The sequence below is a fragment of the Myxine glutinosa genome, chromosome 3, assembly GCF_964187855.1.
Source record: "Myxine glutinosa chromosome 3, kmMyxGlut1.1, whole genome shotgun sequence".
Lineage (NCBI taxonomy): Eukaryota > Metazoa > Chordata > Myxini > Myxiniformes > Myxinidae > Myxine > Myxine glutinosa.
In genome coordinates this window covers 162,250,206-162,394,384 of record NC_136263.1, presented here as the reverse complement: position 1 = coordinate 162,394,384, position 144,179 = coordinate 162,250,206, and the positions used below count along the sequence as shown (strand labels likewise).

At 46.0% G+C, this 144,179-nt stretch overlaps 2 protein-coding genes across 9 annotated transcripts in view; both read right to left on the bottom strand.

Moving 5' to 3' along the window:
• Positions 1–42,457, bottom strand: part of LOC137423085 (serine/threonine-protein kinase N2-like) — a 173,791-nt gene extending 131,334 nt beyond the window's left edge. The window contains exon 1 of the mRNA XM_068109882.2: positions 42,030–42,457. Coding sequence (XP_067965983.2) covers positions 42,030–42,050 — 21 coding nt within the window. The 5' untranslated portion in view covers positions 42,051–42,457. The remainder of the gene's footprint in view (positions 1–42,029) is intronic.
• A 22,372-nt stretch (positions 42,458–64,829) lies between these two features.
• LOC137423087 (kynurenine--oxoglutarate transaminase 3) lies at positions 64,830–139,077 on the bottom strand. 8 transcript variants are annotated; one of them, XM_068109887.2, is made up of 13 exons: positions 139,034–139,077; positions 117,761–117,840; positions 115,454–115,604; positions 112,718–112,936; positions 96,058–96,144; positions 88,429–88,554; positions 81,931–82,051; positions 80,917–80,993; positions 80,625–80,714; positions 79,203–79,389; positions 74,422–74,495; positions 71,339–71,425; positions 64,830–67,697 (listed from the first exon to the last, which is right to left on the bottom strand). In XM_068109887.2, exons 2-13 carry the CDS (start codon positions 117,814–117,816, stop codon positions 67,635–67,637), a joined length of 1,338 nt encoding a protein of 445 aa, XP_067965988.2. In that variant the 5' UTR covers positions 117,817–117,840; positions 139,034–139,077; the 3' UTR covers positions 64,830–67,634. The 8 variants fall into 8 exon arrangements, with proteins under 8 accessions (XP_067965988.2, XP_078630829.1, XP_067965987.2 ...); XM_078774703.1 differs by having other exon boundaries at positions 112,787–112,936; positions 139,034–139,073; XM_068109886.2 differs by having other exon boundaries at positions 112,787–112,936; positions 138,874–139,071.
• Between the last annotated feature and the right edge of the window lie 5,102 nt (positions 139,078–144,179).

Sequence of the window (144,179 nt, the reverse complement as noted above, 5' to 3'; positions counted from 1 at the left end):
AGTGTAATGAATTCCTTGTAAATATCTCCGTTTGGTGTGTAAAGGTCAAAGGTCGTCCTCTTAGTTACTCTATATACATACACGCAGGCCACCATATACCCTTTTAAATAGTTATTTCTTTATTCTATGTGAGTTTAAGGCTCTGTTGCCCATTAGTTGACACTCCATTGCACTGAATTCAAATAAGGTAGAATCCCCTGAAATATCCCCATGGCCTCCGAAAACCTGCCAGCAAGGCGGCATTCGCCGCTGCTGCTTTGGGGTTGTGTTCTTCGCCGCAAGACTCCATTAGCCACGAGGTAATCTCGGAGAAAAGGGGGGAGGAGCCACCTTGCAGGCGTGTCTCCGCCCCTCGTCATCGGAAGGAGGAGTGAGCCTGCCCTTGCCGACCAACCAAGGATGAGTGGGTATGGCTCAAGAGGGTGGAGTTATAAAACCCATTGCATCAGCCCCCACCGGGAGTGCGTCAGAAGGAGATGAGCCCTTGGAGAGCATGCGACGCACCCCACCTGAGCGATACCTGCACCGATACCGATACCTGCACCCCACCGGAGCTGAACCACAGCAGCTTTGATAGCTGAACCACAGCAGCTTTGATTTCTGAACCACCGCAGCTTTGAACAAGCCGGAGCTGAACCAACAGCAGTTTTGGCCACAGCAGCTTTGAGCGTCGAAAGCGGTTTTCGGCCGCGGCTACACTGCGGCGGCTGCTCACTCCCGGCCCGACCATTCTCCTGCTCCAGCTGAACCTTCCTCTCCTTCCTGCCATTCCTGTCATCCATCCATTCGTGTGAGTCTGACCGTAGTCTGTCTTTTGTCTTGTCCCTGGGTATAACTTAAGCCTGTTTAAATAAGTTAGTATTTGCACTGTGTCTTCTGGTTCTTCCATCCTTCTGTATTTATTTTATTATCCTTCCTCCTCCTTGGTTCTTTTTATTGTGTAAATAATAGCTAGTAATAAATTACATTTGTATTTCCTACCTTTTGTTCTTCTTTCCTTTAAATCTGTTTCGTCCTTGTCTTTTCCCTCATTGAATACCTGTGGCACAATTTGGCCAACGTTACGAATCGGGTCTAGTTCTTATTAATAGTTCGTGCCGCGGTTGCTAAACCGCTCGGCAATTAACATCTGTCCGCGGTCGCGAACGGGGTTGCGCACCTGCCTCTCCGGAGGGAGCTGTGCAGCGTCAGGACTCACGTCGGTCAGTCACAAACAAGGGGACTAATCCCCCCTTCTTAAGGGGAAGAAGGCCGACGTAGAGATCCGCAACATTTGGTGTCGGGAGCGAGATTCGGACCTGAAGCGCGCTTAGCGCGCTCAAATTATGAGTGGCCCACAATTTTATTTTAACATCCTAAATTTAAAGTCGTGCCATGGATGGTTAAGGCGATCGGATGCCGGTGGGAGAGTTAGAGGGTTTAGAGTCGACCCAGGACCCCAGGGAAATGTATGTGGGAGAAATGGAGGAGGAGGGCAGTGAGGATGTGGTAGCGGAGGCTTCAGGTACACGAGATGGGGGCGCCTCGCATGAGAAGGGAGGCGCACAAAATGGCGGCTCGCACGCGGTTGCGGCAGCCACGCCCGCAGCACCGGTGGATTTGAACCTTTTTATGCTGCAAATGGAGGCCCTTATGGCCAAGATGAGTGAGCGAATGGAAAAAAAAAATGGATGCTCGGAGCGATAAGATTGGTGAGCAATTGAGGGCTGATAGTGAGAAATTGGGAGGCCAAATGGGAGCAATGAGGGACGAAGCAAGGGGTACCAGTGAACGGCTAGACAATAAATTTGAGGATTGACAATAAATTTGAGGGGCTCGACAATAAATTTGAGGGGTTAGACAACAGGTTGGAAGGGCTAGCAGGTAAATTGGGGGGCCAACTGAATGACGTGGGTAACCAAATCGGGGAAATGAAAGAGGGGTTAACGGGGTTGGAAAATAGAATGGCTGCCCAGGAGAACCAGATGGAAGGGGTGAAGAATGGGTTAGGGGGGTTAGAAAATACTATGGAAGGCAAATTGAGGGAAATAGGGGAGCAATCCGCCCGGGAAATTAAGCAGATGGGAGATCAGATAGAGGAGGTGAAAATCGGGTTAGAAACTAAATTGGATGCCCAGAGGAATGATTTGGAGCAGATGAGGGCAGCATCTACCAAGGAGATGGGAGAAATGGGGGAGGAGATCAGACGATGTGTGAGCGAGGACGTCTTGGGGGTACGCAAGGAGGTAAAGCGAGGTGAGGAGCGTATGGAGAAAGAGGTGAGAAATAGTACAGCTAGGTTACAGGGGGGCATAGAGGATCTGACGAGGGGAGTAGAGCAGCTGACGGTGGGACAAAAAGAATTAGTGGATCAAGTGGAAAAGCACACTGCGGTAATCGTGGGGTTGAAGGCGACGCAGAAAGAGATAAAAGAGGAACTTGTAGCGACAAAGAGGGAATGTCAGATGGTACATGAGGGGTTGACAAAGAGGTTGGACGAGGTAACAGAAGTAATGGAGACAAAAGAACGGGAAGTAAGGACGCACATAGAAACGACCAAGGTAGCATTAGAGGAAGAAATTGAGGGGGCGCACTGGGAAATAAAAGAGGTGAAGCAAAAATTAGAGGATGTGGAGGAGGGGGTGAGTGAAATTAAGAAGAGACGGAGGGAAACTAAGAGGGAGATAAAGGAGGAAGTAATGGAATTGGTACAAGGTCTGTGTTCAAATCATGAGGATGTGCTCACTAACCAAATAAAGAGTTTGCAGGTGGCGGAAGAGGAGCGACGACGAGGTGCCAAGGTGAGTGGCGATATACTCGGAAATGTATATGGTGTGAGGGGAGATTCAATCATTCAATCGGCTTGGGTGTTGATTTAGACCCGGGTGTTCGTGAGAGGCCGCTGGTAAAGTGTGCGACAGGTACCGAGTGTGAAGGAGGAGGTGTGTGAGGAGGTCCGACTATGGGGTGTGTGAGGAAAAAGTGCGCGCCGAGGAGTGAGTGTGCTGTCGAGAGCGAGTTGGTGTTGGCGCGTGTGCGGGGGGTCACATGGAAGCGCGTAGTGGGGAGTGTTACAGAGGATGTAACGAAAGAGTGCACACCTGTGGTGAGTGTTACGGAGGACGTAACGGGAGAGTGTGCACAAGAGGATTCAGGAAAAAGGTGTGTAACGGAGGGGTGCATGATAAAAGAGTGTGCGGTCGAGAGTAAGGGTGAAGGCGCGACCGAGTGTGGTGGTGAGAGTAGTGAGAGTGACACGGAGCACGAGTTGGTTGTGGCAGGTGAGAGAGGATGTACACCTGGAATGGAAGGATGTACACCTAGAATGAAAGGATGCACACCTGGAATGGTCGAGCGTGTGTGGGAATGCACGCTTGAGTTGGTAGTGGAGCACGTGATTGGGTGTGCGGAGGGGAGCACACCCGTGGTTGTCACAGAGGATGTGACCGAGGAGTGGGCGCGAAGGTGTGTTGGTGAGGTGTGCGAACGACGAGTGTGTGCTAAGGTGTGCGGTGGTCGAGTGTGTAACGAAGTCTGTGAGCAGAACAAGAACAAGTGCAATAACGAAGTACGCGGGGTGTACGGGCGGCGTTGGAGCGCCGAGCTCGGTGAGTGTGAAAGGGGTCGCGTATGCGTGTGAACCTGCAGGTGAAGCATCGACGTTAACCGGGTTAGCAATTAGACCGACGGTTAGCCGAAGCGAGCCCGCGGTTCGTGCCGGGCTTTGTGTGCAGCGGAAACCAGCGGGGATCGTAACCACGGCGGTTTCAAAAGAACCGCCGTGCGCGAATCGCGCCGGGCCGCGCTCTGAACGGTCGCGTCCGTGCTCCGCTCAGCGGAGCGGGCGGCCCGGTTCAAGGAAAGGTAAGAAGGGTCGGGACGGCGACCCCTTTTGGTTGCGGCGTTCCGGAAGGGCGAGATCGGGTCATGAGGCGGGAGACCGAAAGGCTCCGCGCCGAGGTGGACCTTGGGATCTCGGCCTGAGCGAACCCCCTTCCCTGCACCGAATGCCGGACGGATCCAACCGCCGGCAACGAACCACCCGCATTCATTGCTCGACTTGGCGAAGCCAAGTTCTGAGCATGTAACGACGCACCGAGGGCTCAAGTTTAATGGACATTTGGGAGGGATAGGGAATTTGTGATTGGAAAATTTTGATTGGTTGAAATTTGAGAGCAAAATTGATAGTGGAAGATGCCCGATGTGATGGGATGGCAAATCCACCATCCCTCACAAAGAAGGGGGCAAAGGGAGCTATAGTTTTATGGGGTTTGGCAGTGAAAACTAGCCCGGGAGGGTTAGGATAATGTGTAGGGACCTAGAGATGACCATAGGTAACGGTAGAGGTAAACAGCGACATTGGACAGGTAGTCGGGGACATAGAGAGGGTAGTTGGATGATAATGATGAGGGAGCGCAATAATGTAAGGGGCGACGGGGAAGCGCGAGTTTTAGCAGGGCACCAGGTAGATCAGATGATGCCGTGTGTTTGAGGATCGAAAGTGTATTGAGCAGTATATGAGTGAATAATTGTGATTGGGAATTGTATTGAGCGTGGCAGTGTATGAAGCAGCGTATGAGGGATAATTGATTGTGCATTGTATTGAATGAATGGTCTTGGAGGAAGGAGGGTGCAGGTGGCACCAGGTGTGATTGCACAGGTAGGCAAGTGAACAGGTGTATGGAGAAGTGTATGAGTGAGTAATAGTGATTGAGTGTTGTGTTGAGCAAATGGTCCTGGAGGAAGGAGGGTGCAGGAAGCACCAGGTGTCGGAGTGATTGCACAGGTGTGCAAATCCAGGTGAGCATGGTTGTATGGAATAAATGGTCTGGAATATATGGAGTATGGAATGGATGGTATGGAGTGAGTATGGTGGAAACTGTGGAGTGGAGTGGATGGTGCGAAGGGAGTGGATGGGGAGGATGGACCCCATCACGAATACCCGGGGAGGGTAGTTTAAGAGTTAGGTAGAGGGAGTAGGTAAATTGTGGTTGGATATTGGCATCTGTGGTGCGTGGTGGAAGAATGGTGTTTGGATGGGTGCATTAGTGACGTGGAAATGGCTGGGCGTGTGGCCTGTTAGTGTGTGTAGTTAAATGGGCACTCCACCACTGTGAGGATGTCGGCCAGGTGAGGCGGCAGGTGGGCTCAGGGAGCCGTTAGAGTTGTGGATGGGGCCCGAGGATCCGGAAGACGGACCCGGGTAGCCCAGTGCCAGAGGGAACCGAGTGGGGACAGCGCCAGAGGGCCTTCCCCAGTTAGATAGGTTAGGATAAGGAGCAGGTAAGCTCGGAGGCAACTACAGTGGTGGAGGTGTACAGGTGGGTAGACCTGCTGGGAGAGCCACACGACCCAGTCCTGAAATTGTGCAAAGGCACAGGGAGTTGAATCGGGGGAGTGAGACCCCAAATTGATGAAGCACCACAGTTTGGTCAAATGGGAATTTGGTTCTTAAAACCGCATAGAGTAAAATGGCCAATGGATTGGCAGGGAAAGACCCCGGGTAGTATAAAGTGTATTAAAGTCATTTAGAGAATAGTTAGGATTGAAATCTCCTTGCAACATCTGCATCCACTCACCTGAGGTGACAAAACTCCACACCGTGCCATGGTTTGTTGTTTTTATTATTTTTTGTGCAAATGCTTGAAATGTGAGCCGCATCATGACGTGGGTGAGACATTGTGCTTTGTTGTTCCATCTCTCCCTCCTTATGAGGATTGATGATGAATTGGTGATGGCAAATTTTGGATTAGAGGGATTGTGGTGATGAATTTGGTATTAGGGGAAATATGGGGAAGACGAGACAGTAGTGACGAATTGGTAAGGGTGTAGATTTTGTAAATATGGGGTAAGGGCAAGGGTAGAGTAGGTAACGGGGGGGGTGACGTAGGGTAGGGACGAGCTTTCCTCCACTCAGTCTCCAGACGCACCTCACCTTGCATTGCCTTTATTGATGTGTACCCTTGTGACCTTACCCCTCGCTAACCTGCCCTCTCTGTCTTCCTTCCCCGACCCATGGATCGTGCTCTCTGGGCACCGAGGGGAGCATGCGGGAGTCCGCCATTGTGTGCCAGAACCCCCGCAACCAGCTGCTTGCATCGATGCACCACTTATGGACCACATGTCTGTGGCTGAGCACCACTTATGGACCCCACGGGTTGGGGCATGGCCCCTCTGCTGGAACCGGCCACGATGGCCCAGGATCTTGCTTGCGGCCCTCGGTGACGTGGCACCTATGCCACACAGGTGATCCACCCCTAGTCGGCCCCTGTGGGCCATAAATAAAAATGGACACATTTTGTGCACTTTTTATTTCCACAAATAGGCCGCAACCAAGAAGATCACAAAGAAAAGAAAGACATCAGGAAGAACATTGGCCAGCAGAGGGAGCCGAAGAGCAAGACCACCAGCAGGGTTTGTTTCGTTGTTTATTTTGAACTGTGGTGACTGTGCACTGACTGGTGCGTGTTTTGGTGCTTATGGTGCTGATTATTGGTGCTGGTGCGTCGATGCAGCGCAGGCTGTCTCCCCCCCCCCCCCCCCCCCAAAAGAACAATCACAGGTCCTGGGTTAGTTTTGTAAATACCAGCGTCAATTGTAAATAATGCTCCCCACCGTTCATGTTTAGTTTGAAGACAATTCCGCAATTCGGTTAGCTGTGGGCGTAAATCTGTTAGGCAGGGTGCAATGCAACAGGGGGACGTACTTATTTGTGTTTTAAAACTGTCACACTCAGCGTCAGGTTAAATGTAGAGGGAACTATACCTACGTGCCACACTAAAGTTAAAGTATTATAGGCCCGAGTACGTGCCTGGAGGATGAGGGTGCAGTGTTGCGGATTTGTAATTGTTGTAAATATCACCCTCTGTAAGTGTAATGAATTCCTTGTAAATATCTCCGTTTGGTGTGTAAAGGTCAAAGGTCGTCCTCTTAGTTACTCCATATACATACACGCAGGCCACCATATACCCTGATAAATAGTTATTTCTTTATTCTATTTGAGTTTAAGGCTCTGATGCCCATTAGTTGACACTCCATTGCACCGAATTCAAATGAGGTAGAATCCCCTGAAATATCCCCATGGCCTCCGAAAACCTGCCAGCAAGGCGGCATTCGCCGCTGCTGCTTTGGGGTTGTGTTCTTCGCCGCAAGACTCCATTAGCCACGAGGTCATCTCAGAGAAAAGGGGGGAGGAGCCACCTTGCAGGCGTGTCTCCGCCCCTCGTCATCGGAAGGAGGAGTGAGCCAGCCCTTGCCAACCAAGGATGAGTGGGTATGGCTCAAGAGGGTGGGGTTATAAAACCCATTGCATCAGCCCCCACCGGGAGTGCGTCAGAAGGAGATGAGCCCTTGGAGAGCACGCGACGCACCCCACCTGAGCGATACCTGCACCGATACCGATACTTGCACCCCACCGGAGCTGAACCACAGCAGCTTTGATAGCTGAACCACAGCAGCTTTGATTTCTGAACCACCGCAGCTTTGAACAAGCCGGAGCTTAACCAACAGCAGTTTTGGCCACAGCAGCTTTGAGCGTCGAAAGCGGTTTTCGGCCGCGGCTACACTGCGGCGGCTGCTCACTCCCGGCCCGACCATTCTCCTGCTCCAGCTGAACCTTCCTCTCCTTCCTGCCATTCCTGTCATCCATCCATTCGTGTGAGTCTGACCGTAGTCTGTCTTTTGTCTTGTCCCTGGGTATAAGTTAAGCCTGTTTAGATAAGTTAGTATTTGCACTGTGTCTTCTGGTTCTTCCATCCTTCTGTATTTATTTTATTATCCTTCCTCCTCCTTGGTTCTTTTTATTGTGTAAATAATAGCTAGTAATAAATTATATTTGTATTTCCTACCTTTTGTTCTTCTTTCCTTTACATCCGTTTCGTCCTTGTCTTTTCCCTCATTGAATACCTGTGGCACGATTTGGCCAACGTTACGAATCGGGTCTAGTTCTTGTTAATAGTTCGTGCCACGGTTGCTAAACCGCTCGGCAATTAACATCTTCTTCTTCTTTTTTTTTGTATACAAGATCGAGGCTCGTGAAAGAGCTAACATTAATCACACAAAAAGACAAACCGACACACAAAACACAAAAAACAAGGGGAGCGGCAGATAAGATGGGGAGAGAGGGGGAAGGACACAAACACAACATTTGAGAGCAGGGACATCGGGAGGACTTGGGGGGAGGTGGGAGAGGATTAAAACATAAACACTGCAAGGACTCTGGGGTGAATTACCGGGGGTAGAAAAGATCAAGGTTTTCGATGGGGGAAGATAAGAGATGGTGGTGAACAGCTGTTTTAAAGACCTGGAGGGAGGAGTGGGATTGAAGGGAGTGGGGGAGTTTGTTCCAGAGGCGGGAGAAAAGGGGAATGAAAGAGTGAAGGTGAGCAGAGAGCCTAGACTTTGGCAGTTTAACCATAAGAGTGTTGCAGGCAGATCTTGTGCGACCTGAAGGAATATTGGGGGGACAGAGCACAGAGAGAGCTGGGGGAGCAAGGCCGGAGAGGAGTTGGTAGAAGACAGAAAGACCACCAACCTGCCTGCGGTGAGTGAGTGAAAGGCCCTCGGAGTTGACTACATCGCAGGAGATTCCAATGATTCTGAAAGCTTTGGCCTCAACAGCGTGAAGCCGAGCAAGGTGTGAGGCAGGAGCACCAGCCCAGAGGGGGGAACAGTATTCCATTGAGCTGCGGATGAAAGCCTTGTATGTGGTGAGGAGCTCAGGTGTGTCAAGGAAGGACTTCGCACGACGGAGGATGCCCAGTCGGCGACTGGCTTTGGAGGCCAGCTTGGAAATGTGGTTTTCCCAAGAAACATCATGGCAGATAGTGAGACCCAAAAGCTTGAGCGACAGAACTTCTTGGAGAGGATTATTGAGAAAGTAGATGGGAGGGTTTTCCAGTCGGTCCTTTCGGAGAGACATTGTAAGAGTGTGAGATTTGTCAGGATTGAAAGACATGTTCCACTTGTTTGACCAGTCTGTGATTTTGTCCAGGTCTGCAGAGAGTGAGGAGGCTGCAGACTGCCGATCTGAGGGATGAGGAATGGAGCGGCAGATAGTGGAGTCATCAGCAAAGAGATAGAGAGGATTTTCCAGAGAGTCGGAGAGATCATTGATGAAGACCAGAAATAGCACAGGGCCCAGAACACTACCTTGGGGAACTCCAACCAGAACAGGAAGAGAGGATGAGAGAAATCCATTCAGGGCCACACGTTGCCTACGACCAGAGAGGAAATCCGCAAGCCATGAGTGGCGATTTCCCTGAATACCATAGGAGGTGAGTTTGGTGAGCAGAGCTGGGTGCCAGACCGTATCGAAGGCACGTGATATGTCAAGTGAGACAGCTCTGATTTCCTGTTTGGCATTGAGGACCTCCATCCATTGTTGAGACAGCAGAAGCAACATGTCCAGAGTAGAATGACCTGGTCTGAATCCAAATTGATGATCAGAGATCAAGCCATTGGAGAAGAGGAAGGATTTGATATCCGAAGCAATGATGGATTCCATGACTTTGCTGATAATTGGGAGCAGGCTGATTGGTCTGTAGTTGCAAGGATCTGTTTTTGCACCTTTTTTGTGTAAAGCGGTAATGTTTGCTGATTTCCAAGATGCTGGCAGATGACCTTGAGCAAAAGAGAGGGTGAAAAGAACAGAGAGAGGGTGAGATAGAGCGGCAGAGCAGGATTTTAGGACCCGAGGGCTGATACCATCTGGTCCAGTTGCAGAATCAGAGTCGAGGTTTGATAAAAACTTCTCCACCTTGTCAGGAGAGAAGGACACAGAGTCCAGGAGCAGTTGTGTTCGACTGGGAAAGGTGGGAACAGAGAGAGATGGGTTTGGGACACAAGATTTTGAGGCAAACACAGAGTTGCGTTGCATGAACACAGAGTTGCGTTCATCATTAGGTCTGTCCGCGGTCGCGAACGGGGTTGCGCACCTGCCTCTCCGGAGGGAGCTGTGCAGCGTCAGGACTCACGTCGGTCAGTCACAAACAAGTGGACTAATCTTTTGTCCGTCACACAAAGGACTAATCCCCCCTTCTTAAGGGAAAGAAGGCCGACGTAGAGATCCGCAACAATATAAAGAATGACCATTGCCATTCACACCACATAGGTGGAGATGCAGCTACCGGGCGCCATCTTGGTTAGCACTCGATGCTGGGCGATGGCGATTTCCGTCACACGTTTGCACGTAATTCAGAGAGAAAAGCGATTGCGTTTTTTCACCTTTTATGCGATCGTGTTTTGTGTCGATTTTTGTCGATTTTGTGCGATATGAATCTAATGTCTTTGAAACAGCTGTGAAACGTCTTTCCACAACCCTTCCGTAACCGATTGGAGCAGTTTATTGCCGCACAAAATGGCATTTTGAGATGGTTTTTAAACCTGGCTTTTAAAATCTGGGACACGTTCAAAACAAACGAGATCCACGAAGCGAGTTGGTCGAGTCGTGCTAACCAAGATGGTGACATGGCGGCTTCACTTTTCACGGAGTATGAGCGTTCTATATATTTTCAATTCAGTGCGCCCGACTCGCTCACGTACTTGATTTGTGGCACAGACATAGCCATTGGGCCTTCACGGTGTAATTTGTGCGAGGATTTTGTCCGAGTGAGCTTGAGTCGAGAGGGCGAATGTACGGGTTGGGAATGTACGGGTCTCCCTTCCCCCGCCCGGCAACGCCTGTACTGGAGGGCGTCACAGGATCGGTGAGTCTCCAAAATCCGCTTCGTGCTGTTGTTGCGAAGATGCAGGACGATGTCGCGATTGTTGTGCTGCTCTCCTACCATGAGAACTGCAACGTCATTGTTGACTGGTCCTCCCCTTCCCTCCTTCCCCCTCCCCTCTCCCTCCCCTCCCACTCCCTTCTCCCTCCCCTCCCCCTCCCTTTCCCCCCTACCCCTTCCTTTCCCCCCTACCCCTTCCCCTTCCTCCTCCCCCTCCCCCCTCCCTTCCCCCTCCACCCTATCCTCTCCTCTTCCCCCCTCCCCTCCCCCCTCTCCTCCCCTCCCCCCATCCCCCCTCCCCCTCCCCTCCCCCGCCCAGCAATGCCGGGTACTTCTGCTAGTATTTCATATAATTTCATAACGGGGTTCATGACTGAACACCAAGAACACCCAGGTTAGGGACACCAATAACGCACTTGGCCACTACAATTACAACCCCTTACATTTTATATCCAAAGAAAACAACGTCATCTGGGGAATAAAAGCGGCCACATTCCGAGGCTCGGTGTCTATTGGCCTGAGGAAGCTCGCTGGGAAGCGGGTGAAACATTGCCCGAGACAGGATCTGTTCTTGTTTGTTAATCATTAGGTCGTTTTTGGCCCTATCTTTCAATGGTGAAGAATCACTTTTAAAGTTTCGGGTCCAGATCTTCCCCAAAATCGAATCAATTCGTTATTGTCACGCACCCAACATGTCCACCAAATTTCGTCCAAATCCATCCATAACGTTTTGAGATATCCTGCTCACCGAAAGATAAACAGACAGGGATGAAAACATAACCTCCGCCCATTAATGGAACCGGTCAGAATGAAAGGGAGGGAAAGAGAAGCGAGATAGCAAATGTGCCAGAGCGAGAAAGTGAATGAGAGAGGAATGGATAGTTGAGAGAAAGAGCATGAGAGTGTGTGAGAAAGTGTGGTGAGAGTGAGTGTGAGTGTAGGAGAGGAAGAGAGGAAGAGAGGAAGAGAGGAAGAGAGGAAGAGAGGAAGAGAGGAAGAGAGGAAGAGAGGGAGGAAGAGAGAGGAAGAGAGGGAGCGAGAGAGAAAGGGAGAGAGAGAAAGGGAGAAGAAAGACAAAACATATACTGCATATCAAATAAAAAAGAGTAAGTAAAGCAAGACTGAATAAATAAATAAAAACACCTTTAGAGGCCATTTTTCCCCGCAAAGCGGGGGTTGGCCTTTTTTGGGAACCGTGGTTGTTGTTGTTTTTCGGTCCCATATTTGAAGCAATGTTTTACGGCCGGATGCCCTTCCTGACGCCAACCCTTTTTGCCGCCTTTAACGACAAACAGGGAATTACCAGTGAACTGGTACTCAATTAGTCGACCTCGGAAGGATGACAGGCTGAGTCAACCCCCCTGGCGTTAATTCAGCGATCGACCGGGATTCAAACCCAGGATCCTTGGATCCTAAGCCGGAACCCTAGCCGCTAGCCCAACACCAGGGATCCAAACTAGCTAAACTAACTAAAGCAAGACTGAATGAAAGAGTTAAAAGGAAACTAGAAAAAAGCAATAAATGTCCTGCCGACAATACACATGAGATCCAAGGCCAAGGAGTTATGTTTAAAGACTTGGGAAAAATGAGTGCCATCAATTCCATGGTGCCAAAAAGCAAAGAACACTGCGATAACTCATGAATATTGAAGTGTTCCTCGTTGGAATCTGGAATCAGTCTCGGTACACGAATACTGTTTTTGACTCCCTCATAGTTGTTACACTTGAATGATTTTTAGGCCCATTGACCAAGACATCAAATAGACATTCATCTATCTGTCATTTATTTCTAAGTGAGTCAGCATTGACTAAAAACAGCATGTCCATTGTCTACAGTTTTCGTGTGACGTGACTCAGGAACCAAAGATGTGCAGGTTACCCTCGTGTGACGTTTCAGAAGGTGGACGATGCATCAATAAACTGTGATAGCATATATAAGCCTTCCACACAAGTCAGCGACATCACTTAAACAAAAAACAACAAAGAGAAACCCAAGCAATCCCTCCCACACACCACCTTTACTCCTCAAAGGCAGAAGCAACAATGCACCAAAGTGTTACTCCCTTAACCACACCACATTCATCTAATCATCACTGTCACAGATCATAAACGTCACCAATGTCTCACTGAACAAGGCATGGTGCAGTTGTATTTAGCTGTAATAAAAGAAAAGTAAATACCATGCATATATTCATGGCTTTGCCTTCTGGTGTAATATAAAATAGGATGGGAATAAACAGACGGAAGGAACTCCAGGCTCAGACTATTTGGTATAGCCACAGGCGCCACGAATCAGGAAACCTTTCTGAAACAACAAACCTCAGGTTTGAAGATTCGGTCACTGAGTGAGTGAGTAACCGACCTTCAACAGGGACTACGTAGATATGTAGATACAGTGAATTCAGAAAGTATCCACAGGACCTTCAACAATTGCTGTACGGCATTACATGTATTTTCACAAGTGGAAGGTCAATGTCACCAAAAAAAAACAACTTTCAATTCTTATTCAAATTGATGCAAAAACATGAAACACGTCGTCTTCCGGCCAAATGCGGATTATGCGTAATCCAAGCTCTCTCTCACAGCCGAAGCAGTGACGCACAACCATTGAATGGATGGAGATCACAAGTAGGTTCAAATAAAACACTAATACTAAAGTCTAAATAACCTGATTTTGATCAGGTGAGCCAACTTGTTTGAGGTAATTTAAAGATATCAGTTGAGCTGCAGACTCATTGCATTGCATCCCTGAAGAACCCAAGTACTAAATTATTTTGTATTCCCTGATCATCCCACACAGCCAGACTCCCTGAGCTGTATGAAGCCTAAATGTACGAGGTTGAAGCAACGAGTCAACAAAAGGACAATTACAGCTTGTGCACTTAAAAAGAAACTGGTTTTGGTTACATCAACTGAAAACTCGAATCTTGAAATGTGATTTTTTTTCTTTTTGCACAATCACATCCAAGTGTAATAGAAAATCAGATAAAATACGATCAGACAGCATCAGCCCATGGGTCCTAAAATCCTGCTCTGCTGCTCTATCTCACCCTCACTCTGTTCTTTTCACCCTCTCTTTTGCTCAAGGTCATCTGCCATCTGCTTTTAAATCAGCCAACATCACCGCTTTACACAAAAAAGGTGATAAAACAGATCCTTGCAACTGCAGACCAATCAGCCTGCTCCCAATTATCAGCAAAGTCATGGATTCCATCATTGCTTCGGATATGAAATCTTTCGTCTTCTCCAATGGCTTGATCTCTGATCATCAATTTGGTTTCAGACCAGGTCACTCTACTCTGGACATGCTGCTTCTGCTTTCTCAACAATGGATGGATGTCCTCAATGCCAAACAGGAAATCAGAGCTGTCCCCCTTGACATATCACATGCCTTCAATACGGTCTGGCACCCCGCCCAGCTAACGAAACTCTCCTCATATGGTATCCATGGAAATCTCCACGCATGGCTGTGGACTTCCTCTCTGGTCAACGTGTGGCCCTGAATGAATTTCTCTCATCTCCCCTTCCTGTTCAGGCTGGAGTTCCCCAAGGCAGTGTTCTGGGCCCTGTGCTTTTTCTGGTCTTTATCAATGATCTCTCCGACTCTCTGGAAAATCCTCTCTATCGCTTTGCTGGTGACTCCACCCTCTGCCACTCCATTCCTCTTCCCTCAGATCGGCAGTCTGCAGCCTCCTCACTCTCTGAAGACCTGTACAAAATCACAGACTAGTCAAACAAGTGGAAACATGTCTTTCAATCCTGAAAAATCTCACACTCTAACTATGTCTCTCCAAAAAGACTGACTGGACAACCCTCCCATCTACTTTCTCAAAAATCCTCTCCAAGAAGTTCTGTCGCTCAAGCTTTTGGGTCTCACTATCTGCTATGATCTTTCTTGGGAAAACCACATTTCCAAGCTGGCCTCCAAAGCTAGTCGCCGAATGGGCATCCTCCGTCGTGCGAACTCTTTCCTTGGCACACCTGAGCTCCTCACCACATACAAGGCTTTCATCCGCAGCTCAATGGAATACTGTTCTCCCCTATGGGCCGGTGCTCCTGCCTCACACCTCGCTCGGCTTCACGCTGTTGAAACCAAAGCTTTCAGAATCATTGGAATCTTCCGTGATGAAGCTATCTCCGAGGGCCTTTCACTCACTCACCGCAGGCAGGTAGGTGGTCTTTCTGTCTTCTACCGACTCCTCTCCGGCCTTGCTCCCCCAGCTCTCTCTGTGGTTTGTCCCCCAAATATTCCTACAGGTCGCACAAGATCTGCCAGCAACCCTCTGATGGTTAAACTGCCGAAATCTAGGCTCTCTGCTCACCTTCACTCTTTCAAGCTGCTGACTGGGTCCAGGGTGCAAAGTTCCTCCATGGTACAAAGTCTTCCTTGGAACATCTGAATTATTATGCACCTGCAAGGCCTTCATCCTCAGCTTGATGGAGTACTGCTCTCCCCTCTGGGCTGACTCCCTTGCCCCACACCTTGCTCAGCTTGACGCAATGGAAACCAAGGTCTTCAAGATCATTGGAATCTGCCACGATGAAGCGAGGTCTATGGGCCTCTCACTTTCCCATCGCCGACAGGTCGGTGGTCTCTCTGTCTTCTACAATCTCCTTCCTGGTCTCGCACCCTCTGCTCTTTCTGTGCTTTGTCCCACCTTCCCTTCCCCACCGCCCAGGTATCCGCAGGATGCACGCGGTCCACTAGCAACGCCTCCTAGTGAAACTCAAGTCCAGAGCCACTGCTCACCTCCACTCATTTGTTCCTCGTTTTTTTAACCACCTGTGGAACAAACTTCCACACTCTCTTCAATATCATTCCTCCTTCCAGGTCTTCAAGACAAAGGCCTAAAAAAGGCCAATCCCAATTTTGTGAAAGTTTAAGGGATACAGTTTCACCATTTTCAGAACCTACCGCAGATCACAGCACAACAATAAATTCAGAAAAAAACACTTTGAAGGTATATATTATGGTGAAGACTTCAGCATTGTGATAGACAGCACAAACCAGAATTTGATGACATTTTCTCCTGGTAACATGAGATCCGACAAAAAGCAGCAAAAATGCTACATCCACCGAGGATAATAAGATCACGTGTGTGCTGTAAGCTTTTTCCAACTTCAAAAAAGGGAAAAACACGTTACAAACTAGAGAGTTCATAGAACACGTTACCCCACGCAGTGTTCAAATATATACTTCAATTGAAATAGAGATTTTTGTTTGTTTCAAAACAATTATGGAAGTGAGGAGGGATTGAAGCAGTCTTATACAGACTTGGCATTTAATATGGAATATTTTTTTTTTCTTGACTTGGGTTTACTTTCTTAACTCAGTATATCAATCTGGTCAGTTTCTTTTACACTTTGGTGATTTATTTGTTAAAAGACCCATGTCACTGATCGTCTGTCGCAGCAAGAAGTCAACAACAGGATTATATCACAGGTGGCGTGGCAAAATGTACGGACAGGTGCATTTGACGACTGGCTTCACAGTCGGGTATACAAGGGTTGTTGCGTTCTGTATTAGTGGAAAACAACTGCTGCACATCTCCAAAAGTTATTGCCGCTTCCTCTGGAGATGGTCCGTCAACTCGACAATGCTGTTTGTCATGGAGTGGTGGCTTTACGAAATTCCGGCATAAAAGAGCGTGCTATTGCTCGGCAGTATGGCATCACTCAAGGTCAGGTGTCAAAGATCCTGAAATGAAATGCTCATAGGGGTGTCCCTACTCCAATATCGAGGCCAGGATGTCCCCGCAGAACCACAAGGAGGGATGATCGCCAGCTGCACCGGTTAGTCCGCAATGGCCGTACCAAGTCAGCTAATCGGCTTAGGGCTGAGTGGCAGCAACTGACAAATGTGCCTGTATCCAGAAGGCGAGTCAACCAACGACTGGTTCAGCAGGCTATCGTGCCAGGCGTCCCCTGAGAAAGCCACGCCTGACCAGACAACACAGCCAGCGCCGATTGCAGTGGGCCAGAGAGCACCGTCAATGGCAGCCAGGACACTCGAATCATGTGATCTTCAGTGACGAGTCTAGATTTCTGGTCTATCGTCAAGATGGCCACGTCCAAGTGTGCAGACAAGTGCATGAAGCCTACAACGAAGATTCTATAGTGCCAAGAGTCCAAGCTGGAGGTGGTGGGGTGACCGTTTGGGCTGCTTTTCATGCAGGGGGCAAAACTGACCTGGTTGTTCTGAATGGAAACCTAAACCAGTTCAAGTACAGGGCCATTCTGGAAGAAACATTGCTTCCATTTGCTCGTGCAGCCTTTCGAGGAAACTTTGTCTTCCAAGATGACAATGCACGGCCTCATCGTGCTCGCATGATCCAACACTTTCTTGCTGCCCGTGGTGTAGAGCATATGGAGTGGCCTGCCATGTCCCCGGATATGAATCCGATAGAGAACTTGTGGGCAGAATTAACGCGTCAAATCGACCACTTGGACCAGCAGCCGACCTCTGTGCGTGAATTGCAGTAGGCTATTGTCACTGCATGGCAAGCGATTCCTGTCCAAACCTTGGCAAATCTCGTGATCAGCATGCCTCAACGTGTACGTGCTCTCCTGAATGCTCGTGGGGGTTACACGAAGTACTGAACTGTAATTTTACTGTCCGTAATCCCAGTCGTAATTAAACTTTTGTTTTTGTTTAAAAAATTTTTGGCTAATGTGCAAAATAAAGAGATACTTCTGGAAAACGTGCAGAAGTTTAACACAGTACTGTCCATGAATTGAGTTCGATATCAGTTTACATCACTTTCAAGGATCAATTTATTTGTTTTGAAATGTCAAATGTGGTTTTTGTTTCTTTTAAAGGTCACATTAACAAAATCTAGAATAATTTCAACATAATTCCAATGAACTTTTGGTTCTAAGACATCTTGAAAAGTAAGTTCACCCCCACAAAAAACATATTCCATATTAAATGCCATGTCTGTACATGACCCTTACATAGCACCTTATTTAACATGCCCATGTGCTGCTAAGCTGGAGGTTCTTGGAAGTGGCAAGAAGGCGATTTGTGTTTTACATTGATCAACGATACAATTCAATTTAAATAAAATAAATATCTAATAAGTCGTATAAATAAATAAATTCTGGAATTTACCACCATTTTGCAGTGTCTATTACCCCATAAAACGTTATGGCATGGATGACACACACACACACACACACACACACACACACACACACACACACACACTACAGTTGGCGGCTGTACAGGGCTTAGCGACGACCCTTTGAACAGAGCCGTTGGAACAAAACTTTGAGAGCAACACAACTTTACAACAGCACATGAATCGCAATCCATTATCGTAGTGGGGGTGGATACTTCGAGTCCTGGGGGGAGACTCAGTTCAACCTTCTAAAACCCAAGGTATGGAGATAACAACCAACGACACACATGATGGCGGCGTTGAGGGCCCCATGCTGCCGGATGGAGGAGCCCGAGCTTTGACGGACCTCTTTCTGTGGAGCGCCGTCCGTTGAGGGTGTTGGGAGGGGGGTAAGCAGGGTGGGTTCTCGGATCCATGCTGTGTGCGGAGGCATTGTTGGGGCGTGGAGTCGCGCGCATGGTGCCCGGGGTCGCTTACATCATCTGGGGCACAGCCTGACCTCACGGCTTGCTGGGTTTCTCAGACTTCATCATGCTGAGAGCAAGGGCCAGGGATTTGGTAACTCACTTTCGAGCCATGTTGTGCCTGCGGGGGGGCAAGCTCTGTGGGATCCAGTGGAATGCTGGGTGCGGCGGCTTTGATGGAGGAGATGAGGCGCCTGTGGGCTTGGTGAGTTTTTTCCGACTGGCCCGTCGGTTGAGGATAACATGCAAGCGTGCAACGGAGGAGAAAAGGGGACCTGAGACTTTCCAGACCCAAGTAGGAGGGGCCTCGGGTTTGGTGGGCCCAAGTCGAAGGGGGACCTGAGATTTGGCGGTCCGGAGTGGAAGGAGGGCTTGAAATTTGGCTGACCCAACTGAAAGGGAGGCCTGAGATTTGGCAAAACCGAGTGCAAGGGAGGGGGTGGACGGTGGAGGCTGGGGGGGCTGAGATTTGGCAAAACCGAGTGTAAGGGGGGACTGAGATTTGGTGGACCCGAGTTGAAGGAGGGTGTATTGTATGCACACATATTGTTTTTTGTGCGATGTATACATTTGTACATGTTATGTGTGTGTTGTATTGTGTACACACACACACACACCTTATGTGTGGCGTGTTGTGCAGTGGTGTGTTGTGTGCGTGCATCTTGTGTGTGATGTATTGTGAGTGCTTTGTGCGCACCATACACACAAGTACAAACAGAGGTGGATACTTGAGACCCGGTAGATCTCCGTTCCATCTCCTGAGGCCTACCCACATGTGGGGATAGCAGGCATAAACAACTTTCATGCATGCACACACATGCACACACGTGCCCAAGATAAAGGACACTACACTAATGGATTTTAAAATATGGTGGGGCTGAGCCAGACTGACAGGTGTAGGTTCTGCAAGACAGAAACAGAAAGTACTAGTCACCTGCTCTCGGGATACGGATACAAAAAACTATCAGAAGAACTTTACACACAAAGGCACAACAAAGTATGCAAAGTGATTAATTGTCATATCTGCAAAGAATTAAACATCACAGTCAGTACCAGAAAACTCATGGAAACACGAACCAAGGGCAATTAATTGAAAACGAGGACGTCATGCTCACGTAAGACCTGATGATTGCATCGAGCGTGAACATAGAAATCAAAGCATTGCATCCGGACATTGTAATCAGGAACAAAAAGGAAAAGACAGCATTGATGATTGAAATATCAGTACCAAGCGATTTTGGCCGAAACAACAGAAATAAAGAAAATGACCAAATTCCAGGACCTCAAAAATTAGGGAAAGAGATCTTGGAAGCTGAAGAGCATATAAATTGTTCCAGTGGTAATTAGAGCAACAGGAATGATAAAGAAGAACCTCACTGAGATTTGAAAACCATCTCCGGGAATATTACCATAATTTTTTTCATGTTGAAGGCTCCAGTCATGGACTATGTAGTCCTCATCGAGGCCAAGCCTTAAATAAAAGAGCTGCATAAAGAGAAATAAAAGGTAGAGAATGTAAAGGTCAGGATTGAAAATGAGTAACAAAAGTGAATGATGTTTGTTTACAAGAAAGAGAGAAGTTAGCTAGCTCAGTATCTGTAGTTTGGCTACCAAATGAAGTTCATCCTCCCTTTAACAGGTGTTCTTTTTAGTCCTGTAGAGTGTCACAGTTACCCTCCCCACTGGCAAGCCAGTGAGGGTAGTCGGTTTAGTCGCCGATCACCCGACCATGCGGCAGGTAGCACTGGGTTACATGTTACCAGTGGCAGTTAAGAGACCAACCTGACTGAAATTACTTTATTTACCACCGTTACTTTATTTTTTTTAGTTGTTTAAATATAAAAAGTGTTAAGCTTATTTAAAAATTACATTTCATTTCTCCCGCCTCCCACATGTTAGTTCAGTGGTTGGCAACCTTTTTGTTCTGATGGGCCAGATCATCATCGGGCTGTCCGGGTGCGGACCAGAGCGATAACCAAGCAGTTGAAGAGTATATTTTCTTTTTCACCAAAAACATTATTTTTTTCCAGTTTATTTTTAAAGAGGTTGCAAGAGTTTATTTTTAATTTCTGGTGAATTGCCAAAAGTGAGGCATGTACGTATATAGTTTAAACATGGAATGGTATGGTTTTTCGTGTTGATCTGTCAGGTACACGCTTTGTGCCTGCATTTTTGCGTGTGGCGCGGTGAGCACAATACAAAGGAAGTCAAAGACGAGCGTTCATACGGTCTGAAATCCAAACCGAATGTGACGAGTGCGGGCCGAACGGAATCTCTTTACAGGTTGGATCCGGCCATCGGAGGAGAAAAGTTCATTCTGGTTCAGGAAAGTTCATTCATCCAGTTCACTCTGGATGGGGTTTAAGTCTGGAGACTGTGCTGGCCATTCCATGATTTGAAGCCTACCGTCTTGTTCTTTTCCACGAAGGTCAGGGTGCCTACCCCTGAATTAGTTCATCAGTATAGCTTCAGAGGCAATGCACTACCTTGTAGCTGTCTAGTCTTTGTTTGATTTCCAATTTGACTATAAACTGCCATTCTGGTGTTTAACAGCAGGGCTGGCTCTTCATCAAAAAGTGTGTCAACCGCCGGATGGTCCATTCTGGTCGGAGGTCTGGTCTGCCAGTCATCGTTTTCTCTCAACAAAGCGTAGACTTAGAAGTAGAACCGGAAGAGACCATGAGGTGGCAGAGGAAGTGAAGTCCTGGAGGGAAGAGCTCGAGAGGAAGACAGATTTGCCCAAAGAACTGCAAACACAGCACCGTTAAGGTCTTCGAGGTCATCGGGCAGATTAAAGTCTCCCCATCAACTTGTTCCAAGACATATCAACAAAAGCAAACATGTTACTAAAGACCATGAACACCATCTGCACGAAACACCGAAACTGAATGACGGAAAGTGTCTTTGACAACTATCCCAACAATGGTGCCATGACAGTCCAGATGCATTCCCATGCAATGCCTCGTTGTAGTTACTACAGACTGACATGCACCAAAACGCATTATCGGATAATGCTGTATACAAAGCTATCCACTTGTAGGTACAGTGTTTGCACCACTTTGATTGTTCTAGTCATAGCCCCATAAGCTCAGGGGCTGTATTTTACACATGGACTCCAGATATGCAAAAACAGTTCTTAGAGATTGGTGTGGCCAAGATTTTCACAATGAAAATGGCAAAACCTGCGTGAAACAATAATATAATCATTACATTGTCAGACAAAGGAAAACTTTGATTGAAAAGGCGATGAGCTGTTCTAAAAGCATGTTGGACTGCTTTGCATATGAGCGTGATCAGCTGTGAGAAGCACACACCGCAAACAGGTTTGACAGCTCTCCAGCAGTAGTACATTATCCAACAGCATGTGCATTTCAAACAACACCAGCGGATTGGTTCAATTGGCAAACACTAGTTGATGGGTGGGGTAGGGTGTGTAGTGGGGTGGGTAGGGCATACAATATATTACCTGCAGTACTGTGAGAACCATCCTGCAAGGTGTTGTCTTACCTCTTCACATCTACTCTAAATGGATGAGGTGTGTGTGTGTATGTGCACGCATGTTTGTGCGCGAGGCATGTTTTTTGTGGATTTGTACTGGAGCTCTGATGTGGAATGAGATCCGTCAAAATGATAGTCATGATCACCTGAGTTGATTAGACCAATTCATTACAAAGCATCTGGAAGAATTCCCATGTTTTAAAAGCATGCCATACTAAGGAGCAGTTTAATAGGTCCTTCCATAGCATGGCATTCCAATAACAAAGTAAATATCAAAAACAATGATAACATTGTAACAAAGCATATATTAATTAAACCCTCCCCACAACCCCTCGCACCCCCCCCCCCCCGACCCCATCCTGGTGGCGAGTCAATGCTCAAGCAGCACAACAGGGAGAAATGCTACAAGGCCATAAATACCAATGGAAATTTGATCCAATGGACCAATGGGCCCACCGGTCCATATAAATGTGGAAGCGTGAGGCATAAAAATACACAACTATGCAGAGCATGGCCAAACAATAAAAAGTTGTGAGCCTAACTGTAGGAATCAATTTTGAGGAAGTGGCATGTTTCTTTGATACTGTACAGTATACACGAAGTCAATGAGGGGGTAGGTGGGAGGACACAAAAAGCTCCAAATATAAGTGAAACTGAAATAAACTTGTCCCTCTCCACAATGGGTCAGTAGACTTGAAACATCACAAAGCCCTGTTGGATAAAATAACGACACCACCGGTCAAAAGTTTTAGAACACCTCAATTTTTCGTTTTTATTGAAATTTACTCAATGTAATCTGAACTTAAGCACAGCACAAATAAACAATTGGAGATAAAAAAAGAAATTATAGAATCATTTTGTTTAACAAAATTTAATTTAAATTTTTGACTCAGCAAAGTATCCACCTTTTGCAGATAAAACCGCCGAACCCACTCGTGGCATTCTTTCCACAATGGAAATCAAATATTGTTCGGGAAGTTCTTCCCAACACTGTTGCAGAAGTTCCTACAAATGTGTTCCACTTGTAGGTTGCTTTGCTTTCACCCTTCTGTCCAGTGTCCAGTTCATCCCAAACCAGCTCGATGGGGTTTACGTCTGGAGACTGTGCTGGCCATTTCATGATTTGAAGCCTACCGTCTTGTTCTTTTCCTCGAAGGTAGTTTTGACATAGCCTGGAGGTGTGTTTAGGGTGATTATCTTGCTGTAGGATGAACCCCTGACCAACTAGGTGTATACCAGAGGGTATTGCATGGTGCTGCAAAATGCTGTGGTTGCCCTTTTGGTTCAGGGTGCCAGTCACTCTGTGCAAGTCGCCGACTCTGGATCCAGCAAAAGAGCCCCAAACCATCACGCTTCCTCCTCCATGTTTGACAGTTGGTGTCACACACTGAGGAACCATCCTTTTGCCTACTCGACGGTGTACAAAAACCCTGCGTGATGAACCAAAGATTTCAAATTTTGATTCATCGGTCCATAAGACTTTCTTCCAGTCTTCAGTAGTCCACTGGCGGTGCTTCATGGCCCAGGCAAGCCTCTTTTTCTTATTTTGCCATCTTAGCAATGGCTTTCTTACTGCCACTCGACCTGTCAAACCTGCAGCTCGAAGTCTTCTCTTCACAGTTGAAACTGAGACTTGCTTACTTCGACCAGTGTTAAGCTGTGCTTGAAGCTGTTGTCCTGTGAGCCGCCTATCACGCAAGCTGTTGACTCTCAGAAACTTGTCTTCTGATTCTGTTGTGGCTTTAGGTCTGCCAGACCTCTTCCTGTCAAAGTTTCCTCCAGTTTCCAATATACTACTTCCTGCAGTGCAATATTGTCCAAATAATGCTTCAGAGGGTGTAATAACAGTCTGTTCCAATACTGCTTTTATACAGACAGGGGGTTTGTAATCAAATAATCAGCACAGGTTGGGACACCTGAAGGGATTGTTTGCATCAACTTTCAAGACTTAATGTACTTACATTGCTGCAGAACAGCTGTAAGTTGTTAACCCATTCCTTGTTCCCTGAAGAAGGCCTTTTTACTCCCGCAAGGGAGTAATGCATTCGATCGTGTCCGTGTGTGCGTGTTCGTGTTTGTGAACACGATATCTGGAAAAGTTCTGAACAGATTTGGATGAAAGTTGGTGGGATGATTGCCCTTGGGATAAGGAAGAATTGATTCGTTTCTGGTGAAGCTCAGGATATTATTCCGGATCCAGGAATTTTTTGAAGGATTTTTTACCATTGGAGGATAGGGCTCAGCAGCGGCCACCCACGGCGGGAGTATGCATTCTACTGAGTGGCGTTCTAGTTTTACAATATAACTGTGCAATTTACACTATTTTCCCGTTTTTGCTAACCTAAACTTTTTTTTAACCACGAGCAGTTTACTGCTTACCTTTGTACCATTTCAGGTTATTCACTGGACATTAAACTGCATAAATTTCAATAAAAACTGGAAAAATTGAGGTGCTCTAAAACTTTTGACCGGTAGTGTAAATAAAGAGAGCATGTTATCATCTCAATAACTCTAAAATATATATATATATATATAAACAATCCAGACAGTTCATAGAACACCTTACCCTACACAGTCTTGAGAAAAAGGACATGGAAAGGGTATTTTAAACCGTTACTTTGCGTTTCCGAGCACGATCTACCTTCGTCTTGTTCGTGAACCTTGCATAGCAGGCGTGATGGGAAGCACACAGCGCTATGTGCCGTCACATTTGTCAGAATGCACAATCTCAAACAGTTATTATGCCATCAGGGCATGAGACAGCACAAATGCTGATTCTCAATTTTTCTCATAGCTACTCTGCCCTCAGGGCATAAATATTTTGTCCAAGTGCAGCTAAATAGAAGATTTCCGAAAGTGCCAAAAGGCTATTTGTGTCATAGTGTTCAGTTATATACATGTATGTTGTTGTTCTCCTCTTCTTCCCTTTATAAGATACGAGCAGGAGTACCCGGCGTTGCCGGGGAGGAGGGAGGGGGAGGAGCGGTAGGAGAGGGAGGGGTGAGGAAGGGAGTGGGGGGAGTGGAAGGGGGAGTGGGGGGAGATGTGAGGCGAGAGGGAGGGGAAAGATATACTACATACACATCTTTTTGGGGGAAAGGGGTGGCTTTGACAGGCCCCTCCGTTTTGGGAGAAGAGGGGAAAGAGAAAAAATTTACCCATGCAAAGAGTGCTTTAACCTCAGTGTTGCCCAGGTAAAAATATGAAATTGTAATAGCCTCTGCCACCAACACCAGGTGGCGCTACACGGTACACATTTACATAGAGAATTTACGCCCCTCTCCCGGTCCCCCGGGAGCTGTGTTCAAATGTCCATTATTTATGTTCAAATGTCTGGTTTGTATTTGGTTTTATGTATTTGTTTTAAGGCGTTTTGTATTTGTTTATGCGAAATCAAAAAGGCTTAAGCACCAAAGGGCAATTATTTTTAAATCCAAAAAAAACAAACTTAAAAACAAACAAAAAAAAAAAAACTTTTGCCTAAAACACTCCCAAGCACTCACTGATGAACCTCTGAAAGTTTGACAAAGATCCATTTAGCCATCTCTGAGAAATATGGCGACACACACACACACACACACACACACACACACACACACACACACACACACACACACACACACACACACACACACACACACACACACACACACACACACACACACGCACACACACACACACACACACACACACACACACACACACACACAGTAGAAATAATTAAATTTAAATACGATGTAAAATAAATTTTCAGTCCTCCCACCGGACGTCCATGACTCCTTCATGGCTCTCCCTGGCTATTGTCTCTGTAGTAATTCCTTTCGGTGTGCTTGCTGGTTGATAATGATTGTGTTTAAACCAGGTGAATAAACCAAAAAAGAACAATTTTACACGCATTTAAAACGCAACAATATGTCTGGTTGATGATCACGCCTTTCGTCATCTCTCCAGCAGTTGGCGAAGGAGGAAATATTTATTGGCGTCGACCTTATAAAGACTACACCCGTTTTAAAGTGAAGAGGAGAAGAAGGTGAGGAAGAAGAAGAGCTGCTGCAGCTTTAAGATGACGTTTGGTCAAACAGAAGAGGAGATTCGTTCGTTACCATCGTGGTTGTTCAGCCAAACAAACGAAATCCACTTCACTCAATGGTCTTGGTGGTGGAGAACAAAAGGTACGATAAAATATTGTCAAGTCCATGGCCGATGAAGACCAGCCTTGGACAGATAACCGAACAGTCAACTCCGAGGCGTATTATGAAACTTGGCGGGATTATCTTTTCGCGTGCGCGCGGAAAAGGCCCGAAGCCTTACCTGATAGGACGGCCGCAACGGGGTTGTATTCCTTGAACCCACAAACAAGTAAACGAACACGACACAAAAGTTAAATGCAACAAATAATGGTTTAATGAAAATAAAGGCAAGGTCCACAAAACGAAAGGTAAAGTAAACTTAATTCTTAAATTGAGGCACCTCCATCGGACACAATCACATGACAGGGGAAAAATAAAATAAAATAAAAAGAAAATCCCCGCTTTATATTTGGCACTCAGCTCTGTGATCTCAACGAGCACTTGGTGGGGTCACCTCAAACCCCCGCGCAGGAACGCACAAAATGGCGCGGAGTCGCTACACAGCACACTAAGTCACTTCAACATGTCGAGTGACTCGTCAATAAAATGAAAACGTCTTGCAAGGAAAAGCACGCTTCAAGCTGTGTTTGTGTCGTCCGATGAGCTCTCGCTGAGTGGACCTTGCAGTATTTGCTGCATATTTGGGCTCTCTGGAAGCACTCCCCTATTTGGCTAGTGTTCACACGTTTGCTTATTACAAGTATTAGCAAAAGGTAGAGAAAAATGAACGAGTCACAGTCTCCTCTGGTTTGATTGGTCTGAACACTTTTCTGGCGGCGGAATTGCACTGTGCATTAAAAAAAACTCCATTTTTCACTCTCCGTGTACTGCTATTACACCTCCCAAACCACAGGACTACCTCTGGATGACTTTCCCTCCATTCCCACCTCTTGTTCGTCTGTGTGTTGTGCCGTCCTCCTAACAATGATGACTCCATCTACATCTCTCTCAGATGACATGGCCTAACTTTTAACCACTCATCCCAACTCTCTCTGCCTCATATGTGGTGACTTCAATTGTAACCATGCTAATTGGCTGGGTGATGTCACCATGCTAATTGGCACTAGTGCAAAGGAATTCTGTGACTCCATGGGATCGACTCAAACCGTGAATTTTCCCACCTCAATTTCTCCCAATGGCAAATCTCGCCTTCAGGATTTGGTGCTGAGCAACTTCCCCGCCAATGCATCTTCCTCATCCTCATTTGGCTCATTTCAACGTCAACGTAAACGTTAACATCTCGCTGGCCATTCTCAGAGAATAGCCTCAATGCCGCCGAGTCCAGCTGTTCACTCAAGCAAACTGGCAGGGACTGCAAGCAGCCATCACACTTCAGGACTGGTCTCCTATATCTACTGCCCCTGATGCTAACTAAGCCTTGGAGTTATTCCACAGAAACCTGGTCTCTCTTATGCACAGATTAATCCCATCTCATCTTCAGTTATCTTACCCATCCCTCATGCTTTTGGTACTCTGAATCCTGTGGCGAGGCAGTCGCCTGAAAACTTGCATTCTCCTCCTGGACAGCAAATACAACCGAAGGCAACCTCATCATTCTACAAATCCCGCAACAAGTGTTTGTCAACTTGGACATGCTACTTATACTCTACCAAAAATGGATGGAAGCCCCAATTTCAGACATGAGATCAGGGCCGTCTCTCTGGACACATCTCGAGCTTTCGATACAGTCTGGCATCTGCCTTAACTCTCGAAACTGTCTGCCTATGCAATCCAAGGCCAACTCAACTCTTGGATTACTTACTCTCGTAGCCAACATGTGGCTCTCAATAGAACCCTTTCTTCTCCTCTCCCTGTCAAGACTGGGTTACCCCAACGCAGGGTCTTATTCCTAAGGGTAAGGTTTTATTCCTTCTCAGCCACATCTTATTCCTAATCTTCATCAATGATGAAGTTTGATGAAGTTTAAATATGTTTCAACTATCCCCTTCAGTGTTTTATTCAGTGGTTTATTACAACACGCTGTTTTTCTTCTTATTTAAAAGGCTCCTTTCAATTTCCTCTTCAACTCATTCCATTTCAAAAAAATATTCAATCTCTTATGATTCCAAATCACTCCATGCTCTAAATTCTCATTCATTCCATCCCTCCTCCATCATTCTTAAACGAATCGCTAACTTGAAAATCACAACAAACCCAATTTGTTGTATATGTTCATCTTTCATTAATCATCCACTTTCTAAACTCCCCCCTTGCCCCTCCCCTTCAAATCTCCCCCCCAACCATCCCTCCCAAATTCTCCCTCCTCCCACCTCCTTCTCAAAGCTGCCTCCTCCCCACTTCCTCTCCCTCCTATGTCATACCTCCACCTCCCCCAACCTTCTACTTTCCTCTGCCCCCCCTCAAACAAACTCTCACTGTGCCTCATTCCATCACCATCAAACCTTTCGTCCTCCTCATCCTTCCTTTTCTTGTAACTCTTCTGTAATCTCTGACACACTATCAACTGCTCTTCCTACATCCCCCTCTCACCTTTCATTTGACCCTACCCCTCCCCTCCCCTGCACCCGATGCTCCCCCTCTCTCCTCACTAACGGTATGGACCTCAAACATCCGGGGCCTTCGCTCAAACCTGATTGATCTCTCCATTCAGGTTGCTTCTGAAAATCCAGACTTGATCTGCTTAACAGAAACTTTCCTCCTTCAAGATGTCTCTGATTCCTTAATATCTCTTCCTGGTTACTCCCTCCTCCGGTACGATAGACCTGATCCTCGTCCTGGTGGTGGGGTGGCTATCTTTATCAAAAACTCTCTTCCTCACTCTCCCTGCACTGCCCTCTCTCCACCCCACCCACAGGAGTACCTCTGGCTACGGCTTCCTCACCGCTCCCACCTTTTGTTCATATGTGTTCTGTACCGTCCTCCAAACAGTGATGACTCCATTTACATTTCTCTGTCGGACAACATGGACCAACTTCTATCAACTCATCCAAACTCTCTCTTCCTCATATGTGGCGACTTCAACTGTCATCATGCCAGCTGGCTGGGTGTGGGTTCATCTCTCACCAGCCATGGCACCTCAGCAAAGGACTTCTGCGACTCATTGGGACTGACACAATCTGTCAATTTCCCGACCCGGATCTCAGTCAATGGAGTATCTTCTCTTCTGGACTTGGTTATGACTAACTTCCCTGCAAATGTCTGCTGCTCTTCTTCTGCTCCAATCGGTTCTTCTGATCATGTGCTTGTTAAAGTGGACATCTCACTGGCCATTCTCAGAGAGCCTCCTCAGCGCCGACGAGTCTGGCATTTCACTCAGGCCGACTGGCACGGTCTGCAAGCAGCCATCAATCAACTGGACTGGTCTCCCATCTCTAATGCCTCTGACATCAATTCTTCCTGGGAATTCTTCCAAAGCAAACTGCTCTCTCTCATGCACAGATTTATCCCATCTCGTCTTCAGTTGTCTTACCCTTCCTCCCGTCCATGGTACACTGAATCTTGTGGTGAGGCAGTTGCCCTGAAACAACTTGCCTTTGCGTCTTGGAAGGCAAATCCAACTGAAGGCAATCTCAGTTCCTTCCACCAAGCTCGAAACAAGTGTGTTTCTACCCTCAGGAGTGCCAGGAAGCACTATCTCTCCACACTCAAGATTGAACTCTCAAACCTGTCTCCTTCCTCAAAATCCTGGTGGCGTATGGTCAAATCCGTTTCTGGTGTTTGTTCCCCCTCCATCCCCTCCCTTACCTCAAATGGCTACACAGTTGACACCGCACGTGACAAAGCCGAATGCCTCAACTCTGTGTTTGCCTCAAAATCTTGTGTCCCAAACCCATCTCTCTCTGTTCCCACCTTTCCCAGTCGAACCCAACTGCTCCTGGACTCTGTGTCCTTCTCTCCTGACAAGGTGGTGGAGAAGCTTTTATCAAACCTCGACTCTGATTCTGCAACTGGACCAGATGGCATCAGCCCTCGGGTCCTAAAATCCTGCTCTGCCGCTCTATCTCACCCTCTCTCTGTTCTTTTCACCCTCTCTTTTGCTCAAGGTCATCTGCCAGCATCTTGGAAATCAGCAAACATTACCGCTTTACACAAAAAAGGTGCAAAAACAGATCCTTGCAACTACAGACCAATCAGCCTGCTCCCAATTATCAGCAAAGTCATGGAATCCATCATTGCTTCAGATATCAAATCCTTCCTCTTCTCCAATGGCTTGATCTCTGATCATCAATTTGGATTCAGACCAGGTCATTCTACTCTGGACATGTTGCTTCTGCTGTCTCAACAATGGATGGAGGTCCTCAATGCCAAACAGGATATCAGAGCTGTCTCACTTGACATATCACGTGCCTTCGATACGGTCTGGCACCCAGCTCTGCTCACCAAACTCACCTCCTATGGTATTCAGGGAAATCTCCACTCATGGCTTGCGGATTTCCTCTCTGGTCGTAGGCAACGTGTGGCCCTGAATGGATTTCTCTCATCTTCCCTTCCTGTTCTGGCTGGAGTTCCCCAAGGCAGTGTTCTGGGCCCTGTGCTATTTCTGGTCTTCAACAATGACCTCTCCGACTCTCTGGAAAATCCTCTCTATCTCTTTGCTGATGACTCCACTATCTGCCGCTCCATTCTTCATCCCTCAGATCGGCAGTCTGCAGCCTCCTCACTCTCTGCAGACCTGGACAAAATCACAGACTGGTCAAACAAGTGGAACATGTCTTTCAATCCTGACATATCTCACACTCTTACAATGTCTCTCCGAAAGGACCGACTGGACAACCCTCCCATCTACTTTCTCAACAATCCTCTCCAAGAAGTTCTGTCGCTCAAGCTTTTGGGTCTCACTATCTGCCATGATCTTTCTTGGGAAAACCACATTTCCAAGCTGGCCTCCAAAGCCAGTCGCCGACTGGGCATCCTCCGTCGTGCGAAGTCCTTCCTTGGCACACCTGAGCTCCTCACCACATACAAGGCTTTCATCCGCAGCTCAATGGAATACTGTCCCCCCCTCTGGGCTGGTTCTGCAACTGATTCTGCAACTGGACCAGATGGCATCAGCCCTCGGGTCCTAAAATCCTGCTCTGCCGCTCTATCTCACCCTCTCTCTGTTCTTTTCACCCTCTCTTTTGCTCAAGGTCATCTGCCAGCATCTTGGAAATCAGCAAACATTACCGCTTTACACAAAAAAGGTGCAAAAACAGATCCTTGCAACTACAGACCAATCAGCCTGCTCCCAATTATCAGCAAAGTCATGGAATCCATCATTGCTTCAGATATCAAATCCTTCCTCTTCTCCAATGGCTTGATCTCTGATCATCAATTTGGATTCAGACCAGGTCATTCTACTCTGGACATGTTGCTTCTGCTGTCTCAACAATGGATGGAGGTCCTCAATGCCAAACAGGATATCAGAGCTGTCTCACTTGACATATCACGTGCCTTCGATACGGTCTGGCACCCAGCTCTGCTCACCAAACTCACCTCCTATGGTATTCAGGGAAATCTCCACTCATGGCTTGCGGATTTCCTCTCTGGTCGTAGGCAACGTGTGGCCCTGAATGGATTTCTCTCATCTTCCCTTCCTGTTCTGGCTGGAGTTCCCCAAGGCAGTGTTCTGGGCCCTGTGCTATTTCTGGTCTTCAACAATGACCTCTCCGACTCTCTGGAAAATCCTCTCTATCTCTTTGCTGATGACTCCACTATCTGCCGCTCCATTCCTCATCCCTCAGATCGGCAGTCTGCAGCCTCCTCACTCTCTGCAGACCTGGACAAAATCACAGACTGGTCAAACAAGTGGAACATGTCTTTCAATCCTGACATATCTCACACTCTTACAATGTCTCTCCGAAAGGACCGACTGGACAACCCTCCCATCTACTTTCTCAACAATCCTCTCCAAGAAGTTCTGTCGCTCAAGCTTTTGGGTCTCACTATCTGCCATGATCTTTCTTGGGAAAACCACATTTCCAAGCTGGCCTCCAAAGCCAGTCGCCGACTGGGCATCCTCCGTCGTGCGAAGTCCTTCCTTGGCACACCTGAGCTCCTCACCACATACAAGGCTTTCATCCGCAGCTCAATGGAATACTGTCCCCCCCTCTGGGCTGGTGCTCCTGCCTCACACCTTGCTCGGCTTCACGCTGTTGAGGCCAAAGCTTTCAGAATCATTGGATTCCCCTGCGATGTAGTCAACTCCGAGGGCCTTTCACTCACTCACCGCAGGCAGGTTGGTGGTCTCTCTGTCTCCTACCGACTCCTCTCCGGCCTTGCTCCCCCAGCTCTCTCTGTGCTCTGTCCCCCCAATATTCCTTCAGGTCGCACAAGATCTGCCTGCAACCCTCTTATGGTTAAACTGCCAAAGTCTAGGCTCTCTGCTCACCTTCACTCTTTCATTCCCCTTTTCTCCCGCCTCTGGAACAAACTCCCCCACTCCCTTCAATCCCACTCCTCCCTCCAGGTCTTTAAAACAGCTGTTCACCACCATCTCTTATCTTCCCCCATCGAAAACCTTGATCTTTTCTACCCCCGGTAATTCACCCCAGAGTCCTTGCAGTGTTCATATGTTTTATTCCTCTCCCACCTCCCCCCAAGTCCTCCCGATGTCCCGGCTCTCAAATGTTGTGTTTGTGTCCTTCCCCCTCTCTCCCCATCTTGTCTGCCGCTCCTTGTTTTTTGTGTTTTGTGTGTCGGTTTGTCTTTTTGTGTGATTAATGTTAGCTCTTTCACGAGCCTCGATCTTGTATACAAAAAAAAAAAAAAAAAAAAAAAAATCTCTGACTCTGGAAAATCATATAGCTCTTTGCCGATGACTCCACACTCTGCTGTGTCATCTCTCATCCTTCTATCAGGCAGGCAGCAGCCTCTTTCCTCTCCTCAGACCTCACCAAAATCACAAACTGGTCAAACACTTGGAATATGTCTTCCGATCCAGATAAACCCCACACATAAATGACAAATCTCTCTCTCCGAAAGGACTGTTCTGCAAATCCTCTCTACTTTCTCAACAACCCTCTCAAAGAGGTTGTCACTTAAAGTCTTGGGGTCTCACTCTCAGTCTTGATCTCTCTTGGGCAAGCCACATTGCAATGTTGGCCTGCAAAGCCAAACGCCGGCTGGGCAACCTCGGTCATGCATAGTCCTTCCTTGGCACACCTGAGCTCCTATCCACCTACAAGGCTTTCATCCACAGTTTGATAGAGCACTGCTCTCTCCTCAGGGCTGGCGCACCTGCCTCACATCTTGCTCAGCTAGACACCATGCAAACCAAGGCTTTCAAGATCATTGGAACCTACCGCGATGAAGCTGAGTCGATGGGCCGATCACTTCACCATCGCCAACAGGTCGCCAACAGGTCGCTGGTCTCTGTCTTCTGCCGCTTCATTTCTGGTCTTGCATCCTCTGCCCCCTCCATGCTCTGTCCACCCAAAGCACCTGCAAGAAGCATGGGTTCCACCAGCAAGCCATCTTCGTGAAACTGGCCAAATCCGGAACCACTGCTCACCTCCACTCATTCATTCCTCTCTTTTCTCGCCTGTGGAACTGCCTTCCACACTCTTCTTCAATCTCAATCTTCCCTCTGACCATTTTAGATCATTCCCCATCCAAAGCCATCTTTTCTACACCCTTTAAACCACCTCCACCCCTCCCAAAAATCCTTGTGATCTCCCCTGCCCCTCATCGTTACCTGCATCCCTTGTTGTCTGTCTCCGCCTACCATCTCCCTCCGTCCAGTGGTTGGCATTTCACCTCACTCCTACCGTTCCTTTTGCTATGTTGTGTCCTAATCTGTTCTATATCCTAGCTCTTTCATGAGCGTATGCCAAATATATTTAAAATTAAAATAAAAAGACGATTTTAAAGGCTGTAGAAAAAGAAAAAGATATTTCAGACATTTACTGCCGTTGATGCAGCATATATCACACCACCCTATCGAACACTGTACATTAGTTATTCATGCCTGTTGATTTTGTCCATTAGGACATCCTTAAAAATAGTAAGTTTCCTGTTTGGAATGATTTTCAATTTTGTTTCATTGCCAGAGAAAAAATTTTTTTTTATCTCACTCCTCTCTGCTCTGCGATAGGGGGCGTAGGCGAGATAGGGGGCACCTCCGGGACACAAAGGTGATCCCGGGGGAGGAGGCTGTTTCACAGCACCACTTGGTTGTCTACGACATAAGGGTGAAAGGTGCGAGTAGAGCTCAGCGGGTGAAGAACCAACCAAGAATGAAGGTGTGGAGGTTGAAAGAAATGACGGGAGGCATTAAAAGAGAGCCTGAGTATGGTGGAGGATGATGTGGTTGAGCTTGAAAGTGGTTGGATGTCAATGAAAGATAGTCTGTTGGGAGCCGTTGGTGAGGTATGTGGATGGACAAAAGGACCACCGAGGAACTCGGAAACATGGTGCTGGGATGATGAAGTTGGAAAGAAGATTGACGAGAAGAGGAAGAGGTTCAAGGAGTGGCAGAAGGCGAAGGGTATGGGGGCAGAAAAGGCAGAGCATGAAAGTTATAAGGCAGCCAAGAAGGCTGCAAAGAAAGAGGTAGCAAAGGCGCAGGAGGCATGAAGGAAAATGTTCGGAGAACGCTTAGATTTGGAAGAGGGTCAGAGAGCGGTATTCAGGATTGCAAAGCAGATAGTGAAAGAGAGGTGTGATGTGATGGGGGTGAGTTGCTTGAAGGATGAAGTGGGACAAATCGTTGTGGATCCAGATGGAATTAAAGGAAGATGGAAGAGATATATGGAAATACTGTTGAATGCAGAGAATGAATGGGATGGCAACATAGAGAGTAACCCAGTTTTAGGACCGGCAGAGAAGATAACTGAGAAGGAAGTTGAGGAAGCGATAAAAGCAATGAAGAGTAGAAAAGCGGGAGGGCCGATGGGAGTTGTGGGAGATATGTTGAAGGCAGCGGGAAATTGGGGTTTGAAGAGAATGACAGAGATCTGCAATCTGGTGGTGAAAGAAGGCCACATTCCAGTGGATTGGGAACTGAGTACCCTCGTCCCTCTATACAAGGGGGAAGGTGACCCTCTGGACTGTGGCTCATATCGAGCGAAAAAGTTATTGGAGCATGGAATGAAGGTATTGGAAAGGGTGTTGGAGAAGAGGATAAGGAAGAAAGTGAAGATCGACGAAATGCAGTTTGGATTTATGCCAGGAAGAGGAACGACAGACGCGCTTTTTATTCTGAGGCAGTTGCAGGAGAAATACATGGAGAAGAGGAAGAAGTTGTTTCTTCGGTTTCTTGATCTGGAGAAAGCATTCGATAGGGTTCCACGTGAAGTAGTGACATGGGCATTGAGGAAGTTAGGAGTGGAGGAATGGTTGATCAGAGTAGTGATGGCAATGTACAAAAGAGCACGCACAGCTGTAAGGACGAAGGATGGGAGCAGTGGTGAGTTTGAGGTGAAGGTGGGAGTGCATCAGGGGTCGGTACTACGTCCACTACTATTTGCAGCTGTGATGGAGGTGCTGGCTCGGAACGTAAAGGAGGGTTTACCGTGGGAGTTGTTGTATGCAGATGATCTGGTGTTGATTGCAGAAAGTATGGATGGACTGAAGGAGAAGATGAACAAGTGGAAGGAATGTATGGAGACAAAAGGTCTGAAGGGGAATATCGGAAAAACGAAGGTGATGGCAAGTGGTAAAGCATGTGGTGAGGCGGAAAGAACTGGGAAGTGGCCATGTGCTGTGTGCAGGAAGGGTGTCGGAGTGAACTCCATTCAATGTACAATGTGCGCTGAGTGGGTTCATCAAAAATGTCGTGATTTGAGAGGGTCATTAACCAGTGTGGCAGCTACATTCAAGTGTAAGGTGTGCACAGAGGGAGCTGCAGATGGAGGAGATGTTGAGTTGGATCTTGGAGACGGCATGAAGCTGGAAGGTGTGAAAACATTTTGTTACCGAGGAGACATGCTGAATGGAGAAGGTGGATCAGACTCGGCAACGGTTGCTCGAGTGAGATGTGCATGGAAGAAGTTTCGGGAACTGAGTGGCGTGCTGACGAGGAGGGGAGTGTCGTTGAAGCTGAAGGGAAAGGTGTATGCTGCATATGTGAGAAGTGTTATGATTTATGGGAGCGAGACATGGGTAATGAACGTAGAGCAGCAACGAAGGCTGGAAAGGGTGGAAATGCGAATGGTTAGGTGGATGTGCGGAGTATCGTTGAGAGGAAGACAAATGATGAATTGCGAAAGATGATGGGAATAGAGCCTGTGATTGATGCTGTGAAGAGGAACAGGTTGAGATGGTTTGGTCATGTGTTGAGGAAGGATGAAAGTGACATGTTGAGAAGAGTGATGGAAATGAATGTAGAAGGAAGTAGAGGATGGGGAAGACCAAGACTTGGCTAAAGATGGTCGAAGAAGAAATGCGGGCAAGGGGGTTAAACAAGGGGAGATGCAGAAAATAGGGCAAAATGGAGAAGATTGTCATGGGGACCACAAGGCTAACCCCCGCTCTTGCAGGGAAAATGGCCTTAAAATGCCTGTTGTTGTTGTTGTTGTTGTTGTTGTTCTCCTCTCTGCTCATGTGTGTCCGGGACAAATTCTGACCCAAAGTACTGTTAAATGGCTGGTTTCTGTTCCGATTCGTGTTCCGATTACTTTCAAAATATATATTCAATTGAAATCCTCGATCATAAATAGACATTTGTAGATTGATGGACAGACAGACAAAGTGAACTTTTCGCTTCGCGTACGCAGGGTAAAAAAAAAAATAATAATAATAATAATAATAAAAGGCATTTTACATGTATCACGTGATTTTTTCTAGGCCCGGATGGAACTGTACCTCTGGACAGCCAAATCCTATTGTCACCCACACTTTTATGTTCTTTAAATGATTCCTTTTTTAATCATCATGGCTAGCTAGCTCTGCAAACCACAACAGTAAGGAATATTCTTAGCCTGGAACAACATTTGGAAATGCTGATGAAACTTGACTAACCTCAAATACAGTTCCATGAAAACAAGCGTTACGCCTAAGTCCCCCGTCGGTGAAGTGATGCGAGTTGACAAAGTGGAAGACGCAGAAAACATGCTATGATATGATATTTCGCTCACAAGGTTCAGACATACATGGAGGCGGCCATCTTGGATTTTGACGTGGCGACCCAATTTTCAATGGCGTTCTTCCTTATGCCTAGATACACCCACACACCAGATTAGAAGTTGGTACTTTGCTTATTTTTCAAGATATTTCGCTCACAAGGTTCAGACATATATATGGTGGCGGCCATCTTGGATTTTGACGTGGCGACCCAATTTTAAACAGCGTCCTTCCTTGTGCCTAGATACACCCACACGCCAGATTAGAAGTTGGTACTTCGCTTATTTTTCGCGATATTTCGCTCAAGGTTCAGACATATATGGTAGTGGCCATCTTGTATTTTGACGTGGCGACCCAATTTTCAATAGCGTTCTTCCTTATGCCTATATACACCCACACACCAGATTAGAAGTTGGTACTTCTCTTATTTTTCAAGATATTCATCACACAAGGTTCAGACATACATGGCATCAGACATACATGGCGGCGGCCATCTTGGATTTTGACGTGGGATGCACCCACACACCAAATTTGAATGCGGTCCTTCGCTTACGCACGCACGCACAGACGGACGGACGGACGGACACACGGACGGAGGGGAAAGCCATAGTCCCCCTTTCGCTACGCTGTGCGACGGGGGACAAAAAAAGAAGAAGAAGTGGTGATTGAGGGGTTGGGGAGGTGCAGGAGCAGACGGGTGGATGGCCGTATGGTTAGGGTTGAATCAACACAGATGACATGCTGACATTTGACAACACCCACAACTCAGAGAATCTCGATCTCCAGGTCGGCCAACATAGACAGGATAACATTCAAACAATGTCGACTGATCAAATAATTCAATTATGGTTGAGGTGCTGATGCTCTTCTATCGCCAATTTCTTTCAGTACCGAGCCAGTTCCATATTCAAGCGAGACTAACTGACCCTTGTTATAGTCCCCATGAAGACCATTCCATACATTGATCACTAGGAAATACCCATGCCTTGCTATTTACCGCTTTAACTGTCCTCTTATTCTTGATCTCATGTCTCAAGATATTCTTATTCTTGATGTTATTCTTCTGCATCAATGTTAAATATATATATATATATATATATGCTTCCTGGTCCTGTAAAAAAAATCAAACCTGGTAAAAGGCTTTCCTGTGTATATTTTATCAATATCCAATGATTTTATCCAATATCCAATGATTGAAAAAAAAAAAATCTCTTCCCTGTGGGGGACACATGCAACGCAGGGACACATGAGATGCTTTTTCAATTTGACGTTAAAGGAAAAGGGAAAACACCTTAAGCATGGACAGGATGCGGCAGGATACGGCTGGGGAGCAGGAAGGACTCGGCGGGGGAGCAGGCAGGACTCGGCGGGGGAGCAGGCAGGACTCGGCGGGGGAGCAGGCAGGACTCGGCGGGGGAGCAGGCAGGACTCGGCGGGGGAGCAGGCAGGACTCGGCGGGGGAGCAGGCAGGACTCGGCGGGGGAGCAGGCAGGACTCGGCGGGGGAGCAGGCAGGACTCGGCGGGGGAGCAGGCAGGACTCGGCGGGGGAGCAGGCAGGACTCGGCGGGGGAGCAGGCAGGACTCGGCGGGGGAGCAGGCAGGACCCGGCGGGGGAGCAGGCAGGACCCGGCGGGGGAGCAGGCAGGACCCGGCGGGGGAGCAGGCAAGACCCGGCGAGGGAGCAGGCAAGACCCGGCGAGGGAGCAGGCAAGACCCGGCGAGGGAGCAGGCAGGACCCGGCGGGGAGGCAGGCAGGACCCGGCGGGGGGGCAGGCAGGACCCGGCGGGGGAGCAGGCAGGACCCGGCGGGGGAGCAGGCAGGACCCGGCGGGGGAGCAGGCAGGACCCGGCGGGGGAGCAGGCAGGACCCGGCGGGGGAGCAGGCAGGACTCGGCGGGGGAGCAGGCAGGACTCGGCGGGGGAGCAGGCAGGACTCGGCGGGGGAGCAGGCAGGACTCGGCGGGGGAGCAGGCAGGACTCGGCGGGGGAGCAGGCAGGACTCGGCGGGGGAGCAGGCAGGACTCGGCGGGGGAGCAGGCAGGACTCGGCGGGGGAGCAGGCAGGACTCGGCGGGGGAGCAGGCAGGACTCGGCGGGGGAGCAGGCAGGACTCGGCGGGGGAGCAGGCAGGACTCGGCGGGGGAGCAGGCAGGACTCGGCGGGGGAGCAGGCAGGACTCGGCGGGGGAGCAGGCAGGACTCGGCGGGGGAGCAGGCAGGACTCGGCGGGGGAGCAGGCAGGACTCGGCGGGGGAGCAGGCAGGACTCGGCGGGGGAGCAGGCAGGACTCGGCGGGGGAGCAGGCAGGACTCGGCGGGAGAGCAGGCAGGACTCGGCGGGGAGCAGGCAGGACTCGGCGGGGGAGCAGGCAGGACTCGGCGAGGGAGCAGGCCGGACTCGGCGGGGAAGCAGGCAGGACTCGGCGGGGGAGCAGGCAGGACACAGAGGGGGCAGAGGCAGGACAGCGACAGGACGCGGTGGGGGAGCAGGCAGGACGCGGCGGTGGCAGAGGCAGGACAGCGACAGGACGCCGCGGGGGAGCAGGCAGGACTCGGCGAGGGAGCAGGCCGGACTCGACGGGGAAGCAGGCAGGACTCGGCGGGGGAGCAGGCAGGACTCGGCGGGGGACCAGGCAGGACTCGGCGGGGGACCAGGCAGGACTCGGCGGGGAAGCAGACAGGACGCGGCGGGGGAGCAGGCAGGACTCGGCGGGGATTCAGGCAGGACGCGGCGGGGGCAGATGCAGGACTCGGCGGGGATTCAGGCAGGACTCGGCGGGGATTCAGGCAGGACTCGGCGGGGAAGCAGGCAGGACACAGAGGGGGCAGAGGCAGGACAGCGACAGGACGTGGCGAGGGAGCAGGCAGGACGCGGCGGGGGAGCAGGCAGGACGCGGCGGGGGAGCAGGCAGGACACAGAGGGGCAGAGGCAGGACAGCGACAGGACGCGGTGGGGGAGCAGGCAGGACGCGGCGGGGGCAGAGGCAGGACAGCGACAGGACGCGGCGGGGGAGCAGGCAGGACGCGGCGGGGGAGCAGGTAGGACGTGGCGGGGGAGCAGGCAGGACGCGGCGGGGGCAGAGGCAGGACCGCGGCGGGGGCAGAGGCAGGACCGCGGCGGGGGCAGAGGCGCGGCGAGGGGCAGAGGCAGGACCGCGGCGAGGGGCAGAGGCAGGACTGCGGCGAGGGGCAGAGGCAGGACCGCGGCGAGGGGCAGAGGCAGGACCGCGGCGAGGGGCAGAGGCAGGACCGCGGCGGGGCAGAGGGAGGCCCATGGCGGGGGAGCTGGGAGGACCATGGCGGGGGAGCTGGCAGGACGCGGCGGGGGGGCAGGCAGGACTCGGCGGGGGAGCAGGCAGGACTCGGCGGGGGAGCAGGCAGGACTCGGCGGGGGAGCAGGCAGGACTCGGCGGGGGAGCAGGCAGGACTCGGCGGGGGAGCAGGCAGGACTCGGCGGGGGAGCAGGCAGGACCCGGCGGGGGAGCAGGCAGGACTCGGCGGGGGAGCAGGCAGGACTCGGCGGGGGAGCAGGTAGGACTCGGCGGGGGAGCAGGCAGGACTCGGCGGGGGAGCAGGCAGGACTCGGCGGGGGAGCAGGCAGGACGCGGCGGGGGCAGATGCAGGACCATGGCGGGGGAGCTGGGAGGACCATGGCGGGGGAGCTGGGAGGACCATGGCGGGGGAGCTGGGAGGACCATGGCGGGGGAGCTGGGAGGACCATGGCGGGGGAGCTGGGAGGACGCGGCGGGGGAGCAGGCAGGACGCGGCGGGGGAGCAGGCAGGACGCGGCGGGGGAGCAGGCAGGACGCGGCGGGGGAGCAGGCAGGACGCGGCGGGGGAGCAGGCAGGACGCGGCGGGGGAGCAGGCAGGACGCGGCGGGGGAGCAGGCAGGACGCGGCGGGGGAGCAGGCAGGACGCGGCGGGGGAGCAGGCAGGACGCGGCGGGGGAGCAGGCAGGACGCGGCGGGGGAGCAGGCAGGCCGCGGCGGGGGAGCAGGCAGGACGCGGCGGGGGAGCAGGCAGGACGCGGCGGGGGAGCAGGCAGGCCGCGGCGGGGGAGCAGGCAGGACGCGGCGGGGGAGCAGGCAGGACGCGACGGGGGAGCAGGCAGGACGCGGCGGGGGAGCAGGCAGGACGCGACGGGGGAGCAGGCAGGACGCGGCGGGGGAGCAGGCAGGACGCGGCGGGGGAGCAGGCAGGACGCGGCGGGGGAGCAGGCAGGACGCGGCGGGGGAGCAGGCAGGACGCGGCGGGGGAGCAGGCAGGACGCGGCGGGGGAGCTGGGAGGACGCGGCGGGGGAGCTGGGAGGACGCGGCGGGGGAGCAGGCAGGACGCGGCGGGGGAGCAGGCAGGACGCGGCGGGGGAGCAGGCAGGACGCGGCGGGGGCAGAGGCAGGACGCGGCGGGGGAGCAGGCAGGACGCGGCGGGGGAGCAGGCAGGACGCGGCGGGGGAGCAGGCAGGACGCGGCGGGGGAGCAGGCAGGACGTGGTGGGGGAGCAGGCAGGACACGGCGGGGGCAGAGGCAGGACCATGGCGGGGGAGCTGGGAGGACCATGGCGGGGGAGCTTACCAGACAGTAGGTTTACGAAAATGCAGCGAGGAGGCTTACCAGTTCGCGTCGGGTACATGGACCATGGCGGGGACACAAGCAGGATCACGACGGGGATGCGGACGGGACACTGACACGACCACCGTGAGGATAGATATGTAGATTGTACTTATAGGCTATAGGACAGTGGCAGCCGGCAGGTTCACTTAAAATACCACGACGGGGACACGGACAGGACCAGGACGGGGACGGGACGGGACCACGGGGTGGACACAGACAAGACCACGGCGAGCCGACTCGGACCGGACGGCGGCATGTTCGACTGAAACAAACGAATTCGTGTGACAGGAGGCGAGCGGATTTCATTTCACCAGCGAATGTGAGTGTGAGCGATGTAAAGCGTTTGTGTGAGAATAAATGAGGGAATCCGCGTGCAAAGTGTGTGTGTGTGTGTGTATGTATATATATATATATATATATATATATATATATATATATATATATGTGTGTGTGTGTGTGTGTGTGAAAGTATTAATGAAAGTCAGTGCAAGATCATTACCTGCCCGATCTCCCCCGCCATCTTGCGCGCCCAGGCCTCACGTCAAGCACTCAAGGAGTTCGGAGGAGAAACAAATTGCTGTAAAAATAACCTTCCACAACTTCAACTGCAGCTAAAAATATCGCTCTACCGAACTGACGCCAAAACTGCCTCCAAGTGTCCTCCCACTCACAAAATCTCACAAACTTCGCTCTCCCTTGAGCAGCGCGTCGTGCGTAACTCGCTGTGAGTGAGCAGGATCATTTTGCTTTCACTTTCACGGTGCATCTCATGAGTTACAGGAAACAAAATGAAGGAATATTCATGTTTATACGTCAGTAATGCGAACACCTCGGCTTCTTTAGTTTCATATTCTCTCACAAGGACATCCTACTCATCATCCCCCTCGCCCTATTAAATGGATTAACCCATTCAAGTAAAAACGGAACGTCACTCGACAGTTTCGTTGTTTTTCGATTTTTTTTTCTGATTTTTAGATCTACTGCAATCTACATGTACCACTAATTATAAATGTGCCGAACGTCGATGCATTTTCAATTTTCTTTTCACAAAATAAAAGGGATTTTTCATAATATCCTCAGAAAGATAAATAATCCAGTGTGCGTTCCATGATCGATCTGCTGCCTATCGCTTACCAAGCCAGCCGTTTCTTATCGACTGTTTCGTTGGGAATGCTTAAGCCACTTCATAAGGACGATTTCAGTGCGGATTTACGGCCAATCTTTCAACACGAATGTGTGTTTACAATGTTCTATTTTTGCGAATTAAAAAAACTCGAAAAACCTTTTCTATAAAAGAGTAATTGCGTCTCTTCAATTTGGAAATGTAGACGGTGGCTTGCAAACCGAGCCTCAACGGCAGTGTACAGAAGCAGGTTTTTTATATAACAATAAATAAAAGTTGCAGGGAGGTAGAATTCGCTGCACGTGATCCGTTTGATGTTTAATAAATAAAGATATAAGCACACTTGACACTAGGCCGAGGCTTTAGCCTTTACATTTTGGCACGCTCACGAGACTGTCCATCGAATAAACTGTTCTAACCCGTCATTTTTGACAGACTTTTATTCTAGTGTATACCCAGGGTGTTTTCAGTTACCAAGCAGCTAGCTAGCGCTTGCCAAGCCAGCTATTCCGTATCAACGGTTTCGAACGCAGTGCTTGCTTGAGTGATTAAGCCACTTGGCGAGCGCTCTCCAGGATGATTGGTAACTGAACACACCCCTGTTGTAACGACTCCCCCCTACAAGTCTGTTCTATTTTATATCTCCATTAAATTTCCTGAGAAATCAACGCGATGTTGAACCAAGTCTCATTTTGAGTTGGGTTGATATGTCATTGAAAAACGATAAACTTCTGTTTTGGGAAACTTTAACTTGAGTTTGAATTTTCACCTTTTGAACCCATCCCGACACACACAAAAACAAATACAGTTTAAACGAACGATTTAAATAAAGCAAATCAACGCGATGAATTGATGAATCAACCCGTACAATTAATGGAGAGAAAACAAAATAATTGAAAAATGTTGAGAAATATCTTTAATGAATCAACTCTTGCATCATTTTGTTTAAACAAATATCAAAGAAACTGACAGTTTGGTTGTTTTAACGTACAATTTATACTCTTCCGTGTAAATGTCAGAACTACATATAAACGACATTTAAATATTACAATGCGTCAAAAAGAGAGAAAAATCTCAGACGGGAAAGCCGTACACCTCACATAGAACTTATGCCTATTACATCGCCACATCAGCGTCTCTCGTAGCACAAAGTAATGGCGTAGAGAAAACAAACAAAATAGTGATGAATGCGAACGCAGAAGAGATAAAGATGGAAAAAATAAACGTAAATACTTGTTGAGGATTGGAAATATATTGTTACGGTTTTCAGAACCGTCACTTGTAAATAACTCCCTGTAAATATTCCCATTTGGTAAAGGTCAAAGGTCGCACCCTAGTTAGTCCATATTGCAACACGTAGGGCACCATTCGGAACTTCTTCAGTTATTTCATTAGTATGTGTTTCAGGTAAGGCTCTGTTTCCAAGAGTTTGACTCTGCGTCGCATTAATCAAATAACATAGGCCCTTTTCAATCCCGTTCATTTTGTGGCTTGGCCCCTCTCCAAATTGTATTACGCGCCTCTGCCAGTTGCAGCCGCCTCAGCGCTCGCTCCAAACGCCATTAACCATGCGGTCAGAGCGGAGAAGAAGGGGGAGGAGTTATCGGAGCGAGGCATAGCCCTGTTAAGGGCGGAGTCGGTGAGCCCTCGCGACCAACCAGGGCCGAGGCGAGCTCACCGGTGGGTGTGTCCAAAAAGCACGCGGCTTGATACGCGAGCGCGTAATATAAGCGCTCGCATGGGACTACTTAGAGAGTCGGTCGGCCGGAGAGAGTCTGTCGGAGTCTGAGTCTGAGGGTCTGCCGGGGAGAGTGGCACCATTGTATAGAACGAGATCCACAACGAGAGACGCGGGTGGAGAGTCACGAGGCACGCGTCACGATTCCTCCCCGATATATGACCCCCCCCCCCCCCCCCCCGCATGTAAGGCCCGCTCACGCCGACAATACCAACCACGCTGCCTGCCGGGTTTCGCCGCAGAACCGGAGCCTGAACCGAGGTGGAGCGTGGACCGGAGTGGAGTGTGGACCGGGGCCAGAGCCAACGCTGGCCCATCTGCTTGGACCTTCCTTCCTGCTATTCCCCTTTCATTTAAGTCTGTTTGTGTTGTCCTGGGCGTGTTAATTAAGACTGTATAAGGTTGCCCTGTGTCTGCTTCTCTCCTTCCCTTGTACATGCCCTTCTTTCGTTTCCTCTTCGGGTTTTTGTACGTAATAAATCTCTGTTCTTCCTACCTTTTGGTTTCCTCTCCATCCGATCGTTTTAGTGATTTCTCAATTGAGTATACGTGGCACGATTATAACCGCTCAGAATTGGGTTAGTCTTTTTGCTAACGGCTCGAATTGTGGATTGCTAAAACACTCGGCAATTTCCACCTGTCCGTGGTTCGAGCGGGAGTTATTTCCCTGCTCCGCGGAGGGATTGGCACGCAGGTATTTGGGAATCCATCTTGACCAATCACCCTGGCCAATCTCGACCGCGGAGGAGCATTATAATTTCCAGGGCTGGGGTATCGGCCAGATTAAAAGACAAGGGGATTAACCCCTCGCCCCCCCCCCCCCTTGGTAAGGGGAGCGCCGACCCCCGGATCTGCAACAATATCTATGTATTACGTAAAGGTCGTGAAAGGATGGGACTTTCATAAAGAGCGAAAACCCACCCCGAATGCTTTGCGTGAATGCGCAGAAACCCATAGCAACAGCATCCATTGGGGCATGCTAAAATATTTTGTTCATGCTAGAAAAGGATTGTTAGCCAAAGGCCAAAATGGCTCCCAAGATTTCTAAAATAAGTCAAAAATACTTGTAAAAGTACCTGCGAGAAAGGGGAGTACTTCTGTACAACCAAGGATTTGTAAAACGTAAGACTCCAGACAATTTGGACCGGAGGAAGGCCCGAAGGACGTGGACGGGCGTGTCCTACCCAAACCTTTGACGATCGCTCGTTTTTCTGCCAGTGAGTGGAGTTTCATCCTGACAGGAGTGCCTCCTGTGATCATGGCACTTGGTGGTTTATTTAATGGAATTGTGCAATTGGAACAACGATGCTGGCTGTCTTTACCAGCAAAGGTGGAATGTCTTTCAATCCTGGCAAATCTCACACTCTCACTCTTTCTCTCCGAAAGGTCCGTCTGATAAACCCTCCCATCTACTTTCTTAACAATCGTCTTGAGGAAGTTCAGTCATTCAAACTCCAGGGTCTCACTATCAGCCATAATTTTTCATGGGCAAAACACATTAAGATGGCAGCTTGATGGAGTACTGCTCTCCCCTTTTGGCTGGTGCCCCTGCTCTCCCCTTGCTCAGCTTGATGCCATGGAAAACTCTCCTTGATACTGGGTGAGCCAGAAATATGGTTATTTTTAACACTCGTGTAAAGGTAATAAAAAGTTGTATTTCAAAACAAATTCTTACAAGAAAGTGAAGTACATAACATGCCATTTATTTGTGGAAAAGAACATCGAGGAGATGCGCACCATTTTGTCTGACACATTCCTCCAATCTTAGACGCCAATTATTCATGACGTTCTGCAACATGGCCAAGCATTCCCTCACAAAAATTATTGCAGGCAATCTCATCATCTTGGCTTAATTCCTGGACAGTTTGAATTTTATCCGGATAAAAATGTAAATCCTTATGCAATATGCGGCGTAGTGACATGTGAGAAATTCTTAAGGCTGATGCATGCTTTCGGCTGGAGCGATGCGGACTTCTCAAAACTGACTCCCTTACACGCTCAATGTTTTGTGCCATTCTTAGTGATTTGGGTGCTCCCGGTGGTTTCTCTTTTAAAGTTGAACCGGTCCTCTCAAACTTTTGAACCCATATTTTGATACCACGAACAGACGGCACATTTCCATGACGTTGAACATTGAAATGGAGTTTGAATTGACGTTGTGCAGCAGTTGCACTATCATTATTCTTGTAAAAAGCTTTGATTCAAAAGCGCGTTCTTCACCCGACCAATTCCACATGGTCACTCAAGTGTTCTGCCTGCAAAAAATAAAACTAATCAGTTTAAAAAAAACAAAAAAAAAAAAAACATTCTGAGTATTGCGCTGCAATACATGTCCCCTACCGGCAGTCTGTCGTCCAGAAAACTGTTGGGGAAATTACCAAGGGTTATTTACCCACAGGTTCTGAATCGTTCCCAATCACTAATTACCCCAGGACGGGCTCACCTGTGATTCGCACTCGGGACTTCGATTTATACACCTTGCAGACAGGTCAGCAGAAGCACGACAAAATACGTTGTTGATAAAGAACCTTTCGAGTCGCTAAATATCAGTCATTTATTATATTTTCCGGTTCACGATCAATGATCGATGTATATATATATATATATGTGTTGCTCGGCTTGGCTCCGCCCCTCCGGAAAGCGCGCGCTGTGTCGCGCTGTTGACGTTCGCGAGACGAGGCTGAGGGCGCGCGGTGCGGCTTAAGAAGAACTCTAGAATATACAAAGTGCCATAACTTTGTCAAAAATGATCGAAACGTCGTGAAGTTCGAACTTGATCTGTAACTTATCATGAGAAAACCATGTACCAAGTTTAAAATCATTAGCATTAAGAGTTTAGAAAAAAAGTCTGGAAAACTGTTCTTTGCGTGACGGACTGACGGACTGACAGACTGACGGACAGACAGACAGACAGATGGAGGGACGGCGTGCAAACCTATAGTCCCCTCCGGTGTACACCGGTAGGGGACTAATAACAAATAATCGGCCTACTGTAGTTTTCTATCTAACCACAAAAGACCGTTCAGTATCCATGGAATCATGGAATAAGTAAGCCGCTACAGATCTAGCCAGGCGATGAGGTGCTTTTCTGTCATGCTCCAATGCAAGGGAGGTGCATCAGAAACATTCTTAGGAGTGCTTCCAACATCTGAGAAGCCGGCAGAATCTTCATTACCAGTCGTGAGCTGATTGTGTGATGGAACCACCGAGTTGTGTCTGTGACCAGTCCAGGTGGTTTATGGACAGAAGGATCTATGTCACCAGAGTTTTGGACCTCATCACATGTTGCCGGTCACACAGAGCCACAGTTGTCTCTTTACCACCAGGGAAACGCACCTGAGCATACTGAGGGTTAGCCTCAAGCAGTTCCACCTCCTCAATGAGTGGGTCATACTTTGGTTGTTGCACGTAATGTTTCAGGAGTACAGGTCCGGGTGAGGAAAGCCATGAGCAGGCACTTGTAGACTGACGTTGGTAATTGAATAAACGCTTGTGTGGAGTAACATTGGTAGCAGTCGAGAGTAGTGAACGTATGGAATGTAAGGCGACTGACAGAACGTCCTCCCATTGAGGGGTTGATAGGCCTCGTGATTTGAGAGTCAGAGTAATATTCTTCCAAATCACACCATTGTAAGGTTCACACTGGCCATTCTCTTCGGAATTATACAGATGGGATAGTGCGACTGGTCGAGACGCCACGGGAGTTTAGGCAATCTAAGACATCTAGTTATGGTGCAAGTTGTCATGTCAGGAAAAGGAAAAGCGAATGGGAAACGAGAGAACTCATGATCTATCACAGTAAGCAAGTAATGGTTAGCCATAGATGATGGTAATAGCCCCTTGAAATCTATACTGAGTCTTTCATAGGGTTGTTGTAAAGTCCTTATGAGATTTATGGCATCGCAAATCGAGGGATTCAGAGACCCAAAGCAAGTGTCCAAACAGCAGTTTATTCCCGGAAGTGATAACACTCTAAAAAGCCCTCGGGGTACCCAACAGGTGGTGGAGCCCGGAAAAAGGATATGACATCACTGCACATCGGATTTTTATGTGAAAAAATAAAAAATATTTTTTCACATAAAACGGCTTTTTTGCGTGCAAAAAAATTATTTTTCTATTTTCGGAGAAAAAAAAATTTCGCCCTTTTTCGGGAAAAATAAAAGAAAATGCCCTTTTTGGTCGAAAATGTCTGGCAACGCTAAAAAAAAATTGGGAATTTTTCGAAATTTTTAACCGATCGAAATTTTTAACTGCGATCAAAATTTTTAACTGCGATCGATCTCAAAAACAAAACGTTGCGTCCACTTGCGTGCGTTGCGTCCCCAGCGTGTACAGCAGTGAGGCGGTGTACTACAGTGAGAGAGTGTACACAAAGTGTGAACAAGTCTCCTATGAAGATGAGTGCTGCTCTTCGTGACAAGTGGCTGAAGGAATTCAACGCTGGCGGCGATGGGGCCACCTTCAAGTACGTGTCGAGTGACACGGCTTTCTGTCGAGCTTGTGAAAAGACTTTCCGGGCGAAGCAGAAGTCTGAGCTGGCCCAACATGTCCGAGGAGACCGCCACAAGAGCAACTTGGCCTTGAAGAAGAAGAGGACGGTCACGCAAGCCACCATGGAGGACTTTGGTGGCGGAAAGAGGCACAAGTGCGACGTCGTGGCTCAGGAGCTGTGCCAGGCCATGCTGGCCGCTGGCATCCCATGGTCGAAATTGGAAAACCCTGCCCTCCGGTCGTTCCTGGAGAAGCACATCACTCTCCAGATCCCCGATGAAAGCTGGATTCGAAAGCACTACCTCGACAAGTGCTACGACGAGGCCTTGGCGGGGATCCATGCTGACCTCGGACAGCAGCCCATCTGGCTGTCCATCGACGAGACGACCGATTCGGCAGGTCGATATGTGGCCAACATCATCGCGAGACGCTTGTCCAAGGAGGGGTACTTTCGTCCCCACCTCGTCCAGTGCATGTTTCTGGAGAAGACCAACTCCGGGGAGATCGTGCACGCAGTCAATGACACGCTGCGCTACCTTTGGCCTGATTTCAAGCCGGAGTGCCTCAAGGTCCTCGTCAGCGACGCCGCGGCCTATATGATCAAGGCCGGCCATGCCCTGAAGGAACTCTTCCCGGATTTGCTGCATGTGACTTGCGTTGCCCACGCGCTCCACCGTGTCTGCGAGACAGTCCGAGAAATGTTCAAGGACGTCAACGACCTGATTGCCACGACGAAGAAGGTGTTCGTCAAAGCCCCGTCGCGTGTTGTCCTTTGGAAGGAGCAGCAGCCCAATCTTTCTCTCCCCCATTCTGACTCGGTGGGGGACGTGGATCGACGCCGCGGTGTTTTACGCCGAGCACTTCGAGGCCGTCAAGGACATTGTGGACCAGCTGAACGATGACGACGCGATGGCAATCCGGAGTGCCAAGGACCTGTTCGGAAAGGCGGACATCAAGCTCAGTTTGGTCTTCTTAAATGCCCACGTGTCGTTCATCCCGAAGATCCTTAAGCAGCTGGAGGAGGCCGGCATGGAGCTGGCCAAGGCCTTCCAGCTCCTTGATCAGGCCAAGGAGGAGCTCGAAAAGATCCGAGGCTGCCGTAAGGAGATCCTGCTCACCAAGTTCAAGGCGGTGCTGCAGCGCAATCCCGACATTGGTGTGCTGAGGACAGTGGCTTTGATCCTGGATGGAGATCAGCATGGATCTGAGGTTGGTGTGCCGGCTGGAGTCAAGCTTGCCGACATCCCCCTCTTGAGGTACTGCCCCATCGTCAGCGTCGACATGGAAAGGTCCTTCTCCGTCTACAGAAACGTCCTCACCGACCGCCGACACCGCCTCACCAAGGAGAACATTACCAAGATAATGATTTCAAACACCTACTTTAACCGTTCCTAAAAGGGTCTTGTCAATTTCTTCTAGTCCTCTACTTATCAAACAATGCGGTTGCAATAAAGGTACCTGAACATCATTTTTTACCTGTTTACTAGCCCAGAGTGCTTAATGTTGTGCAGGAAAAAGCTTACCATTTTTTGTTCTTTTTTTGACTGATTTCTGAAAAACTTGGTAATAATAATAAATGAATAAAACGGGGGAAAAAAATATTTCGGGATTTTTTCACATTAAAAAAAAAAAATTCCGCTTTTCAAAACATAAAAGGCCTATTTTCTTAACATAAAAATCCGTAGTCTAGACATCACAGTATGTTACAATTCCCCCCTTAAAGATCAAGACACGCCGGCGCATGACATTTGCGGCTCGAACGCCGAACAGCAACCGGTGGTTCGGTAATGACACCGCTCACAGTGGGTGAAACATCCTCGACTGGAAGGCCATTGGTCGGGACGTTTCTGGTACGGGTTCTAGAGGTGCAGGTGTGGTTGCGAGGGGTGATAAAGGCACTCTGTCGGATGGTTGAACAGGTAGTGGTACAAATACAGGTGGTTCTGCTGGTTTGGTATAACGCAACCTCAGTTTATCAAGGTGCTTCCGCTGAAGTCTACCATCAGACAGTTTGACTAAGAAAATCTGACTATCAACACTCTTGATAATTACCCCCAGACAACCACTTCTCACCAAGGCCGGCATTGAGTACAAACACAGGATCATTTCCATTAATTTCACGATTCACAGACGTATGGTCGTGATAATGCTTCTGCAGGAATTTCTTCAATTCTACATCGGCCACCGTATCTGGGTGCACAAGTGACAACCTTGTCTTCAACTCGAGGCCCATTATCATTGATGCAGGAGAACGACCAGTAACATGATGCGGTCGTGTGCAATAACTCAATAGGTCTCGGGCCAAGTGAGTTTGTATGGTCCCTTCCGTAACACGCTTTAGTCCACTCTTCACGATCTGAACGGCCCTCTCAGCCTGGCCATTGCTGGCAGGCTTGTATTAAACAGAGGTATAATGCTTGATGCCATTTTGCTTCCAAAAGCTCAGGAACTAACTCTGCACTGGTATAAGATGAGCCGTTGTCCGATACAATGCATTCAGGGATACCATGAATGGTGAACATACTGCGTAGGGCTTCGATTGTAATGCCCGAGCCTGTAGAGGGTACAACAACAGCCTCAATCCACTTTGAGTGGGCATCAATGACGACAAAGAACAACTTACCTAAGAAAGGTCCAGCATGATCAACCTCGACCAAGGTTTAACTGGCCATGACCACATTTCAAGTGGTGCTCCCGGTGGTGACTTAGCATTAACCTGACATGTGCGACAATGACGTACGCAGGTTTATATGTCATCATCTAACTTTGGCCACCACACATGAGCTCTGGCTACAGTTTTCATAGTGACCATCCCAGGGTGAACATCATGTAGTTCTGACAATATTGTCTCACGTCGTTTAGGTGGGATAATGATACGACTCCCCCAAAGGAGGAAATCCACGTCAACTGACAACTCGTCCTTCCTGTTAAGAGACCGTTTAGCTTCACTTGCACAAGATGACCAATCACCTGACAGGACACAGTGTCTGACATGTGACAATGTCAGATCGTCGCTCGTACCTCTTGCAATTTGCTTTGCAGTGGCAGGTGCAATTGCAATTGCAATTTGCTCTCATGAACAACCTGAGACAGCAGATGAATAACATTAGCAGGTAGAGGTGGTTCCTCAATGGTTTTCGGAAGTGGTAGACGACTCAATGCATTTGCACAATACATTTCATGTCCTGGCCTGTACACAAGCTTGTAGTCATAACCAGCAATGGTTAGAGCCCAACGCTGTACCCTACCAGATGAAGTTAGTGATACTGGCTTATCCTCCCCCAACAGACCGAGGAGGGGTTTGTGGTCAGTTTCCAATGTGAAATGTCGGCCATAAAGGTACTGGTGCATTTTACCTACTCCAAAAATGCAAGAAAGTGCCTCGCAGTCAAGCTTCCCATATAAATGTTCTGTACTTGATCGTTTCCTCGATGCATATGCATTATGCAACAGGTTGCAAAATACCAGCATCGTTAGTTTGCAATAGTGCACAACCTACTCCGTAAGATGAACTGTCACAGCTCAACTTGATCTCTTTCGTAGGGTCGTAATGTACAAGCAATGGTGAAGTGCATAACAGGGTTTTTGCATCCCTGAAAGCCTTCTCTTGAGCACAACCTCATTTCCAATGAACGCCTTTGTGCAACATAATGTGCAACGGTTCCAAGACAGTACTCAGGTTTTGTAGGAAATTCCCAAAGTAGGTTAACATTTTGAGAAAAGCCCGTAGCTTGGACACATTGGTGGGAGCGGGAGCATTCTTGATAGCTTCCACTTTACCTGATGAGGTAAAAATGCCTTCCGCGTGATGCGATGGCCCAAGTACTCAACCTCAGAGACCATGAAGACACATTTCTCACGACAAAGACGAAGGCCTGTACTGGAGAGATGGCTTAGCATTCAATCAGGTTCTGAAGGTGTTCTTGGGCTGACCGACCGGTCATCAATACATCATCTTGAAACACAACCATGCTGGGTACAGTTCTTAATAAGTTCTCCATTTTTCGCTGTAAAATGGGCGCGGCAGACAGAATGCCAAAAGGGCATCGATTGTACATGAACAGTCCACGGTGTGTACTGATACAGGTGAAAGCTTTAGATTCGTCTGACAGTTCCATTTGTGCAAAAGCATTAGTCAGGTCTAACCTTGTGAATGTCTCACCTCCCATGAGAGCCGTGAACAGGTCCTCAGCCTTGGGCAGAGGATATCCATCCAGTTTTGAATGACGATTTATTGTAGTCTTGTAGTCCCGAAAGATACGTAAGCTCCCATCAGCTTTCAGCACGGGTACAATTGGGGCAGCCCAGTCGGAGTATTCAACTGGGGTGATGATTCCTTCATCCAGAATATGATCGAACTCCTGCTCAATTTTTGTTCACATCATGTACGGTACAGGTCTTGCCCTATGGAAAATAGGCCTAGCCTCGGCATCCACATGAATCTTAACCTTGGTGCCTTTAAAAGTGCCCACACCATCACAAAATAGATCAGGTTACTTGTCGACAATTGATGCGCATCCAGCACTGGTGGACACATGGTTCACATTATGCCAGTTGAGTCTGATGAACTTTAGCCAGTCTCTGCCAAATAATTGTTTATAACGGCATTGGAATGCACCATGTCCACCACCGCAATGCCAGCAGGTCATGCCGCCAGTCTTCTTAGGACGGTACATCTCACGGGCAGGTGTAGGTGGAGAAATCCGACACTTCTCTTTGTAAGTTGTGACTGTGCACATCTGGCGTTGACCTTGTGATGACCCATAGACTCTCATCAGCTTGCATACACGCAGTGGCAAAGTCGGTAACCTTCTTGAGGTCTGTATCTGTCTCCGAGAGCAGTTTACGCAAGATGGAATCGCTGTTAATTCCAATCACAAAAAAGTCTCTCAGCATCTCATCCAGCCTTGCGCCAAACTCACAGTATTCAGCCAGACATCTTAGATCAGCTACAAACTCACAGTGTTCAGCCAGACATCTGAGATCAGCTACAAACTCACTCGCCGATTGTCCCTCACTTCTTTGGTGTGTATAAAACTTGTACTTTGACACGATTTTCCCCGGCTTGGGTTTGTAGTGTCTCTGCACCAACTCAACCAGTGCAGTATATTGCCGGGTCCATAGCGATAGTCCATAGCCTTCATATGACTTGTTGCGGGGTTTTTTTGGATGATAGAAGATCCTTCATCAACCTGTAGGTCTGGGATCTGCACACAGTCAGCAATATAGCACAAGACGTCGAGGTGCATTATCAGCGCCATCAATTCCATTGGCAACAAAATACTCGTCCAGTCTCTCACAAAAATCAACCCAGTCATCTGAACTCGGATTGAATTCACTCAAAATCCCGATCCCGGCGACTGCCATCATGAAAATAAAACACCACGTGTGAGCTCGAACACACAGTCCAGCTCCTCGTCGCCACTGTAAAGTCCTTACGAGATTGATGGCATTGCAAATCGAGGGAATTAGAGACAGAGCAAACCTCCAAACAGTGGTTTATTCCCAGAAGTTATGACAGCAGAAAAAGCCCTCGGGGCACCCAACAGGTGGTGGAGCCCAGGAAAGGATATGACATCACAGTATGTTACAGTTGTGTAGCTTTTATCAAATGTGACTATTGCGGTCGATGGAATCGTGGCTTGCACTTGGCACACACTGGATAGGAGGCCGTTACCTTCTTCACATCCTCAACACAGAAGGGAAGATTCCGAGTTCTTACGAAATGTACCATCCTTGTGACGTCCGCGTGACAGAGAGAATTGTGTAGTTTGATCAATGTGTCCATGCTGATTGCCGAGCAGTATGCTTTGGATAATGTGTCTGCCACTATGTTCTCACTCCTGGGTCGGAACTGTATGTCGAAGTTGTAACAGGCAAGCTCGATCCTCCATCTTTGTATTTTGTCATTCTTGATCTGGCCCAATTGTTTGGAGTTGAACATGAAGGCTATGGACTTCTGATCGGTGATCAGAGTGAAGTGGCACCCAGTCAGATAGTGTTGCCACTTGCGCAATGATTCAACAATAGCATAGGCCTCATTCTCCACTGAAGAATGTTTGCGTTCACTCGCATTCAGTGTCCTCGATAAAAAATGCCATGGCTCTTCCGGCTTGATTAAGAGTGGCGGCGATCGCATTGACCGAAGCATCCGTCTCGACAACAAACGGGACAGATTAATCGATAGAATGAACCACTGATTTCTCCACCACTGCTTTTAGATCTTTGAAAGCTTGTTGGGCTGCATTTAACACAGGAAAATAACGAACATGAACAAGGAGCTGACCTTCTCCGAGTAGTTAACAATCCACTGAGAGTAGTACGAAAACATGCCCAATGCTCGACGCAAAGACCCCATATCCACTGAAAGGGGAAGGTCCCGGATTGGTCGAAGACTCTCTGGGTCAGGCCTAATTAACCCATTTGAGATTGTATATCCCAGGAGATCAACTGTGGCTACAGCTTCGAGAAATATGTAAAGATTAGCATCATGCTGTTCCTTACTTTTGCTACAGACAGTAATGTTATCCAGGTAAGCATAGGTATCAGATCGTCCATTGTCGGCAATAAACTGATCTATCACCCTTTGGAAACATGCGACTCCATTTGTCACCCCGAATGGAATATTGCGAAATAGATACAACTGCCCGCATACCTCAAAGGCAGAATATGGTTTGTCTTTATCTCCAATAGGATCCTGGTGATAAGTGGACTTCAGATCGATAGAACTGTATGGTTGGTTCTGCGCTACCTTGTTGACCAATTTGTCTATCTTCGGTAGTGGGTAGGCATCTAGTTGAGTGAAGCGGTTGATGGTCTGTGAATAATCAATTACCATCCACCTTTTGGGTCGCTCATCTGTTGTAACTACCACTTGAGCTCGCCAGGGTGAGGTGCTGGGCTCAATGATGCCCTCTTTGAGCAACCTTCTTGTTTCTGACTCAATGAAACAGCTGTCAGGTGCACTGTACTTTGTTTACCTAACAGCAATAGGCTTACAGTCGGGAGTGAGATTGGCAAAAAGCGGTGGAGGAGGTACAGTGAGGGTAGCTAGCGCACAGACAGAGAGTGGTGGTTTGTCTCCCCCAAACTGCACAATAACACTCATGATGTTTCATGAAATCGGTCAGGTAAGATGGAAAGTCGAACATTACTGTATGTACTACCCTTCAGCTCAAGGTTCACGAAACAATGACCAGCTATTCTAGTCGACAACGAGGTACATGCCATTGATACATTACCAGTCTACCTGACCGAAGGTGTACACAAAGTCTGTCCGCATTAACCAGCCTCTGGCACACAAAACTTTCTGTGCTCTCAGTATCCAAAAGTGCTCTACACTTGTTACCATTCACAAGCACATTAGCTGTTGCCTTGGATAGGTTATCTACTAATGCAGCGGATATCGTAACGAGGGTTGGGGTGTGGTGCATAGCAGCAGCCCCCGGCCCAGACGATCTACATACCTCAGCAAAATGTCCTGTTTTCCGGTACTTATTACATACAGAATCCCGAGCGGGACAAACTCATTGAGGATGTCTAAGGTTCCCACAGAAAAAGCGCTCGTGTTCCTTTCCAGCAGCAGCGACTACTTGAGAGACATCTGGAGGAGTAGGTCAGCAAGTTCTCGTTTCGGCTTCGGCAGTAGGTCTATCTACTGAAGAAGTTGTGACTACGTTTAGGGGTGTTACAGGTGCCATATATGACTCAGAACACCTCTGAGCTTGATCAAGAGCCCGAGCCTGGTCAAAAGCTGCTGCGAGATCTAACATTTTATTCACGAGGAGCCATTGAAGAATTACATGAGACTGCAATCCACTTATGAAGATATCCTGGATGGACTCTTCCTTGTACCTTTCAGCAGGGACAGCCTTATAATTAGTCTCCACTCAAATGCTTCAATCTCTACAAGTATTCATCAAGAGTTACTCCCATTTGCTGTGGATGACTCGCCAATATGGGCCTTGCATAGACTACATTCTTAAGTCTTACATACATGTTTCGTAAAGTCTGTATGATAGTGTTGTCGTCTTCACAGTCAGCGATAGATTCATACACACTTGGAGCAACATAGTTTATGAGCGTAGTTAACTTCTCTGGTCTGTGATGCTCAATTGCTCTCTCCTCCACCACTATCACCTCACCCCCACCCCAGGTATATGCAGGGTGCACACAGTCAAGCAGTTCACCCTTTCATTTGGAACTCCCAAAATCCAGAATCACTGCTCAGTTTTACTAATTTGTTCATCTTTTTCCCACATACGGAACCAACATTCTCTTTACATCTATCGGGGACTCCTCTTCATGGTGGTTGCACCCCCAACGCAGGTCAGGGGCCAAATCCTCCCCATTCTTCCCTGCTGCCTGGATTCATCACGGTTAGAGTGCCAATCGGTCCCCATGGATAGGCCCTTTCTCTCTCGTCTCCCTCCCTCTCTTTCTTTCAGTCTCTCTCTAACTCTGTCATGGCCCTGACTTTGTGAAGGCGGGGGTACACCATCCTGGATGTGGGGGATCTCTGGGTCGCTCCTGGGAGATCAATCGGCTGTCTCCATGCCGCAGGCCTGTTCGAGAGAACTGCCCTGGGCTAAACAACAACAACAACAACATTCTCTTAAATCTCAGTCCTCCCTCCAAGTTGTCAAGGGAGGAGTTCACAACCATCTCCAATCACCCCCCATCCAAACCCATGATCTTTTCTACACCGTTAATTAAACCACCCCACACTGCTCCTCCCCCCCTCCCTCCCTCCCATACAAAAATCCTGCTTCTGTATCCATTTTGTCCACCCATTGCATCTCCTCTACCCCTCATCATTACCCACATCCCTTGTTTGTCCATCTTTGTTGGCTCTGCTGTTGGCATTTTCACCCTTCTCTTTCTGCGGTGTCTTTTTGTTATTTTGCGTCCTGATCCGTTCTGTGTTCTAGCTCTTCCACGAGCCTCGTCTCTGAATACAAAAAAAAAAGAAAAAAAAGTTCCTTGTATATCCTTGTGTATGACAAGAGATGACACACTGTACAGTGTGTGTCACTGTCATTAAGGAGACAGGAAAGTTCATTTCAGCATCCATTGCCAACTCAGATTTTCTTTGGCCTCATGTTACTTACTCATTGTTCCTTTAACCGGTTTTGGTGAAAATTACCATCGTCACCCACATACATCTCTAGGAATGCATTTTTCTTTGTTGAAAGTCTGATTAATTATTTCAGATAATTTTCAATTTTTTATATTTTGACATCATAGAAGTAGATTTCCTTCTTTAGAATAATGAGATGTTGTTGAAAGATATTAGTAACCCTTTAAATTTCCGATTTCAAAAGCCAAACATAATAAAGTAATGGCCCAAAGTTCGAGGTTGATGCGATTTGACAAACCAAAACAAGCCTTGAAGTTCTGTCATTCTATATCAGGCGGACATGTCGGAAGAAGGCATTTCACATCCTTATTTGCATAGTGCATTTCCTGCTTCTTTCACATTCGGTGATCATTGTTGTTGAGCTGGTAATTGGTATTCCAAAACAACCCACTGAAGACTTGAACGTCTGCCTTTTCATCCACAAAACCAGTTTCTCCATTTCAACGCCCTGTTCGTTGTACCATGTTTGAAAACCTTGTGTGCAGTTGTCTTCCATTGTGTTCTATTGGATGCATTGCTTTGGGAACTATTTTGTGCTTGCCCGACACCCAAATGACTCCCCAAAATTTTCCATCACATCAGCCATTTTAAGCATAGAGTCCTTCATGGGATCCTCCACGATTCATTGTAGTATATTCAGTACCAGTACCCTGATGGACTCTGTCACTGCCAGTTCTTATTCGTTGTTTGAAATATTCTGGGTTCTGACTCCTTCCTTGAGGACATGATGTTCAAAAAGTGAGCAGAGACTGATCTGACAAGATATGGTTTGTTTATATATCCTTGAGTACACCTGTGTGGACACAAATTCTCACAAGTAGAAAGGGGTGACTTATCTAGCATGTATTAGGTAATATAGGTATGATGGGGGCCTGGTAGGCAGGATGCTGGACTTGCAGGCCATACGTAATTCAAATCCAGCTGAAGACAGCATTATGAAAGCTTTGCATTGTAACCCTCTATAAACAATAAGATAATCTCAAGACAATTACACTGTCACTTACAATGTCCATAAAATAACTCCTACTGGATCTTGTAGTAACATCATTTTATAATATGTAAATATTGTGTTATGTGGGGGGGGGGGGGGGGGGGTAGAGGAATATCTAGAGCCAGGTAGATCTGCATAGGCAGGTGCTCAATTGTCGTGATAGGCAATCTACCTGTAATAAGTTCTGTGTGTAGCCGGATGTCGGAATAAGTTGTATCTGTGTCCTCGCCACGAGGGGGCGGGGCATGCTAATTAGTACAGGGATTATGGGTAAAATTCCCTCATTTGTCGTTCCCTCTGTGAGCAATCCAGTGTCCCTTATGGCAACGCACTCATATAGACACTTAGATAGGTCCCTTAGTGCACACATTAATTAATTCCCCTCCGCCACAATGACTTTGGAAGAGAACAGGCAGGAAGCCAGATCGGGGCACCACCGATGGGGCTGCAGCCAGCCACATCACCATCTGGCAAAGTAACGAGCATTGGGAAAGGCAGGCTGGAACCATGCCCAGAGAACGTGTGATTGGTTGGTGGAAGGGAGCGGCGCACTGATTAGCCAACAACCGTGGACACCTCGGCCAATCAGTGCAAAAGGCGCGAACACTCGACCAATCAGGGCGGAAGGCACCAAACCATTACTTATAAGTCGGTTGCTGGTTGGAGAACAAGCGCCAGTGAAGTGAGAAGGCGCAAAAGACCAATAACATATGAGGCACGGATTGGGAGAGAAAGAGGAAACGTCAGAGACCGGGGTGACAAAACGCCTGGCTCGTGGGCATTCTGGGTTCTGCGCGGGTGTTGGTGCTTTGGTGTGTTCGGTCATCGGCTTCCCTGGTCGTCTTCCCTGCGTCCGTTCCCTGCGTTCTTCCCTGGTGGTCGTTGGCGTCTTCCCTGGGTTGGTCTTGGTGCTTGGAGCGATGCTTGGTGCTACGAACCACGGGACCTCGCGTGCGACCGACGAGCGGGGCGAGCGGGAGGCTCAGGGCCTAGCAGAGCGAGAACGAGGCAGACGGAGGCCTGCTTCGCGCGTGCGCCGGAACCTGGGCGATTCCTGACGGACACATCCAGCCAGACTGAGATAAGCTTGCACCCACAAACGCACAACATGACGATTCTTTTATTTAATTCATTCACCTGTGCTGTTGTCGAAGTGAGGTGTGCGGGATCCCAATTTGGAATTAGTTCTTCCGTCATGTTTCGTTGTATCGTTTTCTGTAATTACTTTATTTTTGTACATTTTACCCCGTGTCCATTTTGAGTTCATTCCCTACAGGATCGATGGCTGCCGTCGGGGCGTCAGGTAAGAGCTTGCCGCTTCTTCCTCTTCCTTCTTCCTCCCGTGCTTTTATAGTCGAATCCGTCATCGATCGTCGCCTCCATTTAAAACCCGTTTGGGCCATCCGCGATCTTACGGTATTAACCGAGGGATTTGCGCGACAATATTGTTGCGGTTTTGCGAATAAAGGCAACCCCCCTATAGTTAGTTACACCACAACATGTAGCCTCCTATAGTTAGTTATTTCTTATTAAATGTAAAGCATAGGCCCTTTCCAGTGTTTAGAAAGAAAACAAATAATGTGTTGAGGCAGGCAGGATGATTGTAGGCCTCGTTGAAGCCTAAATTGCCTCGTCATGGGACTAGACTAGGCCCTGCAGGCCTGAAGGAGGAATAAAACCTTCCCCGAAGGAGGAACGAGACATTCCTGGGAGCAGGAGCAGCGAGCAACCAATGGGAGCTAAAGGGAAGGCATGGGGGAGTGGCCGGGGGTGGCCAATGAGGGGCTGTCACATCACGTGACCCCCGGCGGCCAATTGAGACCCATGGAACATTCAGGAAGGGGTTGGGGTGTTATAAAAACCCGGCCCATAACACATTCCCTCTCTCTCTCTCGCTGGGCTAATGCTATCTTGATCGGTTCTCTGGTTCCTGCTCCTGGTTCGTCTTAACCACGTCGTCCCTGCCGCGATCGTCTCCGGCTGTTGGCACCTTGGGTTGGAGCGATTCCTGGGGCTGTCGTCCACCAATCCCATTCGCACGGGCTGCACGACTAAGCCCACCCGGGCGAGCTGCACGACCAAGCCCATCCAGGCGAACTGCACGACCGAGCCCATTCAGGCGAGCTGCACGACCAAGCCCATTCGGGCAAGCTGCACGAAGCGGCCGCGCTTCCCCGCACATTTCCCTCTTCCCCCTTCCCCGAACGAATGAGGGCCCTTGTCTGGGAACGTAGGTAAGGCTGTTAAGATTCTTTGCTTTGTCTGTGTTCTATACATACCTGTAAATAAATACTATGTTTGGTACTTCCAACCTGGCCGCCGTTGCCATTTTTATCCATTGACCTAGCATCGCCCGAATTAAAACCGCTCAATCGGGTCCGATAGTGTAACGGCACGGGTCACGCGACGCACAACCGCTCGGGCATCAGGAATAAGTGTGACTTGTGCGGGGTTCAGTCTCCGTTCTCACGGCTGCGTGTGTCCGAAGGTATTCGGGTTGTGACCGCTAACCCTTCCACGTGCAGCTGCGGGCTCGGCGGCTGGAGTTGCCTAGCAATCCGTCAACCACGAGTTTAGTCGTGGTCGGCGGCCTCAGTGGAACCGGGGTTCGTGGGGGGAACGGGGCAGTCGGGGCATAAACCCCCCTTTGTACGTCGACAAACCCGGGATCCGCAACAATATGCTTGAGTTCAGGTTGATCATGATTTTCCGTACCGGGTGCAACAGGAAGGGAGAGGAGCGGGTTTGGTTGGTTGCGTTTGGAATAAGGGTTTGACTCGGACTCTGAAAGCCTTGGACGACGTTTTCTTCCATGTTAAACTCTTTTAATGACCCTCAGAGATGTACTTTGCCTGCCTACACGTGAAATCGGTCCACCCATTCTGGTTGACGTTCAATCCTCTCGAAACAACTTGGGAATGACATTAAAATACTACCTGAGAAACGACAGAGATACCCAAAAACCCCCAAAACCACCCAAATCAGACAGAAAACAAGAAGAAAAAACACAAAATGTCATAGCCCCTGTGATTTTAGTAATTTTGCTGTATGGAGTTAAAGGCCGTCAGTCGGCCATCTTTGGTTGGATTACAAAACAAAATCTTCTGCATGTGTATACTCTCATGTACTGTCTTTGGGCCAAGTTTGATCAAAATCGGTCCATAAATGTCGAGAAATGGTTGGGCACACATTTAAGTAACAAAATGGCCACCAGTTAGCCATCTTGTATCTGATCTCAAAATACAAATGACGTGCATACGTAAGCCATCATTCATTTTCGGTGTGCCATGTTTGAACAAGATTGGTAAACGTATGTTTGAGAAATGGTTGAGGACGTGGTCAATACCGGATTTATAACTAAAAATTGCCGACAGTCTACCAGTCGGCCATCTTTGATTAGATCGCAAAATAAGGCGAGTTGCACGTATATGCCATTATGTATGAACAAAATCGGTCCATACATCTCCAAGATATGGTTGCGGACGCATGGACGGATGAGACCCAATTAATAAGCCCCCGTTTTGGAGGAAGTCCAATGGGGGCTGAATATGTAGAGTCTAAAGCTCTCAACATGATTGCAATGTCCCATAATGAGGCCAAAGCACAAGGTCTGTTGCGCTAACATCGCATGCAGGTCGGTGTTTAGCTTTCTCTTTTCTTCCACCTCCGCTCTGGTATTGCTCCCTCTGTTCTCTGGCCTTCCCCAGCAACTCCAGAATGCATGCGTTCTTCCAGGGTTCTCCTCCGAGTTAAACTTTAAAAATCGAGGCTGAATGGACACCTCAACTCTTGTTCCTTGGTTCTTCGATCTAAGGAACCACCTTCCAGCATCCGTTCTTTCCCACTCTTCCCTCCAAAGCTTCAAGCAAGCAGTTCACCACAACCTAGTGGTCTAAAGCAAAAACCCCATCTTGACCGATGATCTTTATTACCCCCATTAACCCTTTCTATCGCAACTCCCTTACTTGGTGGTTTCAGTCTTTCTTCCCCTTCTCTCTCTTCCTTTCCTGCTCATTTATATTCCATTGCTGGTTGTGCCAGCAATTGTTGCCAGACTACCCCACTGCCGGTTCAACCTTGCTCTTCTATGAGCCTTTCTCTTGTAAAGAAAAAGAACTACCTCCGGTTCCAGGTTCGCAGCACAGTATGGACGTCATGATCAGGACTTGCTCCTTCCAATTCATCTAAGCCAGGTAACTGGCACCAGATACATTGTGTTTTACTATTTTATTTTATTCCTGTTTTTCTTATTGTGTTTATCGTCAATTTTTCTGTCCCAAAACGGATCCTGCTGTGTTGAATCATCCAGTTTGTGTCCCGGATAAAATCAGGCCTACTGGTGATAGTCGGGTTGTGCTTCACCTCCATTTTGCTTTGTCTTCACTCCTTTTATCCCAGGTAATGTTACTTCTGATCCCTCAGCTCAATCAATTTCTCAGGTCGGTGGTCTCTGTCTGCTTCCACTTCATTTCTGGTCTTGCACCTCCTGCTTTCCCCTCCCCCACCCCAAGTATCTGCAGGACACACACGGTCCACCAGAAACCCCCTAGTGAGTGCCTAAATCCAGAATCACTGCTCACCTCCCATCATTTGTTCCTCTTTGTCCCACCTGTGGATCCACCTTCACTCTCTTCAATCTCATTTTCCCTCCAGGTCTTCAAGATAGCTGTTTACCACCATCTCAAATCATCCCCATTAAACACCATGACCTTTTCTACACCCGTTAACCACCCCCCCCCCCCCTCCCAAAATTTAACGTTTGTATCCATCTTGTCCACCCCTTGCATTCTCCCCTACCACTCATCGTTAGACGTTACCTGCATCACTTGTTTATCCATCTCGGTCTATTTTCTCCCTCCACCCTCTGTTGGCATTTCTCCATCTGCTGTTCCTTTTGTAATGTTGCATCCTGGTCCATTCTGTGATCGAGCTTCTCCACGAGCCTCGACTATGTATATAAAAAGAATAAATAGCACCGCAAAGCGGGCGTAACCCCTCAGCCCATGCATGGTGGAAACCAATTTCAAGATGGCTGCCGTGGCGGCCATATTGAAAATCGCAGCACGCCCATGAATCTTCCTCTACTCAACCCCAACTCACACTGCAAAAAATGGATTTAATCGGACAAGCCGTTCTGCTCGAAATTGACTGAAACCAAATTCAAGATGGCTGCCGTGGCGGCCATATTGAAAATCGCAGCGCGCCCATTTTCGAAAGGAACCTTCCTCTATCCAACCCCAACACATACTGCAAAAATGGATTTAATCGGACAAGCCGTTCTGCTCGAAATTGACAGAAACCAAATTCAAGATGGCTGCCGTGGCGGCCATATTGAAAATCGCAGAGCGCCTATTTTCGAAAGGAACCTTCCTATACTCATCCCCAACACACACTGCAAAAATGAATTTAATCGGACAAGCCGTTCTCCTTGAAATTGACGGAAACCAAAAGTTGACGGACGCCGGGCGCCCAACGATAATACCCCTTAGCCCAATTTGGGCTGAGGGGTGAAAAGCCTTGCTCAGTTAAGAGTATTTTTCAAACTGCTGAACAGATCTCATCTGCTTTGAAGTGATGTAGCTCAAATAACAATTTAAGAGAACTTTTTCCCCAAAAGAGAAAACGTCAGTTGTATTATTTTTGATCCGCTTCATATATGCACACACGTATTGTATTGACATGTAACCTCTGTTTAAAAAAACAAAACAAAAAAAAACTTGCACGAGATAGTGCAAATTATCTTTTGAGCAAAACTTTCCGTTATCATAAGAACATCGCATTGCCTCTTGAAACAAATAATTTCATAACTAGATCAAACTGTGTTGAAACTTTATTAAAGTCAACAATTAATTATTGCATCGCAATTTCTGGCGCACGTATCAATTAAAAATAACATTTATTTATACGGTAGCTATCACTTGATTAAACAGTAATATTTCTAAATTGGAAAAACTATCGAGAGAACGAACCATTTTCCTCACCCAATTAGAAGCTATCCACATATCACGTAAGCAAAGGAAGCAGACTGAAAGGAATTTCAGTTAAGGAAATGGTGGGAGGGGAGTTGGGGTGAGGGGGGACAGAGGAGAATTAAAGAAACTAGAACTGCGTGCAGTGATGATAGGCTTCCAGGCAAAATGGCTGCCATACCACATGACTGATGACGTCACCATTTTCAATACATTTTCCTCATGGGAAGTCGATCATATCTGTAAATTTTGGTTTGGATCGGTTAAGCAGTTCTGGAGATATAGATTTTCATTTTTTCCCCTTAAATCCAAGATGGCCGCCTACCATATGACTGGTTATGGCATAGTTTGCAAAACGAAAAATCCTCATGTGCAATTAACCACATGACTGATGACGTCATCATTTTCAATACATTTTCCTCATGGGAAGTCGATCATATCTGTAAATTTTGGTTTGGATTGGTTAAGCAGTTCTGGAGACTGATATAGATTTTCATTTTTACCCCTTAAATCCAAGATGGCCGCCTACCATATGACTGGTTATGGCGTAGTTTGCAAAACGAAAAATCCTCATGTGCAATTAATCATACATATGAAGTTTCAGATTGATCTGTTGGGTGGTTCTGGAGATATGGATTTTCAAATTTTTTTTCCTTTAATTCAAGATTGCCACCATACCACGTGATTGATGATGGCATCGTTCAGAAACGTTTTTCCGCATGGGGAGTTGATCATACATATGAAATTTTGTATTGATCCATTCAACAGTTCTGGAGAAAAAGATGTTCAAAGGTTTTCCTTTAATCCAAGATGGCTGCCATATCACATGAATGATGACATCATAGTTTACAAATATTTTTCGCACATCAGGAGTTGATCATATGTATGACATTTTGCATTGATCCGTTAAGATGTACTCTGGAAAAGTTTTCATTTTTTGCTTAAATTCAAAATGGTGGCCAAACTACATGACTGATGACGTCATAGCTTGCAAATATTTTCCCCCATTGGAATGTAAACGTGTTTCGAATTTCATTTCGTTCAGATGAGCGGTTTCGGATAAGTAGGTTTTAAAAGTTTTATTTTTAAATCCAATATGGCCGACAAACCACGTGACCAAAATGACGTGACCAATGAAACTTTTATCCCAAGGCAAGGCGGTCATATTTTAATGTTTTGAAGTTTATTGATGCTTCTGGAGAAGATGTTTTGAAGTTTATGACGTCACAGGCAATGGCAGCCAATGTAAAATTTCAAATTTTCAAAAACAAAATTCATGATGCACTAAGTTACATTGGTATATACGAGCAACGGTACCCGCCCCTTTCGGCGGGGCTTCAATTGGGAAGCCCAAATGAAAAGGTAAAATATCGGAAATTGAAGGCTTTTTTATTTTAAACGATTCATATAAATATCCGTTGAATCATATCACACGCAAATCATCAAAATCTAAACAGTGCATGGCGCCAATTTTGAATAAAGATTGAATTCTGCAAAACGGAAGCGGCCGCTACACGTCTTTCTCAGTCGCACGTTTATGTGTGAAGAGTGCGCGCCGAATCTGTAACACGGAAGCGGCCGCTACACCTGTTTCTCAGTCACTTTGCACACGCTGCCGTGTTACTACTTCGGGCCGCACCTTTATATAGGATGAGTTCGTCAGGAGTCGATCTACTCTCTCCTGGTACGTAGAATTTCAACAAAAGCCACATCACTTCATATCGGTAAATATTATTCCATCGTGTTTGGAAAAACTGGAAAATTGGAAAAAACAATATACCCTATTTTCCTCCAGGAAATCCCAGGATTACCCGCACAAAATTTCGTTGCGATCGGTTCAGCCGTTTTTGCGGTACCTTCGAACGGACAGACAGACGGACAGACATTTGGTGAATTTATAGTAAGATAATGAGTTAAAGTTTCGTAGAGCTAGCTATAACCGTTTTCTCGGAATCGTCTCCACAAATGTGTGAGAATAATAATCCTTAGAAGAACAATAGGCTTCCAGTGGAAACCTCACTGGAAGCCTAAATAAATTAATTAGGGGGAAGACATTCGGGAGAAGCTTGGGGAAAAAGAACAAGAGGGGATGGACAGAGATGTATAAGGGGAGGAGTTTCTAAATCTCTGCTATCTATTGCAGCGTATGTAATTTGTAGATGGGCATCTTGTGAATGTTTGAAACACTTGAAAACGATGAAACGACAACACTTGAAAACATGGAAGGCAGTTTTACAATTGCTTTCAATTAAAGTTGAAGCAAAGAAAAGGAAAACTAAAAAGCGTGCATGGGAGGGGCGGGGCGGAGGGTGAGGAGGAAATGAATGGATGACGGAAGAGGAGAAAGTTTTGTGTCTCGTTTTTCTTTGCTCTTGTCAACAGATCAAACCTTCAATCAGATCAAAGAGGTGGGGAGACACGCATGTAGTAAACTCGCGTTCATGCGTTTATCGAAAGAGGGATAACATAGAATCTTTCCACAAAAGCATTTTGCATCTTGGGCTCAGGTGGTTAAGTGAAAGTGGAACAAGTTCTTTCCTGACTGCCACAGCTTTTACATTTGTCCAAAAAGAAAAAGAACCAACTTTGTAAGACAGATCATATTCAAAGGGGACGATGAAGGTGGAAGATGAGAACGCGTGTAAGAGTTGCTTTATTCAGGTGTCGACTTGAAACTGTTGAGTATCGCTGCAGCTTTCTCCAAAGTTGTGTCTTCCTGCACAAGAGAAGGAAAAAAAAAAAAAACTTTAATACATTTGAAAAAACGTTTAAATCTGCTTGAAGTTCCACATGTGCAGTTTCAGGCAGCCTCGTGCTTCCTGCTTTAATGACGCCAAACCCAAGTGTGTGGATTTTCTCGACACAGCAAGTTTTAAACCAGCGAATCAAACTTCTGCAGGGCCAATCTCTAATGAGGGGCTTCACGCCATCATTTGTCGTAACACTCATTATCGTACATTTGCGATTATCAATTACTTTTATAACGGTCCAATGTCGAATGTACGGAAGTTTTAATAACCACCCAAAAAAGGCAAAGTCAAATGCAAAACTTACCATCACCATCAACAATGTACCGAGGTTTCCACAGAGCGTAGATTCTGCCGAAGCAGTTTCCTGGCTCGAGGTTCCAATCCTGGACTGTTAGTCACTCCGACATATGACAGACACTCAACTGAGAGTGCAGGAATTTGGAATTTTGTTCAGGGTGCCCGTGATAAATCACCTGCTCTTCACAAAGAACTTTCACAAATACTTTCACTCTTTCATTCCTCTTTTCTCCCGCCTCTGGAACAAACTCCCTCACTCTCTTCAATCCCACTCCTCCCTCCAGGTCTTAAAAACACCTGTTCACCACCATCTCTTATCTTCCCCCATCCAAAGCCATGATCTTTTCTGCCCCCGTTAATTCACCCCAGATACACTTTTATGAAATTCCGACTTCTTTCCTGGAAGTCCTAGCAATGTCCATGTGTTTTATACCTCTTCCACCCTCCCCCCAAGCCCTCTACCTCCCACAGATCTCCCGATGTCCCTGCTCTCTAATGTTGTACTTGTGTGCTTCCCCCTCTCTCCCCATCTTGTCTCCCACTCCCTTTATCTTATGTTTTATGTCAGTTTGTCTTTTGTGATTAATGTTGGCTCTTTTTATTAAACACGAGCCTCGATTTTTTTTTTAATTAAACTTTCATATTAAATTAAATTAAATTATTTAATTAAAATATTAAATTAATAAATTAAATTAAATTAATAAATAAGAAAAATATTAAATATTTAAAAAATAAAAATAAATAAAGATATTAAATTAAGAAAAGATTTTATTAAACACGAAAATTAAACACGAGCCTCGATCTTGTATACAAAAAAAAAGAAAAAAAAAAAGACACCATGTCATCATTAACGTCCACCGACTTATTCTTGCAGATGGGACGCCAGGTTTTACGTCCATCCGAGGGGCGGCACACACGTGTGAAACACTGGTTTGTAACTGGGTTATACCCCTGAGCCTAGGCTAGATGGCTTAGCCGCACGTGCGTATCTCTAGGCCATCCTGCCACGAAAGCGCAAAACTACACCTTCTTATGTTGAAAGGCAATAAATACGTTTTCCAAGCATTTTAACATTTGCTGTAAGAATGCATTTGTTGCACAATTTGGCCATACAGGCTTTCCACTGCCAGTCATTCAACAGGTCACGTGGTACATCTTCGAAAAAACGAAAGATGTTGCACCTCCATATCACCGAAACCGTTCCATAAAAATAAATAATAATTAAACGTGGCTCATTGCAAAGAACCCCACATGGGGAATAAGTGTTGTTAATGATGACGTCATTGGTGCCTTAATTATGGGGTCATAATTCGACAAGTTCAACGCTTAGTTCGATCAGCTTGAAATATCTTCGAACAGCAGAATAAAACTCACTCAGCTGGACAGGTTCAACAGGCATAAAGGAGGATGAGATTGATAGTTTGACAGATATCAGATATTAGAGCCAAATAAGGAACAATTAGCAGAGTTTATTAGTAAATCTCAACAAACTAGAAACTCGTGCGATTGCAAACCCTTGTTAATTGTTTGTAAGTCTTCCAAACTGAAGTACAATTTTTATTTCTTACATCTCAGACAGATTGAGCATCATCGAACCACCTGTCTGGGAGAGTAAACTACGACAGTGCATTCAGAAAGTATTCAGACCCCTTCACTTTTCACATTTTGTTATGTTCCAGCCTTATGCTGAAATCGCTTAAATTCATTTTTTCCCTCATCAATCTACACTCAATACCCCATAATGACAAAGAGAAAACAGGATTTTAGAAAGTTTTGCAAATTTATGAAAAAGAAAAAACTGAAATATCACATTGACATAAGTATTCAGACCCTTAACGCAGTACTTAGTTAAAGCACCTTTGGCAGCGATTGCAACCTCGAGTCTTCTTGGGTATGACGCGACAAGCTTTACACACCTGGATTTGGAGATGTTCTGCCATTCTTCTCTGCAGATCCTCTCAAGCTCTGACAGGTTGGATGGGGACCGTCGGTGGACAGCCAATTTCAGGTCTCACCAGAAATGTTCGATTGGGTTCAAGTCAGGGCTCTGGTTGGGCCACTCAAGGACCTTCACATAGTTGTCCCTAAGCCACTCCTGCGTTGTCTTGGCTGTGTGCTTAGGGTCATTGTCCTGTTGGAAGGTGAACCTTCGGCCCAGAGTGAGGTCCTGAGCGCTCTGTTTCAGGTTTTCATTAAGGATATCTCTGTACTTTGCTCCGTTCATTGTTCCCTCAACCCTGACCAGTCCCCCAGTCCCTGCTGCTGAAAAACACCCCCACAGCATAATGCTGCCACCACCATGCTTCACCGTTGGGATGGTATTGGGCAGGTGATGAGCGGCCTAGTTTCCTCCAGTCATGATGCTTAGAATTGAGGGCAAACAGTTCAATCTTGGTTTCATCAGACCACAGAATCTTGTTTCTCACAGTCTGAGCGTCCTTCAGGTGCTTTTTTGCAAACTCCAAGCATGGCATGTCTCTCCACGTGTGGCATGTGTCTTTCACTGAGGAGAGGCTGGCCACTCTGCCATAAAGCCCAGATCGGTGGAGTGTTGCAGTGATGGTTGTCCTTCTGGAAGTTTCTCCCATCTCCACACAGGATCTCTGGAGCTCAGCCAGAGTGACCATCGGGTTCTTGGTCACCTCTCTTACCAAGGCCTTTCTCCCCCAATAGGCGGCCAGCTCTAGGAAGAGTCCTGGTTGTTCCAAACTTCTTTCATTTAAGAATTATGGAGGCCACTGTGCTCTTGGGAATCTTCAATGCAGCAAAAATGTTTTTGTCGGCTTCCCCAGATCTGTGCCTCGACACAATCCTGTCTCTGAGCTCTGCAGGCAGTTCCTTCGACCTCATGGCTTGGTTTTAGCTCTGATATGCATTGACAGGTGTGAGCCTTTCCAAATCATGTCCAATCAATTGAATTTACCACAGGTGGACTCCAATCAAGGTGTAGCAACATCTCAAAGATGATCAAGAGAAATGGGAGGCACCTGAGCTAAATTTCAAGTGTCATAGCAAAGGGTATGAATACTTATGTCAATGTGATATTTCAGTTTGTTTTTTTTTCATAAATTTGCAAAACTTTCTAAAATCCTGTTTTCTCTTTGTCATTATGGGGTATTGAGTGTAGATTGATGAGGGAAAAAATGAATTTAAACGATTTCAGCATAAGGCTGCAACATAACAAAATGTGAAAAAAGTGAAGGGGTCTGAATACTTTCTGAATGCACTGTATCTCCAGGAAAATGGTCATTTAAAAACAAAATGTTTTGTCAGTTAAGAACGTACGTGATAGAAGGTGCAGAAAACCTACCTTAAAGAAACATAGTCGAATGAATTTAGAGAACTCTTTTTTGTTCTCTGCAGAATAAAATGCAGACATTGGAATGGTGGCCAAACCCTGCATTACACAAACAGTTTGGGAAATCAAACTCTGCATTACACAACAACAACAAACAACATGCATTTTAAAGGCCATTTTCCCTGCTAGAGCGGGGGTTAGCCTTGCGGTCCCCATGACAATCTTCTCCATTTTGCCCTATTTTCTGCATCTCTCCTTGTTAACCCCCTTGCCCGCATTTCTTCTTCCACCATCTTTAGCCAAGTCTTTCTCGGTCTTCCCCGTCCTCTACTTCCTTCTACATTCATTTCCATCACTCTTCTCAACCAGTCACTTTCATCCTTCCTCAACACATGACCAAACCATCTCAACCTGTTCCTCCTCACAGCATCCATCACAGGCTCTATTCCCATCATCTTTCGCAATTCATCATTTGTCTTCCTCTCTCTCAACGATACTCCGCACATCCGTCGAACCATTCGCATTTCCACCCTTTCCAGCCTTCGTTGCTGCTCTACGTTCATTACCCATGTCTCGCTCCCATAAATCATAACACTTCTCACACATGCAGCATACACCTTTCCCTTCAGCTTCAACGACACTCCCCTCATCATCAGCACGCCACTCAGTTCCCGAAATTTCTTCCATGCACATCTCACTCGATTACATCTCATCGACACTCGACACATCTCACGACATACGACCTCACTCGACACATCTGCATTACACAAACGGTAAATAAAAACAATTCGGCTGATTTACTAATTAATTGCTCTTAGTAACATGAAAGGTATATTTGACAGATAAAGGTCATTGAAGCAGCCACGGTGGTGTAATGGTTAGAGTGAGTCCGGGAGGTCTGCGGTTCGTACCCCAGCCAAATCATACCAAAGACATTAAAAATGGTACGTGCTGCTTCCTTGCTTGATGTTCTGCATTTAAAATGAAAGAGCACGACCAATCCAGATAGGTTGGCATCCATGGGGAGGAGGAATTCCTCCTTAGGAAATCCCCCTGTTGAGTGCGGTCAGAAAAGCGGCGCCATTGTTGTGACGTCATAGGTAACCAGAGTACCTTGGGAAGTGACCGCACTTCCCCCAGGTTCAGTGGCTGTTTGTCTCGTCTAACAGTGCTGTGTTGTGTCATGTATGTTCATCTGTATGTCCATGTGTGTGTGTGGCAGCTCCACTATAGGCCTTGGAGGCTTAGATCATAATTTTTTTTTAATGTATCATATGAATGACAAATGTAAAAAAATTGGGTGCTAAATTAAATAATTATTTTTTTACTTTCTTATTCAAGTCCAAAGAGAATATCTACTTAGTATGTATCAAACGCATAAAGTTACTGATTTTGTTAAGCAGTTGGTTTTATTTATGCTTTCCAAATATATACTGGAGACGCTTATTAGTTCAAAACCCAATAAGTTGAATAACACGTGTATAATGATATCTCTCAAAGTGCCAAATACTCACTAAATCTAATGGGACTTTTGGTGACCATTACCAATAAGCTGAATATCATAACCAGGATCTAACAAGCTGGGAATATCCCATTTGCAAACATAAGCTGAAGGGATGAGGGGATGCAACCCCAATTTTTCTAAAGGCGGAAGGGGCACATTCACGACCTCTGATCTAACTTCCGAAGTCACATGTGAGGTAAATTGTGCATATTTTATCAAGGCTAGATCAGCCTTACAAAACGATGGGAAGTAAATTATTATTGAACTAATTTTCTTCACATGTTCAACGTTTCATTTTGACTAGTAAATACCACTTGTCGCTTTGCTGATGGGAATAGAGAGGGAGGGGGGGGGGGGGGGGAGAGAAAGTGGGTGGAGAGAGAGAGAGGGGTGGGGGGAGAGAGTCAGGGGGAAAGGGAGGTGGGAGGGGGTAAGAGGGGGAGAGAATAAGGGGAGGGGGGGGAGGGAGAGGGAGAGGGAGAGGGAGAGGGAGAGGGAGAGGGAGAGGGAGAGGGAGAGGGAGAGGGAGAGGGAGAGGGAGAGGGAGAGGGAGAGGAGAGAGAGAGAGAGAGAGAGATAGAGGTGGGGAGAGGGAGAGATAGAGGTAGGGAGAGATAGAGGTAGGGAGAGAGAGAGATAGAGAGAGAGGGAGAGATAGAGAGAGAGGGGGAGACAGAGACAGAGAGACAGAGACAGAGAGAGAGAGAGAGATAGAGGTGGGGAGAGGGAGAGATAGAGGTAGGGAGAGGGAGAGGGAGAGATAGAGGTAGGGAGAGGGAGAGATAGAGGTAGGGAGAGGGAGAGGGAGAGATAGAGGTAGGGAGAGGGAGAGATAGAGAGAGAGGGAGAGGGAGAGGGAGAGATAGAGAGAGAGGGAGAGATAGAGGTAGGGAGAGGGAGAGATAGAGATAGGGAGAGGGAGAGGGAGAGATAGAGGTAGGGAGAGGGAGAGATAGAGGTAGGGAGAGGGAGAGATAGAGGTAGGGAGAGGGAGAGGGAGAGATAGAGGTAGGGAGAGGGAGAGATAGAGGTAGGGAGAGGGATAGGGAGAGATAGAGGTAGGGAGAGGGAGAGATAGAGAGAGAGGGAGAGGGAGAGGGAGAGATAGAGAGAGAGGGAGAGATAGAGGTAGGGAGAGGGAGAGATAGAGAGAGAGGGAGAGATAGAGAGAGGGGGAGAGATAGAAGGGGGGGAGAGAGAGGGAGAGATAGAGGGAGAGATAGAGGTAGGGAGAGGGAGAGATAGAGGTAGGGAGAGGGAGAGAGAGAGAGAGAGAGTGGGGGGAGAGGGAGGTTGAGGAGTTGGAGGGGGTAAGAGAGATAGAGGGAGAGCGAGAGGGGTCACAAGTTGGCGTTTGCAGTTTCGCTACATGTGCCGATACAAAAACCTTCCTTTTTTCCCATCGCATACATTGGGAATTCCCTGAATCCACCATCATTGGTTTCAGTGAAATCCATTAATCCATTCTCAAGTTATAGCACGACAAACAAAAAACACACAGATACGGCTCGTTTATAACATAGATCTTTAATTTTGCATTCAGCATGGGAAATTGACAATTCCTAAAGTTTCCATCAACGTCATCCATTACCTTGCTTTTGATGAGCCACTTGACAAATTTATTATCATACATTCGATCGCCTTCCTCTCCCGATAAATCCACTTCTGAAATGAGACAAGATAAAAGCATTATAGAAGAATACAAATGGGTTTCCCGACAAATAAGTTCCTTAAATTACCAATTGTACTGCTTCATGTTTTTCATTGCTCCCATCAGATCATCACCACCGCATTTGTGGAAGACCTTCTTTTCCGTGAATGACCAGGAAGTGATGAAAACAAAAAGAGCTCATGTAAATGCTAAAAGAATCCCCAACTCTCTGTTTTCTCCCATTTCCTTTTCTCAATTTACCCCCTTTCCTCTGCCTTGCTCGTCATATGTAGATGGTTCCCATTGGGCTATCGCTATTGCACCACCATTGCATAGGTATGTTGAATTCTTCAAATGATCTTGTTACAAAAAACTAAATTACTGCCTCCACCACCTAAGTTGGATGGAGGTTGTGTTTTCACTCCTGTCTGTCTGTTTGGTTGTGAATAGGGTATCTCAAAAAGTTATGGACGGATTCGGAAGACGCTTGGTGGACAGGATGGGTGTATGACAGGGAAACGTTTATTCGATTTTGGTGAAGATTCGAATCCGGATCCGGATCAGAGAATTTATTTCGGTGATTCTTCACCTTTGAGTAATAGGGAACCGATAGATAGCAGGATATCTCAAAAAGTTGTGGACGAGTTATGACTAAACTTGGTGGACGAGTTGGTTCGGTGACGAGAACAAGCCGATTCGACTTTGGTTGAGGTCCGAATCCAGATCCGGCCTATCAGTGGGATACAAAACGTAAACTGTTCAGCCTGGCGGAGGTGTGCGCTCTACCGAGTGTCGTTCTAGTTTAAATCGGTGATAGCACCCGAGGGTCAAGACTTCACAGAGTACCATCTTAGCAAGTAAGCAGTTAAGGAGGAGCAAGAATAACAATGACTAGATAAGGTCGATTTCACCACTCATTAACAGGGTCAATCCGCATAGAAATTGGACGGAAAGGAAATGCAAGAAAGTATGGCGAGTGTTTGAACATAAAAGAAGGGTGGGTGGGTCACATGCACGGTTGGTGGCAATATTGGCAGAGAATTAGGAGGTGGAAATTAACGACGTGCTAGATACTTGGGTCTGAGTGCACGAGTGTGAATTTGCAAGTTGGTGCATTGAAGGAGTGTGAAAGGTTGGGGTGGGGGGAGAGGGGGAGGTAAGAGAAGGGGGTGGAATGTTCTAAGACACTTTAGCAAATTAAACTAGAACGGGCACTCGGTAGAGCGCATACCTTCGCCGCAGCTACTGTTCTGTACTCTACTAAAATACGATTTTGACCTTTTCGTGACCTTGACCTTGACCTTTGACCCGATTGCTCCCAAAATCTAATCAAATGTGTCCCGTATAATAACCAATCATCCCACCAAATTTCATGCAATTCGGTTGAATACTTTTTGAGTTATGCGAATAACATACACACACACACACACACAGACATACAAATAAATACACAGCGATCAAAACATAACCTTCCGCTTTTGCGAAGGTAATAAGGTGTATGTGAACCATTAGGAGAATACAAGGTGTGCGAATGAGGAGGGAGTGTGATGGATTTTGCTGTGAGGTAATCATTATAATTTTATAGTGAAAAAATACACAGCGATCAAAACATAACCTTCCGCTTTTGCGAAGGTAATTAACCTGAAATTGCAGACAGAATTATTTATTTTATCTGAGAAGCTAAACGAATCTTCTTCTTCTTTAGTACCTCAAACTTTATGTGAAATGCGATCGATTTTTAAAAATCAGAATTTGAGCAAATCTGTTTCATTCGTCTGTTAATATGCCTCCCCGATTTCTGCAATTTGAATTTCATTTGAGGTTGAAATGATTGCGGGAGATCGCGTTATAGTGATGACGTTTTGGATGGACATCCTCTTCTTCAGTCGCTCATAACTTTGAGTGAAATACGATCGAGTTAAAAATAGTCAGAATTTGAGCAAATCTGTTTCATTCGTTTGTTAATATGCCTCATCTCTTGACAAATCTGCAATTATAATTTTTTTTGAGGTTGAAATGATTGCGGGAGATCGCGTTATAGTGATGACGTCCTGGATGGACATCTTCTTCTTCAGTCGCGCATAACTTTGAGTGAAATACGATCGAGTTAAAAATAGTCAGAATTTGAGCAAATCTGTTTCATTCGTTTGTTAATATGCCTCATCTCTTGACAAATCTGCAATTATAATTTTTTTTGAGGTTGAAATGATCGCGGGAGATCGCGTTATAGTGATGACGTCCTGGATGGACATCTTCTTCTTCAGTCGCTCATAACTTTGAGTGAAATACGATCGAGTTAAAAATAGTCAGAATTTGAGCAAATCTGTTTCCCAAAATCTAATCAAATGTGTCCCGTATAATAACCAATCATCCCACCAAATTTCATGCAATTCGGTTGAATACTTTTTGAGTTATGCGATTAACATACACACACACAGACATACAAATAAATACACAGCGATCAAAACATAACCTTCCGCTTTTGCGAAGGTAATGAAATAATTGACCACGACCACCTTTCTTCGAGAAATAATTAAGAGTTTTAAGATGAGTCGTGCAATGGGAAACAAAAAATCCAGTGCAATGGAAGACGAAGAAGAAGAACCACCTTTAGAGGCCATTTTTCCCCGCAGGGCGGGGGTTGGCCTTTTTTGGGGCACCGTGGTCCCATTTTTGAAGCAATGTTTTATGGCCGGATGTTCTTCCTGCCGCAACCCTGTTAGCCGCCTCTTGCGACACGCAGAGAATTACCAGTGAACTGGTACTCGATTTGCCGACCGCGGAAGGATGACAGACTGAGTCAACCCCCCTGGTGTTAATTCAAGATCGACTGGGATTCGAACCCAGGATCCTAGGATCCCAAGCCGGCACCCTAACCGCTACGCCGGCAACCAGTGCAATGGGACTGTTGACACTAAAACCAACGCAACTCGAGCAAGAGATTCCAATGATATCTAAAAACATTCTCACATGACCGAATCAAACTATTAGCACAATAACCCCTCTCTAACATAATGGAATACATCTTCTCAGTACGAACCACAAAATCAGTCAACTTTATGAAACACACTCATAATAAAATCATTCTGTCCAACTCTTATATAACGACATATTGGAGATATCATTTTGGTTAAACCTAGCATCTTCTACTTCATCAACTTCTGCACAAAATAAAACGCATTGAATTATTTTGATTCTTCTATTAGAATTAGATTATTATTCTATTATTGGAGTGTACCATTTTGAGCTAGGCCTGTCTGGTTTTGCCATCATTGGCAAACAGTTTGACGCCCAAGCAGTGCGGCTTTACAATTACGTGCCAGCCATAAATATGACCTTTTGGCAACCTTTAGCTGCTCTCACTTAATCTCCAAATTTCATGTTCTGTTCCGCACGACTTGCATACGTACAAGCCACGAAACGAATGTGCCAGATGTTATCGTTACATTTCACCAGATTTGGTGGTGCAATGGTTGGAGCGTCCCCTCTGAGCCGAGGAGGTTGGCGGTTTGAACCCCAGTCAAATCATACCAAAGACATTAATAATGGTACGTGCTGCTTCCTTGCTTGACACTCAGCATTTAAAAGGATAGAGCATGAACAAACATTGCTCAGGTTTGATGGACCTAATCGCCGCCTCCTGCATTGAAATTCCTTTTAAGGGATTTGTATTAAATGAGCATCCCCACCTCATTTAATATATTCTCAGAACGCATCCCCCCCATTCATAGATGCGTATGGGAAATTAGAGCCCGCTTAAAATCATTTCCTTCTGGAATGCACCTACAATGGTAAGGTAATGCTGTATATCTTGTTTGGCCCCATCACTCAATGGTGAAGAATCACTTTAAAAATTCTACCAGCCAGATCCGGATCTTCACCAAAATTGAACCAATTCTTCCTTGTCAGACACCCAAACGGTCCACCAAGCTTCGTCCAAATCCGTCCACAACTTTTTGAGATATCCTGCTATGTATCGTTTTTGGCCCGATCTCCCAATGGTGAAGAATCACTTACAAAATTAAATAATTCTCGTATCTGAATTCATATTCAGATCTTCACCAAAATCGAATTGATTAGTCCTTGTCACACACCCAACCTGTCCACCAAATTTCATCCAAATCCGTCCACAACATTTTTTTAAATATCCTGCTCACACACAAACAAACAAACAAACAAACAAGAAATATGTCGTGCATAGCACGATACTTGGGAAATCCCTAAAATAAGTTGTTGGCCTATGATAACCTAAAATATAATTGGTGATTGAATTCAGTGAAAAGATATGCAAATCCTCTTCAAATTTCAAGTCAATCGGGTGAAAATCGAGGATTTTAGAAATTTGACAAAGTTGGTGACCTTTGGCCTATGTTGACCTATTGACCCCCAAAAACAATAGGCTTCTTGCTTATGACGAACTCTACAATTTGGTGAAGTTTCGTGGATTGGTTGAAAATCGTGACCTGTAGGTGACTGACATACAGACAGACAGATAGACAGGCCAACGCACAAGACCAACCAATATACTTGAAAAATCTTTAGATTTTCGCAAGTAACAAACAGACAGACAGGGGTGAAAACATAACCTCCGTCCACCTTCGGTGGCATAGGTAGAAAAAGCAAACAATCATGCAAGAAAGTAAGATCAGATAAAATTGCATGGCTGATAAGACAAAAAAAAAAATAGGTCGAAGGGAATAAAATGGGAAGTTTTTCCACACCAATGTTGGAGATGTCTGCAATAATGAAGTAGCCACCCTCCGGAAGCACAGGCCGCATGCCCGCGTGGGCAAGCATGTCTGCCACGCGATCGCGCTTCACCCGCAGTTCTCGGGGCAGGGCTGAGAAATAGCATGAGGGCGAAGCGAGTGGCGAGACTTCGACGGAGAATGCTTTGGCAACCGCTTCCTGTTGGTGAGAAACACAGAAACAAATAGATTCCGAATTCACAACTTGTAAAATAACCACCTTTAGAGGCCATTTTTCCCCGCAAGCAGGGGTTGGCCTTTTTCGGGAACCGTGGTTGTTGTTGTTTTTTGGTCCCCTTTTTGAAGCAATGTTTTACGGCCGGATGCCCTTCCTGACGCCAACCCTTTTTGCCGCCTTTAACGACAAACAGGGAATTACCAGTGAACTGGTACTCAATTAGCCGACCTCGGAAGGATGACAGGCTGAGTCAACCCCCCTGGCGTTAACTTGTAAATTCACAACTTGTAAAGTCCAGTAAATTCAATCGCTGCTCATTGCTAAATAATGCATAAATTAGTTGTAAAACGCAGTTCTAAAACGTTTTAATAAATGCAATATTTAAAAGAGCTAGTTCCTTACTGCTCACTTTAATGGAATTAATCAAATAAATATTTGTATGTATGTGTACGACTACTACGACGACTACTACTACCGCTACTGTTTCTTCTTTGAAGGCCCCAATTAATCCCACCTTGTTTTGGGGTTAGCTGTGGGAAACGTTTCAGCCCGAGTCTTCACACAAACCAGCTTGTTCGGCCATTGAACCGGAGCCAATTTTGGCAGGAATTTTGAATTTGTTCAGGGTGCTGGTGATAACGCACCTACTATTCAAGAAAAAGACTTGGAGGTGTGGTCTAATGGTTAAACGTCCTCTCCAAGTCTGCGAGGTCAGCGGTTCAAACCCCGGCAGAGTCGTACCAGATAATTAAAAAATAGTACGTGCTCCCTCCTCGCATCACATTCAGCATTTAGGAGCAAGGAAAGAGCATGGACATTGGACAATCTCCATTGGTTGGCATCCATGTGGAGGAGGAATGAGACGTGTTTGTGTGTGTGTGTGTGTCAATTCCACTATGAGCGTTAGATTTTTTTTTCTTAAAGAGAGTCTTCAATGTCCACCAACTACTGTCTGTAGGATGGAGCACCTTGCGTTGCAACGTCAGGCGTGAAAAACACCAATCCGACAGTTTACAGTCGAGATTGGCATCAAACAGCTCAATGGTAAATGTTACCTTTTTGTCAAAAAATGTCCGTTAAAAAAAAAAATACATATATACATTATTATGAGAGAAATTAGAGGATCTATCATATGAAGTGAGAATGGAATAAAGATGTGAGAGGTGGTTTATTGCTGGACCTAGGGAAGATCTATCATACAGTCTTTTTGGACTCACCTGCAGTGGTGTGGGACAGTTGTAAATGCAGTTCTGGTGTACGGTCTGTAAATGCTTCATCAGTCCGTCCGGTGCCACGGACCAGCCAAGCTGTCTCCATACCAAAGGAAGACTTATTACAACAAACAATAAAAAGTTTTCAAATGCTTACTTTCCAGAACATGTCAGATGAGTACTGTGGAAGTTGCCTCATCGTATTTAGTTGGTTCTTACCCAGTGAAACTTCAGAGATAGTTTAGCAGTTGAGCTTTGAACACAAGGCACCAAAGTTAGGAGATATACGAAGTCATACCTTCCAGCCAGTAACGCTGAAAGTCTTCCCCGCACTTCCCACCGTAACAGTCCTCTCCCACATGCCAGGCAACGTGGCTAAATTGGGTGGAAGAACAACAATTCATCACACTCACACACACATCCATAAACACACACACACACACACACGCGCATACACACACACACACACACACACACACACACACACACACACACACACACACACACACACGCATCCATACACACTCACACACACACACACACACACACACACACACACATACACACACACACATATATATATATACACACACACACACACACACTCACACATATATACACACACACACACACATATACACACACACATACACACACACACATATACACACACACACACACTCACACATATACACACACACACACACACATATATATATACACACACACACACACACACACACACACACACACACACACACACACACACACACACACACACACACACACACACACACACACACACACACACATACACACATCCATAAACACACACACACTCACACATATATACACACACACACACACACACACACACACATATATATACACACACACACTCGCACATATATACACACACACACTCACACATATATACACACACACACACACATATATATATATACACACACACACACACTCACACATATATATACACACACACACACACACATATACACACACACACACACACACACACACACCTTGTTTTTCTATTTTTGTTTCTCACAATTCTATCTCTTATGATTTTCAATTCCTATTTCTCTTTTTCAAGTGTTATTTTAAAATGCATTTAATTTGGTTGTTCTTAAACATTGGTTGGTATTGGTTAAAATTTGGTATTGGTTGTTCTTAAACTTAAAAATAAATAATTTGAAGGATTTCTGTAATCACAATTCATGTAAACACAAACACATAATTAATTTAATTTAATAACTAATTTGAACACACACACACACATGTACACACGTACCAATTCTGACGTGTTCTCCTTTATCATAAACCATCCATTCGTAAACTTCATCACTAAAGCAAAGTACATCGTTTTGTACACAAAGCTCCGCAATGCCTTCCAGCTCACGCCGAGTAAAAACCTGCATGAGAGACAGGAGGGAGAGGCACGACCACACGATTCAGTCGAACATTCACCGGGTCGAGTCGGAGGAAAAGTTACGACTACTGGTATTTACTTTTGCTTGCACTTGACCATTTTAAACTTGGGAGACTCCAACAAACAAACAAAAAAAAACGACAACACGTTTTGTTTAAAAAAAGCAATGGTTTCTCAGAAGAAGAATATGCCACTTCATTTAATATGGTATAAAACAGTTCGAAAAAACCAACACCCTTCATAAAGGTGCATAGAATGTTTGATTTGGCACCTGGGTGGTGAAAAATTGCTAAATATATACAAATTATATATACAAATATTATACAAATATTATACAATATATTATACAAATATTATACAAATATTATTATACATATATGTACAAATATATAAAAATTTACAAATTGCTCATACACATGTGAATCCAATTCTCAAGTTCTTGTCATTGGAAATTTTTGCAATTCACGGTGTTAAAACAACTACACAGATACACCCAAAAAGTGCAGCGTGCTCGCTGTAAGTAAGACTTTTGCCATCTGGTTGTAGAAGCTCATGTAGAAGTTCGTACAGACATAAAACACAAAATTATGACACAATGAAACACAACCAGACTTGGTTGTGCAATGAAGGGTCGGAGCATCTGTTCCGAGTCTGGGAGGTTGACCCGGCCGAGTCGTACGCAAGACTAGCTAGAGGTTCCAGGGAACCTGAACTCAACTGGTCTATATCAATATGGTTAGAATATGCATAATAGAACCACAAACTATATAGTTTATATGTGCTAAAGAGGTACAGTAACGTTGAAGGTATCTCATGTTTAAACAGGAAACTAGAAAAAATTGAGTTTTAAGTGAGGCATGAAAAGTAAAACTACAATTACTTTTCTCAGATTTCAGACTTGAATTTATTATACGTGTTGAGGTTTGTTACATACTGTCTACACACCAAGTTTCAGCCTTCTAGCTACATTAGGAAGTACCAGATTGACAAAAATTGATTTTTCAATATGGCCGCCCTGCCGCAACCCAAACTAGTTTATGTCTTAAAGATGCTGCATAACAAGTTTCATCAAATTTATTCAATATTTGTGACTTTTAGAGCGTACACGTCGAATTGTTTACAGACGAAAGACAGACAGAAAGACAGACAGACAGACAGACAGATGACAGATGGACACTGGGTGTCGACAAAAACTCAGCTGGACATAGTCCAGTTGAGTTAAAAATGGTACATGCTGTTTCCTTGCTTGACGCTCAGCATTTAAAAAGGATAGAGCACAGACAAATAATCATAGGTTGGTAACCATTGCACACGGTCATTGGGCCTAACGGCCTCCTCCTGCATCAACGTTCCTTGCTAAGGAACCAATACTGATTTTTTATTATTTATTTAAAAGTAGTTTTATGTCATACATCACCATATTATATCATGTTACATGGTCATGTCACATATTTATATCATGTGTCAGTCATGTTACATGGGACATAATAAGTACAGTGCATCTAATGCTGACTTCTTACGAGTGTCAACGTCCCACGTCTTATGTTCAGCACACTGGCACTTCAAATGGATGAATGCTTCTGTCAAATGTTTCCATGGTAGCCAAAACACCTGTTGATACGTCAATAACATTTACCCTGGTCTCATCTGCCGACAACGAAGGGATTGTTCAAGAATTGTGCGGGATTTAAGAAACATGTGAAATTCCATTCTCACACTGTTGACTCCAGTATGTCCCTTACGATCTGCAATTTCTCTTTTGCCAAGGTCCCCCAACGCCTCAGTAACCTTCACACCCTTCACTCTTTGTTTAACCACTTTAGTTAAAATACAACATCATGACGGTGTTATTGTCATTTGCAATAAAGATTTAATCAACTTCATCACTTGACTGTAAATAGTCTGTTGGCTGGACAGGGCTACCGTGCACCCCCACACCCCCCCCCCCCGAAGTACCATACTCATATACTGTTCGTTGAGTGTTGTATATCATTTGAAAGGGTATTCAATTGCCTGTTCAATGGTGTATCAAATGTGCATTTCTGATGAATATTCATCCAAACAGTCATGCAATCACAATGATAAACAAGAAAGAGCAATCAGAGATTGCAGACCCTCACCAAAACGTGTGTTTATTGTTTTTTAAGGCTTTGGTGTTAAAACAAATATGGCGGCAGAACCACTTGACCGATGACATCATCATCATTTTTTTCTCTCCACCAATTTATCCCGAGATGATGCTCAAGAAATTTCATCCTGATCGAATTAAGTTTTGTACTTGTCAAATTATGACGTCATAATGGAGGCACCTATGACATCATCATTAACATATTTTATTCCCCATGGAGAGTTCTTTACAATGAGGCATGCCTTAATTTTTTCAATGCAGCGCTTTCAGAGATATAGAGGTGCAAAGTTTTTCGGTTTTTCCAAGATGGCGCCCATACCACGTGACCTATGACATCATAATTATCATTTCAAAGTTATACAGGTGGAGTTGCACCTATGGTGAAAATTTCCTGTCAATCGGACCAACGGTTGCAGAGAAAATCATACTTATTCTGTGCGGACAAACAGAGTATTGTCACCACAACAAAAAGAAAAAGACATAAAATGTCAAAGCCCCCACTGTGGTTTTAGTAATTTTGCTGCACAGAGTTAAAGGCCGTCAGTCGGCCATCGTCGGTCAGATTACAAAACAAAATCTTCTGCATATGTATACTCTCGTGTATTGCCCTTGTGCCAAGTTTGAACAAGATCAGTAAATGCATGTCCGAGAAATGATTCAGGAAGTGTTCAATATCGGGGTTTTACAACTAAAATGGCCGCCAGTCTACCAGTCGGCCACCTTTGATCAGACCGCAAAATAAAGCCAGGTGCACGTGTATGCCGTCATCTACTGTGCTTCTGTCAAGATTGAACAAAATCGGACCATGCATGTTCAAATAAATGGTTGGGGACACATTTAAGAAACAAAATGGCCGCCAGTCGACCATCTTGGATCTGGTCTCGAAAGAAAAGGATGTGAATATGTAAGCCATTATTCTTTATCTGTGTGATAAATTTGAACATATATTGGAAAATATTGAATCAAATGTTCAAACAACCCCTTTTTAAAGCCGCATAATTGCTGCAATTGTTATGCTAGCTAGATCATGGTACTTGATCATGGTAGATACATCATTATTTGTAGTGGCAGCTACGCTAATGTCAGCACATCTTTCCTACAGATGACGTTGACTGATACTGGCCAAACCTGAACAATGGATCAACCAGAGACGACAAAGCAGAGAAAGTGCAGGGACAGTGAAGGCTTCGAGTCTGGAAAGAAAGAAGACTGTGTGCTTCACTTCAGTTCTTCCAAGTGTGAACATTTCACATTCTTATCCGAAACAAAATATTCTGACAAGAGACTACAACGTCTGCATCAAAACGACTCTGACGACTCGCGCAACCACCAGGCTCTGAAGCAAGGATGGAAGACAACGGTGAACGAATACCCATTGCATTCGAGGATAACCAAGAATACCACAGAGACTGTTATCAGTGTTTTACAATGAACCTAAACAGATTGGCCAAATCTACTGAATCGAATGCTGAACCATCATGATCATCACATAGTTCAAGGAGATCCTCAGCAGATGGAACCAAACAGATATTTAAACCCAACTGCATATTCTGTAACAATGAAGGTCGTAAAAAGACAAAGATCAAGTGTATATGGACAACTGAAGCCACTTCAAGATTTGAATTTGATGGAGGAGAAACTATCAAAGAAATAGCAGATATGAAAAAGGATGAAAGGCTTCCTGTGCAGATCAGAGGATTGACCTCTTTGCTTGTGAAGCACCGTACCACAGAAGTTGTCACTGGAAGTATGTGGCAGTCCCACGCTGGTGGAGGAGTGAGAACGAGTCACAACAAATTCATCGTGAGTCTTCAACAAATTCATAAGTATAGACCTTTTTCTGCCTTATAAACACACATAAAATTCATTAAATTTATCAAGTAAAGCAGCAGGTTGTATAAAATTCATTTTTCCATACGTCACCAAATCTTCATAATATTGTTACGGACGCGGTTAAAGATGTTATATTTGCCGAGCGGAGGCTCCGCGACCGAACAGTTATTCCCCGACTCTAAAACCCGATTGACCCCAAACTTTGGCCGGATCGCGCCACCGCTATTCAATCGGGAAAACTCTAAAGCGACCGAATGCAAAGAGGAAAAGGAATAAGATGAGAAAAGGGTTGAAAATACTACTAAATTTATTTACTATTTACAGGCTCAAAATAACCAAGGAAGAAGGAAAGATAAGAAAATAATTTACAGAAGATATTAGAGACACAGTGCAACGTTAGCTTACCTACAGTCTTAATTAACCCAGGGACAGAACAAACAAGGACAGACTCACGCAGGGAATGATGATAGGACTGGCAGGAGGTGAATGGCTGGAGGGAGAGGAAGGTCCACGGGTACTGCCGCATGATCGGCTCGTTGGGCAGCCACCGTTCCTTTGCGGCCCTGCTCCAAACTGCCGTCCAGGCCCACGCTGCTGTGGCTGCAGTTTCGGTGGCTCGAGCTGCTGTAAACGCAGTTTCGGTGGCTCGAGCTGCAGCTCAACTCTGGACTTCTCTCGGACTCAACTCAAAGCGCCTCTCTTGGACTCAACTCAAAGCGCATCTCTTGGACCCAACTCAAAGCGCATCTCTTGGACCCAACTGCTTGGACTCCCTCTCGTCTGCTTGGACTCCCTCTCGTCTGCCTGTAAAAGCTCATCTGCCTCGGGAAACGCCCTGCCGTGGGTTATATAGGCCCCGCCCCTCAACCTTTGCGAACCTCCCCGATCGCTCTTCCTCTGCCCTCTCTAGCCAAACCCCTGGCTCATGGTTGGTCGAGTGGGGCTGGCTCACTCCTCCCCTCTATGACGAGGTGGAGACACGCCTTTCTTCTCCGACCCTGCCTCGTGGTCAATGGCGGTTATTGGAGGGGAGGTAATTGCCAATCGACGAAAAGGGGGAATGGAGGTTTTGGGAATGGGAATGAAGGGAATCTATCTCTTTCACTTGGTGCAATGGAGTACTTCAATTAATGGGAGACACAGCCTTACCTTAAAACACAGAATAAGATATAACTATCGAACAGGGGTATTCTATGATTGGCTGACGTGTATGCTTTTGGACTAATTATGGGACGCCCTTTTGACCTTTACACAGCTCCGGAGGCAGGAGGGGCCAGACTCAAGCAATAATAATAATACACACAATAAAAAAAATACAGTCCTCATATCCGCAACAATATATTGCACTTAATATTGTCGATTTTTCTGTCTATAATGAGAAATTTTATAAACAGTTCTTTCTTTCTAATCCTTTTTCAGCATCGCAAACGTCTAGAGGTGGGCTGGGTGGAGAGAGGTAATAATACTAACATGATGTGAATGAATGAATGAATGAATGATCGTTTTAAGGCCATTTTCCCCGCTAGAGTGGGGGTTAGCCTTGCGGGCCCCATGACAATCATGGTTCCCTGTTTGAGGCAATGTTTTTATGGCCGGATGCCCTTCCTGACGCCAACCCTTGGTCGCCTCTTACGGGATACGGTGTACCTATTCTAAACCGGGGTACACACCGTGATCATTCATCCCAGCAAGCTGGTACTCAAATTTGCCGACCTCGGAAGGATGACAGGCTGAGTCAACCCCCCCCCCCCCCCCCCCGGCGTTAATTCAGCGATCGACCGGGATTCGAACCCAGGATCCTAGGATCCCAAGCCGGCACCCTAACCGCTAAGCCAACACCAGGCTAATACTAACATGATGTGACAGGTAATAATTGGTTTGAGGGTTGTGGAGGAGCAGCTGAAAAAAAACCCGAATCCTATCCAGATTCCTCCTAATGACTTCATCTTTGCTTTTTACTTCTTCGGGTTCCTTCTCATGACTCCGATGCAGTATTTGGTCTTCCGTTTGATTTGGTACGACCCGACCGGGGTTTGAACCACCAATCTCCCCGACTCAAAGCGAACTCTCCAGTCATTATGCCACAGTCTTGAATCTTTTTTTTTTCCAATGTATTTTATACTATACTCGTAAAAATTCCGTCAAAAATGATGGGTTGGAACAGTTTATTCGACAGTGCAGCCTGGTGAGTGTGCCAAAGTCTGAAGCCTGGGCCTAGTGTCAGGGATGCTTCTGAACACCACCGTTGAGGCTCGGTTTACAAGCCACCATCTACAATTCCAATAGAAAAGACATAATTACTCTTTTATGGAAAAAGTTTTTCGACTTTGTTTTATCCTCAAAAATATTATCCGCAGTGAACACAAAAGGTTAATGGATAAAATGGCTGGTGGGAATACCTTGCCAAGAGGATTGTTTGGTGTATTGATAACGATGGCTTTAGTTTGCTTGTTGAACTTGCTCACTAGTTCCTCTGGGTCCAGTATCCAGTCTCCACTGGACTGCAGCCGACCCTTTACGGGAGTCTGTATAAACAGGTCGAAAGCAAAGGAGGAAGTTGTACAGGGAGGTGGGGGAGGAGAAATGCAGGGAGGGGAAAATAATCACAATTGAAAGAGGAAAAGAAAAAAGGGAAACGATTTTTACGCATAAATAAGTGCAAACCTAAAACGTAAAGACAAATTAACATGTAATAGTAAAATGTAATTCAGTATAATTATGCAAACATATTCAATATCCGCCATGATTTTTCTTGGGCAAACCACATTTCAAAGTTGGCCTCCAAAGCCAGAAGCCAATTGGGCATCCTCCATCGTACAAAGTCCTTCCTGGGCACTCCTTAAATCCTATCCACCTACAAGGCCTTAATCTGCAGCTTGATGGAGTACTGCTCTCCCCTCTGAGCTGACTCCCCTGCCTCACACCTTGCTTAGCTTGATGCCATTGAAACCAAGGCCTTCAAGATCACTGGAATCCACCTCAATCCCTCCGCTTTCCAAATTTAGTTTCCCTCCTGAGAGTTTCTTTCTGTATCCATCTTGTCCACCCCATGCATCCTCTCCTGCCCCTCATTACTCCCCACACCCATTGCTTGTCCAGGTTTGCCTCGATCTTGGCCTTCAACTTTGCTGTTGGTGGATGTTTCCACCCTCTCTCTACTGCTCCTTTTATCCTGTTGTGTCCTGATCCGTTCATTGTACTAATTCTAGCTCTTCCACGACCCTAGAATATGTATACAAAAAAACAAAATCAACATTGTAGTTTTAAGGTTCTGCACTTCCATGAATAATGACCTGAGCATAATGCCCACATGCATTTTCAATGACAAATGATACATGTATGCCAATATGATAATTTGCCATGACAAATAAAAGCCTTACAAAAAATACAATGACACCACTCCACCCCACCTTAAGCCCCTCATGTATACCTTCAGAGAACCGTGTCTGTGTGTCTCCATCTTTCTTTCCTAAGCCTTTGTAGCAATGTAAAAGATGGGAGCTCGGATGCAGCCTGTGGCTGCTTGGCTGCATCATTTTCTGAAAGTGCATCTGTGCAGCTGATGCAATGCCCCCCATTACCAGTCAGCTGGTACTCATTTTGCTGACCTCGGAAGGATGACAGTCTGAGTCAACCCACCTGGTGCTAATTCAATGGCATGACAGGGGTTCGACGTTGTTTTTTAAATAATTATTATTTTGTAACATGACATCATCCAAGCACGGGAGAGACGTTGGTCAGACGATGTAAGGAATGGCAGGCGTACAGGAATGTACGTGTACTTTTAAAATTATCTAAAACATGAAGAAAAAAGGGAGAATAAATGAATGGATATGAACTTGTCAAGGTCCATAACGTTGGTGATGTATATTGCCAAAGCGAACTCCAAGGGAGTGCAAGAATGAAAATAGGGTGTTTGAGTGTGTTAAAACACCCTTTTCGAAGATGATTAATGGGATGCTCACAACAACAACAACAACAACAACAACAAAAACTAGAGATTCCAGGGAACCTGAACTCAACTGATCTATATCAATATGGTTAGAATATGCATAATAGAACCACAAACTATATAGTTTATATGTGCTAAAAATATATGACAAAAATTGATTTTTCAATATGGCCGCCCTGCCGCGCCCATTTTTGGGCGTGCAACACCCAAATGCAATCCCAAACTAGTTTATGTATTGAAGATGCTGCATAACAAGTTTCATCAAATTTAATCAATATTTGTGACTTTTAGAGCGTAGACGTCAAATTGTTTACAGACGACAGACAGACAGACAGACGACAGATGGACGACAGATGGACGACGGACACTGGGTGTCGACAAAAACTCAGCTGGACATAGTCCAGTTGAGTTAAAAAGCCTTCCCAAAATGGTGGTATGCCATCTTCGTCAGCCCTCTGTGACATCGCTGGGTTCTTTGGCCTCCATTTTGTTTCGGCCTATTGAAATGTGCCTTGAATTGGAAACACTATTTTTAATTTTTTTTTTGTATACAAGATCGAGGCTCGTGAAAGAGCTAACATTAATCACACAAAAAGTCAAACCGACACATAAAACACAAAATAAGGGGAGCGGTAGACAAGATGGGGAGAGAGGGGGAAGGACACAAACACAACATTTGAGAGCGGGGACATCAAGAGAAATGTGGGAGGGAGATGGCTTGGGGGGAGGTGGGAGAGGTATAAAACATATGAACACTGCAAGGACTTCTTGGAAAGAAGTTGGGATTTCAAAAAAAAGTGTATCTTGGGTGAATTAGCGGGGTTAGAAAAGATCAAGGTTTTGGATGGGGAATAACTTGCTCCCTAACAGGGAATAAGAGATGGTGGTGAACAGCTGTTTTAAAGACCTGGAGGGAGGAGTGGGATTGAAGGGAGTGGGGGAGTTTGTTCCAGAGGCGGGAGAAAAGGGGAATGAAAGAGTGAAGGTGAGCAGAGAGCCTAGATTTTGGCAGTTTAACCATAAGAGGGTTGCAGGCAGATCTTGTGCGACCTGAAGGAATATTGGGGGGACAGAGCACAGAGAGAGCTGGGGGAGCAAGGCTGGAGAGGAGTCGGTAGAAGACAGAAAGACCACCAACCTGCCTGTGGTGAGTGAGTGAAAGGCCCTTGAAATTAGCTTCATCGCAGGAGATTCCAATGATTCTGAAAGCTTTGGTTTCAACAGCGTGAAGCCGAGCTAGGTGTGAGGCAGGAGCACCGGCCCAGAGGGGGGAACAGTATTCCATTGAGCTGCGGATGAAAGCCTTATATGTGGTGAGGAGCTCAGGTGTGCCAAGGAAGGACTTCGCACGACGGAGGATGCCCAGTCGGCGACTGGTTTTGGAGGCCAGCTTGGAAATGTGGTTTTCCCAAGAAATATCATGGCAGATAGTGAGACCCAAAAGCTTGAGCGACAGAACTTCTTGGAGAGGATTGTTGCGAAAGTAGATGGGAGGGTTTTCCAGTCGGTCTTTTCGGAGAGACATTGTAAGAGTGTGAGATTTGTCAGGATTGAAAGACATGTTCCACTTGTTTGACCAGTCTGTGATTTTGTCCAGGTCTGCAGAGAGTGAGAAGGCTGCAGACTGCCGATCTGAGGGATGAGGAATGGAGCGGCAGATAGTGGAGCCATCAGCAAAGAGATAGAGAGGATTTTCCAGAGAGTCGGAGAGATCATTGATGAAGACCAAAAATAGCACAGGGCCCAGAACACTACCTTGGGGAACTCCAGCCACAACAGGAAGGGGAGATGAGAGAAATCCATTCAGGGCCACACGTTGCCTATGAGCAGAGAGGAAGTCCACAAGCCATGAGTGGAGATTTCCATGGATACCATAGGAGGAGAGTTTGGTGAGCAGAGCTGGGTGCCAGACCGTATTGAAGGCACGTGATATGTCAAGGGAGACAGCTCTGATTTCCTTTTTGGCATTGAGGACCTCCATCCATTGTTGAGACAGCAGAAGCAACATGTCCAGAGTAGGATGACCTGGTCTGAATCCAAATTGATGATCAGAGATCAAGCCATTGGAGAAGAGGAAGGATTTGATATCCGAAGCAATGATGGATTCCATGACTTTGCTGATAATTGGGAGCAGGCTGATTGGTCTGTAGTTGCAAGGATCTGTTTTTGCACCTTTTTTGTGTAAAGCGGTAATGTTTGCTGATTTCGAAGATGCTGGCAGATGACCTTGAGCAAAAGAGAGGGTGAAAAGAACAGAGAGGGGATGAGATAGAACGGCAGAGCAGGATTTTAGGACCCGGGGGCTGATGCCGTCTGGTCCAGTTGCAGAATCAGAGTCGAGGTTTGACAAAAACTTCTCCACCTTGTCAGGAGAGAAGGACACAGAGTCCAGGAGCAGTTGGGTTCGACTGGGAAAGGTGGGAACATAGAGAGATGGGCTATATACTCTCATGGACTAATTAAAGCACATAATCGCAATCTGGATTCGGATTTGAGGATCGGATCCTGTAGAATAAATAAGCATCAATATCTTGAGTGAAATCTGAAAAATTTAACAACATTAGCGATTCTTATAACGAAGTGTATATCACAGACTAATTAAAGCATATAATCAAATTCTGGTTTCGGATTTGAGGATCGGATCCCATACACGTAAGTACCGAAATCTGGAGTGAAATCTGAAAAATTTAACACATTGGTGATTCTTATGTATTTATTTTATTATTTTATTCAGCTTTCAGCAAAGCTGTCCTCTTTCAGGCTAAGTGTTTTCGGCACTCCTTCTCCATATTGCCAAAAGCATGAAACTTAACTTTTTCTAATGGTGCAACAATTATACTGAGTGTAGAAAATATATAGGAATGTGCCCAAAGTGTAATTTTGTTGAGTAAAACGAAAATAATAAACCAGTGGGAATTGAGTACAATTAAAATAATTATTAATTAAGCAGTAGGATCGATGGCAAGGCTTCCGCAATCGCGCCTGTATATTCCGTGGAGACATCTCCGAGTAAGGAAGGCAAAATAAATAAAATTAACAATAAAATTTCAAAGAACGTGGCCTTCCTCCAGCTTTGCCTACGGTCTATTTTATAATTCATTTCCATCCTTTCAAAAGTAGAAAGTACACCGATGGACGAACAAAGGTCTGTTTCAAGGTAAACGTTTGTTCCTTCGGGGTTGTCATTTTTGTATACTTTATGCATCATGTTTATGCTTTACCGCAACTGAATTTTGAACAGGTCGCAGTGCATCGGTCCACTCACAAGTGCTCACATAGGAAGTGTGTGTGTGTGCCATTGGTTGTTATCTCCATTTGTGGGGTTCAGAATGTGGAAATGAGTGAATCCTCCCAAATCTCAACAAAATATCCACCTTCACGTGTGTGTATATATGTGAGAGAGTGAGAGAGTGAGAGAGAGAGAGAGAGAGAGAGAGAGAGAGAGAGAGAGAGAGAGAGTGAGAGAGAGAGAGAGAGAGAGAGAGAGAGAGAGAGAGAGTGAGAGAGAGAGTGAGAGAGAGACTTTTACATCCTTTTATTACAAAAATATCAAAAAGTATATTTTGTAAAACGTATAAATACAACCATTTCACAAAGCATTTCACAAATCAGAGGTAAAAAAACAAGCAAAACCATTTTAAAGGGAACATTTACATGAAGACCATTAGTACATCAAGAAAGGGAACAGGAAAAAAAATAATAAAGTGTTTTGCTCCTCACAAAGAAATCATATCATGCTCGAGGAGTGATCAATCTGTGATCAGCGCACCATTTTGCACAGAGCAAAGCGCATTATTCAATGCCCATATACTTTTGAAGATCAATACTTTATCCATATATGTATAGAAACAAAATTCTGTTTTAATCCGGGCAAAAACAAGTCCTTTAAAACAGGCCGGGAGGTTATCTGTACATCTTGTAGGATTTTCAATTTGCATTTTCCTCGTGCGATATATTGCTTTCTTTGCCATGGCAACGAGAAAGTTCGCTAGGGCCACTTCTATTTGGTGTGTGTTTGAGGCAAAGCAAAAAATGAAAGAATTCAAAGTAAAGTTTAAAGAAAGCTTCATGCACATTTCATGCAGCAAACCAAATAAAGGAATCAAGCGTGCACATTCAACATAAGCATGTGACACGGTCTCAAGAGCACCACAGAAGGGACAATGGTCAGATATTTCAGAAGAAAAAACATGCAAGAGCTTATTGGTGGGTAATACCCAATGTGCCAACCTCCACGACAGGTCGGCAGTTTTCTTTGGAATAAGTATGTGATAATAGGCTTTCCAGTTAGGATGGAAGAGAGAGAGAGAGAGAGAGAGAGAGAGAGAGAGAGAGAGAGAGAGAGAGTGTGTGTGTGTGTGTGTATTTAAGTTGGTGGTGCTTGCTATCTCCACACGTGAATGGGTTTCAGGGGATGGAACAGAGACCGACAAGGTTTCAAAGTATCCACCTCCATTGTGTGTGTGTGTGTGTGTGTGTGTGTGTGTGTGTGTGTGTGTGTGTGTGTGTGTGTGTGTGTGTGTGTGTGTGTGTGTGTATCTGTTTGTGTCTCCAACTTAAAATCGGAAATGGTATTTTACCCCATGAAATTTTGTGCCTTTGGCCAATGGGTATACACCATAAACACCTGTAGTCATTGGGTAAATGTACAGGTGGTAGAGCTCGGAGCTCAGCTGTGTAAGGGATGTTGTGATTATCCATATGCAGCCCGTGGTTTCTGGTTGCATCATTTTCTGGAAACGCAGCAAGTGTGTGTGTGTGGACTTTAGGCATCACATATCATTCTCTTTGCTAACCCCCTCCTCCTCTCACCTTCCTCTCTCTTTTTTTTTTTTTCTCTGTCTCTGCCTTTCCTCACTCTCTTGCTCTCTCTCTCCCCTGCCCCACCCCATACCCACCCCTCTCATCCCCCTCTCTCTCTCTTTCCCCACCCCCCTCTCTCTCTCCCCCACACCCACCTCTGTCCCTCCCTCATCCCCCCCCCCCCCCCACTCTCTCAACTCCCTCCCCACCCCCCCCTCTCTCTCTCTCTCTCTCTCTCTCTCTCTCTCTCTCTCTCTCTATACCCTCCTCTCTCTCTCATTCTCTCCCTCCCCCACCCCTCTCTGTCTCTCCCACTCTCCCTCCTCCCTCTTCCCTCCCCATACCTTCTTGCTCCCTAACAGATTTCTAACAACATATTAAAATCGACATACCACTGCTTTACAATAATGATAAAGTTCATAAAATAAAAATATTCAAGAGAAAATACAACCTTAAAAATAAAAAAATAATAACCTCAAAAAAATAAATAAATAAACAACAACAAATACCACTGAAGAAACTGAAAGCACATATGGTAGCACAAATTGAACAGGGTGAAACTGTATAATGCTCCCCTGATATATCCACTATCCACAACCTCTGAGTCCCCCTCCCACCATCCCCCCAATCTCCCACTCCCATCCAACACTCAGTTTCAAAGCAGACCTCCTGGGTGGCTATAATAAGCCAAATGTTGCTGCAGGACACAGCCTGGAGTCCACCACAGTGCTCTGAAGTTAGTGTAGCCAACGATCCATATATGGGTTACATGATATAGGAAAGCAGTGTGATCCACATGGGTCACCTTGCTGTATAGCAATGTATTCAACGACCCCCTTCCCTCCCCCCCCACTCCCCCTCCTCACCCCACCTCCCCCGATTAAACATTTTAAAGTGGTACAATTGGTCAAATTATTAAGAGAATATCTGTCAATCTTCAATAAAGTTATTTCACAAACAAACAAAGGACATGTTGCTTTAATATCCTTTATATTTCCTCAATAACTTCTCTAATATAAGTATATATATTTGAAGAAGAGGGAGTTTTGCACATATTGATATAATCAACAGAATTGTATCTATAATGTTTATTGTCACTGTAAATACCATCGTTTTGGTAGAACCTGTTATCAAGCCACACAAGTTGAAGTTCAAGTTTGTTCGACCGTGATCATGTAAAGTGTGTTTAGAATTTTTTAAATTAAACCGTACATAATATTTTTAGATTGGAATTTTTTTTCACCAAGGTAATCAATTTTCAAAGGTAACTCACTGGTCTCAGTGGAACAAACACAGGAATTCCTCCAGCCATCTTCACCATCGGCTCATAACAGTCAAAATAGGGCTCGATAATGATCACCTGTCGTGGAACAACAACATGGGTAAAAGCATTGCAAACCCAGAGGGGAAGATAAGAAAACAATCCCAATGGTCCTCAATCCTACACCGACATATGCAATTATACACATTGTATCAAGGTAGTGGGAAAGTAGTAAACGTTGAAGAGCCATGTGCAGGGATGTATACAGTAGCGGACTGGGTCTTAAAACCGGCCCGGGCATCCTTCACCTAGGTCGGCCCATTATTCATTTATATGTTGCTTATCTGAGAAAATAGACGAAATGCTTGAAAAAAAAAACCTAAATGAAATCCACTAAAAATTACATTTATTTTCAGTAACACGAGCACGTCATGTCTGAGAGAGTAGGTGCCTGCGCAGTTCGCTGCTTCTGGCAGCCACACCATCAATGATATCCTTAGTTTCATTTCAAGTTTGGCCAGGATCCCTTTTTCCACAAACATCAACATGAACGCCTCAAGATGTTCTTGTGTCATTGTACTTCGCAGACGGCTTTTGATTCTCTTCAAACAGAGAAAGACCGTTCACATGCCACTTGTGACACAGGCAGCGTTAGCAGCAGCTTGTAGGCAAGCCCAATGCTCTTGTAGGCATCATATCAGTCAAGAGGTTCAACTTGAGGAGCACCTTGTAGCAGCAGAGAGGACAGGCTTTACATGACTTACATGTACTTGACAGAGTCTTCCTGTCCTGTTCAGACTCACTGTCCTCCTGCACTGTATAAGCATCTGCTACTGATTGTTTCAGTGTTGACCATTGTTCTCCAAGGCTTCGCAGTTCTTTTCGTAGTTGTTCCACAGTGACACCATCATCAAATCTCAGCAAATGTTTATGCAGCTCTTCCATAGCTCCCGATGGCACTTGATCAAAGTTCCTTGGGTGAAGAAGTGAGAGATCAGCATGCAATGTTGATGTTGCTGATCTGTCAAACCGCTGCTCAATGCTGCTCACAATAGTGTCCACTATTCGGTTGGACCAATTTACACAATAGTGTCCAATTTAGCATCGTAAGTCAGTTCGCGACATTGTTATCAATACTAGATCAGTAGTCAGTAGACCTATCTAAACTTACTAGGCCTATCGGCTCAAAATCCTTTTAACTGCTGACTTGGTAGTTTTTACAATGAAGGAAACACGTTTCGGGAGTACATACGACATAGCGATTGTGAATGTAACAGCTCTGAGGCGTCTTTCGCTTAGCATCGCAGTGATGACGAGCACCAACATGACGGCTGTAATATTAAAATCTGGCTTCAAACCCCCTCACAGCCCAAAGCCTTCAACCAGACATATTAACATGCTCCTCCCCCTTCATTCCCATTCTTCAAAGCAAAGCGGTAAAAATTGTTGTATCGCCATTATATATTAAGACTTAAGAGCAACGGTACCCGCCCTAAGGGCGGGGCTTCAAATGGGAGACGCGATTTATTTTAACATCCGTTAAATATCACACGCAAATCATCAAAATCTAAACAGTATTTTTACAATTTCAATTTTAAAAACCACATCACTGTTCATATCGGTAAATATTATTCCATCGTGTTTCAAATCGTGATTAGTCATATCAACTGTACGCTTTTTTTTAGGAAAAAGAATTGAATGATTTTGTATGGTACCTCTTCTTCAGCTTAGAACTTCAGGATAGACGACATTGCTGATAAACGTTCCTTTTCTCTCTTTGAAATTCTTGGCAAACATTTTTATATTGTCACTGCTGCCAACGCGACGCCATGGCATTATTCAATAACAATCATTCATTCATTCATTCATTTAATGATCATTAAACATTATTCTGGCGCTCATTAAACATTAAACGTTCATTAAACATTAAAGGTTCATTAAACGATTACGAAAACAAAAACGAAAAACATTACGAAATTACGTTCACACCGTCACATCAAACACGACCGTGAACACAAAAGTCACAAACTTCGTCACAAACGTTACGTTACGTAATTCAAACCGTGAACACATCGAATATCGGAGAGCCCATTGCGCAAACGATTTGTTTTCTCTGGTACGTGTTTCTGGGCGGGTACCGTTTCAGATAAACCGGTAAAATGCCTCCCAAACGGAAAGCCTCATTAACGAAAACGCCCAAGGAAGCTGTTGCAAGAAAGAAGGCTCGCCAAGACGAGGACGTGACACAGCTGCACACCAGTCTCGGAGGCAGTCCGAAGAATACCGATCTGGTGAATAAGGACGTAACACAGCTGCACACCAGTCTCGGAGGCAGTCCGAAGAATACCGATCTGGTGAATAAGGACGTGACACAGCTGCACACCAGTCTCGGAGGCAGTCCGAGGAATACAGATCTGGTGAATAAGGACGTGACACAGCTGCACACCAGTCTCGGAGGCAGTCCGAGGAATACAGATCTGATGAACAAGGACGTGACACAGCTGCACAACAGTCTCGGAGGCAGTCCGAGGAATACAGATCTGGTGAACAAGATCGTGACACAGCTGCACACCAGTCTCGGAGGCAGTCCGAGGAATACAGATCTGATGAACAAGGACGTAACACAGCTGCACAACAGTCTCGGGGGCAGTCTGAGGAATACAGATCTGGTGAACAAGATCGTGACACAGCTGCACAACAGTCTCGGAGGCAGTCCGAGGAATACAGATCTGGTGAACAAGATCGTGACACAGCTGCACACCAGTCTCGGAGGCAGTCCGAGGAATACAGATCTGATGAACAAGGACGTAACACAGCTGCACAACAGTCTCGGGGGCAGTCCGAGGAATACAGATCTGATGAACAAGGACGTGACACAGCTGCACACCAGTCTCGGGGGCAGTCTGAGGAATACAGATCTGGTGAACAAGATCGTGACACAGCTGCACACCAGTCTCGGAGGCAGTCCGAAGAATACCGATCTGGTGAATAAGGACGTGACACAGCTGCACACCAGTCTCGGAGGCAGTCCGAAGAATACCGATCTGGTGAATAAGGACGTGACACAGCTGCACACCAGTCTCGGAGGCAGTCCGAGGAATACAGATCTGATGAACAAGGACGTGACACAGCTGCACAACAGTCTCGGAGGCAGTCCGAGGAATACAGATCTGGTGAACAAGATCGTGACACAGCTGCACACCAGTCTCGGAGGCAGTCCGAAGAATACAGATCTGATGAACAAGGACGTAACACAGCTGCACAACAGTCTCGGGGGCAGTCCGAGGAATACAGATCTGGTGAACAAGATCGTGACACAGCTGCACACCAGTCTCGGAGGCAGTCCGAGGAATACAGATGTGGTGAACAAGGACGTAACACAGCTGCACACCAGTCTCGGAGGCAGTCTGAGGAATACAGATGTGGTGAACAAGATCGTGACACAGCTGCACACCAGTCTCGGAGGCAGTCTGAGGAATACAGATCTGGTGAACAAGATCGTGACACAGCTGCACACCAGTCTCGGAGGCAGTCCGAGGAATACAGATCTGATGAACAAGGACGTGACACAGCTGCACACCAGTCTCAGAGGCAGTCCGAGGAATACAGATGTGGTGAACAAGATCGTGACACAGCTGCACACCAGTCTCGGAGGCAGTCTGAGGAATACAGATCTGGTGAACAAGATCGTGACACAGCTGCACACCAGTCTCGGAGGCAGTCCGAGGAATACAGATCTGATGAACAAGGACGTGACACAGCTGCACACCAGTCTCGGAGGCAGTCTGAGGAATACAGATCTGGTGAACAAGATCGTGACACAGCTGCACACCAGTCTCGGAGGCAGTCCGAGGAATACAGATGTGGTGAACAAGGACGTAACACAGCTGCACACCAGTCTCGGAGGCAGTCTGAGGAATACAGATCTGGTGAACAAGATCGTGACACAGCTGCACACCAGTCTCGGAGGCAGTCCGAGGAATACAGATGTGGTGAACAAGATCGTGACACAGCTGCACACCAGTCTCGGAGGCAGTCCGAGGAATACAGATGTGGTGAACAAGGACGTGACACAGCTGCACACCAGTCTCGGAGGCAGTCTGAGGAATACAGATCTGATGAACAAGGACGTAACACAGCTGCACACCAGTCTCGGAGGCAGTCCGAGGAATACAGATCTGATGAACAAGGACGTGACACAGCTGCACACCAGTCTCGGGGGCAGTCCGAGGAATACAGATCTGATGAACAAGGACGTGACACAGCTGCACACCAGTCTCGGAGGCAGTCTGAGGAATACAGATCTGATGAACAAGGACGTAACACAGCTGCACACCAGTCTCGGAGGCAGTCTGAGGAATACAGATCTGGTGAACAAGATCGTGACACAGCTGCACACCAGTCTCGGAGGCAGTCCGAGGAATACAGATCTGGTGAACAAGATCATGACACAGCTGCACACCAGTCTCGGAGGCAGTCCGAGGAATACAGATGTGGTGAACAAGATCGTGACACAGCTGCACACCACTCTCGGAGGCAGTCTGAGGAATACAGATCTGGTGAACAAGATCGTGACACAGCTGCACACCAGTCTCGGAGGCAGTCCGAGGAATACAGATCTGATGAACAAGGACGTGACACAGCTGCACACCAGTCTCGGAGGCAGTCTGAGGAATACAGATCTGGTGAACAAGATCGTGACACAGCTGCACACCAGTCTCGGAGGCAGTCCGAGGAATACAGATGTGGTGAACAAGGACGTAACACAGCTGCACACCAGTCTCGGAGGCAGTCTGAGGAATACAGATCTGGTGAACAAGATCGTGACACAGCTGCACACCAGTCTCGGAGGCAGTCCGAGGAATACAGATGTGGTGAACAAGATCGTGACACAGCTGCACACCAGTCTCGGAGGCAGTCCGAGGAATACAGATGTGGTGAACAAGGACGTGACACAGCTGCACACCAGTCTCGGAGGCAGTCTGAGGAATACAGATCTGATGAACAAGGACGTAACACAGCTGCACACCAGTCTCGGAGGCAGTCCGAGGAATACAGATCTGATGAACAAGGACGTGACACAGCTGCACACCAGTCTCGGGGGCAGTCCGAGGAATACAGATCTGATGAACAAGGACGTGACACAGCTGCACACCAGTCTCGGAGGCAGTCTGAGGAATACAGAGCTGATGAACAAGGACGTAACACAGCTGCACACCAGTCTCGGAGGCAGTCTGAGGAATACAGATCTGGTGAACAAGATCGTGACACAGCTGCACACCAGTCTCGGAGGCAGTCCGAAGAATACAGATCTGGTGAACAAGATCGTGACACAGCTGCACACCAGTCTCGGAGGCAGTCCGAGGAATACAGATCTGGTGAACAAGATCGTGACACAGCTGCACACCAGTCTCGGAGGCAGTCTGAGGAATACAGATCTGATGAACAAGGACGTAACACAGCTGCACACCAGTCTCGGAGGCAGTATGAGGAATACAGATCTGGTGAACAAGATCGTGACACAGCTGCACACCAGTCTCGGAGGCAGTCCGAGGAATACAGATGTGGTGAACAAGGACGTGACACAGCTGCACACCAGTCTCGGAGGCAGTCTGAGGAATACAGATCTGGTGAACAAGATCGTGACACAGCTGCACACCAGTCTCGGAGGCAGTCCGAGGAATACAGATCTGGTGAACAACATCGTGACACAGCTGCACACCAGTCTCGGAGCACAGTGATGTGGATTTTATTGAAAGTCTAACGATACTGTTTAGATTTTGATGATTTGCGTGTGATATGATTTAACGGATGTTTATATAAATCGTGTAAAATAAAAAAGCCTCAATTTCTGATATTTTGCCTTTTCATTGGAACCTACCGTTGCTAGTAATTATAATGCCCTTTTGACCTTTTGATTTTTAGCGGGGAATCCCCGGAGATGGAGGCAGAAGTTTTCCGTGACAATTTTTTTTTTCAGCAGTTTTTTATCCAGCCCAGCGGCCCATTTTTTACCCAGCGGTCCCAGCCCACCGGGCATTGCCCAAATGCCCTATGGCCAGTCCGCCCATGGATGTATAAGGAAGGAGGGTCAAGGGTTAAATGGTGAGAAAAATAGGAAGAGTAAGTTGTTTGCAATACCATATAATCCTGCCCATGACTAGTAATAGTTAAATCAATACAATACTTCACTCATATTGTTGGACGACACTCTGTGCAATTCAGAAGAAAAAAAAGTTGAAAGTTAAAAAAAAAGTTTAAGTTTAATACATTTGAGTTGTTATATTTAAGGTACTAGCAGAGTCCCTGCCCTATGGGCGATCTTGTTGCAAGCATGTGTTACGTGGTCCTCCCGGTGACTACCTGGTCTCGGTGACCCCCGGACCGTGAGAGGAACTCCGCCAGAAAGATCTATGATTTAGGCGCTTCCGTAGCGCAATCAATATGCAAGACACAATAATTCAAGTCAATAAGAAACCCCACACCATGGATCCGGATTACTCAATAATGTATTCCCCAATCAATCAACCCATCAACAATCAATCACCAATATTATTAAGATGGCCATCTTGTATATTTCCCCCCTTTCCCCACTCACGACCCCTCAATGGTCACTGTCCCTCACAATGTCTCTGGGCCCCTCCAGACCAAAGTGAAGGTTGACTTCTCCGCACACGGGCGGTTGAACGAACCCCTGGCGGACGTGCTCCAAACGTGCACGTCGCATACCGGGGACAGCTGCTGCAGCGCCCACCTCCTTGCCAAGCAAAGCGGGCAAAGCAAAAGCGCGGCTTGCACAGCGCGCGAGGCCCAAGGTGCGACCCGTACGCGTCCTTGTAGACGTTGAGGCGAACTGTGCCGGACGCTTGGTTCCGTGCACGAACCCACGGCAACTTGACGTGTAACCGGTAATTACCCCGCACAGGTAACTCCTCTCACCAGACAGGCTTTCAAACGCAGCGTTCCCCACGCTGCTCAATATCGACACCGCTCGCGTCGGAGCTGGGCGAGGAAGAAGAAGATCGCCGCTTCTCCCGGACCTCGTGTCTCTTCTTCTTCCGTTTCCGGTCTCCTTTTCCCCAGAAGGGCTCCTGACCCTTTAATCACAACAACCTTTAATCGAATAAACATTAATAAGCAATGACCTGAATAGTAATTCACATAAATTCACATAAATCCGTAACACTCCCCCCCTTCAAGGAAGAAAGTTTGAACCTAGCGAAAACTTTCTTTGCCGGCCAACTTTGATAAACAAACCAGATAACTCACAACCCCAAATCATCAGTTCCCCCCGGGCACAATTATCACTTAAAAATAAAGCAACAATATTTCACAAAACCCCTAGATTAATTCACTCTGGACCAAGCGTCAACCACTTCTAGTTTCTCTTGAATGACAGTTAAGAGGTGGTGACCAAAGCCCCAAAGTTAAACCTCTCGATAGCACTTTTTCGGGAGGCCCAGCTGAGTATTCCCTACATGGACGCCTTAAGGAATGTGGAGTTCACGGTTAGTCCGGGGAGGAAAGTTCATTACATGGACGCCTTTAAGAACGTGGAGTTCACGGTTAGTCCGTGCAGGAAAGTTCACTACCTGGACGCCTTTAAGAACGTGGCGTTCACGGTTAGTCCGTGTAGGAGCCCCGGCTCGGCGGCTCCACCGTATATAGTGCTTCAACTTCTCCAGACTCCTAACAGTTATGGTGGGACCCCTTGTCCCAGCTGTTACCTGACTGGCGGTCTCCTTCTCGGCCAGTGCTCTGACATTCATTCTTTCGGGAGGTGCCGTAACTCTGGGAGCCTCCATAGTAATATCGGCTGCTGCCAACCCCAAAACTACCACCAAGTTGTCCTCTTCTGTAGACCTCTCGACGCCTACGAAATGCCTTCCCTACTGTTATGGTCCGACCCTCCAAATCCTTACCATTCCAATTCTTCTCTGCCTCTCTGGCGTCTTTTGTGCTTGCAAACGTGACAAAGCCGAACCCTCTTGACCGTTGCGTTTCCCTGTCTTTTACCACCCGCACTTCCACCAGCGGCCCATATCTGTTGAAGACAGAGGTCAGAACTTCTTCCTCTGTGTTGAAGTTCAGTCCCCCTACAAATAACTTGGAACTTTTGTCGCCATCCCGAGCTGGGGTGGTGTTATTTCCCCTGCGGTGCTCTTTACGCACCCTCGGGTTACCATAAATTTGCCCCCCAGCCAAATCATTCCCGATAATCACAGATACTCCCTCTACAGGAAGCGTGGCTTGTAAACCGACGGTGACCTGTCCTGACACCAAATCGGTTTCCAAATGGATGACATGAAGTGGGGCACTAACACAGCCACCGATCCCTTGTAACCGAACACTATCACCAGTTGCGGTACTCTTTGACAATGGCAAAATGCCTTCAAGCATTAAGGATTGATGGGCTCCTGTGTCCCTCAATACCCTAACAGGTCTTGGGTTAGTCACGTCTCCCTCGAGTGAGACCAACCCCTCATAAATAAATGGTTGGTAACTCTTCTGTGGGCGATTTCTTACGCTTGCCATCGCATTCGGAGTTGTAATAGTCGGACTCCGCTCTGGGTTTTCCCTTTTCATGAGGTAACAACTGGACATCAAGTGTCCAGGTTTTTTGCAAAAGGCGCAAGTAGGCCCGGAGGAAAAACTCGTGGTCTGCCTCGGGCCCCCCGGGAAATAAGTTTGTCTTGGGCCCGTAGCCCACTGATTTCGAACAGTTGGGGTATCCGCGTTGTCCCCATAATCCTCTCGAGGCCGCCGCCATGTATTGTCGTTCTCCGCACCGGGTGTTCCATAACTCCCCTGCTGAAGTCTAGGCGAGGAGCTAGGTGTGTGGACCCCTATCCGGTGTGTTAAGGCATAATCATCTGCCATGGTGGCTGCGTCCCACAACTTTGGTACTTTCTTTTCCTGCAGGTACACTTTGATGTCCTCGTGGACACACTGTTGAAATTCCTCCACCAGCATCAGGTCACGCAATGCTTTGAAGTCGTTCCCGACTCCTTTTGACTCACACCACCGATCAAACATGTTTTCTTTCACTCTGGCAAACTCCACATGGGTCTCACTCTCCCTCTTCCTGGCATTCCTGAATTTTTGCCGGTAAGCTTCAGGAACCAACTCGTAGGCTTTGAGGATGTGCTTCTTCAATACCTTATAATCTGCACATTGGTCCATTGGTAGTGCCGAATAAATCTCTTGAGCTTTACCCACCAGCACACTTTGCACTCATATGGTCCAGGCCTCCTCCGGCCAGTTTAACTGTCGAGCCACTTTCTCAAAGTGTGGAAAAAATAGAGTGACTTCCTTTTCACTGAAGGGTGGAACCAGCCTCACATGTCTGCCCACCTCCCAGGTGTTCTGGCTAGGTGTCGACCCCGTCAGCAAGGGTGGTACCTCTCCCCGTTCTCTCATTAAATCCAGCTCCTTGAATTTAATTTCTTGCTGAAGCGCCAGATCACGTTCCTTCAACTCCCTTTCGGCTTTTCTCTCCTCTGCTTCGAGTTCCCTGGCAGCTCTCCTCTCCTCTGCTTTTCTCCCTTCTAACCTTTCCTGGAGTTCTCGTTCCACTCTCCTTTCCTCTGCTTGTTTCTCTTCTCTCCTCTCTTCTGCTTTCCTTTCTTCTTCTGCTCTTTCCTTTTCTGCTTTCCTTTCTTCTTCTGCTCTTTCCTTTTCTGCTTTCCTTTCTTCTTCTGCTCTTTCCTTTTCTGCTTTCCTTTCTTCTTCTGCTCTTTCCTTTTCTGCTTTCCTTTCTTCTTCTTTTAACCTTTCCTGGAGTTCTCATTCCACTCTCCTTTCCTCTGCTTGTTTCTCTTCTCTCCTCTCTTCTGCTTTCCTTTCTTCTTCTGCTCTTTCCTTTTCTGCTTTCCTTTCTTCTACTTTTAACCTTTCCTGGAGTTCTCGTTCCACTCTCCTTTCCTCTGCTTGTTTCTCTTCTCTCCTCTCTTCTGCTTTCCTTTCCTCTTCTGCTCTTTCCTTTTCTGCTTTCCTTTCTTCTTCTTTGATCCGTTCCTGGCTCCGTAATTGCAACTCCAGTTTCCGGAGCTCAACGTCTTCTGGTTCTTCGGGTAGCCACTCCCAGGCTAACTCGTCCCATGTTCCTAATCCCACCATAGACTGTATCACCGTGGTCTGCAACTCTGCCTTCCTCAAATTAGTTCGGACCTCCAAGTTAAAATGTTTGGCCAATTTCAAGAGGTCCGATTTTAGTAATGCTCGGAACTGTGCCTCACTAGGGGTTACCGCAAAGTTCTGTGCCACAAACGCCATGGTGACTACTGGTAACACCTGTTAACCTTCACCCCAGAAATTTCCAACAAAGAAAAGCAACAGTATTACTATTATTGCTATTGTTTTTTTGTTTTTTTTGTTGTTGTTGTTGTTGTTTTGTCGACAGAGCAAAACAATTTTGGGAACGTTGGAAAAGTTCCCACTCTTGGGAATTCTTTCCCAGACTAAAATTTAGAAAATTTTATAGATCCCGGACGTAGACCCAATTGCGACTCCGCAAATTGTAATCCCGGACGAGCCCCCAATTTCTGTTACGTGGTCCTCCCGGTGACTACCTGGTCTCGGTGACCCCCGGACCGTGAGAGGAACTCCGCCAGAAAGATCTATGATTTAGGCGCTTCCGTAGCGCAATCAATATGCAAGACACAATAATTCAAGTCGATAAGAAACCCCACACCATGGATCCGGATTACTCAATAATGTATTCCCCAATCAATCAACCCATCAACAATCAATCACCAATATTATTAAGATGGCCATCTTGTATATTTCCCCCCTTTCCCCACTCACGACCCCTCAATGGTCACTGTCCCTCACAATGTCTCTGGGCCCCTCCAGACCAAAGTGAAGGTCGACTTCTCCGCACACGGGCGGTTGAACGAACCCCTGGCGGACGTGCTCCATACGTGCACGTCGCGTACCGGGGACAGCTGCTGCAGCGCCCACCTCCTTGCCAAGCAAAGCGGGCAAAGCAAAAGCGCGGCTTGCACAGCGCGCGAGGCCCAAGGTGCGACCCGTACGCGTCCTTGTAGACGTTGAGGCGAACTGTGCCGGACGCTTGGTTCCGTGCACGAACACACGGCAACTTGACGTGTAACCGGTAATTACCCCGCACAGGTAACTCCTCTCGCCAGACGGGCTTTCAAACGCAGCGTTCCCCACGCTGCTCAATATCGACACCGCTCGCGTCGGAGCTGGGCGAGGAAGAAGAAGATCGCCGCTTCTCCCGGACCTCGTGTCTCTTCTTCTTCCGTTTCCGGTCTCCTTTTCCCCAGAAGGGCTCCTGACCCTTTAATCACAACAACCTTTAATCGAATAAACATTAATAAGCAATGACCTGAATAGTAATTCACATAAATTCACATAAATCCGTAACACATGCAACATGTTCTTCTGACACATACCTTTATTTGGGCGGTGTATAGGCAACTGACAGCGGCCTCAATCTCTCCCGAAAGTAAAAAATAAAAATAACCCGGGTTACGTGGATGAAGAAAAAAAACATGCCGACTGCTTATAATTAAAAACATCTCTGGAAAACATGGGGACAGGAATACTGCACGTACTGTAAAGGATGAAATTTGTAATACCCTCTTCCACCTGGAGGTGGTGTTACATGATACATATTTACATAGACAATTTGCATCCCTCTGCCCCCATCCTTTGCTAACCCCCGCTCTAGCAGGGAAAATGGCCTTAAAATGCATGTTGTTTGTTGTTGTTGCCCCCAAGACCTCCCGGTGTATACCCTGGTTTAGAATAGGTACACCGGATCCCTGCGTGTCGTAAGAGGCGACTAAGAGGGTTGGCGTCAGGAAGGGCATCCGGCCATAAAAACATTGCCTCAAAAAGAGAACCATGCCAATTACAACTACATATGGGCAGGGTACAGCCCGAAGTGGAGATCGGTTTCTGAGGTTTGGGACATGGAATGTAGGGACAATGACAGGGAGATCAGGAGAAGTGGTGGAAGTATTGATCAGAAGAAGAGTGGACATATGTTGTGTGCAAGAGACGAGATGGAAGGGAAGTGGTGGGAGAATGGTGAAGGGTAGGCAGGGACAGAAATACAAGTTTGTGTGGCAAGGGTGCCCGGAGGGCGTGAATGGTGTTGGTGTCCTGTTTTCTGAGGAGTTTGTAGACAGTGTGGTGAGTGTGACTGGAGTGAGTGAAAGGTTGATGATGGTGAAAATTATTATTGGAAAGCTCTTGGTGAACGTCATCTCGGGATATGCTCCGCAGGTTGGTCGGAGCGATGAAGAGAAGGACAAGTTCTGGTGTGCGATCGAGAAGCTGATGGAAAACGTGAAATATGAGAAAGTTGTTGTGGTAGGAGGAGACCTAAATGGACATGTGGGAAGGAGGATGGACGGTTTTGAGGGAGCTATGGGGGTTACGGATATGGTGTGAGAAATGGAGAAGGTGAAAGGATTTTGGAGTTTGCTGATGGAGCTGATTTGTTGATTTGTAATACTCAGTTCCAGAAAGAGGATAATAAGCTTGTTACATACACGTCAGGTGGGTCGACGACAACCGTTGACTACCTGATGGTGGGTCGGCGAGATAGGGGGCACCTACGGGACACAAAGGTGATCCCGGGGGAGGAGGCTGTTTCACAGCACCAATTTGGTTGTCTGCGACATAAGGGTGAAAGGTGCGAGGAGAGCTCGGTGGGTGAAGTACCAACCGAGAATGAAGGTGTGGAGGCTGAAAGAGGTGACAGTAAGGGAGGCATTAAAAGAGAGGCTGAGTATGGCAGAGGATGATGTGGTTGAGCTTGAAAGTGGTTGGATGGCAATGATAGTCTGTTGGGAGCCGTTGGTGAGGTATGTGGATGGACAAAAGGACCACCGGGGCACTCGGAAACATGGTGGTGGGATGATGAAGTTGGAAAGAGGATTGACGAGAAGAGGACGAAGTTCAAGGAGTGGCAGAAGGCGAAGGGTACGGGAGCAGAAAAAGCAGAGCATGAAAGTTATAAGGCAGCCAATAAGGCTGCAAAGAAAGAGGTAGCAAAGGCGCAGGAGGCATATAGGAAAATGTTCGGAGAATGCTTGGATTCGGAAGAGGGTCAGAGAGCGGTATTCAGGATTGCAAAGCAGATAGCGAAAGAGAGGTGTGATGTGATGGGGGTGAGTTGCTTGAAAGATGAAGTGGGACAAATCGTTGTGGACCCAGATGGAATTAAAGGAAGATGGAAAAGATATATGGAAATGCTGTTGAATACAGAGAATGAATGGGATGGAAACATAGAGAGTAACCCAGTTTTAGGACAGGCAGAGAAGATAACTGAGACGGAAGTTGAGGAAGCGACAAAAGCAATGAAGAGTAGAAAAGCGGGAGGGCCGACGGGAGTTGTGGGAGATATGTTGAAGGCAGCAGGAAGTTGGGGTGTGAAGAGAATGACAGAGACCTGTAATCTGGTGGTGAAAGAAGGCCGCATTCCAGTGGCTTGGGAACTGAGTACCCTCGTCCCTCTATACAAGGGGAAAGGTGACCCTCTGGAGTGTGGCTCATACCGTGCGATAAAGTTATTGGAGCATGGAATGAAGGAATTGGAAAGCGTGTTGGAGAGGAGGATAAGGAAGAAGGTGAAGATCGACGAAATGCAGTTTGAATTTATGCCAGGAACAGGAACGACAGACACGCTCTTTATTGTGAGGCAGTTGCAGGAGAAGTACATGGAGAAGAGGAAGAAGTTGTTTCTTGGGTTTGTTGATCTGGAGAAAGCATTCGATAGGGTTCCACGCGAAGTATTGACATGGGCATTGAGGAAGTTAGGAGTAGAGGAATGGTTGATCAGAGTAGTGATGGCAATGTACAAAAGAGCGCGCACAGCTGCGAGGACGAAGGACGGGAACAGTGGTGAGTTTGAGGTGAAGTTGGGAGTGCATCAGGGGTCGGTACTAAGTCCACTACTATTTGTAGCTGTGATGGAGGTGCTGGCTCAGAACGTAAAGGAGGGTTTACCGTGGGAGTTGTTGTATGCAGATGATCTGGTGTTGATTGCGGAAAGTATGGATGGACTGAAGGAAAAGATGAACAAGTGGAAGGAATGTATGGAGACAAAAGGTCTCAAGGTGAATATCAGAAAGACGAAGGTGATGGCAAATGGTAAAGCATGTGGTGAGGTGGAAAGAACTGGGAAGTGGCCATGTGTTGTGTGCAGGAAGGGTGTCAGAGTGAACTCCATTCAATGTACAATGTGCGCTGAGTGGGTTCATCAAAAATGTAGTTGTCTGAGAGGGTCATTAACAAGTGTGGCAGCCACATTCAAATGTAAGGTGTGCACAGAGGGAGCTGCAGATGGAGGAAATGTTGAGTTGGATCTTGGAGACGGCGTGAAGCTGGAAGGTGTGAAAACATTTTGCTACCTTGGAGACATGCTGAATGGAGAAGGTGGATCAGACTCGGCAACGGTTGCTAGAGTGAGATGTGCATGGAAGAAGTTTGGGGAACTGAGTGGCATGCTGATGAGGAGGGGAGTGTCGTTGAAGCTGAAGGGAAAGGTGTATGCTGCATGTCTGAGAAGTGTTATGATTTATGGGAGCGAGACATGGGTAATGAACGTAGAGCAGCAACAAAGGCTGGAATGGGTGGAAATGCGAATGGTTCGGTGGATGTGCGGAGTATCGTTGAGAGAGAGGAAGACAAATGATGAATTGCGAAAGATGATGGGAATAGAGCCTGTGATTGATGCTGTGAAGAGGAACAGGTTGAGATGGTTTGGTCATGTGTTGAGGAAGGATGAAAGTGACTGGTTGAGAAGCGTGATGGAAATGAATGTAGAAGGAAGTAGAGGACAGGGAAGACCGAGAAAGACTTGGCTGAAGATGGTGGAAGAAGAATTGTGGGCAAGGGAGTTAACAAGGAGAGATGCAGAAAATAGGGCAAAATGGAGAAGATTGTCATGGGGACCGCAAGGCTAACCCCCGCTCTAGCAGGGAAAATGGCCTTAAAATGCATGTTGTTGTTGTTGTTTGCCCCAATTTTTTTTAAAACACCCTTAAGCAATAAGTGGGGTCATGCTGATCCTACGTAACAAGTCTGGATGTAATCGGCCCAGAACTGTAGCAGGAGTAGCACGACAACCACACAAACACACCAGTCCGTGAATTATTGTAAGGATTGCCATGTGCATGGACCCCACCTGGAATCACATGCAATTTAAGGCTGAGCTGTACACACTGGTAATTAAGATCCTGCAGATAGCTGGCTCAAGGTTAAATTTGGACGGAGGGAGTGCTACCCGAGCAAGTAGTCGTACAACGCACCTCTATTCTCAAGCGAGGCCAAAACACCTGTGATTAGCCAAGCAACGGAATTACTCCAATCGATTTATTTCCTATCTAGGGATTTATGAATATAACAAAGTATTCATAAATATTCATTCATATATACAGTCACGTGAAAAAGTAAGTACACCCCATGTAAAGTTTTGACTTTTTCAACATATTTCAACATACAGCTATTTGATCTTCATTTCAACAATATTGATAGATAAAGGTGATATAATACAACAAATATCATGAAACATTTACATTTTGTAGTCCATTGTGTAATTTAAATAAACATAAATGCAAATTTCGCATGTGGAAAAAGTAAGTACACCCCTACATTTATCACTACTTCAAATACCTAAAATTAGAATCAGGTGCACCAGGTCAGGTGCAAATGATTAGAACATCGTTAGAGGATCTTGGAGGAACCTGTCATATTTAAACCTCAGACATTAGGTTTGGTTTGCTCTTTGTTGTTGAAGTGTACGGCGTCACCATGCCTAGATCAAAAGAGCTCTCTGAGGCCTTCAGAACGATGGTTATAGATGCTTACGAGTCTGGGAAGGGATTTAAAAAGATCTCCAAACAATTTGAAATCAATCATTCGACTGTCCGGAAGATCATCTACAAGTGGAGAAGATTCCAAACAACTGCCAACTTGTTCAGGCCAGGCCGCCCCAGCAAGTTCAGCCCGAGAGCAGAACGCAAGATGCTGAAAGAAGTCTCTAAGAACCCCCAGAATGTCATCAAGGGACCTACAGGTAGCTCTTGCCACTGTTGATGTCAAAGTGCACGAGTCTACCATTAGAAAGAGGCTGCACAAATTTGATCTACATGCGACAATGACCCTAAACATACCAGTAAATCCACCAAGGAATGGCTGAAAAGAAAGAAATGGAGGGTTCTGGAATGGCCAAGTCAAAGCCCGGATCTAAATCCCATCGAGATGTTGTGGGGGGATTTGAAACGAGCTGTGCATGCAAGAAACCCCTCAAACATCGCACAGCTGAAAGAATTCTGCATGGAGGAGTGGGCAAAAATTTCTCCCAGTCGATGTCAGAGACTGGTAGACAGTTAGAAGAAACGCCTACTTGAGGTTGTTTCTGCCAAAGGGGGCAATACCAACTATTAGAGCCAAGGGTGTACTTACTTTTTCCACATGCGAAATTTGCATTTATATTTATTTAAATTATACAATGGACTACAAAATGTAAATGTTTCATGATATTTGTTATATTATATCACCTTTATCTGTCAATATTGTTGAAATGAAGATCAAATTGCTGTATGTTGAAATATGTTTGAAAAAGTCAAAACTTTACATGGGGTGTACTTACTTTTTCACGTGACTGTATGAATATAACACCGATATGTACCTCATGTATTATTCCTTTCCCTCCGACACCATCCCCTGCATTCCAATTTCGATCAATAAATAATCCCACCTCGTCTCCAGGATTAATCAATCCTTGGAAAGCACAGAACAGTGAGCCATAGGCTCCGACAGTAACGAGGATATTGGTGGAAGGGTCGAGTGTACGACCATGCAGCTTCCCATACAGCTCTGCCAGTGCTGTCACCAGACGTGGATGACCCTGTCAACAGAAGATTTTTTTATGACTAATCTTTGCATTTATTAGCGGCATTCAGACGGTTCGGGGAATTTGTTTGCACGCAAGAGCCACAGTTTATTTGCAACTCTTAAGCTTGCATGTATGCTTATTATACTTGTACATTAGGTTCATTATTTGAAGTAAAAACTTTTTTTTACAGAATAAGCCATAAATATTCTACATTATGCAATTAAGGATGTTGCTATAATTGAGCTTCGAGGTATTATCAAATGTTTATGCAAATAAAGTACCAACTAGGTACCAGGTAGCAACCTCGAACCATTAAGTGCAGATTCAGATGACCTTTATCACTCATCTGGCAACTGGGGACAAACATGTTACGTTACCACTGGGGTTATGAAACAAAATTGGAATCCATGCAATGGAAGCAGAAAGGGATCACTACTAATTTGCACTAAACTCTCAGCCAGCAAGATTGTGGCCTCGGTTCACGAGGATGGCCAGGTTATCCCAATGATTAAAACAGGAAGATGGTTGATTTATCTGTTGTAAAATATGAAAAGGTGCTGATGTTTCAGACTTTACCATGTGCGGGCATGGGGTAAAGCCCGAAACGTCAGCATCTCTTCATCTTCATCTCTTGGAATCTCTCACGATGAAGCTAACATAGAGGGCCTCTCACTCACTCACCGCAGGCAGGTTGGTGGTCTTTCTGTCTTCTACCGACTCCTCTCCGGCCTTGTTCCCCCAGCTCTGTCTGTGCTGTCCCCCAAATATTCCTACAGGTCGCACAAGATCTCTCAGCAACCCTCTGATGGTTAAACTGCCAAAATCAAGACTCTCTGCTCACCTTCACTCTTTCATTCTTCTTTTCTCCCGCCTCTGGAACAAACTCCCTCACTCTCTTGAATCCCACTCCTCCCTCCAGGTCTTTAAAACAGCTGTTCACCACCATCTCTTATCTTCCCCCATCCAAAACCTTGATCTTTTCTACCAAAGCTAATTTACCCCAGATCCACTTTTTTGAAATACCAACTTCTGTCCTGGAAGTCCTAGCAGTGTGCACGTGTTTTTTTTTTTTTTTTACCTCTCCCACCCCTCCCCCCCTTCCCATGCCTCCTCCCCCACAAGCCCTCTCCCTCCCACAGATCTTCCGATGTCCCTGCTCTCCATCTTGTGCTCCCACTCCCTTTATCATACGTTTTATGTTTTATGTGTCAGTTTGTCTTTTTGTGATCAATGTTAGCTCTTACATGAGCCTCGATTTTGTATACAAAAATTAAAAAATCTTTCATTGCAGATAAGTCAACCATATTCTTCTTATTTATATTCTCTTGTGCAACAAACACAGAACATTAGTTCCGTGCTTGAATTAGCAAATAAATATTATCCTGCTGATTGACTGGATGCTTGACAAATCTGCAATCTCAAGAGTCTATCACTGTATCTATCAGTGGGAAAGAAAATTGGCAATTATCCGTCGATATCTGTGATAGGTCGCAATTATTATCCATAGAGAGGATATGGATATGGATCCTCTGCCCAGCTGAACAGTTTACGTTTTGTATCCCACTGATAGGTCGGATCTGGATCCGGACCTCAACCAAAATCTAATCGACTTGTTCTTCTCACTTACCAAACTTATCCACCAAATTGTCATACATAAGTCATCCACAAGTTTTTGAAATATCGTGCTATATATCGATTTTGGTCCAACCACTCAATGGTGAAGAATCACTTGATAATTTTAAAAATTCTGGTATCCGGATCCGGATTCAAATGTTCACCAAAATTGAATCAATTCGTCCTCGTCACACACCCAACCTGTCCACCAAGGTTAATGCGAATCCGTCCACAACTTCTTGAGATATCGTGCTATATATCGTTTTTAGCTTATCTCTCAATGGTGAAGAAGCCCGCTTGGAGTTTGCAAAAAAGCACCTAAAGGACTCAGACTGTGAGAAACAAGATTCTGTGGGCTTTCATGCATTGTCAGCTGTGAGACCTTATGTAGACAGGTGTGTGCCTTTCCAAATCATGTCCAATCAATTGAATTTACCACAGGTGGACTCCAATCAAGGTGGAGAAACATCTCAAAGATGATCAAGAGAAATGGGAGGCACCTGAGCTAAATTTCAAGTGTCATAGCAAAGGGTATGAATACTTATGTCAATGTGATATTTCAGTTTTTTCTTTTCAATAAATTTGCAAAACTTTCTAAAATCCTGTTTTCTCTTTGTCATTATGGGGTATTGAGTGTAGATTGATGAGGGAAAAAATGAACTTAAACGATTTCAGCATAAGGCTGCAACATAACAAAATGTGAAAAAAGTGAAGGGGTCTGAATACTTTCTGAATGCACTGTAGCTAACATCCTCATAATCCATCTGAATGCATCGCAAGGCAAGAGCTATCGATACCAGGCATGTCATGCACTTGCATCAAAGCAATGTAACATGTAAACCCTTACTCATGTAAATTTATTTCTGAAAAGTATTCATAATGGAGTAAATGCATATGCCATGAACTTCATCTTACAAAGCTGCGTGTGTACTGGTGAAATCTGTAGTTTTCGGCAGAGCATGTATGAACAAGAGCATCAGTGACATGTTGCGGTGGAGGCATATCTGGGAATCCTTGGCCCATATTCACGGCTTTGTAATCGGCCGCTAGCTGCGTGAATTCAACCCTGAAACACACAAACCTCATTGAAATGCAAAATAGTCACCATTATTTTGCTAATGCTATAATAGCCATTAGTTTTACATTCAAAATGCTTCGTACAGATCGAGTAGGTGCTGCAACAGGTCAATTCTGGGTCCACCCTGCAAGCTCACCGCAATCCATATATTTTTTTGTCTGCATAGAGATTTTTCAACATATTGAGGTTATTTTTTTCCTGATTTTATAATCCTCATTTCTAGTATGGCAGACAGGTGCAGGAATTGTGCCTTTGATGATACAAGCATGGCATTTGGCACACAGTTAGAGTATGCCCTAAGAAAGATATTTGGCTATAGGGCCATCGCAGATTTGTCCTTTTTTGAAAAATGGCCGCCATTGTTGTCACAGGACAAATCTGCGATGGCCCTAGAGCCAAATATCTTCCTTAGGACATACTCGAACTGTGTGCCAACTCGAACAACATACTCTAACTGTGTGCCAACTCGAACAACATACTCCAACTGTGTGCCAACTCTAACAACATACTCCAACTGTGTGTCAACTCTAACAACATACTCCAACTGTGTGCCAACTCTCGTGCTTGTATCATCAAAGGCACAATTGTCCCAAATATTTCACCTATCTGCCGTACTAAAAATTGGGCACCATTTTTATTGGACACATCTGCGATGACTCTAATAGTCAGAATATTTAACTGTGCACCAAATACCATGCTCGTATGATTCAAACAACAGTTTATACAAATTCATATACCATATACCATATACCATAATATACCATATAAATGGTGGCCATTTAAAAAACATTGTCGTCATAGGACAAATATATGATAACCCTAGAGTTAGGGGTCTTTAATTATGTGCCAAATGTCAAGCTTGTATGACCACAACAACAGTTTATATACAGTAATGTACCAAATATATGTAAAATAACAAGCAATGGAGGCCATTTTGAAAAATGGCCGCCATTGTTGTCACAGGACAAATCTGCGATGGCCCTATAGCCAAATATCTTCCTTAGGGCATACTCCAACTGTGTGCCAACTCTAACAACATACTCTAACTGTGTGCCAACTCTAACAACATACTCTAACTGTGTGCCAACTCTAACAACATACTCCAACTGTGTGCCAACTCTAACAACATACTCCAACTGTGTGCCAACTCTAACAACATACTCCAACTGTGTGCCAACTCTAACAACATACTCTAACTGTGTGCCAACTCTAACAACATACTCTAACTGTGTGCCAACTCTAACAACATACTCCAACTGTGTGCCAACTCTAACAACATACTCCAACTGTGTGCCAACTCTAACAACATACTCCAACTGTGTGCCAACTCTAACAACATACTCCAACTGTGTGCCAACTCTAACAACATACTCCAACTGTGTGCCAACTCTAACAACATACTCCAACTGTGTGTCAACTCTAACAACATACTCCAACTGTGTGCCAACTCTAACAACATACTCCAACTGTGTGCCAACTCTCGTGCTTGTATCATCAAGATCAAAGGCACAATTTTCCCAAATATTTCAGCTATCTGCCATACTATTCTGTGCGTGCATGCAAGGGAAGTTTTGGGTAGGAAGATTGAAACCATTTGGGAGCATTATTAACTGGTGGACGGAGGTTATGTTTTCACCCGTTTGTCTGTCTGTGACCAGGATATCTCAAAAATTACGGACGGACTCAGACGAAACTTGGTGGACAGGTTGGGTGTTTCATGAGGACCAATTGATTTGATTTTGGTGAAGATCCGGATCAGGAAAAGATTATTTTTACGTGATTCTTCACTATTGAGAGACAGGGCCAAAACGATATAGAGCAGAATATTTAAAAAGCTGTGGACAGGTTATGAAAAAACTTGGTGGATAAGTTGTGTAGGTGAGAAGAATAAGCCAATTAGATTTTGGTTAAGTCTGGATGCAGATCCGGCCTATCGGTGGGGGACAAAACGTAAACCGTTCAGCCTGGTCGAGGTATGTGCTCTACCAGTGCCATTATAGTTACCATTTGTGATGACAGGATGGATGTCAAACACTTGATTATGCAATTTGTTAGCTCATTGATTACAGCATTTGTTTGTCTTGTTATTAGTGCTTCTGCGTACTTGCAAGCATTCCGACACATAAACACTGCTCAATACAAACCAAACGTTTTTGTCCAGCCCTTCTATCCGTCTTGCATTACTGTGATGGGAAGCCATCCTCCAAGGCACAAATGATAAGGCCTAGAAAAACAACAAAAGAGGTATTTAAAGCACAGGGAGCTTCACAATGCAATGGTGTTATCTAAATTATATAAGTAAACAAAGTAATGGCATATCAACCCCTCTGCCATCTGACAAATATGTCTCTTCCATTTCCAAACCGAAAAGATGGTACTAATACACTGGTTCCCTATGGGAGTGACAGGAAGGGTCATTCCTCTCTGGGGTATATAGACTACAGTAGATCTAGGCTCAGGCCTCAAGAACGTCGGGGATGTGTTCAGTTACCAAGTTTCTTGTGAAGTGCTTGCCAAGTGGCTTAAGCATTTGAGCAAGCACTCCATTAAAAACTGTTGAGAAGGAACTGCTGGCTTGGCGAGCGCGAGCTATCTGCTTGGTAAATGAACTCGCAGTGTGGTAATTTTCATCCAAATGAAGCAGCACTAACACGGAAGGAAGAATTGTGAGATTCCGAACAGGGGACTTTATATATATTGTTACGGACCGCGGATAAGGATGTTGGTTTGCCGAGCGGATGGCACCGCGGCCGAACAGTTACCCTGACTAACCCGATTCCCGAACGTTGGCCGGATCGCGCCACAGATATTCAATATGGAAAAGACAAAAGCGACACGGATGTGAAGAAGAAGAAGAAGACAAAATGGTTGGAAATACTACTAAATTTATTCCTACTATATACACGCTCAAAGTAACCAAGGAAGAAGGAAAGATAAGAAAATAATTTACAGAAGATATTAGACACAGTGCAACGCTAGCTTATACAAACTTAATTAACCCAAGGACAGAACAAACAAAACAAACTCACGTACACAAAAGGATGGAAAGGCAGGAGGTGGATGGCTGGAGGGAGAGGAAGGTCCAAGGGTACTGCAGCACGATCGGCGGTGCCGTTTCCTCTAAACTGCCGTCAAGGCCCCAAGCTGCTGTTGAGTGTTGTTGCTGCTGTGGCCGCCGCTGCTGCTGCGGTGGACGTCGCGCGCTTTGCCAGGACTTGTCTGACTCAACCACACAACTGAACAACGTGCCTGCTTCTTGCCCAACTCTCTTGCTTGGTCCAACTTTGGCGAGCAAGGCGACGAATAGCAGGCTTTGTGCTTCCCTGGACGATCTCTCTGGATGATCTCTCTGGATGATCTCTTTTGGACAATCTGGATGATCTTACGCAGTACCTTGCGCGCGCGCTTTTATAACGCCTCTGGCGATCAAGCCGCCGGCCTTCAGGACACGCCCATCGGTGTGTTCACCTCGGCCCTGGTTGGTCGCGCGACCCTCTGGCTCCACCCTTGATGACGACGGGCGGGCACGCCCTTCTCCCCCGACCCGAGCACATGTTCAATGGTGGTTTTGGAGGGGATGTAATTGGCAATCGAGGCTTGGCAATGATGAAAGGGGGGTGTGAAAGGAATCTACTCTATTTCACTTGGTGCAATGGAGTGTCATCTTAATGGGAGACAAGGCCTTACCCTAGTACACATAATAAAGATATAACTATCAACCAGGGGGAAATCTATGATTGGCTGACGTGTATGCTTTATGGACTAATTATGGGACGCCCTTTGACCTTTACACAACACTGGAGGCAGGAGGGTCCAGAATCAAGCAAAATTAATAAACACACAATAAAAAAAATACAATCCTCATATCCACAACAATATATATATATATATATATATATATATATATATATATATATATATATATATATATATATATATATGTATATATATATATATATATATATATATATATATATATATATATATATATACAGACTTGGCATTTAATATGGAATTTTTTTTTCTTCTTGATTTGGGTTTACTTTCTGAACTCAGTATTCAATCTGGTGAGTTTATTTTACCCTCCGGTGATGTCTTTGTTGAAAGAACCATGTCACCGATTGTCTTTCGCAGCAAGAAGTCAATAACAGGATTATATCACAGGTGGTGTGAGAAAATGTAAGGACAGGTACATTTGACGATTGGCTTCACAATCGGGTATATAAGGGTGTAATGGGTGTATAAGGGTGTAATATAAGGGTTGTTGCGTTCTGTATTAGTGGAAAACAACTGCTGCACATCTAGAAAAGTTATTGCTTATTATATATATATATATATATATATATATATATACATATATACCTATATATATATATATATGTACATATATACCTATATATATATATATATACATATATACCTATATATATATATATATATACATATATACCTATATATATATATATATATACATATATACCTATATATATATATATACATATATACCTATATATATATATACATATATACCTATATATATACATATATACATATATGCCTATATATATATATATATACATATATACCTATATATATATATATACATATATACCTATATATATATATATATATATATACATATATACCTATATATATACCTATATATATATATATATATACATATATACCTATATATATATATATATACATATATACCTATATATATATATATATACATATATACCTATATATATATATATATATACATATATACCTATATATATATATATACATATATACCTATATATATATATATATATATATATATATATATACATATATATATATATATATATATATACATATATATATATATATATATATATATACATATATATATATATATATATATATATACATATATATATATATATATATATATATATATATATATATATATATATATATATATATATATATATATATATATATATATATATATAGTCGTGCGAATCCCTCGGTTAATACCGTGGGCTCGCGGATGGCCCAAACGACTGAATGGAGTCGACGATCAATGCGGATTCGACTATAAATGCATGGGAGGAAGAGGAAGCGGAAGAAGCGGCAAACCCTTACCTGACACCCCGACGGCAGCCCTCGATCCTGCAGGGAATGAGCTCACACGAACACAGGAATTTGAATAGAAAAGGAAATAATACAAGGGTTTATTTGCAATAAATAGCGGGACAGGAAAATAAAGCGCCGGAAAATTAATGTCCTAAATCGGGACGTCCCCACAACTCACTTCAACAATAGCACAGGGGGATGAATTAAATAAAGAAATCGTCGTGTGCGTGTCTGTGGGTGCGAGCTTATCTGTCTGTATGTGTGATGTCGGTCAGGCTCCGTCCGGCTTCGATGTTGGCACGAAGCAGGCCTCTGTCCACCTCACTCACGCCTGTGGCGTCGGTCGCACGCGATGTCCCGTCTGCTCGTAGCACCACGCCTCGCTCCAAGCACCGCTCCAAGCACCACGACAATAACAACACGAAGATGACGAACCACCAGGGAAGAACACCAGCAGGAACGCAGGGAGGAACTCAGGGAAGAAGAACGAACCGTACACCAAGCAAGAACCAGGTAAGAATGCAGGGAAGACGACCAGGGAAGCACCAGAATCGAGCACACAGAAAACCCGCCAGCCAGTCGTTTTTGTCACTCGCCCTGTGACGTCAGCTCTCTCCCTCTACCAATCCGTGCCTCATATCTTATTGGTCTTTCGCGCCTTCTCACGTCACCGGCGCTTGTTCTCCAACCAGCGACCCATTTCTAAGTCGTGGTTTGGCGCCTTCCGCCCTGATTGGCCGAATGTTCGTGCCTTTCGCACTGATTGGCAAAGGTGTCACCGGTCGGTGGCCAATCAGTGTGCCGCTCCTTCCACCTTCCTTTCCTGGCTCCGATGTTTGTCGCCCATGGTGGCGTACTATGTTGCCGATGCCTGTTGCTCTTCCCAAGTCATTGTGGTGGCGGGGAATTATTTAATGTGTGCTCTAATGGACCTATCTAAGTGTCTATATGAGTGCGTTGCCACAAGGGACACTGGATTGCTTGCTCACAGAGGGAACAACAAACAAAGGAATTTTACCCATAATCCCTGTACTAATTAGCACGCCCCGCCCCCTCATGGTGGGGACACAGATACCACTTATTCCGACATCCGGGCTACACACAGAACTTATTACAGGTAGATTCCCCATCAGGACAGTCGAGTACCTACCTATGCAGATCTACCTGGCTCTAGATATTCCACTACCCCCCCCCCCCCCCCCCCGCCACCCCCCTGGAACCGTAGCCCCTGCAAGGTTCACTGCAGGCGCTACCATTCCAGTCTTAACACTTACTGCCTCACACTTAATTAACCTATGAAATATATCAGGAGGGCTGTGGGAAGTGAGCTGGAGCTACCTGCCTGTTCTCCTTAACATGCTAATCCCCTTGAGGCTTAAGCAATCATGCAGTCAAATATTTACAATCATTTTAATTCCTTGGTCTTTTAATTCGCATTTTAATGCTGTGAAGAGGAACAGGTTGAGATGGTTTGGTCATGTGTTGAGGAAGGATGAAAGTGACTGGTTGAGAAGAGTGATGGAAATGAATGTAGAAGGAAGTAGAGGATGGGGAAGACCAAGAAAGACTTGGCTAAAGATGGTGGAAGAAGAAATGCGGGCAAGGGGGTTAACAAGGAGAGATGCAGAAAATAGGGCAAAATGGAGAAGATTGTCATGGGGACCGCAAGGCTCATTTTCCCCGCTCTTGCAGGGAAAATGGCCTTTAAAATGCATGTTGTATTTTAATTCGTTGGTCACTCCAGTGGTGGGAGGAAACAAACACGCAAAACCAACTTAACCACAAACCTTAACCTTATTCAAAACTTCAAAAATTCAAAAGTCTAGGAAACATTTGTACAACCCCTTCCAACAGACCGCATCCCCCGGTGGATGCCACAAGACGCAACCTTACCTGTGGGGCCATCCAATGCACCCATAAATTTCCTCGGGCCCTGTCCTGGTGTTACAGGTGAGTGACATGGCTCAGTGGATTTCGCCCTCATTCATACAACACAAACCCTTAACCACTCATACACATTCCATAACTCATCAACAACAACAACAACAACAACAACATGCATTTTAAGGCCATTTTCCCTGCTAGAGCGGGGGTTAGCCTTGCGGTCCCCATGACAATCTTCTCCATTTTGCCCTATTTTCTGCATCTCTCCTTGTTAACCCCCTTGCCCGCATTTCTTCTTCCACCATCTTTAGCCAGGTCTTTCTCGGTCTTCCCCGTCCTCTACTTCCTTCTACATTCATTTCCGTCACTCTTCTCAACCAGTCACTTTCATCCTTCCTCAACACATGACCAAACCAACTCAACCTGTTCCTCTTCACAGCATCAATCACAGGCTCTATTCCTATCATCTTTCGTAATTCATCATTTGTCTTCCTCTCTCTCAATGATACTCCGCACATCCACCGAACCATTCGCATTTCCACCCTTTCCAGCCTTCGTTGCTGCTCTACATTCATGACCCATGTCTCGCTCCCATAAATCATAACACTTCTCACACATGCAGCATACACCTTTCCCTTCAGCTTCAACGACACTCCCCTCCTCATCAGCACGCCACTCAGTTCCCGAAACTTCCATGCACATCTCACTCCAGCAACCGTTGCCGTGTCTGATCCACCTTCTCCATTCAGCATGTCTCCGAGGTAGCAAAGTGTTTTCACACCTTCCAGCTTCACGCCATCTCCAAGATCCAACTCAACATTTCCTCCATCTGCAGCTCCCTCTGTGCACACCTTACATTTGAATGTAGCTGCCACACTGGTTAATGACCCTCTCAGACCACTACATTTTCGATGAACCCACTCAGCACACATTGTACATTGAATGGAGTTCACTCCGACACCCTTCCTGCACACAGCACATGGCCACTTCCCAGTTCTTTCCACCTCACCACATGCTTTACCACTTGCCATCACCTTCGTCTTTCCTATATTCACCTTCAGACCTTTTGTCTCCATACATTCCTTCCACTTGTTCATCTTTTCCTTCAGTCCATCCATACTTTCCGCAATCATCACCAGATCATCTGCATACAACACCTCCCACGGTAAACCCTCCTTTACGTTCTGAGCCAGCACCTCCATCACAGCTACAAAAAGTAGTGGACTTAGTACCGACCCCTGAAGCACTCCCACCTTCACCTCAAACTCACAACTGTTCGAGTTTTTCGTCCTTACAGCTGTGCGCGCTCTTTTGTACATTGCCATCACTGCTCTGATCAACCATTCCTCCACTTCTAACTTCCTCAATGCCCATGTCAATACTTCGCGTGGAACCCTATTGAATGCTTTCTCCAGATCGATCAACAAACCCAAGAAACAACTTCTTCCTCTACTCCATGTACTTCTCCTGCAACTGCCTCACAATAAAGAGCGCGTCTGTCGTTCCTCTTCCTGGCATAAATCCAAACTGCATTTCGTCGATCTTCACCTTCTTCCTTATCCTCCTCTCCAACACCCTTTCCAATACCTTCATTCCATGCTCCAATAACTTTATCGCTCGGTATGAGCCACACTCCAGAGGGTCACCTTTCCCCTTGTATAGAGGGACGAGGGTACTCAGTTCCCAATCCACCGGAATGTGGCCTTCTTTCACCACCAGATTACAGATCTCTGTCATTCTCTTGACACCCCAACTTCCTGCTGCCTTCAACATATCTCCCACAACTCCCGTCGGCCCTCCCGCTTTTCTACTCTTCATTGCTTTTATCGCTTCCTCAACTTCCTCCTCAGTTATCTTCTCTGCCGGTCCTAAAACTGGGTTACTCTCGATGTTGCCATCCCATTCATTCTCTGTATTCAACAGCATTTCCATATATCTTTTCCATCTTCCTTTAATTCCATCTGGGTCCACAACGATTTGTCCCACTTCATCCTTCAAGCAACTCACCCCCATCACATCACACCTCTCTTTCGCTATCTGCTTTGCAATCCTGAATACCGCTCTCTGACCCTCTTCCGAATCCAAGCGTTCTCCGAACATTTTCCTACATGCCTCCTGCGCCTTTGCTACCTCTTTCTTTGCAGCCTTCTTGGCTGCCTTATAACTTTCATGCTCTGCTTTTTCTGCTCCCGTACCCTTCGCCTTCTGCCACTCCTTGAACTTCTTCCTCTTCTCGTCAATCCTCTTTCCAACTTCATCATCCCACCACCATGTTTCCGAGTGCCTCGGTGGTCCTTCTGTACATCCACATACCTCAGCAACGGCTCACAACAGACCATCTTTCATTGACATCCAACCACGTTCAAGCTCAATCACATCATCCTCTACCCTACTCGGCCTCTCTTTTAATGCCTCCCTTACTGTCACCTCTTTCAACCTCCACACCTTCATTCTCGGTTGGTACTTCACCCGCCGAGCTCTCCTCGCACCTTTCACCCTTATGTCACAGACAACCAAGTGGTGCTGTGAAACAGCCTCCTCCCCCGGAATCACCTTTGTGTCCCGGAGGTGCCCCCTATCTCGCCTACGCTCCATCAGGTAGTCAACGGTTGTCGTCGACCCACCTGACGTGTATGTAACAAGCTTATTATCCCCTTTCTGGAACTGAGTGTTACAAATAAACAAATCAGCTCCATCAGCAAACTCCAAAATCCTTTCACCTTCTCCATTTCTCACCATATCCGTAACCCCCATGAACTCCCTCAAAACCGTCCATACTCCTTCCCACATGTACATTTAGGTCTCCTCCTACCACAACAACTTCCTCATCTTTCACGTTTTCCATCAGTTTCTCTGTCGCACACCAGAACTTGTCCTTCTCTTCATCGCTCCGACCAACCTGCGGAGCATATCCCGAGATGACGTTCACCAAGAGCTTTCCAATCATCATTTTCACCATCATCAACCTATCACTAACTCTAGTCACACTCACCACACTGTCTACAAACTCCTCAGAAAACAGGACACCAACACCATTCACGCCCTCCGGGCACCCTTGCCACACAAACTTGTATTTCTGTCCCTGCCTACCCTTCACCATTCTCACACCACTTCCCTTCCATCTCGTCTCTTGCACACAACATATGTCCACTCTTCTTCTGATCAATACTTCCACCACTTCTCCTGATCTCCCTGTCATTGTCCCTACATTCCATGTCCCAAACCTCAGAAACCGATCTCCACTTCGGGCTGTACCCTGCCCATCTGTAGTTGTAATTGTCATGGTTCTCTTTTTGAGGCAATGTTTTTATGGCCGGATGCCCTTCCTAACGCCAACCCTCTTTGTCGCCTCTTACGACACGCAGGTATACGGTGTACCTATTCTAACCAGGGTACACACCGGAATTCCATAACTCATCACCACACAAAAATAATTACCAAGCACTTATTTCACCCCCCTGCAGGACCCTTGGCATCGATGTCATATTCATGTGTGTGCATTTCTCTCAACTAGGCAGCAGGGAGGTACCGCACAAGTAAGATTGTGGGGGCGCTTCAGGCTGTGGTGCCCGCAGTCCAAAAACAAGTCACTTGACTTACAAATTCATTGCCCCCCCCCCCCCTTTACCTCTTGACCCGTGACAGTCAAACAGCCCTTTCTGCCGTTACCATGCCGGTGGGGGTCTCCACACACCAGGCTCCGTGGCGTCCTGCTTCAGCGCAGCTACACGGGTCGCTGGGAGTCTCTCCTACCCCAGGGCGCCCAAACAAACCTCCACCGACGAGCTCCAATCTCCAGATACCACTGGCTGCCAGGGTAATTGCTGCAGAGGGGGGCTGCAGGCATCGCTCCTCAGAGCTTGATCGGTACCTGCGGACACACACCTTTCCCACCCACAAAATCCCCAAAACACATTTCCTCCCCCGCTACCATTCAATTTTCCAACACATTTCCATAGATGGTACAAAAGAGTGGCCATGGCCTGCTTCATGTGAAATCCCCAATTAACATTTAAATCACATTTTCAAAACACATTTCACAATAATCACCACTCACTCATATTTCCATTTTCAAAATCACGACCACATAAAAACACATAACCACAACACAAAAACAAACGCCACCCACAAGACCCTGTGGCACACATTCCATCCCCCTCACCGACCATGTCATCACTTTCACCCGCCCCTAACTCCAAATTACCTGTCCCAATTTACATAAGCAAGTCCTGAAGCCTGGGACAGTAACCATCAAGGCCTTACCCCTACCTTGATGTGCAGGTATTCCGGGTGGTCAGGTCCAAAAGTGCCATCCACCCTACAGAATCCCAAAATTTATCATTGGACCAATCAAATTTCTCCAAATTTCACTTTTCTCCCCACTATACTGGCAGGTATGGGGATCTGCCTCCAATGGTGAACTGTACTAAACAACTACATGTGGCTCTCTTCAATCCCACTCCACCCTCCAGGTCTTTAAAACAGCTGTTCACCACCCCACCATCTCTTATCTTCCCCCATCCAAAACCTTGATCTTTTTTACCCCCGCTAATTTCACCCCAAATCAACTTTTTTGAAATACCAACTTCTGTCCTGGAAGTCCTTGGTGTCCTTGTGTTTTATAATTCTCCCCCCCCCCCCCTTCCCACGCCTCCTCCCCCCAAGCCCTCTCCCTCGCACACATCTCCCTGCTCTTAAATGTTGTGTGCTCTCAAGTGTTTGTGTGCTTCCCCTTCTCTTGTCTTCCGCTCCATCTTTTTATATATTTTGTTTGTCTGGTTGATTTGTTTGTGAAGTAAATGTCAGCTTTCACGAGCCTCGATTCAGTATACAAAACAAAAGAAAAGAAAAAAAAAAAGTATCAAATGTTTCTGTTAAACTACATTGCTGCACTTTCAAAGCACCCTTTGTTATTTACAAATATGTCAACCACACACACACACACAGACAAATGTAACTTAGCTCATTAACACCAATTTTATTTTGCAAACCATAGACATATTAACTCCTAGTTTTCTTAAGTTACAATATTGACGCTGGACACCAAAAGTCATCAGTTCAAGCAAACAACAGTTTATTGAACATGTCAACCTTTTTACATGAAAGTTTCAAGCACGAGATGTGCTGTACATCGTCTTTTTTTTTCAAACTGAGGTACAGTTTCGGTGTTGTTGTTTTTTTTGGGGGGGGGGGGGGGGGGTGTTCCAGAGGGGGTTGTGTCGCATGATAACTTATGGTTATGATTAATCAAAGTGAACTTGGTATACAAAGAACCCGGGAAATTTTCTTAAGCTGGAATATAATGTATAAATTTAAGTTTTCTTTTCTTGTGTAGGTATTTAAATTCCTGCTCTTTACGGCAGAATACTGCACCAACCATAAAAACATACACAGCAATTGCTCCTGTTATAAAAATCACAATGTATTCCTTGCATAAAATCTAAGAGATGGTATGGGATAAATTGAGAATTGCATGTTTTGCTAGTTAACCCTGTTCCCTCACTCACATCCCCCTGCCCCAGAAAAACATCTCATGTATGCACAATGCAATGGTGACAAACTGATTTCTTCTCATTTTTCAGCTGCACAAAAACACTTCTACCAGTGTTGAGTTTACTTGGAGACAATGCATGGTCTCACTAATAAAGAGAACAAGTTTGCAGCACATTCACTTCTCTAGCAGTAACAGTTGAAGTTAATCATCTAACAAAAATGTGAACAATGCTTGTTTCCACTGTAACATTTTCCCCTTTCTGTTTTCCTTTCTAAGCTCTTCATTTGCTGTGCATGTAAATGTGAACTTCATCCTACAAAAGTACATGACTAGCATTAACATTCACCTCTCATTTGTTTTTACATCTGAAATGTCTATTTGCATGTTACTGTTTAATGATTTTCTAATGCATGACATTTGATCGTTTTGACTGATCGGAACAATTTCTAAACTTTGTGTTAACCATTTGTTGTATTAAAAGTTACAAATGTAATGATAGGTCAGATCCAGTTTTTGAGAAGCCAAACATTAGATGTGATGCTATTAAACAAAAACTGTCCTTAATAAAATTATGTTCTGTGCTTCTGCATAGTTCAATCAAAAAGCCTCGACAGTGTTGGGAGGGGGTGGGGGGGGGGGCGGCTGGTGGGGGTTGAAGAAAACAGTGAAAATGACAAATTCATAATGTGTGCAGCTCATTCAAATAATAAACAGCTCACTCCAAATACAAACCAACCTATCATTCAATAATTGAATCCCATAAATAAATCTGGCATGATCTTTAAATCCTGTTAATTTCTTCATCACCATGTTACAGTAAAATAAATAAACTGATGTGTAATAAATAAACAAACAGGCATAAAGAAATGCATACTAGTCATTTCATCAAGATAACATGTATGTAGAGATAGATGTATTCTATCAAATATTCATATTTGGGAAGAGCTATTTCAAAAATGAAACGGCCAATTCTAACAAAATCCTGTCTGAAGTGGATTTTTTTTGCGAACATTCATATTAGCTGCAACTTGTGCGACGTATAATTTTTTGTTAAATATTTCATTCGATACTTTTTGGCCCAGGTCGATCATTTGAATAGAGCAGCCAGTCCACGGCGGCACGCCACGCATTAGCGGACTTTGTCACCCATTACCGCCGGCAGTAGCCGGGTGGGATCTCGCCGCACACCGTGCGTGCGCCACTCAGCGAAAAGTTGTACGACTATTGCGTCAAAATGTTGACGCCTGTAAATCATAATCTAACAAATAACATGATTTCCATTACTTTGTAAACGCAAGAGAGCTAATTAAGACCAAAATGCATTGTCGCAAATGAATATGAAAATAAAATAAATTCACTGCCGGAAGTGTTCAAACTAATGTGTTGTCCTGTCGTAACTTACGTAGTGCACAAGAGTTTTAAAAAATCATTTTTTTTCCGACGTTCAAATCAACTAACAATGTCTGAATTGGATTTCTGTACGTAAATTTATATTTCAAGTAATAAATAACAACGTAAGCCCACACCAAACAACGATCTGAACAACCCACGACGAGGCTACTACGTAAGTAACAACGGAAGCAAGATCAAGCCGACGGACGATGTCCAAAGTTGCTTATGTAGCATTAAATTTAACTGTTACGCCGCCTTCAAATCGCATTCACTATCGTAAATTCAAAACATAAGAACTGTAAATATCTTAGTGATAATTTGTTAGAATCAGAACTCCAATTTACGGAAGTACTATGCAGAAATCAAATAATACTACGTACGTTACAAATACTCGTCAGATGTGCGTGTCCGTGTAACTTACGTTGACACGGTAGCAGAAAAAAGGGTCATGCTATTTGATTGATTTATTCATTACGTTGTATGCATTTCTAAAACGAGACGCTGATCCTGATAAGCATATTATTATTACAAATACAAATAGTGAAACTGTTATCTATAATTGCTCAGCTACGTACAAATAGTTACCAGAATCTACGTATAGTGGGGCAACTTAGCATAACAGTTGTGCATTTTGTGAGGAAAGCACCAAATTTGGCACACTAGTAGACTATCCTATTATGAACAGATTTGGATATTGGGCCATCTCAAATTCAGCCCCTGATGGCTGTGGCAGCCATTTTCCAAAATGACACCTTCAGCTTGTTCCGACGAATTGCATCATCATTTGGCTTGGTCCTTTCCACCAGGCATTCTCTGGTGAAAGCCTGGAACTGCTCTTGGCCAATCTTCTTCACATTCCTGACAGTCTCAACTGCAGCAGGACCTGCAATTTCCTTTGTGTCAAGGACAACCAGATCCATGCTCTCTTCCTCAAAGGGGTTGCCAAGCTCTTCTATGACGCTGACAATGGCGCGGACATCCTTGGCGAAAGAGGTGTGCACACTTGGTGTCTGGTCGTGATGACGTGTGTCCTCTCGCCTCCCCCAGTGTTGATGGCCATCTTGGAACTCTTCTATGGCCCTGGCAACTTCTGGCCCGGCAATCATCCAACACCGCAGGGCACTTGGGTTGTCAGTGAGGCCGACTGCTCCACCATCTCCTTTGATGCAGGCGTTATTCTGTTCATGCGCCTGGTCGATTGGGATCGAAGAGAACACCTTCTTCGTCTTCTGTACAGTGAAGTTGCCAGCTCTGAATTCTCTGGCTACATCTGAGTGCTTCATTGGGAGTGCAACCATGTCCCTCAGGTGAACAGGGACCCATCTGGCATAGTGTGTGTGGTCTAAGGCATGGAACCATGGGACCATTTCCGTCAGGGCATCAAGGTACATCGTGAATGAAGCCTGCTGCAGAGAACGCACGTAGACCAGTACCAACATCTCTAGTTCCAGCACAGTTGCCCAGTACTGAAAGTTGGGAATGTCTTCTCCTCTCTGGTGACACCAGTCTTCGAACTCAGGCAGGTCTTCTGCATCATCAGCATATGTCAAACAGTGGCGTTCATACGAACGGTGTTGCAGGATGTGCAGCGCCGCTGCAGTGATTTGATGAGCTCTTCTTGTGCGGGTGACGTGGGCAGCTCGCAGGAAGGAGTCGGCCGTCCCTGGCGTTGCAATCTCAGCTTGCAAATCTGCAAAATCTGAAAATCTTGCAAAAAGCAAATCTCTGAATCTGAGATGGCCCAATATCCAGATCTTTTCATAATATGATAGTCTACTAGTGTGCCAAATTTGGTGCTTTCCTCACAAAATGCACAATTGTTATGCTATATTTAGCTTAGCTGCCGGACTAGTACGTAACAACGGACTGGGAACATTATTTGCAGTGAACGTCGCTGTTCGTGACCTATGTCACGTACGTAGAAAAACTACGTCTAAATATGTTAAACTAAAAATAAATAAATAAATAAACGTAAATATGCTAAATTGGACACTGTGTTTCATATTTCAGCGTTCATTCGGAATTGGCGGCTGCTTCAGGCATTTGTCTGATTGGATGATGAGTGATAGGCATTCCCCCACTCACCAGTCTTGGAAACCCGTCTTTTGCTTTCACGGTTTAAAAGCCTACGGGGGTTCTACGTACGTTACAAAGTGCACACGGAAATTATCCTCGGCGAAAGTTTTTAATTTTCATCCCCAAGGTCAGGGTTTCAGAACTTGCGTGAAATACTGAGGAAAAGTATTCAATGGAAGAAGTGTTTCTCACGTAGTCGGTATTCTACAGATAGTTAGGAATTGTTATAATTGATCAACCAAAATGTGAAAGTCCAGTGGACACGAAGGTAACTTACGTTCCCGGTAACAGTCGGATCGATTTATTGATTAGGTAACCACCTTTCCGGAAGTGATTGTTTGTGGATATATTTCTTTCATCCACAACCAAACTAGTGTCAAAATGTAAACAAAGAAAATGTCCTGTAAATATGTTATTTTTCATTTTCAAAAATACTTGTCACTTTATGTCCCATTTTTGGCTGCCATTTTTGGCTAATTTTCGCAATAAAATAGTGAATAAAACACACAACACACACATCAAAGTTTTTTTATATATATTTCTTTTATATCTTTAAACATATACACATCATATAACAAGCATACTTTTGTGGCACGACTATTTTGCAAGCCAGAAGAATGAATATACTGCAGACACAAAAGTTAGTGAGTATTGTGCCATTACATATACTGTATATCTCTCCAGTGTGTATGTCCTAAGGGTATTCTTCTGAGTTTTTTTGAAAATACTATTTTTTTTGGAAAAAATACTGATCTGTCTGTGTGTCGCAATTTTTCTCAAAGATGGCTGAACGGATCTTCGTCAAACTTTCAGAGGTTCATCAGTGAGCACCTGGGAGTGTTTTAGGGGAAAACAAATTTTTGAAAAAAAAAGGTTTGTTTTTTTGGATTAAAAAATAAAATAAAATAAAAATCACTCTGTAGTGCCTAAGCCTTTTTGATTAATGATAGTTATATACAAGTACACATTTGTATAAATAAATACAAAATAATTACCAGACATTTGAACACAAATTAATCAAACAATTCCGGAAGTGGTCAAAATTGGTGGTAGGGTTTCTTCTTCTTCCTAGACGTCATCATACTTAACTCAGAAACGTGATGAAGGGCACATTCACCAGAATATATTGAACGATAAGGTAAAATGATGGTTTGACATTTGTGATGGATTCTGATTTGGATGTAATTACTTTTCCATTATATTTGCCCTCATTTCAAATATGTTAATGTTTCTATTTCGCTTGAGCAACGCCGGGTACTCCATCTATAAACGCTTATATACTTTACTTTATACTTTACTTTATATAAATTTATAGTACAAATACTTTATATTGATTTATATATATATTTATAGTACAAATATTTACTTTCCTTTGCAGTACAAATATAAATACAACTTTGTGTGGGGGGGGGGGGGGGGGGGAGGGTAACAGTCAGGGGAGGGACGAAATTCTCTGTGCAAATGTGTACCATGTAGCGCCACCTGGTGGTGCTGGCAGAGGGTATTACAATTTCCTTTTTTACCTGGGCAACACTGACGTCAAAGCACTCTTCGCATGGGTAAATATTTCCCCCTTCCTTTCCCTCTCCCCCCACCCCCCACTCTCCCAAACGGAAGGGCCTGTCAAAGCTACCCCACCCCACCAAAAAAACCAGATGTATATTGTTACGTTCATGAGGATAGGTGAGGGGATACCGTAGGGATGGTAGAACTGTATAATTTACTAGCAGAAGTACCCGGCATTGCCGGGCAGGGGAAGGGGAGGGGAGGGGAATGGGGGGGGAGCGAGCCCCTTGGTAAAGCGAGCGATTTTTTTTTTTCATAGCATCATAGCGTCATAGCGTTCATAGCGTCATAGCGTCATAGCGTTCATAGCGTTTCATAGCGTCATAGCGATTTTGTTTTTTCATAGCGTCATAGCGTCATAGCGTTCATAGTGTCATAGCGTCATAGCGATTTTTTTTTTCATAGCGCCATATCGTTCATAGCGGTCATAGCTTCATAGCGTCATAGCGTCATAGCGTTCATAGCGTCATCGCGTTCATAGCGTTTCATAGCGATTTTTTTTTTCATAGCGTCATATCGTTCATAGCGGTCATAGCTTCATAGCATCATAGCGTCATATCGTTCATAGCGTTCATAGCGTCATCGCGTCATCGCGTTCATAGCGTTTCATAGCGTCATAGCGATTTTTTTTTTCATAGCGTCATATCGTTCATAGCTTCATAGCGTTTCATAGCGTCATAGCGTCATAGCGTTCATAGCGTCATCGCGTTCATAGCGTTTCATAGCGTCATCGCAATTTTTTTTTTCATAGCGTTCATAGCGTCATAGCGTCATCACGTGATCGCTCTGAGCGAATCAGCGCCCACCTGCTCTGATTCCGTTGATTCCGTGCGCTGAAATGCGCTGAGGTAAATATGAATAAAAAATATGGATCGTCAAATATTTTGAGTTTGGCCATGTTCGTCCCAGGCTCAATGGCCATGTCTATGCCAAATATCAAGCATGTAAGCCTCTCCGTTTAGGAGTCTATCGGTAACATTACACACACACACACACACACACACACACACACACTGTTTTATCTATCTATAATTCCAGTAATCTCTGTGTGTCTGTGTGTTTGTTTGTTTGTCTGTGACCGCTGTTTCTCGACAACCACGGGTCCGATATACTTGAAACTTGCCAGGTATATTGCTGGGGACCCGAGGATGTGCCTTTTCAAGGTTTCATATTAATCGGAGAAGTAGTTACCGAGCTATGTCCAAAAAACGATTCAACCAATCAGAGAGCAGCGAGCTATCACGTGTGCCGAACGTGGCGAACAGACTCTGCCTCGGACGGCACATTTGAGAGCGTATTCATTTATTTCACGTTGGCAAACTATGTTGCCGCTATGTTGGCGTTAAACTATGTTTTAAAACTAATTAAAACTAATTTGCGATTCTTTCGCTTTCCTGCGCGTTTGTGCACGCTATGGCGATTTCTTTACCAAACTCCGCAAGCCGTTCGCTTTGGACCAAACCATTTCATGTAAATAGAGGGGGGGGATTGTCACCGTACTCGCAAGCCGTTCGCTTTGGACCAAACCATTTCATGTAAATAGAGGGGGGGGGGATTGTCACCGTACTCGCAAGCCGTTCGCTTTGGACCAAACCATTTCATGTAAATAGAGGGGGGGGATTGTCACCGTACTCGCAAGCCGTTCGCTTTGGCTTTGCGAATGGACCAAACCATTTCATGTAAATAGAGGGGGGGGGGATATAATTTTAGATATATATATAGTACGGGCATGCCCTAGTCTATCTATAATTCCAGTAATCTCTGTGTGTATGTGTGTCTGTGACCGCTGTTTCTCGACAACCACGGGTCCGATATACTTGAAACTTGCCAGGTATATTGCTGGGGACCTGAGGATGTGCCTTTTCAAGGTTTCATATTAATCGGAGAAGTAGTTACCGAGCTATGTCCAAAAAACGATTCAACCAATCAGAGAGCAGCGAGCTATCACGTGTGCCGAACGTGGCGAACAGACTCTGCCTCGGACGGCACATTTGAGAGCGTATTCATTTATTTCACGTTGGCAAACTATGTTGGCGTTAAACTATGTTTTAAAACGAATTAAAACTAATTTGCGATTCATCGTAACTGCGATATGCGACCTTCCGGACAGTCAAATGAGGACGTCACTTCCGGACTTACGGATAGTCATAGTGACGACGTACTGATGCTGAACGTGGCGAGCAGACGCTGCCTCGGACAGCACATTTGAGAGCGTATTCATTTATTTGACGTTGCAATCTGTGTTGATTGTTGTAAGGTACGATCGATTGTAGTACACGTTTATAATAACTCTGCCGATACAGGCCCGATTAACTGCAGCGCCATCCGAGCTGCGGCGTCGGGACGATACATTCATTGTACGGTCACATCACGCACTTACGGGCACGCCCATGCATGCATGGGCGAAGACATTTTTTTTTTAATTTTTGGCAAGGAACGGGCACCCACGTACGGGCACGTCCTAGTATATATAGATTGCAGGAGGAGGTGGTGGTCGACTCCAATGGATCTGAGTGATATATAGTATTGTAGGAGGGGGTGGTGGTCGATTCCAAGGGATCTGGGTGATATTTAGTATTGTAGGAGGAGGTGGTGGTCGATTCCAAGGGATCTGGGTGATATTTAGTATTGTAGGAGGGGGTGGTGGTCGATTCCAAGGGATCTGAGTGATATATAGTATTGTAGGAGGGGGTGGTGGTCGATTCCAAGGGATCTGGGTGATATTTAGTATTGCAGGAGGAGGTGGTGGTCGATTCCAAGGGATCTGAGTGATATATAGTATTGCAGGAGGAGGTGGTGGTCGATTCCAAGGGATCTGAGTGGTATATAGTATTGTAGGAGGAGGTGGTGGTCGATTCCAAGGGATCTGGGTGATATTTAGTATTGCAGGAGGAGGTGGTGGTCGATTCCAAGGGATCTGGGTGATATTTAGTATTGTAGGAGGAGGTGGTGGTCGATTCCAAGGGATCCGAGTGATATATAGTATTGTAGGAGGAGGTGGTGGTCGATTCCAAGGGATCTGGGTGATATTTAGTATTGCAGGAGGAGGTGGTGGTCGATTCCAAGGGATCTGGGTGATATTTAGTATTGTAGGAGGGGGTGGTGGTCGATTCCAAGGGATCTGGGTGATATTTAGTATTGCAGGAGGAGGTGGTGGTCGATTCCAAGGGATCTGAGTGATATATAGTATTGTAGGAGGAGGTGGTGGTCGATTCCAAGGGATCTGAGTGATATATAGTATTGTAGGAGGAGGTGGTGGTCGATTCCAAGGGATCTGGGTGATATTCAGTATTGCAGGAGGAGGTGGTGGTCGATTCCAAGGGATCTGGGTGATATTTAGTATTGTAGGAGGGGGTGGTGGTCGATTCCAAGGGATCTGGGTGATATTTAGTATTGTAGGAGGGGGTGGTGGTCGATTCCAAGGGATCTGGGTGATATTTAGTATTGTAGGAGGGGGTGGTGGTCGATTCCAAGGGATCTGGGTGATATTTAGTATTGTAGGAGGGGGTGGTGGTCGATTCCAAGGGATCTGGGTGATATTTAGTATTGTAGGAGGAGGTGGTGGTCGATTCCAAGGGATCTGAGTGATATTTAGTATTGCAGGAGGTGGTGGTGGTCGATTGTGAGGGATCTGAGTGATATATATAGATAGTCGCGCGGCAAGGAACATCACGTGATCGCTCTGAGCGATCGATTGCAACTCTGCGTCCTGTCGTGGGCGTGGCCAACGTGGCCTCATGCTCCCAGGTGATTGGCTAACTCGAGCTCGAGAGAGCCATAATGCGCTACGTTATGGCAAAAAATATGAATCTAAAGATGAAAGGGAAAAAAACCTATGTGGTGTGAATGGCAATGTTCGTCGCTTAAATGTGAAAAAAGGCAATTGCTTTTCGCTCTGAAATACGTGCGAACACGTAACTGAGTTAATGGCGGCAGGGAACATCACGTGATCGCTCTGAGCGAATCAGCGCGCTGCTCTGCGACCGGTCAGATTCCGGTCATAATATTTCGCGCTGAGATAAAAATATGGTAAAAGCATATTATGAAATAAATTTTTAGGTCAGCCATGTTCGTCCCAGGCTCAATGGCCATGTCTGTGCCAAATATCAAGTACGTGAGCCTCTCCGTTTAGGAGTCTATCGGTAACATTACACACACACACACACACACACACACACACACACACACACACACACACACACACACACACACACACACACACACACACACACACACACACACACACACACACACACACACACACACACACACACACACACACAAACTGTGTTTTATATATATAGATAGCCTGGGCCATGGATGCGTAGGAGAAATCTCAATGTACTTAAGTAGGGAAACTGTAGCTTAAGATTGTTTATGTGTCTTCACACATGGGGTGAAGCAGTGCTAATTAGTGTGGGGATTAAGGCAAATTTTCCCCAGTACGTGAGGTCCCCTCTGTAATTTACTCTTACGTTTTGTTGTAAAAACACCTCCTTTTAAACAACAACAACAACCGCCTACAAACGCCAAGCAGAGCCGATCAGATTAAGCCCCGCCCAAAGGACCGATTAAGGAAAAAGGCCATGCCCCTGGAGTGGTGTGATAGAGAGTGGGGGTGGAGAGAAAGCCGTCAGGCCACGTCCCGCTGAATGCCCCGATTGGCAGATGAGTGAAGAAGAAGAGCACATCTTTCTCTCTCTCGATCTTGGCTCTGGCAGGAAGGCTGCCCATTTGTAGTGTTGGTGGTATTTTTGTGCTTGTGCTGTGTGGACTTTCGGCGCTTTGGGGGAGTCTGTTGCGGCCGTTAAGGAGGAATTGGAGGCCACGCTTGTCCTCCCCGACAGTGGAAAAAAACAGTCTTCGGGACTCTCCTCCTGCCTGTGGAGCCATCATTTGAGCGCTTCCCGTGCGAGTGGCTATATTGAACTTCGCCACCGCCGCTGGCCTTACAGAAAGCCATTTGGGACCAGCTAAGTGCACGAAAAGGACATTTTCTTTTTATTTTATCTTTCCTCTGTCGTGTGGTGTGAATCTGTGTGGAGATGTCTCACAGTAGGATTTTAGTTTTTACCTCAGCACTCATTTTCATTCCTTGGTCTATTTTTATTAAATTCATTATTGTTGCATTTTATTGGTCGTGTTTGCGCGTTTTGTGGTTTCAGAATAAACCCGTGTGTTCCGTTCAGGTAAACGCCTAGCAAGCATCCTTCCATCTCGAGTGCGCAATCACCGTTTCGGCTATCCGTCATCCATTGGTCTTAATCGCTGGTGACAGGACAATATATAGTACATCTTTCCCCTCACCTTCCTTGCTTGACTGAATCTGATTTGTTTGATGTCATTAATCAAAAAGGTTTAGGCACAAAAGAGCGATTTCTTTTGTAACCCCCCCGCCCCCCAAAAATACATTTTCTATTCGGTTTAACACGAAGTCAACAGTGGAAAAGGTGCTGCGACTTTGCTGCGCATGTCCCGAGAAACGTGTTTTTCGTGCGATCAGCAATAATCCCACAAACACCCAAACACCCAAACACCCACGTTCGCATAAAACACAAACCTATTAAACGTTCAAACAGCGATATGTTAACACTAACAGGCTCCAGCGATATGTGACGAAATATAATAACAGCTTATTCGTATTCTCATTTTACCTTCTCTTGTACATAAATGACTAATAGTAATAATAATATCTATTTTTTAGAAAGAATTGCTTACGGATCGGAGGGATTCATGAGGTACAGCAGCCCGAGGATTGCGAACAACAGCGCGCACGAAGCAGCCGAACATTATAAAGGAAATGATTTCCTAATAAATTAATATTTAACAGAAAGTGGGACAAAAATAAATAGATTATATATACAGTATGTACCTTTACCGGAATGCATGTATATATGACGCAACATCGAATGTGTCAAGTTATTTGGGGGCCACGGGGCCACGCCCACTAAAATCCGATTGGATAAATCCCGAATGGACGACATTACGCCTTCATATAAAAATAATATTTCCAAATGCTAAACGATCTGTATAGATCGCCTATCACCAGATGTACTTCGTACAGTGTTGGCGGAGCTGTCAAACTTCCGTTTAGATAATGACGACTGCCGCGAACTATACTGTTGTGATTACAAACATTGACTCAATGTCATTTTGCGCAATGATTGAGCAAAAGCTGAAAATTTGTTTCTTCGAGATTGAAATTACAATTTAACATCATTTTGTTCAACACTTTTTTTTTGATGATGTTTTTTTTTACGAATTACGATCACCGATAAATAAAGATTATATATTTCCCTTATTTTTCCACATTTGCCGACATTGCCGTACTGTAATGTTTATCAGTGTACATACATGAGATGATACATGCACATGTTTACACAGTGTACATATACGTTTTATTTTAATAATGTCAGTCGATTTTCGCATTTAAAAAGCTACCGCACCGTTGACTGTAGACAACTCTTGTATGGTGCTGTTCTCTATTGCGTTCTCATCTTGTGTAATACTGCGCATTGTTATTTGCATATTCTGTATCTATTATCTTATTCTAATATCTACCATCGCTTTCTTTGTCTTGCAGATTGATTGTTCATCGTTGTTGCTAATAAGCCTGCATTCAATTGATACATTCTTGTTTATGAACAATCAACTCATCTGAAGATGCCTGCTGCAGTCTGCCCCTTCCCGAGCTGTGTCTACGTTACTGACAGCACTGACAATGCCGTTGCTGCTATCCAGCTCTCCATCCACGCCATGACCCACACGTCCATTGCACCAGCCAAACCGGACAAAGTCAGCCGTCCTCGTATCCAAACCGGCGGTACCAGCGAAGATTGGCAATATTTCACCAGAAGATGGGATGGTTACAAGGCAGCGACCCAGATAATCGGCAATGATGTTCGCGTTCAACTCCTTGAATGTTGTGATGATAACCTACGACGTGACCTCCACCGCAGCAACCCACGCATTGAAATCAAGGACGAGGCAGCTATACTACAAGCCATTCGGTCCCTTGCTGTCCGAGAGGAGAATACCATGGTGTCCCGCGTAAACCTCCACAACATGCGACAGGACCGAGAAGAACCAATTCGTACCTACGCAGCCCGTCTGGCTGGTCAAGCTCAGATCTGCAAGTTTTCTGTTGTATGCTCATGCAATCCCCCTACTGATGTCGACTACACCAAGGACATGGTTCGCGATGTCCTATGTCGGGGACTCGCCGATGAAGATATACAACAGGACATTCTCGGCGATCAAAATCAGAACATGAGCTTGGAGGAAGTTCTCATTTTCGTCGAGGCCAAGGAAGCAGGGAAACGTTCCCAGAATGCCTTGCTCAATAGTGAAGGCGCTCATGGCGCAAGCCAATACAAAAACTGGAAGAACAAAAGAGCCCTGATCACTACCGACAAGCAGGCGGCCATTTGTAGTTATTGCGGCAAAACTGGTCATGGCAAACAGCCGAACATCGACCAAAGGCGTCAATTCTGCAATGCCTACGGGAAAACATGCAGTAAATGCGCCACTCGCGGCCATTTTGCACATGTCTGCCGGGGAGGCACGAAAAAGGCGGACAACAAACCTACGGACAAATCAATGGATGCTCATGATGTGGAAGAAAGCAGCCAGGTCCACGATCTCCTCTGCTCTGTCACGGAACGAGAAACGGCCATTTGGAAGCCGCAAATTAAAAGGGCCATGGCCACCTTGTCAACTCCACTACACCTCGACCACCATATATTTGACCACCTCTCTGGCTGGACCAAGAAGAAGTCTCAACCACAGCCGTACATAAAACTCATAGCACGGATCGATAAGGAATCTTATGACCATTTCGGCCAGCCACTGTCATCCCGACCAAAATCGGCCAGGCTCCAGGCCATGGCCGACACTGGCTGTCAAAGCTGCCTCACAGGACTTAATATTTTCCACAAACTCGGGCTGCGTAATGAAGACCTGTTACCTGTCAACCTGAAGATGAATGCTGTTAACAGTGGAAGGGTCCGGATTATCGGCGCCATGCTCCTACACCTGTCTGGTCGCACAGCCAATGGCGACATTATTGAAACCCGACAAATCTGCTACATCTCACCTGACACACGGAACATGTATCTCAGTCGTGAAGCATGCGTCGATCTAGGCCTCGTGTCTAGTAGCTTCCCAACCATTGGCGAATCCAACACAGTTGGTGCTGCAGTGGCAGCAGTTATCGATGCAAATTGTAACTGCCCGGAAAGATCGCTTCCCCCTACACTGCCTACATCTATCCCATTTCCGGCCACTGACGAGAACCGAGAGAGGCTGGAGAAATGGCTACTGGAGTACTACAAAAGCAGCACATTCAATGTCTGCGAACACCAGCCACTACCCCACATGGAAGGTCCGCCTCTCACACTGATGGTTGACCCCGAGGCAACACCAAAAGCGGTGCACACCCCAGTGCCTGTCCCCTTACACTGGCAGGCAGAAGTCAAGGCTGGTATCGATCGCGACATCAGGTTAGGGGTTCTGGAACCGGTGCCAATTGGTGAACCAGTGACATGGTGCAGCAGAATGGTCATCTGTCCAAAGAAGGATGGGACCCCACGGAGGACAGTTGATCTGCAACCACTGAATGCGCACTGCACACGTGAGACCCACCACACCCAGTCACCCTTCCATCAAGCAATGGCGGTGCCACATAACACCAAAAAGACGGTAACAGACGCCTGGAATGGCTATCACAGCGTTCCAATCAGAGAATGTGACCGCCATCTGACAACGTTCATCACACCATGGGGCCGATACCGTTACTGCACCACTCCCCAAGGTTACATCGCTTCAGGTGACGGATACTCCAGACGATTTGACGAAATTGTATCGGACTTCAAAAACAAGTCCAAATGTATTGATGATACCATCATGTGGAGCGACACATTGGAAGAGAGCTTTTTTCAGACATGCAACTGGCTCGACCTGTGCGGCCGTAATGGGATTACGCAAAATCTGACGAAATTCCATTTTGGTCAGGACACGGTCGAATTCGCTGGATTCGAGATCACCATGGACAGTGTACGACCATGCCAAAGGTATCTCCAAGCGATACAGGACTTCCCCACACCAAAAACAATTACTGACATTCGCTCCTGGTTTGGGCTAGTCAATCAGGTAACATACTGCTTCAGCATGACCGAGAGGATGCGACCTTTTCGGGACCTCCTAAAACCATGCACCCCCTTCTACTGGGATGCAACACTACAATCCCTATTCGAAGAATCAAAACGACTCATCATATCTGAAGTCGCAAATGGGGTCCGGATCTTTGACAAGGAACGGACAACATGTCTCGCAACTGACTGGTCGAAGGATGGGATTGGCTTCTGGCTCCTCCAAAAACACTGCAGATGCCCTGGTGAAACCCCACAGTGCTGCCCCGATGGCTGGAAAATCACCCTTGCTGGAGGCCGCTTCACCCATGCAGCGGAGTCGCGCTATGCTCCGATAGAGGGTGAAGCTCTAGCAGTGGCGGACAGCCTGGAAAAAGTAAAGTATTTTGTGTTGGGATGCAAGAACCTGATTATTGCCGTCGATCACAAGCCCTTAATCAAGCTTCTTGGTGACAGACGATTAGAGGACATCCATAACACGCGGCTTGCCAACTTGAAAGAAAGGACCCTAGCATATCGTTTCCGAATTATCCACATCCCGGGAAAACGACACTGCGTACCAGATGCGATTTCACGACATCCGTCGGGTGCCAGACCATCGGAACGACTGCCACTGGTGGATGACATTTCCTCCATTATGGATGTGGCCACATCGACTACACTAAGACAGCACACCTTGACTGGGCTGTGGACCACAGATGACGACACTGGCATGGAAACGGCTATTTCTATGGCAGCCATCAAGACACTCGATTCTGTGCGGTCCGTCACTTGGGACGATGTTCGGGACGAAACAGCAAGTGACACTCAGATGCTGCAGTTACTCAATTCTATTGAGCAGGGTCTACCTGCCAGTCGGGACGATTTCCCTGTGTCCATTTTGGAATACTTTCCCTTCCGTGAACACCTCTACACTATTGATGGCATAGTGGTCTACAATGGGAGGATTATCATCCCACCGAAGCTACGGAAGCTTGTCCTTGAGAATCTGCATGCTGCTCACCAAGGAGTCACGGCTATGACCACCCGGGCCAGCAGCTCGATCTTTTGGCCTGGAATCACTCCCCAGATTCATGAGATGCGCAATCGCTGCTCACACTGCAATCGGATGGCCCCATCGCAACCAAGCGCTCCACCTACAGCCTCAGCTGAACCTGCCTACCCTTTCCAGTACGTTTGTTCAGATTACTTTCATCACAAGGGTCGGAGTTATTTGGTCACCGTTGATCGTTACTCTAATTGGCCAATCACTCAGCTAACAACTGGCGGGGCACAAGGCCTAGTGAAATGTCTGCGGTCGAACTTCGCCACTTATGGTATCCCCGACGAATTGGCATCTGACTGTGGGCCAGAATTCACGGCACATGACACCCAAGACTTCTTGCGTCGGTGGGGCGTTAACCATCGGTTGTCATCCACTGCCTTCCCACACAGCAACTGTCGTGCCGAGATCGCAGTCAAAACATCGAAAAGAATGATCACCGATAACACTGGTTCCAATGGTGAACTAGACACTGATCGGTTCCAACGTGCAATACTCCAGTACCGGAATGCACCGGATCAGGACACTAGGTTGTCTCCAGCCATGATCATCTTCAAGAGGCCAGTCAAGGACTTCATACCCATCATCCCAGGCAGATACTTGCCATCGGACACCTGGCGGGAAACACGCAACAATCGTGAGGAAGCTTTGCGCATTCGGCATGCCAGGGAGATCGAAAGACTCTCTGAACACACGACAAAACTACCTCCACTGGCCGTCGGGGACCATGTCCGGATCCAGAACCAGACCGGCCTGGAACCACGAAAATGGGACCGGACCGGAACCGTGATTGAGGTAAAACAATTCGATCAATACGTTGTCAAGGTGGATGG

Bases quoted from the DNA above. Each gene is read 5' to 3' on its own strand.
- LOC137423087 (XM_068109885.2), bottom strand. From the start codon at position 138,945: ATGTTCGGCTGCTTCGTGCGCGCTGTTGTTCGCAATCCTCGGGCTGCT. The intron at 96,145-112,717 runs GTACATATCGGT...GTTCCACGACAG, and splicing joins GGAAAGGAATAATACATGAG to GTGATCATTATCGAGCCCTA. The intron at 71,426-74,421 runs GTAATGGATGAC...TGTGTAATGCAG, and splicing joins AGTGGCTCATCAAAAGCAAG to GGTTTGGCCACCATTCCAAT.